Genomic DNA, 134,259 nt, shown 5'->3' with positions numbered 1-134,259 from the left:
CTCACCACTGGAGGCTGCATGCGCAGGGACTGGCCATGCAGCAGAGGGAATGGGGCAGCTGCAGCAGGAACACAGTAGCAGAATGGAGACAGGGCTCTCCACCCTGGTGGGAGAAGTCAGCATTCCTCTACCTGAACGCCCACCCACGATCCACCACAGTGCTGTGGGGCGGGCATCCTGCTGGTGGCTAGGAGCTGGCACTTTCACTACTGTGGCCTGGGTTTGACTCCCAGTGAAAGAACACAGCCTTATGTTCTTGCAGCAGAAAAGGACCTGGGGATTACAGTGGATGACGGACCAGATATGAGTCAACAGTGTGTTCTTGTAGCCAAGAAGGCTAATGGCATATTGAGGTGCATTAGGAGGAGCATTTCCAGCAGATCTAGAGAAGTTGTTATTCCCATCTGCTTGGCACTGGTGAGGCCACATCTGGAGCATTGTGTCCAGTTCTGTGCCCCCCCCGCCCCACAGTACAGAAAGGATGTGGACGCATTTGAGAGGGTCCAGCGGAGGGCAACAAAAATAATTAGGGGCTGGAGCACATGACCTGTGAGGAGAGGCTGAGGGATTTGGGCTTATTTAATCTGCAGAGGAGAAGAGTGAGGGGTGATTTAATAGCAGCCTTCAACTTCCTGAAGGGGAGCTCTAGAAAGGATGGAGAGAAACTGTTCTCAGTTGTGACAGATGGCAGAACGAGCAGCAATGGTCTGAAGTTACAGAGGGGGAGGAGTAGGTTGGATATTAGGAAAAACTATTTCCCGAGGAGGCTGGTGCAGCACTGAAATGTGTTAGTGAGAGAGGTGATGGATCCTCCATCCCTAGAGGTTTTTAAGCCCAAGCTTGACAAAGTCCTGGCTGGGATGATTTAGTTGGGGTTGAGCCTGCTTTGGTCAGGGGGCTGGACTCAATGACCTCCTGAGATCCCTACCAGCCCTAGGCATCTATGATTCTAGCTCTCCCCCACCCCATCGTTTGCATAAACCGTATCCATTTTCTTTTATTGTCCAAACAGATAAACCCCACTCCTCTGAAATACCTGAGCAACTCTGAGCCAATTTGCTCATACAAAATAGTCATTGATGTAGCAGCTTAGTCTCTCTTCCTCTGTGAAGCTCACAGCTGAGACCAGGGCCCCGTTGTGACGGGTGCTGCACAGACATGAGGACTGGAGGTGCAAATATCAACCCTCAGGTCCACCAGAGAGGGGAAGACTTTCCCGATAGAAGGCACCATATAGCACTTCAGGAGCAGCCGGCTGCTCAGAAGGAGGAGAGCTGGAAGCACGTTACCTCCAGGAAGAGAAAACCGGTTCCGGTCTCTTCAATTCCAGTGGAATTAAGTGGCCGCTTTCAGCCTCTCTGCACAGGTGATACGGTGGAGATAGCTGGGGCTGATACCTCACAGGGAATGGATCAGAAGAAGACCCCACGGTTTCCAAGGCATGGGACGCACAGGCCTGGGGATGGGGGTTCTACGACCACCACCCGTAAGAGAAGATGATGGGAGGGGGTGGTCGGGGACTCCCTCCTGAGAGGGATAGAGTCATCCATCTGCCACCTGGACCTAGAATCCCAGCAAGTTTGCTGCTTGCCTGGAGCTAGAATCTGGGATAGTACAGTGTCTCTGCCAAAAAATCGTTAAACCTGTAGACTGTTACCCCTTCCTACTTCTTCACGTAGGAACCAATGATACAGCGAAGAGTGACCTTGACGAGATCACGGCGGATTAGGTAACCCTAGGAAGGAAGATCAAGGAATACAGGGCACAAGTGGTGTTCTCATCCATCTTCCCAGTGGAAGGAAGGGGTCCACGTAGGGATCGTCGAATTGCAGAGGTAAATGCGTGGTTGTGTAGGTGGTGTAGCAGGGAAGGATTTGGTTTCGTTGACCATGGGATTCTCTTTCATCAACGGGGATTGCTGGGAAGAGATGGGATCCACCTAACGAAGAGAGGAAAGAGCATCTTTGCGGGCAGGCTTGCAAGCCTAGTGAGGAGGGCTTTAAACTAGGTTCGTTGGGGGACAGTGACACAAGCCCTGAGGTAAGTGGGGAAGGAGGAGGGAACAATCAAGGAGGCTTCCTGGGTGAAGAGTAGAAAGTGGGACAGTCGGCCACTTCTCTAAGGTGCCTGTACGCTAATGCCAGAAGCCTGGGGAACAAACGGGAAGAATCGGAGACTCCGGCACAGTCAAAGAAGAATAAAGTGGTTGGAATAACGGAGACTTGGTGGGACAATTGGCATAACTGGAGCACAGTCATGGAACGTTATAAACTGTTCAGGCAGGGCAGGCGGGGGAGGAAAGGAGGAGGGGTGCTGCTGTGTGTGAGGGAGCAGTACGGTTGCTCAGAGCTCTGGTATAAGGAGGGCAGGCGGGGGAGGAAAGGAGGAGGGGTGCTGCTGTGTGTGAGGGAGCCGTACGGTTGCTCAGAGCTCTGGTATAAACTGTTCAGGCAGGGCAGGCGGGGGAGGAAAGGAGGAGGGGTGCTGCTGTGTGTGAGGGAGCAGTACGAGTGCTCAGAGCTCTGGTATAAGGAGGGAGAAAAGCCAGTTGAGGGTCTTTGGGTTAAGCTTAGAGGCAGAAGTAACAGAGGTGATGATGTAGTTGGTGTCTGCTCTAGGCCGCCAGATCAGGGAGATGAGGTAGATGAGGGTTTCTTCAGGCAGCTAAGAGAAGCTTCCAAATCACAGGCCCTGGTTCTCATGGGAGAGTTTAATCATTCAGACATTTGTTGGGAGACCAACACATCAGCACAGAGACAATCCAGGAAGTTTTTGGAGAATGTTGGGGATAACAACTTCTTGGTACAAGTGCTGAAGGAACCATGCGCAACTTGAGCTGCTGTTCACAAACAGGGAAGAACCAGTAGGAGAAATAGAAGTGGGAGGCAACTTGGGCTGTAGTGACCATGAGATTGTAGATTTCAGGATCCGGACAAAAGGAAGAAAGGTGAGGAGTAACATACAGACCCTTGATTTCAGAAGAGCAGACTTCAACTCCCTGAGAGAACTGATGAACAGGATCCCTTGGGAAATGAAGACGAAGGGGAAAAGATTTCAAGAGAACTGGCAGTATTTTGAAGAAGTCTTACTGAAGGCACAGGAAAAAGCAATCCCGCTGCATAGTAAGAAATGCAAACATGGTAGGCAACCAGCTTGGCTTAACAGGGAAATCCTTAGTCAGCTTAAACTCAAAGAGGATGCATACGAGAAATGGAAACGTGGACAGTTGACTAAGGAGGAGTATAAACATACGGCTGGAGAATGCCAGGGAGTAATGAGGAAAGCGAAAGCACAATTGGAACTGCAGCTGGCAAGGGATGTGAAGAGTAACAAGAAGGGTTTCTACAGGCATGTTAACAATAAACGGGTTATTGGAAAAGGTGTGGGGCCATTACTGGATGAGGGAGGTAACCTAGTGACAGATGATGTACGAAAACCTGAAGTACTCAATGCTTTTTTTGCCTCAGTCTTCATGGACAAGGACAGCTCCCACACTACAGTGCTAGACAATGCAGTATGGGAAGGGAAAGGTGGAGGGCAGGCAAATGTGAGGAAGGAACAAGTTATGAGCTATCTAGAAAAACTCGATGCACACAAATCCATGGGTCTGGATTTAATGCACCGCAGGGTACTGAGGGAATTGGCAGACGTCATTGCTGAGCCTTTGGTTATTATCTTTGAAGACTCTTGGAGATTGGGAGAGGTCCCAGATGACTGGAAAAAGGCAAACGTAGTGCCCATCTTTAAAAAAGGAAAGAAGAACAATCCAGGGAACTATAGATTGGTCAGCTTTACCTCAATCCCTGGGAAAATAATGGAGGGGATCCTCAAGGAATCCATTTTGAAGCTCTTGGAAGAAGGGAAAATGATCAAAAGTAGCCAACATGGATTCACCAAGGGCAAGTTGTGCCTGACCAATCTAATTAGCTTCTATGATGAGATACCAAGATCTGTGGACGTGGGGAAGTCAGTGGATGTGATATACCTCAACTTCAGCAAAGCTTTTGATACCATCTCCCACAACGTTCATGTCCATAAGTTGAGGAAGTACGGATGGGATCCATGGATTATAAGATGGATAGAAAGCTCGCTTGACGGTCAGGCCCAACATGTAGCGGTCAATGGCTCAATATCTGGATGGCGGTCGGTTTCAAGTGGAATGCCGCAAGGATTGGTTCTGGGGTTGCTGTTGGTCAATATCTTTATTAATGACCTAGATGATGGACTGGATTACACCCTCAGCAAGTTTGTGGATGACACAAAACTAGGGTGGGAGAGGTAGATATGTTGGAGGGTAGAGAGGGAATCCAGAGTGACCTGGATAAATTGGAGGATTGGGCCAAAAGAAATCTGATGCAGTTCAACAAGAAGTGTAGAGTCCTGCACTTGGGACAGAAGAATCCCAAGCATTGTTATAGGCTGGGGACCAACTGGCTCAGCAGCAGTACAACGAAAAGTGACCTGGGGTTATGGTGGATGAAAGGCTGGATAGGAGTAAACAGTGTGCCCTTGTAGCCAAGAAAGCTAACAGCGTATTCGGGTGCATTAGGAGGAGCATTTCGAGCAGATCTAGAGAAGTAGTTATTCCTCTTTATTCGGCACTGGTGAAGCCACATCTGGAATATTGTGTCCAGTTTTGGGACCCCCAGTATAAAAAGGATGTGGATGTGCTGGAGCAGGTTCAGCGAAGGGCAACAAAAATGATTAAGGGGCTGGAGCACAAGACCTATGAGGATAGGCTGAGGGATTTGGGCTTGTTTAGTTTGCAGAAGAGAAGACTGAGGGGTGATTTAATAGCAGCCTTCAACTTCCTGAAGGGGAGCTCTAAAGAGGAGGGTGAGAAGCTGTTCTCAGTGATGACAGATGGCAGAACAAGGAGCAATGGTCTGAAGTTACAGTGGGAGTGGAGTAGGTTGGATTTTAGAAAAAATTACTTCCCCAGGCGGGTGGTGAAGCACTGGAATCCGTTGCCTAGAGAGGTGGTGGAATATCCATCCCTGGAGGTTTTTAAGTCACAGCTGGACAAGGTCCTGGCTGGGATGACTTAGTGGGGGTTGACCCTGCTTAAAGCAGGGGCTGGACTAGATGACCCCCTGAGGTCCCCTCCCGTTCTAGGAGTCTGGGACTCTGACACACAGTGACCAAGATCAGGGGAGGGCTGGGGACTGACCCCATGTTCCTGAATCCCAACCCAATGCCTTAATTAGAAGGTGGCGTTAGAGAGAGAGGTTTGATGCTCTGCAATGGTGTGTGTGTGTGTGTTTGTGTGCGTGTGTATGTACGCGCACTGCAGAAAGCTACCAGACTGGCTGTTCCTCCCTGGACAGGTGCAGTGTCTGGGAGAAACACAGTCCAGTGTAGAGCCAGGGCCCATTGAAGTAGGGTCTAATGGTTAGAGCAAGGGGAGGGGTGAGAGCCAGGACGCCAAGGTGCTGCCCAACGTTCCTTCTAATTGTTTCCATCCTTGCATGGAATAAATTTTATGTGCACTGAGCCACAGGTGAATGGTCACCACCAGGAGACACAACCCTGGCTGTGTGCACTCGTCTAGAAGCTCTCCTGAGCGGCTGCCCAAACACACAGCTTACAGGAAGCATGGGCTCTATCCCTGCTGTGGGGGCTAGTGGTCATAGAGGAGGCTGGGAGCCAGGACGCCTGGGTTCTATCTCGCTGTGCTGGGAGGGCAGTGGGGGCTGGTGAGTAGAGCAGGGGCGGCTGGGAGCCAGGATGCCTGGGTTCTATCCTCCGTGCTAGGAGGGCAGGGGAGGCTGGGAGCCAGGATGCCTGGGTTCTATCCCCCCTTCTGGGAGGGCAGTGGGGACTGGTGGGTAGAGCAGGGGCGGCTGGGAGCCAGGACGCCTGGGTTCTATCCTCCGTGCTAGGAGGGCAGTGGGGGCTGGTGGGTAGAGCAGGGGAGGCTGGGAGCCAGGATGCCTGGGTTCTGTCCTCCCTGCTGGGAGGGCAGGGGGGGCTAGTGGGTGGAGTGGGGAGAAGCTGGAAGCCAGGACCCCAGAGTCCTATCCATGGATGTAGAAGCAGGTCAGTGGTTAGCACTCTGCCTCTTTAAACCAGGAGTGGTTAGTGTGATCAGTGTCATACTTCATGACATGGCTGTGGGCTGAAGAAGTGGGTCTGTCCCACGAAAGCTCATCACCCAATAAACTATTTTGCTGGTCTTTAAAGTGCTACTTGACTGCTTTTTGTTGTGATAGTGCACAGACTGGCATGGCTCCTCTCTGTTACTGTACTTCATGACAGCGTTTACGTATGGCGGAGGCAGCTTAAACAAACATCTGCTGGGGATGCGGTGTGCGGTGCTAGGTCCTGCTCTGAGGGCAGCAGGCTGGCCTCTTGATGACCACAAGGTCCCTTCCAGTTCTGTGGTAAACACAGCCACACACAAAATCACATAGCTGAGCCCTGCATAAGTGACGCAGCCCTGAGTGCCTGTCCCTCAGCGCCACGCACAGTCACTTCCCTGCGCTACACGCTTAAGTATGAAGAGCAGCCCTGCACTGGGGAAACTGAGGCACAGGGCAGGCATGTGACTGGAAATGGGGACAGATCCCCCAGGGTCCCTGGCCTGTGCTTTGGCCACTAGTCCAGCCTGCTGCCCTTTCTGTCCATAATCTGGCCAGCCGATGCCACATCGGAGGGCCCCATGTTCATGGGGGGCATGTCTTCCTAGGGACTGGGCTGCCTTGAGGCCGCTGGCATTGTGGGGGCAGCTGGTGGCTGAGCTGCACTGCCTGAGCACTGGGCTCCTCCTGGCATGGCTCTGTGCATGACTGCCCCCGGCCCCCCCTGCCCAGCTGGCCTCTCCTGGGAGCAGCCCCCCCAGTAGGCAGGGGAGCTGCCGGAGGCGGGGGCTGGAGCCCGTCAGCGCGGCTGCCTAGTGTGATGTGACAGGTGGGAGCAGCTTTGGCTGGGGGCGCTCAGCGGCCTGCACACACAGCAAGAAGTGTGTGTGTGTGTGTGTGTGTGTGTGTGCGTGCGCGTGAGAGAGAGCAAGCGAGTGAGCGAGCGAGTGTGGAGGGAGGCACACATATTCCCCACTGCTGCTGCCAGTAGAGCCAGCCTCTGCGCGTGTGCATGGGGCTGTGGGGGCCATACTGAATTTATGGGTGTGCACAGACTGTGCTGCTGTGTTTGCAAGTGACTGAGCATGTTTATTACGTGTGCGCAGCCATGGTTCCTGGCCACAGGCCAGGTGTGTGTTTTGTGCAATGGGTGTGTGCAGGTGAGGAGCTGGTGCCGTGTGCACAGGATGCAAAGACTACAGTGTAATGAGTGTGCGCGTGTATGTGTATGGTGCAGCATGAATGTGCAGAGGGTGAGTGTGCTGCATGCATGCAGTGTGTTCTGTGTTTTGCATTGAGTGTGCAGGCAAGGAGCTGGTGCTGTGGGTGTGTCCACAGTGTGCAGAGCATACAATGTAATGGGGGTGTATCTGTGTGTTATCTCTGTCTAGTTTGTGCAATATGTGGTGTGCAGTGCATGAGCATGCAGAGGGTGATGTGTGAACAGTGTGTGTGCATTGCCAATGTGTGCAGTGTGTCCAGTGAGCATGAACAGTATCTTTGAAATGTATGTGGTGTGTGTGCATGGAGTGTGTGCACTGCATGTACGTGAAAGGTGCATGTGCAGTGCATATGTGCAGGATGGATGTGCAGTGAGTGTGCAGGGTCCATGTGCATGGAGTGTGCGGGGGTGCACTGCTTTTGTGTGGGGGTGTGCACTGCTTTTGTGTAGGTTGCACATGCAATGAGTGTGTGCAGTGTGTGTACAGGGGAGTGAATTGCATGTGTGTGCAGGGTATGCGTGGCTTGCTTGTGTGTAAGGTGCATGTGCAATGAGTGTGTGCATTATGTGTACAGTGAGTGCATGCAGGTGTATGTGCATTGCATGTGTGCAGGGAGTGTGGGGATGCACGTGCAGTGTGTACTGCAAGTGTGTGCAGGGTGCACATGCACTGTGCAGGGTGTACGTGAAGTGTGTGCGTGCAGGGTGCATGTGCATTGCATGTGTTCAGGGAGTGTGGGGGTGTGCATTGCATGTGGTGTGCAGCATGTACAGTGATTATTTGCAGGGTGCCTGTGCATTGTGTGTGCAGGAAGTGTGGGGGAGGCATGTGCAGTGTGTACTGTAAGTGCATGCAAGATGCATGTGCAGTGAGTATGTGCAGGGTGCATGTAAAATATATGCAGGGTGTATGTGCATTGCATGTATGCAGGGGTGTGCAGTGAATGTGTGGGTGCAGCGAGTGTGCAATATTTACAGTGAGTGCATGCAGGTGCATGTGCATTGTGTGTGCAGGGCATGTGCATGGGTGTGCATTGCATGTGTGTGTACAGTGAGTGAATGCATTGCATGTGACCAGGGAGTGTGGGGGATGCACATGCAGTGCAGAGTGCAGTGTGTACAATAAGTACGTGCAGGGTACATGTGCAGTGAGCGTGTGCAGGGTGTGTACGGGGTGCGTGCAGGTTCCTGAGCACTACGTGTGTGTGCAGATTGTGGGGGATGCACGTGCAGGGTTTACCGTAAGTGCATGCAGGGTGCATATGCAATGTGTGCAGTGTACAGTGAGTGTGTTCAGGTGCATGTGCACTGTGTGTGGGGTGTGTGTATTGCATGTGTGTGTTGTGTGCACAGTGAGTGCGTGCAGGGTGCATGTACACTGCATGTGAGGATTGCACATGCAGTGTGCGCAGTGAGTGTGTGCAGGGTGCATTGTGCACTGCATGTTTGTAGGGGATGCACATGCAGTGTGTATACAGTGTGCACAGTGAGTGCATGCAGGGGCATGTGCACTGTGTGTGTGCAGGGTGTGTGTGGGGCATGCACGTGCAGTGTGCACAGTGTGTGCAAGGTGCATGTGCAGTGTGTACCAGCAGTGTGTGCAGGGTGCATGTGCCCTGTGTGTGTGCAGGGTGTGGGGAGATGCATGTGCAGTGTGTGCAGGGTACATGTGCAGACTGTGCACCTGCAGTGTGTACGGGCAGTGCGTGCAGGGTGTGTGGGGGGTGCACGTGCAGGGTGTGTGCAGTGTGCGCAGAGTACATGTGCAGAGTGTGCACGTGCACTGTGTACCGGCAGTGCGTGCAGGGTGCATGTGCCTTGTGTGTGTGCAGGGTGTGAGTGGGGAATGCACGTGCAGTGTGCACAGTGTGCGCAGGGTACATGTGCAGAATGTGCACGTGCAGTGTGTACCGGCAGTGCGTGCAAGGTGCATGTGCACTGCGTGCGAGGATTGCACGGGCCGTGTGTGCAGTGTGTGCACAGTGAGTGCGTGCAGGGCGCATTGTGCCCTGCGTGTGCGCAGAACGTTGGTGCTGTCGGGGGGTGCCCCAGGCCAAGCCCCCACGCTGCGCTCGGCTGGCGCCGCGAGGCAGATCAGAGCCGCTGCCTGTTCCCGGATCAAAGCGCCCCGGGCGCCGGGAGCTGAGCAGGGCGCGGCGGGGAGCGCTGCTACAGCTGCGGCTCGTTTTAACCCTGCGCTGCCCAGCGGGCGGGGGATGGGATTTAACCCTCGCCTGGCTGAGCGGGGCGGGAGCCAGGGCGGCGCGGGCGCGGGGGGAGGTTAGTGGGAGGACCCGGGGGTCTCTCTCGGGCAGGGGGCGGGAGGGTGTCAGGATTTCTGAGTCGCCGTATGTCGTTCCCAGCCCCTCATCGCTCGCCCCTGTGGGGTACAGCCCCCCCGCGGGAAACTCAGGCACGGGGGAGCAGGCGGTGACCTGCCCAAGGTCACCCTGGGAGTCTGGGCGGCCCAGGGGATAGTCTCGGGGTTCAGGTGCGGGGGGGGGGTGTCAGGGACTGAAGGAGGGGCCTTGACTGGTGGGGGCAGGGCAGGGCTGGGCTGGGAGCCCTGGGCAGCAGAGCCCCCTGCAGAGAGGTGGGGGGAGCAGGGGTGGGATGGTTGTGGGGGTGCCCCTAGAGCTCCACTGGTGGAGGGGAGAATGGGTGGGGCCGATATGGGGCTGAGGTAGGATGGGGCCCTGTACGGGAAAAGGGGTGGGGTTTGTGGGGAGGAAGAGGGACAGGTGTGGGTCAGGCTGGGAATGGAGGGATGCAGGCGGAGGGGTCTGGCCTGCCTGTCTCTTCTTTGTACTGTGGGTGAGTCGTGCCAAGAGGGGATAATCCACTGATCGCACTAAATCCCCCCTCAGCCAGGGGCTGGAGGAGGGTCAGAAAGGCCAGACACACAGACGTGGACATCGATGGAAACAGAGACACAGCTGGGCACACAGGGGGGGACACAGACGGATGCACAGGCGCAGGTGGAGACGGACACAAGCAGACAAACACAATTAAACACACACGGATGCAGATGGACTGCTGACACAGGTGGACACAGATGGACAGGTACAGGCAAACATACACAGATGGACACACAGATGCAGGCGGACGTAGAAACAGGCAGCTGCACAGAGAGAGGCAGACACACCAGTATAGTGGACACATGCAGGTGCAGATGGACACTCAGATACAGGCAGACACACCAGTATAGTGGATACACACAGCCACAGAAGGCCAGGCACAGGTGGACACTCAGATGCAGGTGGGCACACTGACACAGTCAGGTGCACAGGTACAGTTGGACACACACAGGTGGCCACACAGACAGTCGGACAGGCACAGGCGGACACACACAGGTGGCGGCAGGGACACGAACACAAGCAGCTGCACAGGTGGACACATGGACCCAGGCAGATGCACAGATACAGGTGCACACATGGGCACAGGCACAGGCGAATGCCTGGCTGGACAGTCAGATGCGCACACACACGGACACAGGCAGATGCCCAAACCCAGAGTATTTGGTGCCCAGACCAAGAGCCACACAGGCACTGAGTCCCCCATCTGCTCCCCACACCCAGGGCGGTAGGCTGGTGTGGGTATGTTTCGGGGGGGGGGGTGGGCAAGGACAGTGTGTAAGATGGAAGATTGTGTATGGGTGGGACAAGAAGTGTGTGGGGTAGTGCGGGTGTGGCTGTGTGTGCAATGGGATACATGTGTGCCCATCTGTTGTGTGTTTCTGGGTGTGGAGGCTCTGTGTGTGTGGATTTGAGTGTGCTAGGGCATGTTTTTCTATGTGTGTACCAATGCAATGGGGTGCGTGTGGTGAACTGTGTGTGTTTCCCTGAGCATATGTAGGCTCTGTGGTTGTGAGAGATGGCGCATGATGAGTGTGTGTGTGTGTGGCACATGGAGGCTCTGTGTGTGGGGGGTATAGTGTATGATGGGGTGTATGCCTCTGTGTGTGCAGGCTCTGTGTGTGTGTGTGTGCACGTGCATGCCTGCAATGTGTGAGACAGAGAAATGGCGTATGACGGGGTGTGTGTGTGTGTGTGTGTGTGTGTGTGTGTGTGTGTGATGGTGTATGAGGTTGTGTGCGTGAGTGTGAGAGAGAGAAATGGTGTGTGACGGTCTGTGTGTGTGTGTGTGAGAGTGAGCGAGCTAGCGAGAGATCTAGAGAGAGAGATGGTGTATGACAGTGTGTGAGAGAGCGAGAGAGAGCGAGCGAGAGATGGTGTATGATGGTGGGTATGCCTGTGTGTGTGTGAGAGAGAGAGAGAGATGGTGTGTATATGCACATGTATGTCTGTGTGATGGTATGTATACGTGTGTGCATGTGCAGGCTGTGGGTGGGTGACACGAGGGCCTAGCCCCAGCCCTGGGCAGCTCCGCCCCTGGTGATTGCAGCTCCGTGGTTGTGTGGCCCTGACTGACAGCACCTGGGGGGGTGTGGAGCGGGCTGTGTGGGGAGGGAGCAGAGGCTACTCTGGGCAGGGCAGATGCCGGGAGGAGGCACCACAAACACCTGCACCCTCACAACACAGTCCTCACCGCATTAAGCCCCCTACTGTGCCATGGCACCCCCCTCCTGCTCACTGCCCTATAGCTCCCCCTTTGCCTCCCCTCCCCTATTCCCTGACCCCTCCTCGCCCCTTTACCACCCCTCCCCCACTCCCTGCCCCCCTTCTCGCCCCTTTACCACCTCTCCCCCACTCCCTGCCCCCCTTCTCGCCCCTTTGCCTCCCCTCCCCCACTCCCTGCCCCCCCTTTGCCACCCCTCCCCCACTCCCTGCCCCCTTCTCGCCCCTTTGCCTCCCCTCCCCCACTCCCTGCCCCCTCCTCACCCCTTTGCTACCCCTCCCCCACTCCCTGCCCCCCTCCTCACCCCTTTGCCACCCCTCCCCCACTCCCTGCACCCTCCTCGCCCCTTTGCCACCCCTCCCCCACTTCCTGCACCCTCCTCGCCCCTTTGCCACCCCTCCCCCACTTCCTGCACCCTCCTCGCCCCTTTGCCTCCCTCTCCCACTCCCTGCCCCGTCACCTCCTCTGACCCGGCTCTCAGCACCAAGGCCAGCGCTGGGGCGGGGCGGGGCGGGGCGCGGGGCGCTTCAGACAGGGGGTCCCCCCGGGCCGGGCCGGGCCGGGCCGAAGGCAGGCAGGGAGGAGGGAAGGAGGGAGGCTCCCCCGCCCCCCGCTCCGCTCCCCTCCCCTCCCCTCCCCTCCGCCGCCTCCCTCGCCGGAGAGAGCAGGCGCCCGGCGCGGGCTGGGGAGGGACCGAGCGAGCCACCGAGCCGGCACCGCCTCCGCTCTCCCGCCCGGCCCGGCCCAGGGCAGCCCCAGGCCGCCGCCTCCCTGCGCCCCAGCCCCTGGATCCCCCATCCCCCGGCACCCGGATCCCCCCGCGCCCGAATCCGCCATCCCCGGGTCCGTCCAACATCCCCGGTTCCCTCCATCCCCCCACCCCCGGTTCCCCCCGCGCCCGAATCCGCCATCCCCGGGTCTGTGCAACATCCCCGGTTCCCTCCATCCCCCCACCCCCGGTTCCCCCCGCGCCCGGATCTCCCACCCCCGGGTCTCCCATCCCCGGGTCTGTCCATCCCCGGTTCCCCCCGCGCCCGGATCTCCCATCCCCGGGTCTGTCCAGCCCCGGATCCCCCGGCGCCCCGGATCCCTCCCCAGGACGGCGCCGCCTCCCCCGGACACCAGCTGCGCCTCCATCGCTCCAGCGAGGTAAGGACAAGCCGGCGCCGCGCCCCGATCCTGCGGCCGGGGCGGGTGGGGGCGGCGGGTGGAGCCCCGGGCGTTCTCGGTCCCACCCCGGCGTCCCCCTCTGCAGGGTCGCGGCCGGGGCCGGGGGGCTCCTACGGGCTCGGGGCGGCAGGCGGGCGCGGGCTGCAGTGGGGAGTGGGGGGCAGGCCCTGGGGGCGGGAAGGAGGGGGAGGGAGGTGGGGACCTGGAGCTCGGAGAGGGCCGGTGGGGTGCGGGGGCAGGCCAGGGTCTGGCCCAGGCGGCTGGGGTGTACCAGGACCGCAGGGCGGTGCCCAGGAGCCAGCCCAGAGGCTGCCGGTCCCTGGGTAGCTGCTCCCCTCGGCCAGCCCCCATTGGGCAGGGGTGGGGCTGGGAGTGGTCCTGGGCCCAGGACAGCCAGAGGTGCAGGGGGGAGGGGAACAACCCCTGGATGCTGCATAATGGGTAGCCCCCCACCCCCATTTTCCCGGGCTCTCCCTGATCCCTTCCCCTAACTCCCCCTGAATTCTGGACCCCCCGCAGTGCTTGGATCCCCCCGGCCTGGGGCTCCCACCCCGAACCCTCCCCCCAGCCTGGGGCTCCCATCCTGATACCCCCAGCCTGCACTCCCACCCTGAACCCCCCCGACTTGCGCTCCCCACCCCGATCTCCCCTGGCCTGGGCTCCCACCCTGAACCCCCCAATCTGCGCTCTGCTCCTCCCCAACCCCCTCCCGGCCTGCGCTCCCACCCTGACCTCCCACCGGCCTGGGCTTCCCACTCCAACCTCCCACCGGCCTGCGCTCCCACCCCTAACTCCCCCGACCTGCGCTTCCCACCCCGACCTCCCACCGGCCTGGGCTCCCACCCCGATCCCCAAGGTCTGGGCTCTCACCCTGATCTCCCTGGCCTGGGCTCCCCACCCCAACCCCCCCCCCGCCTGGGCTTCCACCCCGATCCCTCCAGTCTGGGCTGCCACCCCCACCCCCCCCACCCCCCGGCCTGCGCTCCCAGCCCGATCCCCTGGCCTGTGCTACTACCCCGATCCCCCCCCCGACCTGGGCTCCCCACCCCACACTTGGCCCTGTGCTTCCCACCCAGGCTCCTGGCTGCCAGCAGGCCAGGGTGGGCGAGCAGGGGCCACAGATGAGACCTGAGGGGCCCGGCTGAGGGGATGGCCCTGGCTCCCGCGGTGGTGGGTGTGGGGGCCGTGCTCCGGTGAGGGAGCCATTGGATCCTGGCTCGTTATTTATTTATTTCCCAAAGTGCTGAGTCCCATGCTCTATAAATATCCCTCCGTGGCTGCAGCCGCACCTGCTCCCGCTGCCCCTCCAGGGCAGGTACGCAGGCGCGGCGCGAGCAGTGCCCTGGGTCGGCTATGTGCTGTGAACTTCCCTGCAACAGTGCTCTCAGGGATGCCACACTGCATGTTTCTCTGGGGTGGGCTGTGTTGCGAGCTTCCTTGCAACAGTGCCCTGTGGGGGGCTCCGCCTGGGCCCACCACATGTCTCAGAGGAAGCCCAGTGCTGCGAGCTTCCACACAGCAGTGCCCTGCCTGTGCCCAGCTGGCACTCCAGCACCTGAGTTTCCAGGTGTGTAGGGAGGGGCCAGTGCTGGTGGTGGGGGGAGGGGCTGGGGCTGGCTGAGCCAGTAACTAGGCAACCGCTTAGGGCTGGTTGTCAGCTCTGATTAGTGCCTGGGATAATTACCCCGCTGGGGCCAGGAGGGAGCTGTGTGTGTGGGGGGGGAAGGGCATGGCCCCAACCTCTGCCAGAGCCACTCAGCCCTCTCCACTTCTCCCTGCCGGCCTGGCCCAGCCCCCGAGTCCCACATGCCTGACCCACAGCCCCTGCCAGCCCGGCCCTGCCCCCAAGCTCCCCCCCCCCGCCGCCCGACCCACGGCGCCTGCCTGCCCAGCCCTGTCCTCCAGCTCTGCTGGTGCCCCCCCCCCGCCCAACTCCCAACGTGCAGCCCTGCAATGGCAGGAATATTCAGGCCAATAAAAGATTCATGAGCTGCAATTGGTTCTGCCCCAGTTTATCTGGGCCTGCCCCCAAATCCCCTCCCCGCAGGCACCCAGCACCCCGGCTCCTTCTGCCGTCTCCTGCTCTGACCCCTCTGGCAGGGTCCTGCACAGCCGGCCAGCCCCGGCGGGGAGGCACTGCGGGGGCTGGGGGGGATGTGTCCGTACCAGTCCTGGGCTGGAGAGAGGCCACTGCTGGGAGGGGGGTGGGGGGGTGGGCAGGGCTCGTGTGTGTGTGTGTGTGTGTGTGTGTGTGTGTGTGTTCAGTGGTGAGAGGGAGTCGCATCTTGTGTGGGTGAGACTGTGTGCGCACGTGTGTGTGTGAGATTAGTGCTGTGAGGGTATCGTGGCTTGTGTGTGTGTGTGTTCAGTGGTGTGAGGGTTTCGTGGCTCATGTGTGTGACCGTGTGTGTCTATGTGTGTTCAGCAGTGCGAGGGTGTTGGGGCTTGTGTGTTACCTTGTGTGTGTGTTCAGTGCTGTGAGGGTGTCACTGTGTGTGTTCAGCTGTGTGAGGGTGTTGTGGCTTGTGTGTGTTACCGTGCGTGTGTTCAGCAGGGTAGTAGGGTGTCACTCTGTGTGTGTGTGTGTTCAGCAGTGAGGGTGTTGTGGCTCGTGTGTGTGTTCAGTGGTGTGAGGGTGTCGCTCTGTGTGTGTGAGACACTGTGTGTGTGTTGAGCTGTGTAAGAGTGTTGCGGCTTGTGTGTGTAACTGTGTGTGTGTGTGTTGAGCAGTGTGAGGGTGTAGCTGTGTGTGTGCTTGTGTGTGGAGGAGGGATGTGCAGTGTGTGTGTGAGACAGGAGTCCGGTGTGGTGGTTGCGTGGCTGTCAGTCAGCTGTGGGGGAGTGCTGGGCAGAGCTGGGGTTGATGTGTTTTGTGGTGTGTGTGTGTGTATGTGTGTGTGAGAGAGAGAGAGAGACAGGAGCCAGGTGTGGCGGTCGCATGGCTGTCAGTTGGCTGTGGGGGAGTGACAGGCAGAGCTGGGGTTGGGGTGGGGTGTGTGTGGGTGTGTGAGAGAGAGAGAGAGAGGAGCCAGGTGTGGTGGGCGTGTGGCTGTCAGTCGGCTGTGGGGGAGCATTGGGCAGAGCTGGGCTTGGGGTGTTGTGTGTGTGAGACAAGAGCTGGGGTGGTGGTCATGTGGCTGTCAGTCAGCTGTGGGGGAGCGGCAGGAAGAGCTGGGGTTGGTGGGGTGTGAGAGAGAGAGAGAGAGAGGAGTCGGGCATGGTTGCGTCGCTGTCAGTCTGTGGGGGAGCAGCAGGCAGAGGTGGGGTTGGGGTGTGTGTGTGGGGTGTGTGTGTGTGTGTGTGTGTAAGAGAGAGAAAGACAGGAGCCGGGTGTGGCTGTCAGTCGTCTGTGGGGGAGCACTGGGCAGAGCTGGGGTTGGTGTGTTGTGCGGGGGGGGGTGTGAGAGGGAGAGAGAGGAATTGGGTGTGGGGGTTGCATGGCAGTCAGTCGGCTGTGGGGGTGTGCTGGGCAGAGCTGGGGTTGGTTTGTTGAGTGGTGTGTGTGTGTGTGTGTGTGTGTGAGAGAGAGAGACAGGAGTTGGGTGTGGCCGTCACGTGGCTGTCAGTCAGCTGTGGAGCAGTGGGGGGGCAGAGCTGGGGTTGGTGTGTTGTGCGGGGTGTGTGTGTGTGTGTGTGTCTGTGTGTGTGTGTGTCATTTGCACAGTGAGCGTGATGGAGAGTTGTGGGGTGTGCCTAGTCATCCTGCTCAGCAGAGGGCCATGTGCAGAGGAGTGCATATCACAGTCACTGCAGGCGTGTGTGTGTGTGTGTGTGTGTGTGTGCGTGTGCAGGCTGGCTGTGACTGGTGTGTTTGTGGCCCACACCATGTGAATGGCTGGGGGAGGTATGCGGTGTGTGTGGGGTGTATGACTGGGGCGGGGAGCTGCACCATGTGTGCCTGTGTTTTGTGGGGGCGCGGGGCAGATGGGCCACCACCCTGAATACAGCTAGGAATAAGGGGATTCTGAAGCTGGCCTCTAGACGAGCCGCACGGCAGCGAAACGCGGCAATTTCGAAGAGCCGTGGCTGGCAGCGGGCTAACGAGGCGCTAAATATGCATGAGCACCTCACTGCTAATCTTCAACATGGCCATTTGCCTGGCCATTTTGAAGAGTTGTGCTAGTGTAGACGTGGCCATGGGGCGTGCAAGTGAGGTGTGTAAGGATGTGTTATGGGGTTTGTTTGTATGGGGATGTGGTGCATGGGGAGTGTGTTGTGTGTGGTGTTGTGGTGTGCAAGGTGTGTTGTGTATAATGTGTGTGTGTGTGTGTGGCATTTGATGTGTTGCGCATGGCGGGTCTGTGTGGCGCACAGGGAAGGTGTGTATTCTACTTAATGTGTGTGGGTTGTGTGTGGGGTATGCGTGAATGGTGTATGTGTGGTACATGGTATGTGTGTGGGGGATGCATGGGGTGTGTGGGGCATGTGAGTGTGTACAGGGTGCGTGTTTGTTGTGCCTGGAATGTGTATGGGGAGTGTGTCATGCATGGTGTGTGTGCTTGTGGTGTGTGGGTGTATATGGGATGCATGGAGTGTGTGTATAGGGTGTGTTTGTGGTGCATATGGTGTGTATGCCATGTACATACAGATGCATGGGGTGTGTGTTTGGGGTGTGCGCGTGGCTGGGGGGTTTGTGGTGCATTGGATGCCTGTGTGGTGTGTGGAGTGTGTGCGTGTCTGGGGGGGGGTCGTGGTTCATTGCATGCCCATGTGCAGTGTGGAGTGTGTGCATGTTGGGGGGTTGTGGTGCGTTGCGTGGCTATGTGGTGAGTGGGGTGTGTGCATGCCTGGGGTGTTTGTGGTCCATTGTGTGCCAATGTGGTGTGTGTGTGGAGTGTGTGTCTGTCGGGGGGTTGTGGTGCGTTGCGTGCCTATGGGGTGTATGTGTGTTGGGGGGTTGTGGTGCATTGTGTGGCTATGTAGGGTATGGGGTGTGTGGCGTGTGTGCGTGTCAGGAGGCTGTGGTGCGTTGTGTGCCTATGTGGTGTGTGGTGTGTGTGGAGTGTGTGCGTTGCTGGTGGGTTTGTGGTGCGCTGTGTGCCTATGGGGTGTGTGGAGAGTGTGCGTGTTGGAGTGTTGTGGTGCGTTGTGGTGCGTTGTGTGCCTATGTGGAGTGTGTGCGTCGGGGGTTGTGGTGCGTTGCGTGGCTATGTGGGGTGTGGGTGTGTGTACATGTCAGGGGTTTGTGGTGCGCTGTGTGGCTATGTAGGGTGTGGTGTGTGTGGAGTTTGTGTGTGTCGGGGGGTTGTGAAGCGTTGCGTGCCTAGGGGTGTATATAGCGTGTGCATAGCTGGGGTTGTGGTGCCTTGCGTGGCTATGTGGGGTATGTGGAGTATGTGCATGTCAGGGGGTTGTGGTGCATTGCATTCCCATGGAGTGTGTGCGTGTGGGGGGGTTGTGGTGTGTTGTGTGGCTATATGGGGTGTGGGTGTGTGTACGTGTCAGGGGTTTGTGGTGCGTTGCGTGGCTATGTAGGATGTGGGGTGTGTGGAGTGTGCATGTTGGAGGGTTGTAGTCCATTATGTGCCTATGGGATGTGTGGAGTGTGTGCGTGTTGGGGGGTTGTGGTGCGTTGTGTGCCTATGGGGTGTGTGGAGTGTGTGCGTGTTGGAGGGATGTGGTGCGTTGCATGCCCATGGGGAGTGTGGAGTGTGTGCGTGTCGGGGGGTTGTGGTGTGTTGCATGCTATGGGGGTGTGTGGATTGTGTGCGTTGTGGTGCGTTGTGTGCCTATGGGGTGTGTGGAGAGTGTGTGTGTTGGAGTGTTGTGGTGCGTTGTGGTGCGTTGTGTGCCTATGTGGAGTGTGTGCGTCGGGGGTTGTGGTGCGTTGCGTGGCTATGTGGGGTGTGGGTGTGTGTACGTGTCAGGGGTTTGTGGTGCTCTGTGTGGCTATGTAGGGTGTGGTGTGTGTGGAGTTTGTGTGTGTCGGGGGGTTGTGAAGCGTTGCGTGCCTAGGGGTGTATATAGCGTGTGCATAGCTGGGGTTGTGGTGCCTTGCGTGGCTATGTGGGGTATGTGGAGTATGTGCATGTCAGGGGGTTGTGGTGCATTGCATGCCCGTGGAGTGTGTGCGTGTGGGGGGGTTGTGGTGTGTTGTGTGGCTATATGGGGTGTGGGTGTGTGTACGTGTCAGGGGTTTGTGGTGCGTTGCGTGGCTATGTAGGATGTGGGGTGTGTGGAGTGTGCATGTTGGAGGGTTGTAGTGCATTATGTGCCTATGGGATGTGTGGAGTGTGTGCGTGTTGGGGGGTTGTGGTGCGTTGTGTGCCTATGGGGTGTGTGGATTGTGTGCGTGTCGGGGGGTTGTGGTGCATTGCGTGCCCATGGGGTATGTGGAGTGTGTGCGTGTCGGGGGGTTGTGGTGCGTTGCATGCTATGGGGGTGTGTGGATTGTGTGTGTGTCAGGGGGTTGTGGTGTGTTGCATGCCCATGGGGGGGTGTGGAGTGTGTGTGTGTCAGGGGGTTGTGGTGTGTTGCATGCCCATGGGGGGGTGTGGAGTGTGTGTGTGTCAGGGGGTTGTGGTGTGTTGCATGCCCATGGGGGTGTGTGGATTGTGTGTGTGTCAGGGGGTTGTGGTGCGTTGCGTGCCCATGGGGTATGTGGAGTGTGTGCGTGTCGGGGGGTTGTGGTGCGTTGCATGCTATGGGGGTGTGTGGATTGTGTGCGTGTCAGGGGGTTGTGGTGCATTGCGTGCCCATGGGCTGTGTGAAGTGTGTGCGTGTCGGGGGGTTGTGGTGCGTTGCATGCTATGGGGTGTGTGGATTGTGTGCGTGTCGGGGGGCTGTGGTGCATTGCGTGCCCATGGGGGTGTGGAGTGTGTGCATGTCGGGGGGTTGTGGTGCATTGCATGCCCATGGGGTATGTGGAGTGTGTGCGTGTCGGGGGGTTGTGGTGCGTTGCATGCTATGGGGGTGTGTGGATTGTGTGCGTGTCGGGGGGCTGTGGTGCATTGTGTGCCCATGGGGTATGTGGAGTGTGTGCGTGTCAGGGGGTTGTGGTGCGTTGCATGCTATGGGGGTGTGTGGATTGTGTGCGTGTCGGGGGGCTGTGGTGCATTGCGTGACCATGGGTGTGTGGAGTGTGTGCATGTCGAGGGGTTGTGGTGCTTTGCGTGCCCATGGGGTGTGTGCGTGTCGGGGGGGTTGTAGAGTGTGTGCGTGTCGGGGGGTTGTGGTGTGTTGCATGCCCATGGGGGGGTGTGGAGTGTGGGTGTGCCGGGGGGTTGTGGTGCGTTGCGTGCCCATGGGGTGCGTGGGCGCTGCGAGCAGTGCGCAGGCCATGTGCGGGGTTGGGGTGGTGAGCGGCACCGCTCCTGGCGCTCACTGCAGCCCAGGGCTCTCGGTGGCCCCGGGCCCTGGACCGGTGGTGGGTCCCTGCCTCACCCAGAGCCCTGTCCACCCCGACCATCACCCCGCCTCTGGGCTGAGCAGCCTCCGGGTGCATCTGCAGCTCCCCCGGGCGCCAGGGAGGGCACTGGGTCCATGGGGCCGCAGAGACCTCAGTGTTACCTGCCAGCAGCCAGGGCGCAGCAGGGAGCCTTCCGCATGGCCGTCAGTAGGTTTCAGAGTCACCCCGTTTTTGGGGGGCACAGGCGGCTCCCCTGCCAGCCACCTCAGCAGCTGCTGGTGGCCCGCAGAGCAAAGCTTGACCCAGTCCAGGCCCTGGGGTCCCAGGATGGGTTGGTTCTCAGGCCCCACTCCCCTCCGCCCCCCAGATGGGGAGCAGCCGGTAGGCACCTCTGAGCCGCCTGTCCGCTCGCTCTGCACTGCTTGCTGCACTGCTGGGCACCGACTGAGCAGTGTGTCCTTACCTCCCCCTGGCCTCTGTGTGTGTGTGTGTGTGTGTGTAAGTGTGTGTGTGCACGCACGCGTGTGCATGTGTACATGTGTGTGTGTGTGCGCGCACACCCCAGTCCTCCACCAGGGTCTGAGCTGCTGCAATCCAGCCCTGCCCCACTGCACTTGGGATTGACTCCAGATTATCCCCTGGGAGCTGAGCTCCAACCCCGGCCCTGCCCCAGTGCACTCAGGTTTGACTCCGGATTAACCCCTGGGAGCTGAGCTCACACGCTGTCCCTGTCCCATTGCACTTGGGGGGTGACTCTGGAATAACCCCTGGGAGCTGAGCTCACACCCTGTCCTTGTCCCACTGCACTCAGGATTGACTCCAGATTAACCCCTGGGAGCTGAGCTCAGACCCTATCCCTGTCCCACTGCACTTGGCGGTGACTCTGGATTAACCCCTGGGAGCTGAGCTCCAACCCCGGCCCTGCCCCACTGCACTCAGGTTTGACTCCGGATTAACCCCTGGGAGCTGAGCTCACACCCTGTCTTTGTCCCACTGCACTTGGGGGTGACTCCGGATTAACCCCTGGGAGTTGAGCTCAGACCCTGTCCCTGTCCCACTGCACTTGGGGGTGACTCCGGATTAACCCCTGGGAGCTGAGCTCACACCCTGTCCTTGTCCCACTGCACTCAGGTTTGACTCCGGATTAACCCCTGGGAGCTGAGCTCCAACCCTGGCCCTGCCCCACTGCAGTCGGGTTTGACTCCGGATTAACCCCTGGGAGCTGAGCTCACACCCTGTCCCTGTCCCACTGCACTTGGGGGTGACTCCGGATTAACCCCTGGGAGCTGAGCTCACACCCTGTCCTTGGCCCACTGCACTTGAGGGTGATGCTGGATTAACCCCTGGGAGCTGAGCTCAGCCCTTGCCCTGCCCCACTGCACTCAGGGTGGCTCCTGACTGATTGCTGGCAGGTGAGCAGTGCTTGGCACCCTGCCAAGGCGCCCTGCATCCCTGGCCGGCCCCACTCAGCCTTGCTGTGGTGCAGGGCCAGGGCAGCCGTAGGCTGTGCCAGCTGGGACTGTGGCATTCCCTGGGCACAGCGGCCCCCAACCACGCCACATCCCAGCCCCTCCTCTCCACCAGAGCCAGGGCACCGCGTGGGCTGCTCCTCCCCTGCTGCGTTCTGTTCGGCTGGCAGCCGGCTCCACCCCAGCAGCTGCCGCAGCACAGGGGTATCTCCCCTCCCTCGGAGCAGGGCTTTTGCCTGCTCCCGTCTCCCCCAGCCATCCAGCCCAGCTCTGCAGTGCTGGCAGGAGTCCGGCCTTCCACCCCCAGCCCTGCATTAGCCCCAGCCTCCTGGGGGCTCCCCCAGTGGGGGAGGATGCGCAGCGCGGCAGCTGTCACCGGGTGTTATGGGTGAGGTGGAGGGTGTTGGTGGGTGGGGTATTATGGGTGAGGTGGGGGGTGTAGGTGGGTGGAATGTTATGGGTGAGGTGGGGGGGTGTTGGTGGGTGGGGTATTATGGGTGAGGTGGGGGGTGTTGGTGGGTGGGGGTACCCCTCCTGCCTGCCTCCCCCAGCTCCCCTGCTTGCCTCCCCCCTCCTCTACCTAACCCCCCCACCGCCTGGCTCCCCCAGCTCCCCTGCCTGCCTCCCCCAGCTCCCCTGCCTGGCTCCCCTCCCTTCTCCTGCCTGCCTCCCCCCTCCCCTGCCTGGCTCCCCTCTCTCCTGCCTGCCTCCCCCCTCCCCTGCCTGGCTCCCCACTCCCCTGCCTGCTTCCCCCCTCCCCTGCCTGCCTCCCGCCTCTCCTCCCTGGCTCTCCCAGCTCCCCTTCTCGGCTCCCGCTTCTCCTCCCTGGCTCCCCCAGCTCCCCTCTTTCCTGCCTGGCTCACTGTAGCTTCCCCCAGCTCCCCTCTTTGGCTCCCCATCTACTCTGCCCCGCAGAGGCCCCATGCCTCCCCCCCCCAGATCTTGCGGTTCTCCATCCTGCCCCCCAGTGCAGTCACAGGGGCTCCACTCCCCCAGCCCAGCGCAGCCCAGCGGGTTGCCTGCCAGGCAAGGGGTGCACACCAGTGCCGCCTGGGCTACAAAGCAGCCTGCACTGGTCCCGAGTTGTGCGGGGAGAGCTATGAGATCTTGCCCAATGCTCAGTGCCATGGTAACAATGAACCCGCACTGGGGGGGGAACCAGGACTCCTGGGTTCTGTCCCCGGCTCTGGGAGGGGGCGGTGGGGGTCTGGCAGGTTAAAGCCAGGACTCCTGGGTTCTGTCCCCGGCTCTGGGAGTGGGGCGGTGGGGTCCGGCGAGTTAGAGCCAGGACTCCTGGGTTCTGTCCCCGGCTCTGGGAGGGGGCGGTGGGGGTCTGGCGGGTTAGAGCCAGGACTCCTGGGTTCTGTCCCTGGCTCTGGGAGGGGGCGGTGGGGGTCTGGCGGGTTAGAGCCAGGACTCCTGGGTTCTGTCCCTGGCTCTGGGAGGGGGGTGATGGGGGTCTGGCGGGTTAGAGCCAGGACTCCTGGGTTCTGTCCCTGGCTCTGGGAGGGGGCGGTGGGGGTCTGGCAGGTTAAAGCCAGGACTCCTGGGTTCTGTCCCCGGCTCTGGGAGTGAGGCGGTGGGGTCTGGCGGGTTAGAGCCAGGACTCCTGGGTTCTGTCCCCAGCTCTGGGAGGGGGCGGTGGGGGTCTGGCGGGTTAGAGCCAGGACTCCTGGGTTCTGTCCCCGGCTCTGGGAGGGGGCGGTGGGGGTCTGGCGGGTTAGAGCCAGGACTCCTGGGTTCTGTCCCCAGCTCTGGGAGGGGGCGGTGGGGGTCTGGCGGGTTAGAGCCAGGACTCCTGGGTTCTGTCCCCGGCTCTGGGAGGGGAGCAGGATACAGCAATGGGAGGTTCTGTCCCTGGCTCTGGAAGAGCTTTGGGGGGGCGGGGGCACCTAGTGGCTATAGGGGCAAGGGGAGGAGGACACCTGGCTCCTGCTATGCCTCAGTTTCTCCCAAGAGGCTCTGATAAGAGCTGAATGTCGCTCCACAGCTACCCTCATGGGTCTTCATCCCCACATGCTGGTCTCCCCTAGCCAGAGATGGGGTCCAGCCCCAAAGCAGGGGGCTCACCCGCCTTCCGCAGACACTGGGCCCAGCCCTGCGACTTGGCGTGCAGGCTGTGCGGTGGATACGCAGGGGGTGGGGCGGCCGGTTGGGGGACAGGCTGTTCCTCGGGGCAGGGGTTTGTGTTCCTGGCTCTCAGGGCTGGTGGTGAGTGGGGGGCGGCCTGGCACATGGATCCGGCCCCAGGCTGGGAGGCTGCAAGGTATGGTGGGGCTGTGCCAGCCCCATGCCTGGTGCCCCCTGCTGGAGGGGATGTGTCCTGAGCTGTGTGTGTGTGTCCCTGATCTGTGTGTGCACGTGTGTTTCACCGATCTGTGTGCGCGTGTTTGTGTCCCTGCGCTGCCCCACTGGCCGAGGTAACCCCTGCAGCCGCCCCAGGACTGCAGCCGGGTTGGAGGCGGCCCAGGGAGAGTCGGAGCCGAAGCCCTGGCAGAGCCTGGGAGGGGAAGGTCCTGCGCTCCTGGGTGGCTGTCGCACAAGGTGAGCTGCCTTCATGCCAGGCTCTCCGCTGGCCCAGCGGGGCCATTGCAGGGGGCTAGCTGCCCCCAGCATTCCCTGTGAGCTGAGTGCTCGGGCGGCCGCCCAGGAGACATTCAGGTGCCGCCCAGAAGCGCCTGCGGCCACCGGCGAAAACTTCTGGGGGTGGCGCACGTCCACAGTGGGACGTCCACTTCTGGGGGTGGCGCACGTCCACACTGGGACATCCACTTCTGGGGGGGTGGCGCACGTCCACACTGGCCTCAGCGTGTGGAAAATGGCAAATGAAATGTAATGTGGGTAAGTGTAAGGTAATGCCCATTGGGAAAAATAACCCCAATTATGCATACAATGTGATGGGGGCAAATTTAGCTACAACAGATCAGAAAAGAGATCTTGGAATTATAGTGGATAGTTCTCTGAACACATCCACGCAGTGTGCAGCGGCAGTCAGTAAAGCAAATAGGATGTTACGAATTATTAAAAGAGGGATAGAAAATAAGACAAAGACTATCATACTTCCCCTATATAAAACTATGGTACGCCCACATCTCGAGTACTGCGTGCAGATGTGGTCTCCTCACCTCAAAAAAGATATATTGGCGTTAGAAAAGGTTCAGAAAAGGGCAACTAGAATGATTAAGGGTTTGGAACGGGTCCCATATGAGGAGAGCCTAGAGGGACTGGGACTTTTCAGTCTGGAAAAGAGGAGACTGAGGGGTGATACGATAGAGGTATATAAAATCATGAATGGTGTGGAGAAGGTGAATACAGAAAAGTTATTCACTTGTTCCCATAATATAAGAACTAGAGGACACCAAATGAAATTAATGGGTAGCAGGTTCAAAAGTAATAAAAGAAAGTTTTTCTTCACACAGCGCACAGTCAACCTGTGGAACTCCTCGCCAGAGGACGCTGTGAGGGCCAGGACTCTAACAGAGTTTAAAAAAGAGCTCGATAAATGTTTGGAGGTTAGGTCCATAGATGGCTGTTAGCCAGGGGTGAGGGATGGCGCCTTTTGTCGAAGGCGGGAGGTGGATGGCAGGAGACAAATCGCTTGATCATTGTCTTCAGTTCACCTCCTCTGGGGCACCTGGCATTGGCCACTGTCGGCAGATGGGATACTGGGCTAGATGGACCTTTGGTCTGACCCAGTATGGCCGTTCTTGTGTTCTTATGTCTGCCCCGCTGCCCCCGCTGCGTGTCTGTCTGTCTGTCTGCCTGCCCCGCTGCCCCCGCTGCGTGTCTGTCTGTCTGTCTGCCTGCCCCGCTGCCCCCGCTGCGTGTCTGTCTGTCTGTCTGCTTGCCCTGCTGCCCCCGCTGCGTGTCTGTCTGTCTGTCTGCCTGCCCCGCTGCCCCCGCTGCGTGTCTGTCTGTCTGTCTGCTTGCCCTGCTGCCCCCGCTGCGTGTCTGTCTGTCTGTCTGCCTGCCCTGCTGCCCCCGCTGCATGTCTGTCTGTCTGTCTGTCTGCCTGCCCCGCTGCCCCCGCTGCGTGTCTGTCTGTCTGTCTGCCCTGCTGCCCCCGCTGCGTGTCTGTCTGTCTGTCTGCCTGCCCTGCTGCCCCCGCTGCGTGTCTGTCTGTCTGTCTGTCTGCCTGCCCCGCTGCCCCCGCTGCGTGTCTGTCTGTCTGTCTGCCCTGCTGCCCCCGCTGCGTGTCTGTCTGTCTGTCTGCCTGCCCTGCTGCCCCCGCTGCGTGTCTGTCTGTCTGTCTGTCTGCCTGCCCCGCTGCCCCCGCTGCGTGTCTGTCTGTCTGCCTGCCCTGCTGCCCCCGCTGCATGTCTGTCTGTCTGTCTGCCCTGCTGCCCCCGCTGCATGTCTGTCTGTCTGTCTGCCCTGCTGCCCCCGCTGCATGTCTGTCTGTCTGTCTGCCCCGCTGCCCTCTGCTGCGTGTGTCTGTCTGTCTGTCTGCCCCCCCATGTGTCTGCCTGCGCTGCTGCCCTCTGCTGCGTGTCTGTCTGTCTGCCCCGTGTGTGTCTGTCTGTCCCACTGCCCTCTTCTGTGTTTGTCTGCCTGCCCTGCTGCCCTCTGCTGTGTGTGTCTGTCTGTCTGTCTGTCTGCCTGCCTGCCCTGCTGCCCTCTGCTGTGTGTGTGTGTCTGTCTGTCCCCTGTGTGTGTCTGTCTGCCCCGCCGCCCTCTGCTGTGTGCCTGTCTGTCTGTCCATCCCCCATGTATGTCTGTCTGCCCCACTGCCCACTGCTGTGTGTCTGTCTGTCTGCCCCCCATGTGTATCTGCCTGCCCTGCTGGCCTCTGATGTTTGTCTGTCTGTCTGCCCCCCGTGTGTGTGTCTCTCTGCCCCGCCGCCCTCTGCTGTGTGTCTGTCTGTCTGTTTGCTCCTGCTGTGTGTCTGCCTGAGCCTGCTGCCCCCCCGCCGCTGCCTGTCTGTCTGTCTGTCTGACTCTGCTGCCCCCCCGATGAAGGGGATACATTCTGCTCCTTGTGGGTTTGTGTCTGCCTGATCTTGCTGGTCCCTGCTGGACAAGACGAACCCTGCTGTGTGTGTGCCAGGAGGCAGGGGTCTCCTGTCCCCAGCTGAAAAGGCTGGAACGTGTGTGTGTGTGTGTGTGTGTGTGTGTGTGTGTGAGAGAGAGAGAGAGAGAGAGAGAGGGGTACCTGCAGCCCTACATCTGTCACAGGCTTGTCTGTGTATGTTCTGCTGCCCCCTGCTGGAGGAGAGATGCGCCGTACTCTGTGTGTGTGTGTGAGTGTGTGTGTGTGAGAGAGAGAGAGAGAGAGGGAGAGAGAGAGAGCGAGAGAGAGCACCTCCCAGCTGCCCTGCCTCCCCATGGATGCTCTGTCTCTGGGTGTGCCGGGCAGGGAGACTACCGCACATAGTCACCGCCATAGGTGTTGGGGACTGTCTGTGTTACAGCAGGACAGACCCCCCAACCCCTGGGCCCCACTGCCTTCCAAAGAGCCCACGCAAGACCCAGTGCTCTTTGTGAGCTGAGCGCTGGGGCAGCCGCCCAGGAGAGACTCAGGTGCTGCTCAGCTGGATAGCCGAGTGCCCACGGCCGGCTGCCTGTGTTTCTGTGGGTGGTGCACATCTGCGCCTGCCTCAGTGCACAGAATAATATTTATTCTGCCGCTGGAGGGAAAGAAATTAGAGGGAGCCCTGGTAGAACCCAGGAGTCCGGGCTTTAAGACATCCCTGGTCTTGCCCACAAGAGCCAATTCACGACCCAACATTAGGGGCACAGACGGGATACAACAGGCTCAGGATTGGGGCAGTAAGTCCCTGTGATGGGCACTTCGGGGTGGGGGCCAGCGGGGGAAGCTAATCCAATATACTGGCCACAGAAGGTGCTGGGGACCACCTGTATGCAGGCACTTTCCCGTCTTGCCTCTGACTCTGCTGACATGCTCCGAGTCGTCCGTTTTCCTCCCTGTGCCACTTCCTGCATCTTTCCAACCTTTCTGAAGTCCTGGGAGTGGGGTGTAGTGGTTAGAGAATGGAAGGTGGGGAGATCCAGGGCTCCTGATGTTCTTCAGCTGGGGTCTTCTAGAAAGGGTATAGAGGCGATCCTGGCAATTACAGGCAGGAACCAGGCAAAGTGGCTGAAAGGTGAAGAAGAGAATGATCAAAAACATAGGTAAACACCATCTACTCTGGGTGTTCGTCAAGGGAAATCATGACTCAAACTGCTACCATCCTTGGTGGGTGGCGGGGTACAAGCTTGTGGGTGCAGGGGTTCTGGTGGCTGTAGCATATATAACAGGGATCTGTGACATAGTGACTGGTGTGGAGAACGTGAATAAGGAAGCGTTATTTACCCTGATACACGACACAAGAAACACGGCCAGCTGATGAAATGAGCAGGGAGCAGGTTTAAAGCAAACGCTAGGCAGGATTTCTTCTCATGGCGCAGCGTTAACCTGTGGAACTCCTTGCCAGGGCATGCTGCGGAAGCTGGAGCTATAGTGGGGGCTCAGTAGAGAATAAGATGTGTCCATCAACAGCTCTTGGCCGAGACGGTCAGGGGGCAGACCTGTATTCTGGGTGTCCTGGAAACCAGGATGGGGTCAGAGGGGAAGTGATTCCCTGTTCTAGGCATTCCCTTGGGATACCCAGCACTGGCCACTGTCGGGGCAGGGTAATGGGCTGCAAGCCGTGCTTGGACTCAGTGTGCCCATTCCCCGGTTGTTACTCCCAGCTCAGGGAAAGGAGAGTGATCCGGTGGGTTAGTGCGTCGGGGGCTGGGAAGGCCGGATGTCTGGGTTCTCTGTGGACTGTGGGAGAGGACTGTGATCCGGTGGGTTAGAGCGTCGGGGGCGGGGAAGGCTGGACGCCTGGGTTCTCTGTGGGCTCTGGGAGGGGATTGTGATCCGGTGGGTTAGAGCGTCGGGGGCGGGGAAGGCCGGATGCCTGGGTTCTCTGTGGGCTCTGGGAGGGGAGTGTGATCTGGTGGGTTAGTGCGTCGGGGGCTGGGAAGGCCGGACGCCTGGGTTCTCTGTGGGCTCTGGGAGGGGAGTGGGTTAGCGCGGGAATGAAGGATTTTGTAGGCAGGACGCCTGGGTTCTTGCTTTGTTGTGACTCTCTGGTGGCTGGTCCTATCGTTGATCTCTCCGCCTCTTCTCTCTTGCTCCAGATGCTTGTCCTGCTGCTCAGCGTGGTGCTAATACCAGACCCCAGCTCTGGGGCACTGGGACTCAACAGCACGACAGGTACAGGGCTCTTGGCTCCCTCCCTGCCCACAGCCTTGTGCGCTGGGCCTGACTCATGGGGCTTCTCTGTTCAGCCCACTGTCCCTGCCAGGGGACTGCATGCCAGCCCTGAGGAGTCCCCACCAGACCCCCTGTACACCCTGTGTGTAATCCCCCTGCACACCAGCAAGCTCAGCTCTGCACACCCCAGGCGCACACCAACCCTGCACACCTTTGCACACGCACCCACATGGAGCCAAACGTGACTCGTGCACACTTAGAGAAGCCCCTCCCAAACACACATTCGGGGCTGCACATGGACACAAGCCCAGTAGCGCACACACAAGTGCCCACGTGCGAGGACCCCCCTCACACCCCCCCACACTTGGTGTCACACATGCACACAAGGCCAGTAGTGCACACACAAGTGCGCACGTGCAAGGACCCCTTCACATGCACACCAGCTTGTCCCCACCCACCCCATTCCTGTCCCCGCAGCTCAGGCAGAGGATCCCAGCTGACGGTGCTCGCTCTGTGCCCCGCAGGCTGCGAGATCATCCACCCGCCGCGGGATGGGGGGATCCGGTACCGGGGCCTCACCCCAGACCAGGTGCAGACCGTGCGCTTCCTGCCGTTCGACTACGAGATCGAATACGTGTGCCGGCCCGACCGCGAGATTGTGGGGCCCAAAGTGCGCAAGTGTCTGTCCAACGGGACCTGGACTGAGATGGGCCACCCCAGCCGCTGCCGTGAGTCCAAGGGCAGGGAATGGGGCCAGGCCGGGAGTGGGGCTAGACCTGGCTGGCTCAGGAGGGCAGGGAATGGGGCAGGGGCTGGCCAGGGGACAGGAGTGGGGCTGGGGGACAGGAGCAGGCCAGGGCCTGGCTGGGGGGCAGGAGCGGGGCCGGGGGGGCCAGGCCAGGGGGCAGGGCTGGCTGGGGGGCAGGAGTGGGGCTGGGGCTGGATCGGGGGGGCCGAGCCTGGCTGGGGGGCAGGGGCAGGGGTGGGGCCTGGCTGGGGGGCAGGGACGGGGACGGGCCTGGGGCCGGGGGGCAGAGGCGTGGATGGGGACAGGCCTGAGGCCAGGGGGTAGGGGCTGGCTGGGCCTGGCCGGGGCTGGGTGGCAGGGCTGGGGCCAGGGGGCCAGGCCTGGCCAGGGCTGGGGGGCAGGGCTGGGGCTGGTGGGCTGGGCCTGGCTGGGGCTGAGGGCAGGGCCTGGCTGGGGGCCAGGGGTGGGGCTGGGCCTGGCTGGGGGGCAGAGGCGGGGGCGGGCCTGGCTGGGGGGGCTGGGGGCAGGACTGGGGCAGGGGGGGCGCGGCTGCCCCCCGCCGGCTCTGACCCTCCCGCCCCACAGTGCGCACCTGCCCGCGGATGCACCTGAGCCTGGAGAACGGGCAGGCGGTGGTGCGGGCGCTGGAGCGGCTGCCGGTGGAGGGCACCTGGGTGGAATACCACTGCAACGCCGGCTTCCGCCTGGCCGGCAGCGCCCGCAGCACCTGCACCAAGGTGGGGCGCTGGAGCTCCCCCAAACCTGTCTGCGAACGTGAGTCGGGCGCGGGGGGCACTGGGGGGGGGGGGCTGGGTGGCGGGTGTGGGCCTGGGGCTGTGGGACATGTGGTGCAGGGCCCGTGGGGTGAGGGGCTCTGCGACAGAGACTATGTGAGCGGCTGTGGGTTGAGGGGCATGTGGGGCAGGAGCTGTGGGGTGAGGGGTGTGTGGGGCAGGGGCTGTGTGAGGGGGCGAGGGGCGTGTGGGGCAGGGCCATGTGGGGGCGGTGAGGGTAGGGTATGTGGGGCAGGGGCCATGTGAGGGGCATGTGGGGCAGGGGCCATGTGGGAGTGGTGAGGTGAGGGGCATGTGGGGCAGGGGCTGTGTGAGGGGTAGGGCTGTGTGAGGGGCAGGAGCTGTGTGAGGGGCGTGTGAGGCAGGGCCATGTGGAGTGAGGGGCGTGTGGAGCAGGGGCCATGTGAGGGGTGGTGGGGTGAGGGGTGTGTGGGGCAGGGCCGTGTGAGGAGCGGTGGGGTGAGGGGTGTGTGGGGCAGGGGCGGTGGGGTAGGAGCCCAGTGGGCCATTTCTCTGGATGTGTGGGGTCCATCACTGAGCCCCTCTCCTTCCCCCCCAGTGCGACGCCCCATCTCCACAGGTGAGTGGCTCCCCACTCCCCTCCCAGCCCCATGGTGGCCCCGGGCGCTGGGTGCTCACTGGGGTGTGGGTGGAGGGCGGATACTGCCCCGGGTGCTCCTTGGCTGGCCGGGCTGCCAACACCCCTAATCCCAGCCTGACCTACATCCTGCCCGGCTGCACTGCAGCACCAGCGCCATGGGGCAGGGCCTGGCCCCTCCTGCAGGGGTGGGGCGCTGCCCCCCCCACCTCAGAGGTACCCCGCAATCCCCAGCCAGGCACAGAACTGGGGCTGCCCCCCCACGGGGCTCCAGAGCTGACGTGGGGGGCTCTGTGCCCCATGTTCTGCCTCCCCCATATGCCCTGCCTGGCCTCCCCCTGCCCACCCAAGCGGCTGTCGGTTTCCTGAGGCTCCGGGTGGGAGGCTGGCGGGGGCGGGGCAGCATGCGGCTCTTAGAGGGTGTTGGTCTGGGGGTGTCCCCATGCGATCGTCCCCCCCCCCCGGAGACGGTCCTCCTGCCCCCACCCCACTGGGCCTGAGTGCGGCCAAATGCTGGCACCTGCTGGGAGATAACCTCTCCCCCCGCTCCCCAACTCCCCCAACCCCCTTGTCCCCCAACTCCCCCTCCCCTGCTCCTCCCCAGTAACCCCCTGCCCCCCAACTCCACCTCCCCCCAGCGACCCCTGTCCCTGTCCCCAACTTCCCCTGCCCCCCAACTCCTCCTCCCCCGCTCCTCCCCAGCGACCGCCCACCACCACTTGTACCTCCAAAACTCCCATTCCCTGCTCCTCCCCTGGGGTCTTCCCCACTCCTGTAACTATCGCCCCAGCCTCTGGCTTCTCCCTTCCCTCGTTCCTCATCTGTTCCTCCTTCTTCCCCCCAGCCTGCTCAGTCCGACCCCCCACTGCATTTACCCCACCGTCCCCACCCTGCCACCCCATGCATCCCTCCCCCTAGCCTGCAGCCTTCCCCTCTTCCCACTCCTCCTCCTGCCAAACCCACCCCCCCCCGCATCCCACCCCTCCACACTCCCTGTATCTCTCCATCCGCCCATCCGTCCCTTCCCCCTCCCCCTCCCCACTCCTCCTCCCCCTCCTCTCCATCCCTCCCCCTCCCTTCTTGCATCCTACCCCTCCACGCTCCCTGCATCCCTCCGTCTGCCCCTCCATCCCTTCCCCTCCCCCTTCCCACTCCTCCTCCCCCCGAACCCACCCCCTCCCCCTCCTCCCCATTCCTCCCCCTCCCTTCCTGCATCCCACCCCTTCACACTTCCTGCATCCCTCCATCCGCCCCTCCATCCCTTCCTCCTCCCGCTTCCCACTCCTCCTCCCCCCTGCATCCCACCCCTCCCCCCTCGTCTCCATCCCTCCCCCTCCCTTCCTGCATCCCACCCCTCCACACTCCCTGTATCTCTCCATCCGCCCATCCGTCCCTTCCCCCTCCCCCTCCCCACTCCTCCTCCCCCTCCTCTCCATCCCTTCCCCTCCCTTCTTGCATCCTACCCCTCCACACTCCCTGTATCTCTCCATCCGCTCCTCCATGCCTTCCCCCTCCCCCGTCCCACTCCTCCCTCCCCGCACACCCCTCCCCCTCCTCTCCATCCCACTCCCTCCATCCCTCCCCCCACATCCCCCCCAGCCTGCAGCCTGCCACCCTCCCCCGCTCCCTCCTCCCCTTCCCACTCCTCCCTCCCACCCCCCCGCCTGCATCCCTCCCCCTCCCCTCCCCTCCCTCTCCGCCGCTCCCACGCGCCCCTCCCCCTCGCTCCGCCCCCCGCCGCCGCCGCCGCAGAGCCGAGCGCTATGGCCGGGCCCCGGGACCCCCGCGCGCCCCAGCCCTGAGCGCCCCGGCCTGGCCCGGCCCTGCCCGGCCCGGCCATGCGCCCCGCGCCGCTGCTGGCGCTGCTGCTGCTGCTGCTGCTGGCGCTGACGGGCGCGCCGGGGCCGGCCGCAGGCAGGCGGGCGGTGCACGTCGGGGCGCTCTTCCCCATGAGCGGCGGCTGGCCGGGGGGCCAGGCCTGTCTGCCCGCCGTGCGCATGGCGCTGGAGGACGTGAACCGCCGCCGGGACATCCTGCCGGACCACGAGCTGCGCCTCATCCATCACGACAGCAAGGTGCGCCGGGGGGCACCGGCAGGGGCATGGGGGGCCAGGCAAGGGGGTGCAGGGCTGGGCGCTGGGGGCACCGGCAGGGGCGTGGGGGGCCGGGCGAGGGGGTGCAGGGCTGGGCGCTGGGGACACCGGCAGGGGCGTGGGGGGCTGGGCGAGGGGGTGCAGGGCTGGGCGCTGGGGGCACCGGCAGGGGCGTGGGGGGCAGGCGAGGGGTGCGGGGCTGGGCGCTGGGGGCACTAGTAGGGGCACGGGGGGCTGGGCGAGGGGGTGCGGGGCTGGGCGCTGGGGGCACCGGCAGGGGCGTGGGGGGCAGGCGAGGGGTGCGGGGCTGGGCGCTGGGGACGGGACAAGGGGTGCAGGGCTGGGCTCTGGGGGCACCAGCAGGTGCATGGAGGTTTGGGTGAGAGGGGCCGGGCTGGGCGGTGGGGGCACTGGCAGGGGCGTGGGGGGCCGGGCGAGGGGGTGCAGGGCTGGGCGGTGGGGGCACTGGCAGGGGCATGGGGGGCCAGGCGAGGGGGTGCAGGGCTGGGCACTGGGGGCAGTGGCAGGGGCATGGGGGGCCGGGCGAGGGGGTGCAGGGCTGGGCGCTGGGGGCTCCAGCAGGACTCTGGGGGCTGGGCGAGGGAGGTGCAGGGCTGGGTGCTGGGGGCACAGGGCTGGAATGGCGCAGCCCGAGGAGGGGCGCGGTGCTGAGCAGAGGAAGCAGGGGATATGTTAGGTGTGGGGCTGTGTTGGGGGGCACTGGCAGGGGCATGGGGGGCCGGGCGAGGGGGTGCAGGGCTGGGTGCTGGGGGCACAGGGCTGGAATGGCGCAGCCCGAGGAGGGGCGCGGTGCTGAGCAGAGGAAGCAGGGGATATGTTAGGTGTGGGGCTGTGTTGGGGGGCAGTGGCAGGGGCATGGGGGGCCGGGCGAGGGGGTGCAGGGCTGGGCGCTGGGGGCTCCAGCAGGACTATGGGGGCTGGGCGAGGGAGGTGCAGGGCTGGGTGCTGGGGGCACAGGGCTGGAATGGCGCAGCCCGAGGAGGGGCGCGGTGCTGAGCAGAGCAAGCAGGGGATATGTTAGGTGTGGGGCTGTGTTGGGGGGCACTGGCAGGGGCATGGGGGGCTGGGCAAGGGAAGTGCAGGGCTGGGTGCTGGGGGCACAGGGCTGGAATGGCGCAGCCCGAGGAGGGGCGCGGTGCTGAGCAGAGGAAGCAGGGGATATGTTAGGTGTGGGGCTGTGTTGGGGGGCACTGGCAGCACAGCAGCTGGAATGCAAGAAGGCTCCAGTGGGGCTGGGCACACGCAATCCCACAGTGAGCTCGGATGGGGAGCAGGACTGGACATGGGGTGTTGAGCTCAGGGGACACCGCCACAGCTGGGCTGCAGGGGGCAGCTGTGTCCCTGTGGCCCAGGGAACGCCAGCCGGGGTGTGGGGTGGGTAGGGGGGCACTGGCAGTGCAGGGGCCGGGGGGCCAGGGGGCATCAATAGGGCTGAACATGGGGCGCTCCTGCCGGGGGCCCCAGTGGGGGAAGGTGGCCCAGAGGAGGGTGATGGGTGGGGGTGAGGGTGAGGGCTGCATTCAGACCGCAGATGTCTGGGGGAACTCGCAGCAGATGCCTGTTCCCCTGTGCTTTCTGTCTCGCACGCTCATCCTTCTCCCTCGCACATTCCCCGGTGCTCTGTGTCGCACAATCAGGTCAGCCCCTGCTGCCTTGCTGTTTCCTATGTGTGTCGCCCTTCCCCCCCGTTCCTTGCACACGCCACTTGTTGCACGCTCGCTGGCTTTTTGTGCCCTCGGTTCTCTGCCCTCCTCTGGCACGCCCACTCCCAGATTCCCTGGGGCGCTTGGAGTCACTTGCCTCTGGCACACTTATGCGTGCCCACGGCCTGTCAGGCGGCAGTGGGGGCTGAGACCGAGGAGCCCTGGGTCCTATCCTGGCCTCTGGGAGGGCCCATAGGGCTAGTCAGTTGTTTCAGTGGGGCTGGGAGCCCACACACCTGAGCTCTATCACTAGCTCCGGGCGGGTCAAGGGGTCTGGTGAGTTATAACAATGGGTCTGGGAGCCGAGACTCCTGGGGTGGCTTCTCTCTGGGCTTTGAGAGGGGCATGGGCTGGATGGGAGGTGGGGGCCCTGGACTCCTGGGTTCTGTCCCTGGCTCTGGGAGGCGGGTGATGGGGGTCTGGCGGGTTAGAGCCAGGACTCCTGGGTTCTGTCCCTGGCTCTGGGAGGGGGCAATGGGAGTCTGGCGGGTTACAGCCAGGAGTCCTGGCTGTGGGAGGGCAGCAGGGGCTGGTGGTCAGAGCAGCAGTAAAGGGAGCCGGGCCACCCACTCCCCCAAGCCCTGCTCGCACTGTGCGTGTCCCCAGGAGCGCTGCCCAGGCCAGGCTGGGCTGGGCTGGGGGCGAGCCGCTTTCCTCTCCACTGGGGCAGATCGCCAGTGAGAGCTGGCCACAGTTTCCCAGGAAACACAACCTCCTCCGGGCCGTCGGTGCACCAGACCGAGGGTGACGCCAAACGGCCCCAGCGGACGGATTCCCTACATCTGTCCTCATGCACCCCTCTGTCCGTCCGCGTCTCCTCTGAGCTCTGGGCCTGTCCCCATCTCTGTGTGTGTCCTCCTGCGTCGGTCCATCCGTCCAGCCATGTCTCCTGTGAGCTCTGGGCCCGTCCCCATCTCTGTGTGTGTCCTCCTGCGTCGGTCCATCCATCCGTCCGTCCAGCCACGTCTCCTCTGGGGTCTCAGCCCATCCCCATCTCTCTGTCTCTCCCCACCCCTGGGGTGACGGTTACCATGGCAGCACAAGCTGCTTTGCCTGCTCCTGGGGTTGTCATGGAAACTGATCGGCTCTCCCCCAGCTGCCAGGTCCTGAATAATTCATGGCCCCTGCTGGTGACCAGCCGGGAATGGGGGGGGCTGTGACCTTGGAGGGGCGGGGGGGGCAGGGCTCCAGGGATCCATCCTGGACTCTTGAGAGGGCCATGGGGTGCCGTAGGTTAGAGCAGGACACCTCGGTTTCACCCCCAGCACTGCGGGGCAGTGGGGGCTAGGGGTTGGAGCGGGGGGCGCTGAGAGCCAGGACTCCTGAGGTGTATCCTAGGTCTGGGAGCAGTGCTGGGTCACAGCCGAGGAGAGATGCGCTGGGAGTGATGGTGGGCGCCGGGTGGGGGTCAGGGACAGTCAGTGGGGATTACAGGCAGGGACAGAGCTGGGGAGGGGTGTGAGGGGTTGGAGCCGGGGATGGGTGGGCTGGGGGGTGATGGTGGGTGCAGGGTGGTTGTCAGGGGCAGTCAGTGGGGATTACAGGAGGGGTTACAGCCGGGGAGGGGCGTGCGGGGTCAGAGCCAGGAGGGGTGAGCTGGGGGGTGATGGTGGGTGCGGGGTGGGGGTCTGGGAAGTCAGTGGGGATTACAGGTGGGGTTACAGCTGGGGAGGGGCGTGCAGGGTCAGAGGCGGGAGGGGTGCGCTGGGCGTGATGGTGGGTGCAGGGTGGGAGTTGGGGCAGTCGGTGGGGATTACAGGTGGGGTTACAGCCAGGGAGCATCGTGCGGGGTTAGAGGCGGGAGGGGTGCACTGGGGGGTGATGGTGAGGGTCGGGGCAGTCGGTGGGGATTACAGGCGGGGTCAGAGGCCGGGGAGGGGTGGGCTGGGGGGTGATGGTGGGCGCAGGGTGTGGGTCGGGGCAGTCGGTGGGGATTACAGGCGAGGTTACAGCCGAAGGGGCATGCGGGGTTAGAGGTGGGGGGGGTACGCTGGGGGGCGATAGTGGGTGTAGGGTGGGGGTTGGGGCAGTCAGTGGGGATTACAGGCAGGGTCAGAGCTGGGGGGGGCGTGCGGGGTCAGAGGCAGGAGGGGTGCGCTGGGGGGTGATGGTGGGGGTCAGGGTGCTGGTCGGGGCAGTCGGTGGGGATTACAGGCGGGGTTACAGCTGGGGAGGGGCGTGCGGGGTCAGAGGCAGGAGGGGTGCGCTGGGGGGTGATGGTGGGGGTCAGGGTGCTGGTCGGGGCAGTCGGTGGGGATTACAGGCGAGGTTACAGCCGAAGGGGCATGCGGGGTTAGAGGTGGGGGGGGTACGCTGGGGGGCGATAGTGGGTGTAGGGTGGGGGTTGGGGCAGTCAGTGGGGATTACAGGCAGGGTCAGAGCTGGGGGGGGCGTGCGGGGTCAGAGGCAGGAGGGGTGCGCTGGGGGGTGATGGTGGGGGTCAGGGTGCTGGTCGGGGCAGTCGGTGGGGATTACAGGCGGGGTTACAGCTGGGGAGGGGCGTGCGGGGTCAGAGGCAGGAGGGGTGCGCTGGGGGGTGATGGTGGGGGTCAGGGTGCTGGTCGGGGCAGTCGGTGGGGATTACAGGCGAGGTTACAGCCGAAGGGGCATGCGGGGTTAGAGGTGGGGGGGGTACGCTGGGGGGCGATAGTGGGTGTAGGGTGGGGGTTGGGGCAGTCGGTGGGGATTACAGGCGGGGTCAGAGCTGGGGGGGGCGTGCGGGGTCAGAGGCAGGAGGGGTGCGCTGGGGGGTGATGGTGGGGGTCAGGGTGCTGGTCGGGGCAGTCGGTGGGGATTACAGGCAGGGTTACAGCTGGGGAGGGGCGTGTGGGGTCAGAGGCGGGAGGGGTGTGCTGGGGGGTGATGGTGGGGGTCAGGGGCAGTCGGTGGGGATTACAGGCGAGGTCAGCTCCAGGGAGGGGCGTGCAGGGTCAGAGGCCGGGGACAGGTGCTCTGGGGGGTGATGGTGGTCGCAGGGGGTGGGTCGGAGCAGTTGGTGGGGATTACAGGCGGGGTCAGAGGCCAGGCTGGCGTGCCCCGGTGTGACAGTGGGTCTGTGCCCTGCAGTGTGACCCCGGCCAGGCCACCAAGTACCTGTACGAGCTGCTCTACAACGACCCCATCAAGATCATACTGATGCCTGGCTGCAGCAGCGTCTCCACCCTGGTGGCCGAGGCCGCTCGCATGTGGAACCTCATCGTGGTGAGTGGGGCAGGGCAGGGGGCAGGGCTGGGAGGTGGCACTGGAGCGGCACGTGCTGGTGGGGCAGGGCAGGGGGGCAGGGCTGGGAGGTGGCACTGGAGCGGCACGTGCTGGTGGGGCAGGGCAGGGCAGGGGGGCAGGGCTGGGAGGTGGCACTGGAGCGGCACGTGCTGGTGGGGCAGGGCAGGGGGCAGGGCTGGGAGGTGGCACTGGAGCGGCACGTGCTGGTGGGGCAGGGCAGGGGGGCAGGGCTGGGAGGTGGCACTGGAGCGGCACGTGCTGGTGGGGCAGGGCAGGGGGGCAGGGCTGGGAGGTGGCACTGGAGTGGCACGTGCTGGTGGGGCAGGGCAGGGGGCAGGGCTGGGAGGTGGCACTGGAGTGGCACGTGCTGGTGGGGCAGGGCAGGGGGGCAGGGCTGGGAGGTGGCACTGGAGCGGCACGTGCTGGTGGGGCAGGGCAGGGGGGCAGGGCTGGGAGGTGGCACTGGAGCGGCACGTGCTGGTGGGGCAGGGCAGGGGGCAGGGCTGGGAGGTGGCACTGGAGAGGCACGTGCTGGTGGGGCAGGGCAGGGGGCAGGGCTGGGAGGTGGCACTGGAGCGGCACGTGCTGGTGGGGCAGGGCAGGGCAGGGGGGCAGGGCTGGGAGGTGGCACTGGAGCGGCACGTGCTGGTGGGGCAGGGCAGGGGGCAGGGCTGGGAGGTGGCACTGGAGCGGCACGTGCTGGTGGGGCAGGGCAGGGCAGGGGGCAGGGCTGGGAGGTGGCACTGGAGCGGCACGTGCTGGTGGGGCAGGGCAGGGGGGCAGGGCTGGGAGGTGGCACTGGAGCGGCACGTGCTGGTGGGGCAGGGCAGGGCAGGGGGGCAGGGCTGGGAGGTGGCACTGGAGCGGCACGTGCTGGTGGGGCAGGGCAGGGGGCAGGGCTGGGAGGTGGCACTGGAGCGGCATGTGCTGGTGGGGCAGGGCAGGGGGGCAGGGCTGGGAGGTGGCACTGGAGCGGCACGTGCTGGTGGGGCAGGGCAGGGGGGCAGGGCTGGGAGGTGGCACTGGAGCGGCACGTGCTGGTGGGGCAGGGCAGGGGGCAGGGCTGGGAGGTGGCACTGGAGTGGCACGTGCTGGTGGGGCAGGGCAGGGGGGCAGGGCTGGGAGGTGGCACTGGAGCGGCACGTGCTGGTGGGGCAGGGCAGGGGGCAGGGCTGGGAGGTGGCACTGGAGCGGCACGTGCTGGTGGGGCAGGGCAGGGGGGCAGGGCTGGGAGGTGGCACTGGAGCGGCACGTGCTGGTGGGGCAGGGCAGGGGGCAGGGCTGGGAGGTGGCACTGGAGCACCCTGGCTGTGCAGGTTCCGAGCTCAGTCGCCCCCAGATCTGTGCAGAGAAAAAAAGCCCCCCCTCCGCCCCTAGTGAAGTGGGCAACACCTGGGGAAACCGAGGCACCCGGTGTCTGGCGACAGGAGATTGTGGCTTGGGGACCTGTGTGCTGGGGTGTTGGGTGCAGGGGTTGGGCTGGGGGGGAGAGTGGGGTGGTGGGGGGCACGCGCAGGGGTGGGGACGTGCGGGGCGTGGGTGTGAGGGTGCGGGATAGGTGGGGGGGTGCTTTGCATGTGGGCCGTGTGGGGCGCCCACCCTGACCCCACCCCCCCGCAGCTGTCGTACGGCTCCAGCTCCCCGGCGCTCTCCAACCGCCAGCGGTTCCCCACCTTCTTCCGCACCCACCCCTCGGCCACGCTGCACAACCCCACCCGCGTCCAGCTCTTCAAGAAGTGGGGTTGGACCAAGATCGCCACCATCCAGCAGACCACCGAAGTCTTCACCTCGGTACGGCCTCTGCCCCGTGCGGCGCCACCGCTGCCCCCCCAGCCCTTCTCTGCTCTGACCCCGTGCAGCTCCCTCACCCCCGTCTGCAGCCCCCCTGGGCCGCCAGCCCAGCACCTGCCTGTGCCCACTGCACCCCACGCCTCCTGGGGGCTCCCCGAGCCTTGGCTCCCTGAGGGGCCCGACTCCAGCAGCCCTGCGACCTCCCAGCCATTGCAGAGCCCCTGCCCTGCGCCCCTCTCTGCCAGACACCTGGGGTCCCCCTGTGTCCCCGCACAGTGCCCCTTCCCCGGAGCCCTCATCTCCCGGTGCCCCCCACCGACCCCAGAGCCCCCATGTCCCGGTGCCCCCTTCGGACCCCCCCCGGCCCCCTCTGTGCCCCACGGCCCCCCATCTCCCCACCAACCCGCATTCTTTCTCCCCCTGCCCCAGACCCTGGATGACCTGGACCAGCGGGTGAAGGAGGCTGGCATTGAAATCACCTTCCGCCAGAGCTTCTTCTCTGACCCCGCCGCCCCCGTCCGCAACCTCAAGGTGAGAGCTCCTGAGCGGGGCCTGGCTCTGGGGGAGGAGGGCAGGGCCTGGGGCTGGTGGGAGGGGCCTGGGGTGAAACTGGAGGGGTCTGGGGCTGGGGGTCCCGCAGCTGAGCCGAGCTGTCGGGGTGCTGGGGCTGGGAGGGGCTGAGGACAGAGTGGGGACAGGCCGACGGCTGGTGGGTGCCCAGGGAGGGCTACATAGATGGGGACCTTCTCCCTGGTGGGGGTCTCTGGCCCCTGGGTCCTGCCCAGCTCTGTTCGTCCCTGTGTTCTGTGCTGTCTGTCCGCGGGATGCCTGGGACTCCCCTGGGACTGTGGGCGGCACCCCTTCTCCCCTGGCCTCTCCCGGTGGGTCGCCCCAGAGCTGGCCGTGAGCCTGGGGTGTGCTTGGAGCTCTGCGAGTGTCTGCATATTCCCCCCTTGAGGTGGGAAGTGGGGGGGCTGTCTTGCGGTGTCTGGAGGCAGAGCAGAGCTGTAACCCTGTCTCCCTCGGCTGGCGTGGGCCCGGGCCCCCCCCAGCGCCAGGATGCCCGCATCATCGTGGGGCTCTTCTACGAGACCGAAGCACGCAAGGTCTTCTGTGAGGTGAGACCTGGGGGTCTGTGTGTGGGGGGGCAGCCGGCATGCAGGGGCTGGGCTCCGCCCCTTGGGGAGGGGGAGGGGGAATCACGCTGAGCGCTGGGGGGCAGCCAGGCAAGAGTGGCAAGGGCTGTGTGGGTCTGAGCTGAGTGCCTGCCCCACAGCCCGTTGTGTGCCCAGGAGCTGCAGGGGTTCACCCTGTTACCCACACAGACCCCACAGCACCCACACACGACACATGTGCACACCCCGCAACACACACGGACTGATGCCTCGCAACACACACAGCTGCCACACCCTGCACTCGCCCCGCAACGTGAACACATGTTCCACAACACACGTGCACACACACCACACCACACACTCTGTTGCCCCAGGACACGCACACACTCACCACAAGGCCTCCCCGGGCACAGCTCCAGGCTGTCTCCCAGCTGTCTGGTGCTGTGGGGCTGAGCCCCACACCTGGCCTCCTGCGATACCCCCCGTGCCAGCCCCCAGTCCAAGCCCTTCTGCTGTTGCAGCTTGTGGCCACCACTGCAGGGACCCAGGCAGCTCCACCGTGTGTTGGCATCCGTGTGTATCTTTGTCCCTGGGGCGCTGGTTTGATTCTGGGTCACCCCTCGCCTGGCCCAGCTGCACTGGTCCCTTAGTGCCCTGTCCTAGATTCCCCGCCCCATCCAGGAGTCGGGGAACACCTTCATCGTGGTGTAGCCATCTCCACCTAGGGGTTGTGTGGAGAATATGCCTAGAGAGAGACCTCTGGGCATGTGCCAGGGGGCAGGGGTGTGGGTGGCTGTGGATTGCGCTCGAAGGGGTGAGTGGCCAGACCCCTAAGAGGGGGAGATATACCTATCTCTAGAGCTGTTGGGGGACCTCGAGAGCTCATCGAGTCCAGTCCCTGCCCTCATGGCAGCACCGAGCAGCACCCGTCACAGCTGTCTCTGGTAAATCCAGCCTGCCCAGCCGGGATTTCCAAGGCCACTGCGCTAACCATGGAGCAGGGCCCTCGGCCCGCAGCGGTGCCGCGCTTACCCGGATGAGGGAGTGGGGAGGGATGGGAGGTGGAAGGAGGGAGGAAGAAGGATGGAGGGCTAAAGTTTCCAGCCGTGGGTGGAATACATCTTGTTCTGTGCACTGAGGCCTGTGTGGATGTTTACCACTGATAGAAACCCAGGCTGCCAGCCGCGGGCGCTCTGCTAACCAGCTGGGCTGCACCCAAATCTCTCCTGGGCGGCCATCCCAGCGCTCAGCTCACTGGGAACCCTGGTGTGCTGGAGGAGGCAGGGATGGAGGCAGGGCTGGCTGGGTGAATGGATGGATGGATGGGTGGCAGGTAGATAGGGATGGGTGGATGTGTGGAAGTGGGGATGGGTGGATGTGTGGATGGGGTGGAAGGAAGGCGGAGTGGATGGGGTGGAAGGAAATGGATGGATTGATGGGTGGAAGGAAGGCAGGGTGGATGGGTGGGTGGACGGCGGGTAGATGGGGATGGATGGATGGGTGGAAGGAATGATGGAAGACAGGGTGGATGGATGGATGGAGGGGGTGGAAGGAAATGAATGGATGGATGGGTGGAAGGAAGGCAGGGTGGATGGGTGGGTGGATGGGATGTAAGGAGATGGATGGGTGGATGGTGGGTAGATGGGGATGGATGGATGGGTAGAAGACAGGGTGGATGGACATGTGGATGGAGGGCTGGCTGGCTGTCAAGGTGGAAGGAAAGAGGGCTGGCTTGCTGGAGGGACAGAGGGCAGGGTGGAGGGACAGACGGGGGGCAGGGCAGATGGCCAGACGGACAGAGGGCTGGCTGACTGGCTGGCTGGAGAGATGGAGGGCAGGGTGAAAGGGCGGACGCCTTGCTGGCTGGAAGGGTGGATGGGCAGATGGGCAGCGGGCTGGAAGGACAGAGGGCAGGGTGGAGGGACAGACAGATGGATGGCTGGCTGACAGGGTGGAGGGATGGAAGACAGCAGGCTGTCTGGATGGATGGATGGATGGATGGACAGAAGGCAGGCTGGCTAGCAGAGTGGATGGACGGATGGGTGGACGACTGGCTGGCTGGCTGGCAGGGTGGATGGATGGACGGGCGGAGAACTGGCTGGCTGGCTGGCAGGGTGGATGGCCGGACGGGCGGAGAACTAGCTGGCTGGCTGGCAGGGTGGACGGATGGACATGTGGACGACTGGCTGGCTGGCTGGCAGGGTGGACGGATGGACATGTGGACGACTGGCTGGCTGGCTGGCAGGGTGGACGGATGGACATGTGGACGACTGGCTGGCTGGCTGGCAGAGTGGATGGCTGGCTGGGTGGACAACTGGCTGGCTGGCTGGCAGGGTGGATGGATGGACTGGTGGATGGCTGGCTGGCAGAGTGGACAGATGGATGTGTGGACAACTGGCTGGCTGGCTGGCAGAGTGAATGGATGGATGTGTGGGCAACTGGCTGGCCGGCTGGCAGAGTGGATGGCTGGACAAGTGGGCAGCTAGCTGGCGGGGTGGATGGCCGGACGGGCGGACGGCTGGATGGCAGGGTGGATGGCCAGACGGGTGGACAATTGGCTGGCTGGCTGGCCAAGTGGATGGCTGGACGGGCGGACGGCTGGCTGGCTGGCAGGGTGGATGGACGGACGGGCAGACGGGTGGCTGGCAGGGTGGATGGACGGACGGGTGGCTGGCTGGCAGGGTGGTTGGACGGACGGGCGGCTGGCAGGGTGGATGGACGGACGGGCGGACGTCTGGCTGGCTGGCTGGCTGGCAGCGTGGGTGGGCGAAGCTGGTTGCCGGTCTCAGCAGCTCCCCGTCCCTCGTCGTGCAGGTGTACAAGGAGAAGCTGTATGGGAAGCGGTACGTGTGGTTCCTGATTGGCTGGTACGCTGACAACTGGTTCCGCATCAAGGACCCCGCCATCAACTGCACGGAGGCGGAGATGGCGGAGGCGGTGGAGGGGCACGTCACCACGGAGATCGTCATGCTGAACCCCGAGAACACCCGCAGCATCTCCAACATGGTGCGCCTGGGCTGGGCTGGGCTGAGTGGGGCAGGGGCCACTGGGGGGCATGCAACATGGGAGCTGGGCTGGGGCGACTGGGAGCGGTGGGAACAGAGACCTTGGAGGACGATGGAATTGGGGGTCAGTGGGGGCCAACACAGCTGGGGGGGAGGACCTGCAGGGAGGGGTCAGCACTCCCCTCCCCCGCCCAGCTGACTGCCTCGACCCCGGCCCTGCAGACCTCCCAGGAGTTCATTGAGAAGCTGCAGAAGCGTCTGGGCAAGAACCCCGAGGAGACGGGGGGGTTCCAGGAGGCGCCCCTGGCCTACGACGCCATCTGGGCCCTGGCGCTGGCGCTCAACAAGACCTCGGCCGAGCTGGCGAAGAAGGGGCTGCGGCTGGAGGACTTCAACTACAACAACAAGAACATCACGGATGAGATCTACCGCGCCCTCAACTCCTCCGCCTTCGAGGGGGTGTCGGTGAGTGGCCCTGCGACCCCCATCCCCACCCCTAACAGCCCCCCATCACCGATGAGATCTACCGCGCCCTCAACTCCTCCGCCTTTGAGGGGGTGTCGGTGAGTGGCCCTGCGACCCCCATCCCCACCCCTAACAGCCCCCCATCACCGACGAGATCTACCGCGCCCTCAACTCCTCCGCCTGTGAGGGGGTGTCGGTGAGTGGCCCTGCGACCCCCATCCCCACCCCCTAACAGCCCCCCATCACCGACGAGATCTACCGCGCCCTCAACTCCTCCGCCTTCGAGGGGGTGTCGGTGAGTGGCCCTGCGACCCCCATCCCCACCCCTAACAGCCCCCCATCACCGACGAGATCTACCGCGCCCTCAACTCCTCCGCCTGCGAGGGGGTGTCGGTGAGTGGCCCTGTGCCCCTAATGCCCCCCATCACCGACGAGATCTACTGCGCCCTCAACTCCTCCGCCTGCGAGGGGGTGTCGGTGAGTGGCCCTGTGCCCCCAGCCCTGTGCCCCCTGGCCTGGATCCTGTGCCCCCAGCCTGTGCACCCGAACCCTGACCTCTCCCCTGAATGAGGCCTGTCCATCTTATCTCCCTGGCCGTGAACATCCAAACTTACTACTGTGCCTTGCACCCCAGCCCCCATGCCCGCCCCTGCACTATCTTTAGCTCCCACCCCACAGCAGCCCAGTGCGGGGGGCGGGGTGCCCCAGCGAGGCCCAAGCTCCGTCCACCAGCGGGGGGCCCTGGGCTCAGGCCAGCGTCAGGCTCCCATGGGTGCTGAGGTCCTGCTGGGAGGCTCGGGCCCTGGAGCCCCAGACAGTGGGCGCGCGGGGGGTGCTGCCCGTGGATGACAGCCCTACTGCTGCTGCCTGCGAGGAGCGCCTGGTGACCCGCTCTGTGTGTCTCCCCACCTAGGGCCATGTGGTGTTTGACGCCAGCGGCTCCCGCATGGCCTGGACCCTCATTGAACAGCTGCAGGGTGAGTGACATCCCCTCACAGCCCTGCACAACAGTCGACAACCCCCGCCCAGCAACGCTTGTCAACAATCCTGCGTGCACAGTGTGATGGAGTGGGGGGAGGGCATGTGTGAGTCAGGCTGGATGTCTGAGGCAAGCAGAGCAGCTCCCAGTGGCTAAGGATGACCCTGGGGCTACAACTGGCAGGTAACACCTCTGCCCTGAACAAAGAGGAGGGAGGAGCTGAGCTGGGTTTTTGAATCGGGGGACGGCAGTTAGAGGCTAGGGAAAAGGGAGAGCTGGAAGGCAGCCAGCCTGAGGAGGGGGAAGCTACACCCCAGAGGGGCACCCCTCGGGGTCTTCTCCCCAGGACGGGTTGGAATGACTGTCTCTGGCTGCTGTGCTGTCGCTTCTGTGAGAAACTGGGCATCTGTTGCCTAATAAACCTCCTGTTGTACCTGCTGAGTGAGTGTCACTCCTGCCAGCGGATGGGGTGCAGTGCAGGGGGACCCCTGAACCCCATCACACTGGTGTCAGCAGTGGGATGCACTGCACCCATGGATGAGCTCCCAGCAGTGGCTGACTGAGCGCAAGAGAAGGAAGGAGCCTCACAAGAGCCAGAGGGGGAACAGAGCAATTCCTGCAGCTGCTGCTGGTGAGTGGATACCCCGGGAGATAGCGGGGAGATGGATTATACCCGACTCCTGAAGGCAGAGCTAGCGGGGCTGTGCAGAGAGAGGGGCCTGACCGTGGGGAAGGCGACCAAGGCCCAGCTGATTGCCCAGCTGGAAGAGAATGACCGATCCGGGGGGGCAGAGCCTCTGTGATGGGGTTCTGGGGTCCCCCAAGCTCTGCACCCCGTCCGCAGGCAGGAGAGTCTCTCACTCAGCAGGAGAACAGCGGGTTTATTAGCCGACAGGACACAGCATCGTACAGAGGAGTCAGTGCAGCTGGCAGAGACAGCCAGTCCAATCCATGTTGGGGAGAGGAGGCCCCGAGGGGCCCCCAGAGCTGGGGCCTTGCCCCCTCCTTTGTCTTTCTTTCCCTCAGCCCAGACTAACTGCTTCCAACTCCCAGTTCCAATTCAAACCCCTCAGGCTCCACCTCCTCCTTTGTCTCCCGTACAAAGGTGTTACCTGGTCGTCAGGGTTACCCTCAGCAGGACCCCACACCCTCTGTGAGCCACTCACATACACACAGGTATCCCCCACTCCATCACATCTCTCCCCCCTTCCAGACCGAACTGAGCGGGGTCACTCAGCCGGTGACCTGGGGAAGTTCGGGGCCCTCCCCTCGTGATCGGGCTTCGGCTGTACCCTCGGTGCTTCCCTTCATGTGCACCACCTCCATGTCATAATCCTGCTGGGGGAGGCTCCAACTCAGGAGCTTGGTATTGGCCCTTTTCATGTGATGCAGCCGGACAAGTCCCTTTAGTTCCCTCAGGCTGGTTGGTCTCCCTGCTTCGGCCCCGGTCCGTCAGCCACGTTCTCAAGTCGGGCAGGCAGAGCCCATACAGATGCTGCAGCATCAACAGATCAAATAGTTCTTTTCTGGTCTGGGCCCTGCCCTGTGTGACCACCAGCCCATACAGCTGCTCCGGCAAATGTCTGGAATTCAGTTACAGTCCAGTAAAAGAAGGTACAAATGCTTCCACCCTTGGCATTTAGCCAGACCACCAAAATGGTTGTGTGCCTCAGTTTCCCCTTCCATGCCACACAATAGGTTTGGAATGTTCCTCCTCACGTGAGAGGTTGCAAGACTAGTTACAGGGAACAACGGTGACATTTCAGAGTTACAGACTCCTTCAACATACAACTCATGCTTCTACATCAATGTCATCATGTCACATGGCTCTTTCCAAACCTTCAGTACATGGTACAATTCTACAGCTTTTGGTAGCAGCACCCCTTGGTTACAACAGTCAGCGTGAGTAACAGAACAAACCCATTGCAACTGCACATTTACGTTGCTCTTTGGTAGACCACAACCTTTGTGCAACAGCCTTGAGAATCTGGTATTTTGGGGATAAATGGCTGAGGCCTTTCTTAGCACCATCAAGTTCTAATCTTCTCTCTTGCCCCCTGGGGTGGAAATTTGATCTCTCTGGCTGTGCCCTCCCTTCTAACAAGAGCTGGGCCATTGATGATCTCAGGGAGACGGCCCCCTCCCAGCCAGCCTGGAAATTTGCAAACCAAACTGCTTTCTGAGAGTTGTTTTGTGAGTCCCAGACGCAGAATCCACATGGAGGAATCCCTGTTTATCCCTTACTGGCCCACCAGGCCCACAGCTCCTTTGTCCTTTTACCTCCAACTTCTGCCTCCCAGTGGAATCAGAATTGGAGTCCAGTGTGAGAATATAAGTGTTTCTAGCATCTGGAGATGGGGAATTGCTGAACCTCTCCTGCATCCTACAGAGACTGACTGTGCAGCTGTTTTACTTGGTTCTCACAGGGCTGCTCACACTACCTGATAGTTTTCACTTTACTTGCACCAGCTTCCAATTCCTGAGAAACTTTTACCCTGCCTGCTTTGGACCCTTGCAGAGCACAGCCAGTGGTTTCACACTCAGGCAGGTCCTGGCCATCAGGAGCTGAAACAAACTTCTCCCCAGGCAAAGGGCTGCTCTGGTGCTTACAGACAAGCACCTTTCCTGTTCACTCTCCTTCACCTCACTCCCATTTTCTGCAGTACCCACAGACAGGTCAGGAAAAGTTTCAGGGAAATTCTCTTCCTTAAGAGCTTCCCCAAACACTAACTCACCCCTGTCTGCCTCCACGGGGGCACTGCTCCCTTGAGCCACAACCAGCTCCTGGGGTTCACCTACACCCAGGATCACTTCTGGCCCATCAGGCAGATTCCCACGTAATCCCCCTCCAGGCAGACAGCCAGTACCACCAGACAGAAGGTCAGGGTCCCTTTCCTCCCTTCTGCTACCAGCTCCTTTATCTTCATCACTCAGCATAACTCCATTGCCCGTCTGTTCTTGTGTCCTGGCGAGAGGATGACTCTGGTAGGACAGAGTCCTCTCACCCCCTCCCAGTAACACCTCAGCATCAGGCAAAGAACAAGTACCAGAATCGTCTGGTCTCTGGGATTCCCTGATGATACTAACTGGATCAGACCGAGTTAAAGCATCATCCCCCCGAGAGACACAGAGGTAGGCCCACTTCCCATCTGGGCTTCAGCTGCCCTCAGATCCAGCTCTGGGATCTTGGCTCCATCTTGAGCCCCCACAGGCTCAGGCAAAGGATTCACTTCCCCAGAAGCAGAAGCACTTTTCTTGCACCAAGGACCAGTGTCCTTAGCAGTGACACCACTGCCCATCCCAGAGCCATTCCCTCTGCTCCAGCCCCCATGGCTGGATTCAGAGACACACCTGGAATGCTCTTTTCTGGTGGTTCCTTCTCCAGCCACCCCAGGCTGGGGAATCTTCCTCAGACAATGGGCTAGTTTCCTCATTGGCATCTTTTCCAAACGCAGGCTCTGCTCTCTCCCCAGGCTGCTGCTGCTGTTCAACACAGACAGACAATGGGAGACACTCTCTCCTTTGTCCCAGCCCCCCCGGCTGGTCTCCACACACACACAGAAGGTGAAGCAGCTTCTCTCACAGACAACTTGCCATTCCCAGTGGATCAGCTGCTTTCCTGCACAGCCACACAGGCACCTTCCTCGGCCCAGGCCTGGAAAACTCTTCGCAGGTCTGTCTTGGCCACTAGTAGATGATGGGTTGGAATCGCTCCTTCCCTCCTTGAGCTGCGGCAGGCCACTCGGTTCAGAGCTCCAGGCAGTCCAGGGTTCCCTGCCCCGATCCGGGCTCACCTCTGCAGGATTCTCCTTAACCCTCAGCTCTGCCACTGCACATCGACGCTGCCTTGTCCAGCTTTTTTAATCTCGATTCGGTTTCCAGGTGCTGCCACTTCACAGCAGAGTTGCTGACCGTGGTTGCAGGCTCTCAGGCTGATGCCCTCTGCACCCCACGATTCCTGGAAGAATCCCTTCAGTGTGCCAGGCTCCTTGCGGGTCACAAGCTGCCCAGGGTTAGGCCATAGGCCCCTCTGCCCTCTGGGACCGACTCCAACAGACTCCCAGCGGAACCCCTTCTTCAGTGTGACACCCGCTCTCAGGGACCATGAGCACCCTGTCTTGGGAAGAACTCATTCAGCGTCAGCCTCCTCAGGGGTCACTTGTTCCTGGGGGTTGGGCTCTCGGCCCCTCCACCTTCTGGGACCGACTCCAACAGATTCCCAGGAGTAACCCCTCCTCAGGTGTGACACCCCCTCTCGAGGACCACGACCGCAGTTGCTTGGGTTTGGCCGCAGGCCCCTCCGCCTTGGGGAACTGCACCTCACTGCCCTTCAGCACACCTGGGTCTCGCAGGCCCCACTTCTTCCAGGGCCCCGGTCACTTACTGCTGGATGCTCCATCCTCGGGGTGCAGAACATCCCACTCCTGACACCAGTGTGATGGGGTTCTGGGGTCCCCCAAGCTCTGCACCCCGTCCGCAGGCAGGAGAGTCTCTCACTCAGCAGGAGAACAGCGGGTTTATTAGCCGACAGGACACAGCATCGTACAGAGGAGTCAGTGCAGCTGGCAGAGACAGCCAGTCCAATCCATGTTGGGGAGAGGAGGCCCCGAGGGGCCCCCAGAGCTGGGGCCTTGCCCCCTCCTTTGTCTTTCTTTCCCTCAGCCCAGACTAACTGCTTCCAACTCCCAGTTCCAATTCAAACCCCTCAGGCTCCACCTCCTCCTTTGTCTCCCGTACAAAGGTGTTACCTGGTCGTCAGGGTTACCCTCAGCAGGACCCCACACCCTCTGTGAGCCACTCACATACACACAGGTATCCCCAGCTGGAAGAGAATGACCGATCCGGGGGGGCAGAGCCTCTCCCGGCAGAAAGTGGCTGGTCAGCCTCGGGAAGCGTTTCGGATTCTCCGACAGGAGCTGGGGCTCGACGCCGTCAGACAGACGCGGTGCCCGCCAGGTCGCGCTCAGCTAGCGGTGGTCCATCACGGGCAGAGTCCCCCGCCGCAGAGCTGCGACGGCTGGAGCTCGAAGTGAAATTAAAGGAACTGGAAGCCCAGGAACGGCAGAGGGAGCGTGAGTGCCAGGAACGAGAAAGAGCGTGAGCATGAGCGCCAGCTACAAGAGACACAGCGGGAGGAGAGAAAGCGAGAGCGGGAGGAGAAAGAACGAGAACGGAAGGAGAGAGAGCGAGAGCGGGAGCATGAGCGGGCCATGGCAGAGGCGAGACGCCAAGAGGCCCCAGCTGCGGTAAGCGGGGAGAGGGCCAGATGGCTCGGGGTGGCCAGTCACTTGGAGACGCGTGTGCTGGCCCAGTGTCAGGACCCAGGGGACATGGACGAGTTCCTCACCGCCTTTGAGCAAGCCTGTGAGTTGCATGAGGTTCCCCCAGCTGAGTGGCTGCGGCACCTCACCCCCTTGCTGGGCCAGAAGGCCACAGCGGTGCTCAGCCAGCTGGAGGGGCTGCAGCCTGGGGACTATGAACGGTTCAAACAGGCCCTGCTGCATAAGTTCGGGCTGACTCCGGAGATGTACAAGAAGAAGTTCCAGGAGGCACAGAAGAGGCCAGAGGAAACCCATGTAGATACAACCGCCCGCCTGAGGCAATACTACCGGAAGTGGGCGTTCGGAATGGGAGCCCAGTCCGTAGAGGACCTGATCGAGCTGGCGGTCGTGGAGCGATTCTACGAGATGTGCGCACCTGACCTGAGGGTGTGGCTCGTGGACCGGAAGCCGGGGGATTCACACAATGCAGGGAAACTGGCAGATGACTTCACAAACAGCCGGGCCAGGTTTGAAAGTGAGCCCCACAGAGAGAGGGAGTCCCGGAGAGAGAGGGAGTCCCGGAGGGAGAGGGAGTCCCGGAGAAGCCGAGAATCTCAGAGAGACCGGTCCCTGACTGTACGGCAGAGGGGACCACCTCTTGGGCGAGCCCAGGAAAGAGGGGCCAGCCACCCACCCCCCAGAGAGCCAAACAGAGCCCGGACAGAGCAGCCGGCCCGAGGGACACAACAAAACCCAGGCTGTTATCGCTGTGGGCGAAAGGGGCATAGAGCAGCCCAGTGCCCCAGGCTCCCAGACAGGTTGAGCAGGCCGGGGGGTCATGGAGTCAACTGGGTGGAGTCCCAGAAGCCAGAGGGGCTGGCGGCCAAGGCGGGTGGTGCTGACAGTGGGCACTCGGATTGGGCCGAGTCCGCCCCACAGACCAGCTCCTCAGGGGGACCAAATGCTCAGAGGTCAGTTTACAGAGTGGGGGCAGCACTACCTCTGTGGAGCAAGTGTCTCAAACACCTCGAAGTAGACGGGAAAAAGGTCACGGGGTTCTGGGACACAGGCGCTGACGTGACGCTGGCCCGACCCGGGGTGGTGGCACCGGGCTGCATGATACCCGATTCCCACCTGACGATAACAGGAATTGATGGGACCCCTTTCAAGGTGCCCATGGCGAGGGTGCACCTGAAATGGGGGAAGAAGGAAGGCCCCAAGGAGGTGGGCGTGCACAGCCATTTGCCGGCGGACGTACTGATGGGGGCTGACCTGGAGAACTGGCCAGGTGAACGCCCTCGTGCCCTGGTCCTGACCCGTAGCCAAAGAAAACGAGGGGTGCGTTCCCCAGATTCAGGGGTACAGGCCCAGCCAAAGTCACAGGAGCCACAGGGGCCAACCCTGAGAGAAAGGGGGCCCCTAAAAACCAGATCTCACAGGCCAGGTGTGCTGGAGCCAGGCAGGGATGGGGAAGTAGCATCCGCCCCTGCCCCAGCCGAAGAATTCCAGGCAGAGCAGCAGAGAGACCCCTCCTTGCAGAAGCTGAGGGAACTGGCCAGTCTCAGCCCAGCTCCACAGCTGGGGGAGGGCTGCAGGGAGAGATTCCTGTGGGAAAAGGGATTCCTGTACCGGGAGTGGGTTCCCAGATGCAAAGCGGAGCCATGGAAGGTACAGAGGCAACTGGCGGTTCCCCAAAAGTACCGGCACAGGTTGCTGTACCTAGCCCATGATATCCTGCTCGCAGGACACCAGGGGATCCACTGCACTAGGAGAAGGTTGTTACAGAACTTTTTCTGGCCAGGGATCTTTGCAGCTGTCCGTCTGTATTGCCTGTCCTGCAATCCCTGCCAGAGGGTAGGGAAGACCTGGGACAAGGGGAAAGCTGCCCTGAGGCCACTGCCCATCATAGAGGAGCCTTTCCAGAAAGTGGCTATAGACATAGTGGGACCGTTCAGCAAGGCAACGTGTTCTGGGAAGAAATATATTTTGGTAGTGGTAGATTTTGCCACGCGATACCCAGAAGCAGTGGCCTTGACCTCTATCGACGCTGACACCGTGGCGGATGCACTGCTGTCCATTTTCAGCAGAGTGGGGTTCCCCAAGGAGGTCCTCACAGATCAGGGGTCCAACTTCATGTCGGCCCTACTGCAAAGCTTGTGGGACAAGTGTGGGGTCCGGCACACCTGGGCCACAGCCTACCACCCGCAGACCAATGGGCTGGTGGAGAGGTTCAATGGGGCTCTGAAGCAGATGCTGAGAACCTTCATGAATCAATACCCCCATGACTGGGACAAGTACTTACCCCACCTGCTGTTTGCATACAGGGAGGTGCCCCAGGAATCCACGGGGTTCTCCCCGTTTGAGCTGCTGTACGGAAGGAAGGTACGGGGACCCTTGGACTTGCTCAGAGAAGAGTGGGAGGGGACGGCCTCTCCTGAAGGGGAGTCAGTGGTACAGTATGTACTGACCTTCCGGGAAAAACTCACCGAGCTCATGGGCCTGGCCAGGGAGAACCTCTCCATGGCCCAAAGGAAGCAAAAGGTCTGGTATGACTGTAACGCCCGGGCCCGAGCCTATGCCACTGGGGACCAAGTGATGGTCCTTGTACCTGTGCGGCGGAAGAAGCTGCAAGCGGCCTGGGATGGGCCCTTCAAGGTCGTCAAACAGCTAAATGACGTGAATTATGTGGTGGAACTGTCAAACCGGGCCCACAGCCACTGGGTCTATCATGTGAACATGATGAAACCTTACTGGGACAGAGAGAACTTGGTGCTGGCCGTGTGCAGACACTGGGAGGGGCAGGGGGATGATCCCTTGGTGGATTTGCTCACAGGGACTGGAGCCGGCTCCTTGCTGGAGTCTATTTCCCTCTCAGACCAGCTGACCCCTGCCCAGCAGATGGAGATCAAGGAGGTGCTGCATTCGCATCAACAGCTGTTCTCGGACAGACCCGGACGCACTGACCTGGCTGTCCACTGAATAGAGACAGGCACCCACGCCCCTATCAAGTGTGTGCCATTCAGAGCCACAGGGAGGACGGCTCAGGACATAGAGCGGGAGGTTGATGACATGCTGGCTCTGGGGGTGATCCAATCCTCCTCCAGCCCCTGGGCCTCTCCCGTGGTGTTAGTCCCTAAAAAAGATGGATCTGTTCGGTTTTGTGTGGACTATCGCAAGCTTAATGCCATCACCGTATCGGACGCCTACCCCATGCCCAGGCCTGATGACCTTTTAGACAAGCTGGGGGGAGCCCATTACCTCACCACCATAGACCTCACCAAGGGGTACTGGCAAGTGCCATTAGACCAAGATGCCCGGCTGAAGTCGGCTTTCATCACCCCTGTGGGGCTCTACGAGTTCCTGGTCCTGCCCTTTGGCCTCAAGGGGGCACCCGCTACCTTCCAGCGTCTGGTGGACCAGCTACTGAAAGAGATGGAGAGCTTTGCCCTGGCTTACATGGACGACATTTGCATCTTCAGCCAGACGTGAGAGGACCATGTGTCCCAAGTCAAGCAGGTGCTGGACCGACTCCAGAAGGCCGGTCTGACTATCAAGGCAGGGAAGTGCAAGGTGGGAATGGCTGAGGTGACCTACCTGGGCCACAAGGTGGGCAGCGGCTGCTTAAAGCCAGAGCCAGCTAAAGTGGAGGCTGTCAGAAATTGGCCCACACCCCAGACTAAGAAACAGGTACAGGCCTTCATTGGGATGGCAGGGTACTACCGGAGGTTTGTGCCCCACTTTAGCTCCATCGCAGCCCCCCTCACGGAGCTGTGTAAAAAGGGAAAGCCTGACAAGGTGGTCTGGACAGAGCAGTGCCAAGAGGCCCTCTGCGCGCTGAAGGAGGCTCTGGTCAGGGCCCCAGTGCTGGCAAATCCAGACTTCAACAAACCCTTCCTGGTGTTCACCGATGCCTCAGACGTGGGGCTGGGGGCGGTGCTAATGCAGGTGAATGACAAAGGGGAGAAACACCCCATCATGTACCTGAGTAAGAAGCTGCTGCCCCGGGAGCAGAGCTACGCGGCCATAGAGAAGGAATGTCTGGCCATGGTGTGGGCGCTGGGGAAGCTGTAGCCGTACCTGTTTGGACGGCGTTTCACCGTGTACAACGATCACTCACCCCTGACCTGGCTGCATCACATGAAAGGGGCCAACGCCAAGCTCCTGCGGTGGAGTCTGCTCCTGCAGGACTACGACATGGAGGTGGTCCATGGGAAGGGGAGCAATAACACCATAGCCGATGCGCTGTCACGCAGGGAGGGCCCCGATCTTCCCCAGGTCACTGGCTAAGTGACCCCGCTCAGTGCGGTCTGGAAGGGGGGAGAGATGTGATGGAGTGGGGGGAGTGCATGTGTGAGTCAGGCTGGATGTCTGAGGCAAGCAGCAGCTCCCAGTGGCTAAGGATGACCCTGGGGCTACAACTGGCAGGTAACACCTCTGCCCTGAACAAAGAGCAGGGAGGAGCTGAGCTGGGTTTTGAATCGGGGCGGCAGTGAGAGGCTAGGAAAAGGGAGAGCTGGAAGGCAGCCAGCCTGAGGAGGGGGAAAGCTACACCCCAGAGGGGCACCCCTCGGGGTCTTCTCCCCCGGACGGGTTGGAAGGACTGTCTCTGACTGCTGTGCTGTCGCTTCTGTGAGAAACTGGGCATCTGTTGCCTAATAAACCTCCTGTTGTACCTGCTGAGTGAGTGTCACTCCTGCCAGCAGACGGGGTGCAGTGCAGGGGGACCCCTGAACCCCATCACACACAGCCACCCCCGCCCCATGCAACAGTCGACAACCCGCACCCAGCAACGGTTGTCAACAACCCTGCATGCACAGCCACCCCCGCCCTGTGCAACAGCTCAAAAACCCCTGCCCAGCAACGGTTGTCAGCAACCTTGCATGCACAGCCACCCCTGCCCCGCGCAACAGCTCGACAACCCCTGCCCGGGACCCGGCAAAGCTTGTCAACAACCCCTGCATGCACAACAACCCCTGCCTCGTGCAACAGCTCAACAACCCCCACCCAGCAATGCTTGTCAACAACCCTGCATGCACAGCCATCCCTGCCCCACGCAACAGCTCGACAACCCCCACCCAGCAACGCTTGTCAACAACCCTGCATGCACAGCCACCCCCGCCCCGCGCAACAGCTCGACAACCCCTGCCCGGGACCCGGCAAAGCTTGTCAAGAACCCCTGCATGCACAACAACCCCTGCCTCGTGCAACAGCTCAACAACTCCCACCCAGCAAAGCTTGTCAACAACCCTGCATGCACAGCCACCCCCGCCCTGCACAACAGCTCGACAACCCCCACCAGGCAAAGCTTCTTAGCAACCCCTGCATGCACAGTGTGATGGGGTTCAGGGGTCCCCAAGCACTGCCCCCATCAGCAGGCAGGAGTGACTCTCACTCAGCAGGTAGAACAGGAAGTTGATGAGGTGACAGAGGCCCAGCTCAGCACAGAATTGTCAGTACAGCCGGCAGAGACAGTCATTCCAACCCATCCTGGGGAGAGGAGCCCGAGGGGGGCCCCTCTGGGGTGTAGCTTCCCCGCTCGCCAGGCTGGCTGCCCTCCAGCTCCCTCTCCCCCGCTTCTAACTGCCGCCTCCGATTCAAAACCCCCCTTTGGCTCCTCCCTCCTCTTTGTTCAGGGCAGAGGTGTTACCTGCCAGTCTAGGTTATAGCCCCAGGGGCCATTCTTAGCCGCTGGGAGCTGCTCTGCCTGTCACACACATCCAGCCTGAGTCTCACAAAGGCACTCCCCCCACTCCATCACACACAGCCACCCCCACCCTGCGCAACAGCTCAACAACTCCTATCCTGGGAAATAGCTTGACAGCAAACCCTTTTCATCCAACAACCCCTTCCCTGCGCAACATCTCGAAAATCCCACTTGAGCAACAGCTCAATAACTGCTGCCTGGTGCAACAGCTTGTCAACAAACCCCATTCACACAACAATCCCCTGCCTCAGGCAACAGCTCAACAACCCTCACCCTGGGCAACAGTTTGAAAACTCCCATATCAAGCAACAGCACCACAGCTGCTGTCTGGATAACACTTCAATAAGTTTCACCCCACGCAATAGCTTGTTAGCAGGCCTTGCTCACCCAACATCCCCCCCTCTTGTGCCACAGCTCAACAACCCCTGCCCTGTGCAACAGCTCATCAACAATCTCTGCAACAGTCATCAACACCCCCCACCCTGCACAACACCTCGAAAACTCCTGCCCCATGCACCAGCTCCACACTCCAGTCCCCCCTGCCATGCAGCACAGCCAACCACAACAACCCTCCCCACTGCTCAACGCACCACCACACCCTGCAACAGTACGACACACACCCAGCACCACAACCACCTCTGGTCACACCTCACAGCAAAACGCTACAGTCCCGTCTGATGCTCCGCGGTGCCGCACATGAACCCTCCGCGCAACATGCAGAACTCCGCAGGCACTCAGCACAACAACAAAACAGCACTCGCCCAAACACACTGTGACACACCCAGCCCCAGAAGTACCAAGCACCTCAGCTCCCCACCCCGGAACACACCCAACGACATCCCCTAGCTCCCCATGTGCCCCCTGTCCTCGACTCACACACCTGTGTGCTCCCCTCACCCTGGTCACACCCCGACATCCCCTATATCCCCCGTGTGCCCCCCACGCTCGGCTCACACACCTGTGTGCTCTGCTCACCCCGGTACACACCCCCCAACATCCCCTAGCTCCCCCGTGTGCCCCCCGCCCTCGGCTCACACACCTGTGTGCTACGCTCACCCCGGTACACACCCCCCAACATCCCCTAGCTCCCCCGTGTGCCCCCCGCCCTCGGCTCACACACCTGTGTGCTACGCTCACCCCGGTACACACCCCCCAACATCCCCTAGCTCCCCCGTGTGCCCCCCGCCCTCGGCTCACACACCTGTGTGCTACGCTCACCCCGGTACACACCCCCCAACATCCCCTAGCTCCCCCGTGTGCCCCCCGCCCTCGGCTCACACACCTGTGTGCTACACTCACCCCGGTACACACCCCCCAACATCCCCTAGCTCCCCCGTGTGCCCCCCGCCCTCGGTTCACACACCTGTGTGCTCTGCTCACCCTGGTCACACCCCGACATCCCCTAGCTCCCCTGTGTGCCCCCTGCCCTCGGCTCACACACCTGTGTGCTACACTCACCCCGGTACACACCCCCCCAACATCCCCTAGCTCCCCCGTGTGCCCCCCGCCCTCGGCTCACACACCTGTGTGCTACACTCACCCCGGTACACACACCCCCAACATCCCCTAGCTCCCCCGTGTGCCCCCCGCCCTCGGCTCACACACCTGTGTGCTACACTCACCCCGGTACACACCCCCCCAACATCCCCTAGCTCCCCCGTGTGCCCCCCGCCCTCGGCTCACACACCTGTGTGCTACGCTCACCCCGGTACACACCCCCCAACATCCCCTAGCTCCCCCGTGTGCCCCCCCGCCCTCGGCTCACACACCTGTGTGCTACACTCACCCCGGTACACACCCCCCAACATCCCCTAGCTCCCCCGTGTGCCCCTCGGCTCACACACCTGTGTGCTCTGCTCACCCTGGTCACACCCCGACATCCCCTAGCTCCCCCGTGTGCCCCCTGCCCTCGGCTCACACACCTGTGTGCTACGCTCACCCCGGTACACACCCCCCAACATCCCCTAGCTCCCCCGTGTGCCCCCCACCCTCGGCTCACACACCTGTGTGCTACACTCACCCCGGTACACACCCCCCAACATCCCCTAGCTCCCCCGTGTGCCCCCCGCCCTCGGCTCACACACCTGTGTGCTACGCTCACCCCGGTACACACCCCCCAACATCCCCTAGCTCCCCCGTGTGCCCCCCGCCCTCGGCTCACACACCTGTGTGCTACGCTCACCCCGGTACACACCCCCCAACATCCCCTAGCTCCCCCGTGTGCTCCCCCGCCCTTGGCTCACACACCTGTGTGCTCTGCTCACCCCGGTACACACTTCCCAACATCCCCTAGCTCCCCCGTGTGCCCCCCGTCCTCGACTCACACACCTGTGTGCTCTGCTCACCCTGGTCACACCCCGACATCCCCTAGCTCCCCCGTGTGCCCGCTGCCCTCGGCTCACACACCTGTGTGCTCTGCTCACCCTGGTCACACCCCGACATCCCCTAGCTCCCCCGTGTGCCCCCTGCCCTCGGCTCACACACCTGTGTGCTCTGCTCACCCTGGTCACACCCCGACATCCCCTAGCTCCCCCGTGTGCCCCCTGCCCTCGGCTCGCACACCTGTGTGCTCTACTCACCCTGGTCACACCCCGACATCCCCTAGCTCCCCTGTGTGCCCCCTGCCCTCGGCTCGCACACCTGTGTGCTACAATCACCCCGGTACACACCCCCCAACATCCCCTAGCTCCCCCGTGTGCCCCCCGCCCTCGGCTCACACACCTGTGTGCTACGCTCACCCCAGTACACCCCCCCCAACATCCCCTAGCTCCCCCGTGTGCCCCCCGTCCTCGACTCACACACCTGTGTGCTACACTCACCCCGGTACACACCCCCCAACATCCCCTAGCTCCCCCGTGTGCCCCCTGCCCTCGGCTCACACACCTGTGTGCTACACTCACCCCGGTACACACCCCCCAACATCCCCTAGCTCCCCCGTGTGCCCCCTGCCCTCGGCTCACACACCTGTGTGCTACACTCACCCCGGTACACACCCCCCAACATCCCCTAGCTCCCCCGTGTGCCCCCCGCCCTCGGCTCACACACCTGTGTGCTCTGCTCACCCTGGTCACACCCCGACATCCCCTAGCTCCCCCGTGTGCCCCCTGCCCTCGGCTCACACACCTGTGTGCTACACTCACCCCGGTACACACACCCCCAACATCCCCTAGCTCCCCCGTGTGCCCCCTGCCCTCGGCTCACACACCTGTGTGCTCTGCTCACCCCGGTACACCCCCCCCCAACATCCCCTAGCTCCCCCGTGTGCCCCCTGCCCTCGGCTCACACACCTGTGTGCTACACTCACCCCGGTACACACACCCCAACATCCCCTAGCTCCCCCGTGTGCCCCCTGCCCTCGGCTCACACACCTGTGTGCTACACTCACCCTGGTACACACCCCCCGACATCCCCTAGCTCCCCCGTGTGCCCCCTGCCCTCGGCTCACACACCTGTGTGCTACACTCACCCCGGTACACACCCCCCAACATCCCCTAGCTCCCCCGTGTGCCCCCCGCCCTCGGCTCACACACCTGTGTGCTACGCTCACCCCGGTACACACCCCCCAACATCCCCTAGCTCCCCCGTGTGCCCCCCGCCCTCGGCTCACACACCTGTGTGCTCTGCTCACCCTGATCACACCCCGACATCCCCTAGCTCCCCCGTGTGCCCCCCGCCCTCGGCTCACACACCTGTGTGCTCTGCTCACCCTGGTCACACCCCGACATCCCCTAGCTCCCCCGTGTGCCCCCTGCCCTCGGCTCACACACCTGTGTTCTCTGCTCACCCTGGTCACACCCCGACATCCCCTAGCTCCCCCGTGTGCCCCCTGCCCTCGGCTCACACACCTGTGTGCTCTGCTCACCCCAGTACACACCACACAACATCCCCTAGCTCCCCCGTGTGCCCCCCGTCCTCGACTCACACACCTGTGTGCTACACTCACCCCGGTCACACCCCGTCATCCCCTAGCTCCCCCGTGTGCCCCCCCGCCCTCGGCTCACACACCTGTGTGCTACACTCACCCCGGTACACACCCCCCAACATCCCCTAGCTCCCCCGTGTGCCCCCCGCCCTCGGCTCACACACCTGTGTGCTACGCTCACCCCGGTACACACCCCCCAACATCCCCTAGCTCCCCCGTGTGCCCCCCGCCCTCGGCTCACACACCTGTGTGCTCTGCTCACCCTGGTCACACCCCGACATCCCCTAGCTCCCCCGTGTGCCCCCCGCCCTCGGCTCACACACCTGTGTGCTCTGCTCACCCTGGTCACACCCCGACATCCCCTAGCTCCCCCGTGTGCCCCCTGCCCTCGGCTCACACACCTGTGTTCTCTGCTCACCCTGGTCACACCCCGACATCCCCTAGCTCCCCCGTGTGCCCCCTGCCCTCGGCTCACACACCTGTGTGCTCTGCTCACCCCAGTACACACCACACAACATCCCCTAGCTCCCCCGTGTGCCCCCTGCCCTCGACTCACACACCTGTGTGCTACACTCACCCCGGTCACACCCCGACATCCCCTAGCTCCCCCGTGTGCCCCCTGCCCTCGGCTCACACACCTGTGTGCTACACTCACCCCAGTACACCCCCCCCAACATCCCCTAGCTCCCCCGTGTGCCCCCTGCCCTCGGCTCACACACCTGTGTGCTACACTCACCCCGGTACACACCCCCCAACATCCCCTAGCTCCCCCGTGTGCCCCCTGCCCTCGGCTCACACACCTGTGTGCTACACTCACCCCGGTACACACCCCCCAACATCCCCTAGCTCCCCCGTGTGCCCCCCGCCCTCGGCTCACACACCTGTGTGCTCTGCTCACCCCAGTACACACCCCCCAACATCCCCTAGCTCCCCCGTGTGCCCCCCGCCCTCGGCTCACACACCTGTGTGCTCTGCTCACCCCAGTACACACCCCCCAACATCCCCTAGCTCCCCCGTGTGCCCCCCGTCCTCGACTCACACACCTGTGTGCTCCCCTCACGCTGGTCACACCCCGACATCCCCTAGCTCCCCCGTGTGCCCCCCGCCCTCGGCTCACACACCTGTGTGCTCTGCTCACCCCGGTACACACCCCCCAACATCCCCTAGCTCCCCTGTGTGCCCCCCGCCCTCGGCTCACACACCTGTGTGCTACGCTCATCCCGGTACACACCCCCCAACATCCCCTAGCTCCCCCGTGTGCCCCCCGCCCTCGGTTCACACACCTGTGTGCTCTGCTCACCCCAGTACACACACCCCAACATCTCCTAGCTCCCCCGTGTGTCCCCCGTCCTCGACTCACACACCTGTGTGCTCCCCTCACGCTGGTCACACCCCGACATCCCCTAGCTCCCCCGTGTGCCCCCCGCCCTCGGCTCACACACCTGTGTGCTATGCTCACCCCGGTACACACCCCCCAACATCCCCTAGCTCCCCTGTGTGCCCCCCGCCCTCGGCTCACACACCTGTGTGCTACGCTCATCCCGGTACACACCCCCCAACATCCCCTAGCTCCCCCGTGTGCCCCCCCGCCCTCGGCTCACACACCTGTGTGCTCCCCCGACCAGCCCTGAACGCAGCCGGGGGTGATGGAGCTCCCCACTTGCTTTAACCCCTTTTGCTCTCGCCAGGTGGCGTGTACAAGAAGATTGGCTACTACGACAGCACCAAGGACAACCTTTCCTGGTACAACAACGACAAGTGGATCGGTGAGTCGGGGTTGTCCAAGCTGCTGGGGTTGTGGGACCTGCCCTCATGGGGTCCCCCGCTAAACATCCGTCCCCGCCCACCACCGGGTTTGTGGGATCTGCCCTCCTGGTTTCCGCCCCACTGAGCATCCGTCCCCGCCCACCGCCGGGGTTGTGGGACCTGCCCTCCTGGGGTCCCCCGCTAAACATCCATCCCCGCCCACCACCGGGTTTGTGGGATCTGCCCTCCTGGTTTCCGCCCCACTGAGCATCCGTCCCCGCCCACCGCCGGGGTTGTGGGACCTGCCCTCCTGGGGTCCCCCGCTAAGCATCCAGCCCCGCCCACCACCGGGGTTGTGGGACCTGCCCTCCTGGTTTCCCCCCCACTGAGCATCTGTCCCCGCCCACCACCGGGGTTGTGGGACCTGCCCTCCTGGGGTCCTCCCGCTGAGCATCCGGCCCCCCCCACCACCAGGATTGTGGGACCTGCCCTCCTGGGGTCCCCCCGCTGAGCACCCAGCCCCACCTGCCGTCGGGGATTGTGGGATTGCCCCCCAGGGGTCCCCTTGCTGAGCGTCCGCAGAGGATTGTGGGCATCCTTCCCAAGGTTCCAGTTGCCAGGGTAGCTGGCCCTGCCTGCTGCCGGGGATCATGGGACCCCACTCCCAGAGAGCATCACTAGGTCTGTGCCTCCACCCCGCCAGGGACTGTGGGAAATCTCCCCTGGGGTTCCCGTCGCTGCGGGCCTGGAGCTGCCACATGCTGGGGGCTGGGAACATCCCACAGCACCAAGGGGTGTTGCTCCCACTGCCAGGGATTGGGGAACCCCCCCATGGTCCCATTGCCGGGGCCTGGACCCTGCATCCAGGGGTTGTGGGGACAGTGCCTTGGGGTCCTGCCTCCCAGGGTCCCATTGCCGGAGCCTGGCCCCTGCAGCCAGGGGTCATGGGGACAGGTGCCCTGGGTTCCCCCCCCTCAGGGTCCCATTGCCGGGGCCTGGCCCCTGCATCCAGGGGTTATGGGGGTGGGTGCCCTGGGGTCCTGCCCCCCAGGGTCCCATCCAGCCGGTGGGGACTGCAGGAGATGTTGCTGAGAGGGTTTGATGGGGTTCGGGATCCCCCAAGCTCTCCACCCGGCCGCAGGCAGGAGTCACTCTCACTCAGCAGGAGAACAGCGGGTTTATTAGCCGACAGGACACAGCATCGTACAGAGGAGTCAGTACAGCCGGCAGAGACAGCCAGTCCCATCCATGTTGAGGAGAGGAGGCCCCGAGGGGCCCCCAGAGCTGGGGCCTGGCCCCCTCCTTTGTCTCTCTCTCTCCCAGCCCAGACTCACTGCTTCCAACTCCCAGTTCCACTTCAAAACCCTCAGGCTCCACCTCCTCCTTTGTCTGCAGCCCAGAGGTGTCACCTGGGCACCAGGGTTACCCTCAGCAGGAGCCCCCCGCCCTCTGTGAGCCCCTCACGTACACACAGGTACCCCCCACTCCATCACAGGGGGCAGACAGGTCCCCGTGGGCGTGGGGGGCTTGTTTGGCTGTGGGGTGCTCCGGGGGCAGTGGAATTGCTGGGGACGCCGCCCCCTTGCCTGGAGGCAGAGCCCGTCTGGCCCCTCCAGAGGGGAGAGCTCGGGGGGGGTCTGTGCTGGGGTGAGCTTCCCTCATCGTGTTCTCTGCTGCAGGGGGCACCCCGCCAGCCGACTACACGAAGGTCATCACCACCTTCCGCTTCCTGTCCCAGAAACTCTTCATCTCCGTGTCGGTTCTGGCCAGCCTGGGCATCCTGCTGGCCGCCGTCTGCCTGGCCTTCAACATCTACAACGGGCACGTCCGGTCAGTGCCCCACGGCCCTGCCCCACGAGTACCCCCATCCCCTGCCCCACGGCGAGCCCCAGCCTGGGCATCCTGCTGGCCGCCGTCTGCCTGGCCTTCAACATCTACAACGGGCACGTCCGGTCAGTGCCCCACGGCCCTGCCCCACGGGTACCCCCATTCCCTGCCCCACGGCGAGCCCCATCCCTTCCCCAACAGCGACCCCCAGCCTGGGCATCCTGCTGGCCGCCGTCTGCCTGGCCTTCAACATCTACAACGGGCACGTCCGGTCAGTGCCTCGCGGGTACCCCCCACACCCCTCTGCCTGGAGTATGAGCCAGGCCGTGGGACATCCCCAGGCAGCAGCAGTTTCTGCAGCAGGCTGGTCTCTGGGGAGGGGAGCCAGGCTTTGGAGCACCCAAAAGTGACAGCGGTGTCTGAAGGGGCTGATCTTGGGGGGAGAGCTGGGCTGTGGTGCTCCCTCGTGTGACGTCCGTGTCTGGAGAGGCTGGTCTCTTGGAGGGATTCTGGCTGTGATGCTCACTCGTGCGACAGCCATGTCCAGAGGGGCTGGTCTCTGAGGGGGAGCTGGGCTGTGGTGCTCCCACGTGCGATGGTCAAGTCTGGAGGGGCTGGTCTCTGAGGCAGATCCTGATTGTGGTGCTCCCTCGTGCGATGGCCGTGTGCGGGGGGGGCTGGTCTCTGAGGCGGATCCTGGCTGTGGTGCTCCCTTGTGTGACGGCCGTGTGCAGGGGGGCTGGTCTCTGAGGACGAGCCGGTCTGTGCCTCCCCCCCGTGCAACAGCTGTGTCTGGAGGGGCTGGTTTCTGAGGCGGATCCTGTCTGTGGTGCTCCCTTGTGCGACGGCCGTGTCCGGGGGGGGGGGGGGCTGGTCTCTGAGGGGCATCATGGCTGTGGTGCTCCCTCGTGCGACGGCCGTGTGCGGGGGGACTGGTCTCTGAGGAGGATCCTGTCTGTGGTGCTCCCTCGTGCGACGGCCGTGTGCGGGAGGGCTGGTCTCTGAGGCGGATCCTGTCTGTGGTGCTCCCTCGTGCGACGGCTGTGTCCGGGGGGGGGCTGGTCTCTGAGGGGCATCATGGCTGCGGTGCTCCCTCGTGCGACGGCCGTGTCCGGGGGGGGGCGGGGCTGGTCTCTGAGGGGCATCATGGCTGCGGTGCTCCCTCGTGCGATGGCCGTGCGGGGGGACTGGTCTCTGAGGCGGATCCTGGCTGTGGTGCTCCCTCGTGCGACGGCCGTGTGCGGGGGGACTGGTCTCTGAGGAGGATCCTGTCTGTGGTGCTCCCTCGTGCGACGGCCGTGTGCGGGAGGGCTGGTCTCTGAGGCGGATCCTGTCTGTGGTGCTCCCTCGTGCGACGGCTGTGTCCGGGGGGGGGGGCTGGTCTCTGAGGGGCATCATGGCTGCGGTGCTCCCTCGTGCGACGGCCGTGTCCGGGGGGGGGGGGGGGGCTGGTCTCTGAGGGGCATCATGGCTGCGGTGCTCCCTTGTGCGACGGCCGTGCGGGGGGACTGGTCTCTGAGGCGGATCCTGGCTGTGGTGCTCCCTCGTGCGACGGCCGTGTGCGGGAGGGCTGGTCTCTGAGGCGGATCCTGGCTGTGGTGCTCCCTCGTGCGACGGCCGTGTCTGCCCTGCAGGTACATCCAGAACTCCCAGCCCTATCTCAACAACATGACGGCCGTGGGCTGCACGCTGGCGCTGGCCGCTGTCTTCCCCCTGGGGCTGGATGGCTACCACATCGGGGCTGGTCTGTTCCCCTTCGTCTGCCAGGTGGGGCGGCGCCGGCCGGGGTGTGCGGGGGCAGCCAAGCGGGCAGGGCTCTGGGCCCAGGGGGCGGGAGGGCACAGATGGGGGGGCTGAATTCGGGGGAGGGGGGTCATGGTGGAAGTGGGGGGATGCTGAGGGAGACCCAGTGGGACTGGCTGGGGCCCAGCCAGGGGGGTAGGGCTGGCTGGGGCCAAGCGAGGTGGGGGTTAGGCCTGGCCAGGGCCCAGCGGGGGAGTGGGGCTGGCCAGGGCCCAGTGGGGGGGGTGGGTAGGGCTGGCCAGGGCCCAGTGGGGGGGGGTGGGTAGGGCTGGCCAGGGCCCAGTGGGGGCGGGGGTAGGGCTGGCCGGGGCCCAGCAGGGTGGGGGGTAGGGCTGGCTGGGGCCAAGCGGGGTTGGGGTGGGGCTGGCCAGGGCCCAGTGGGGGCGGGGGTAGGGCTGGCCGGGGCCCAGCAGGGTGGGGGGTAGGGCTGGCTGGGGCCAAGCGGGGTTGGGGTGGGGCTGGCCAGGGCCCAGTGGGGGCGGGGGTAGGGCTGGCCGGGGCCCAGCAGGGTGGGGGGTAGGGCTGGCTGGGGCCAAGCGGGGTTGGGGTGGGGCTGGCCAGGGCCCAGTGGGGCTGGCCGGGGCACAGCAGGGGGTAGGGCTGGCTGGGGCCCGGCAGGGTATCTGACCCTGCTCTCGGCCCCCCGGCAGGCCCGGCTCTGGCTGCTGGGGCTGGGGTTCAGCCTGGCCTACGGCAGCATGTTCACCAAGATCTGGTGGGTGCACACCGTCTTCACCAAGAAAGAGGAGAAAAAGGAGAGACGCAAGGTGGGGGGGGAGTCGGGGGGGTCCTGGGGGGGGCCGGGCTGAAGGGCGTAGGGGGGGTCCTGGGGGGGGCCGGGCTGTAGGGCATTGGGGGGGCCCTGGGGGGGGCCGGGATGAAGGGCATTGGGGGGGCGCTGGAAGGGCCGGGCTGTAGGGCGTGGGGGTGGTCCTGGAGGGGCCAGGCTGTAGCGTGCGGGGAGGGCCGTGGGGGGGGGGCCGGGCTGAAGGGCATTGGGGGGGTCCTGGGGAGGGCCAGGCTGAAGGGCATCAGGGGGGCCCTGGGGTCATGTGGGGAGCAGGGGGCAGAGTGCCTGGGTAGCTGGTGGTGCTGTGGGTACAGAGAAGCACTGTGGAGAGGGGGGCACCATGGGGCACAATGTGAGGTGCTAGAGAGTGCAGTGAAGCATGGGGTACTGGAGGGCACAGTGGGGCTGGGGGCGCAGTGGGGGCTGGGTGAGGGGGCGCTGGGGGCCACAGTGGGGGCTGGGGGAGGGGGCGCTGGGGGCCGCAGTGGGGGCTGGAGGGGCGCAGTGGGGGCCGGGGCAGGGGGCGCTGGGGGCCACAGTGGGGGCTGGAGGGGCGCAGTGGGGGCTGGGGGAGGGGGCGCTGGGGGCCGCAGTGGGGGCTGGAGGGGCGCAGCGGGGGCTGGGGGAGGGGGCGCTGGGGGCCGCAGCGGGGGCTGGGGCGCTGGGGGCCGCAGTGGGGGCTGGAGGGGCGCAGTGGGGGCTGGGGGAGGTGGAGCTGGGGGGCGCAGTGGGGGCTGGGGCGCTGGGGGCCACAGTGGGGGCTGGGGGAGGGGGGGCTGGGGGCCGGAGGGGCGCAGTGGGGGCTGGGGGCGCAGCGGGGGCTGGGGGAGGGGGCGCTGGGGGCCGCAGTGGGGGCTGGAGGGGCGCAGTGGGGGCTGGGGGAGGGGGCGCTGGGGGCCGCAGTGGGGGCTGGAGGGGCGCAGCGGGGGCTGGGGGAGGGGGCGCTGGGGGCGCAGTGGGGGCTGGGGCGCTGGGGGCCACAGTGGGGGCTGGGGGAGGGGGGGGCTGGGGGCCGCAGTGGGGGCTGGAGGGGCGCAGCGGGGGCTGGGGGAGGGGGCGCTGGGGGCGCAGTGGGGGCTGGGGCGCTGGGGGCCACAGTGGGGGCTGGGGGAGGGGGGGCTGGGGGCCGCAGCGGGGGCTGGAGGGGCGCAGTGGGGGCTGCGGGGGCTGGAGGGGCGCGCGCGGCGCGGGACGGCCGCTGACTGTGCTGTCGGGCAGACGCTGGAGCCCTGGAAGCTGTACGCCACGGTGGGGCTGCTGGTGGGGGTGGACGTGGTGGTTCTGGCCATCTGGCAGATCGTCGACCCGCTGCATCGCACCATCGAGGTAACGCCCCAGGACAGGACAGGACAGCGCTGCGGGGGGCGGGGGGCGGGGCCCACGCGGGGGCTCGGCTCCTCACACGCGCTCACCCGCCCTCCTTCCCCCCACCGCAGGAGTTCACCAAGGAGGAACCGAAAACCGACATCGACGTCTCCATCCTGCCCCAGCTGGAGCACTGCAGCTCCACCAAGATGAACACCTGGCTGGGTGGGCAGGGCTGGGCCAGGCCCTGGGGGGAGGGGCCAGGCTGGGGGGGAGGGGAAGCGTGGGGGGGGAGGGACTGGGGCCCATGCCCAGGCGGGGGACGGGCAGTCTGTGGGAAGGAGTGGGGCCCATGCCCAGGTGGGGGAGGGGCGGTGTCTGGGGGAGGGAGTGGGGCCCGGGTGGGGGAGGGGCAGTGTCTGGGGGGAGCCGCGCCCTAGGTCCATGGGTGGGGGCTGGAGTTTGGGGTCAGTGACCCCCATACAGCAGCCACTGCTGTGTGCCTCCTGTGGTGCCCCCCCCCACCATCTCCTGGTTTCTCACCTCCACGTCCCATCCTTTGCCCCCCAACGCCCCCATAGTCTGAGCCCTGCCCCCTCCCCCCACAGGGATATTCTATGGGTTCAAGGGGCTGCTGCTGCTTCTGGGCATCTTCCTGGCCTACGAGACAAAGAGCGTTTCCACCGAGAAGATCAACGACCACCGGGCCGTGGGCATGGCCATCTACAACGTGGCGGTGAGTGCGTGTGCCCCACAGCTCCCCACCAGGACATGGGCATGGCCGTCTACAACGCGGCGGTGAGTGCATGCACCCCATAACCCCCCCCCACCGGGCCGTGGGCATGGCCATCTACAACATGGGGGGGGGTGTGACCCACTGCGCCGCACAACTTCCCCCGACAGCTCCCCACCGGGCTGTGAGCATGGCCATCTACAACGTGGCGGTGAGTGCGTGTGCCCCACAGCTCCCCACCGGGCTGTGAGCATGGCTGTCTACACCCCAGTGGTGAGCCAGCCCCACTGTGACCTCCAAGTACCCCCCTCCCGCCCCGGGCTGTACCAGTGCCTGTGCCCTGGGTACCACCCCACTGGTGCGGCTCTACGAGGCGGGCGCAGCGGCGGTCTGGCGTGGCGTTGGGCTGTCAGAGCTCCGCCTCGCCCTGTAAGGTGACGCCGCCCCTTGGCTGTGCCTCAGGTGCTATGTCTCATCACGGCGCCTGTCACCATGATCCTGAACAGCCAGCAGGACGCCGCCTTTGCCTTCGCCTCGCTGGCCGTCGTCTTCTCCTCCTACATCACCCTGGTGGTGCTCTTCGTGCCCAAGGTAAGGGCCTGCCCTGCCCTGCCGCGCCCTGCCAGCGGAGACGGGTTGCGATCTCTGCCCCGGCAGAGTCTGGGGCTGTTTGCTCCCCGTCCGACTGTGCAGGGGTAGCACCAGGGGGCTGCCAACCTTCAGCCTGGAGTTAGCCGTGGGACGCTGTCTCTACCAGTCGGCGAGGGGAGGAGGTTGGAGCTGTGGGTGTAGTGGTGGGGTGTTCGTGTGACTCGGTCAGGTGAGGAGGTAGCTGGAGGTCTGGGGGGTCTCTGTGCCAGGGGCGCTGCTGGCTCGTTGTTCCTTGTCTGACACTCAGCAGAGGGGGAGAAGCTAGTTGGGTTTTCAGGGGGTCTTCTTGGGGTGTAGCGTGGTGCTGACTGACTCAGTAGGAGGTTGGTGTTGGGGTGTACTGCTGTCACGCCGCAGGTGCAGCGCTGAGGCGTTGTGTTGTCTCTGACAATCACCCGCAGGGTGTAGTTAGGAGTCAGCATTGTAGTTACAGCATTGTGTCTGAAGGGGTCATTGGTAGGCAGTGCTCCGGAGTAAGCCTGTCTCTGACTGTGTGTGGGGTGGTTGGGCTCGTCTCTGACTGTCGGTGTGGTGGGGTAGCTGGCAGCCAGTGCTCCAGCCGTCGGATCTCCTCTGGCAGCTGGCATGGGAGGGTGTTCGGGAGTCAGTGCTCTGGGTGTAGTCTTGTCCCTGACAGTCACTGGAGACGCCTGTCGCAGATGCGGCGGCTCATCACCCGGGGCGAGTGGCAGTCGGAGCAGCAGGACACCATGAAGACAGGCTCCTCCACCAACAACGAGGAGGAGAAATCCCGGCTGCTGGAGAAGGAGAACCGGGAGCTGGAGAAGATCATTGCCGAGGTGAGGGCTGCTGCTCCGTCCTCCGTCCTGGCAGGGAAGTCCCACGTTGCGGTCCTGGGGTGCATGGTGGGGCCTGGCTCAGCACTTGCAGGTTCCCCGTACGCCACCTCCCTGCAAAGCTGGGGACTTAGGGGGCCAGGAGGGAAGGGGGCTCATTGCCCGCCTGGGGAGACATTCCACTGGCTCACCCCGGCCCCTCTTCCCGGCAGAAGGAGGAGCGCGTCTCCGAGCTCCGCCAGCAGCTGCAGGACCGGCAGACGCTGCGCTCCCGGCGCCGACCCTCCAACCCCTCTTCCCGGGACGGCTGCGCGGCCGACAACCATTTCAGCAACGCGGCAGGGCCCGTGCCCAGCCTGCCCCTGGTGCGCTGCCTCGTCTCCGAGCAAGCCGACAAGCTGGGCCGCAGCAACTGCGACGGCAGCCGCGTCCACCTGCTGTACAAGTGACTGCCGAGGGGCGGAGCCGCCTGAGGGCTCGCCACGTCTCGGTTTCCCAAATCTCTCTGCCTCCGTCCAGCCCCCTTCCCCCGCCCACGACCCAGGTGCACCAGGGAACGTGCACCATGCCTGAGCCACCTTGAGCAGGGGCTGTGTCAGGCGGGAGGGGGCGACTGCTCGTCACCCTGGCGAAATGGGAGGGGGACGGGGAATCCAGAAGGGGACCGCCACCCCTTGAGCACGCCGGCCAAGCGTGCAGTCTCACTGTGGCAGGGCAGCATCAGACCCGGCGGCCCGCAACGTACCGTCACGCACAGCCGGATCTCATTACTGGCACCTACGGTCAAGGTGTACTACACAACTGAATTTAGTCATTCATCTGTACAGTATTATTGTAGCCTAGAACTAGGTTTGGTTATGTGTAAGTACAATCAGACTGTAACATGCAGCCGGGTCTGGTGACTTGTATGTACAATCAAAGCGTAGTGCATAGCTGGGTCTGATTGCGCTGGTGTACTGTCAGGCTGTAGTAGAAAACCAGGGCTGGTTTACTTGTCAGTACGGTCAGACTGTAGTGCACAGCTGGGTCTGGTTCCGTGTGAGTACAGGCTGACTGTCGCGCACAGCCAGATCTGGTTACTTCTCTGTATAATCAGACTGTAGCACACAACTGGGTCTGGTGTTTTGTCTGTACTAGCCAAGTGTGACTGCCCGTCGGGTCGGGTCCCTGTGATGTACTGTCAGACTGTGGTGTACAACCGGGTCTGCTTTCTCAGTTGCACTTCAGTGAACAACTGGATCCGGTTATTCTCGTGTGCAGTTGTGTGATCTATGCACAGCGTTCGTCTGCCGCCCTCTGTGTACGTGTCCTGGAGCAGCCAGCCGCACCCGCAGGCCCAGCAGTCAGGTCACGCTGCTCTAGCACCTCCCTGATAAGCAGGCATGTCAGGCACAGGGCAATCTAGCGACTGTCGTGTACAGTCAGCCTGTGTGGCACCATGGGCAATGGATTGTCTCATCTGCCCCTGTCCCAGCTGTGCTGGTTACCTGTGAAAACAGCCGCACAGACCTGGCTGTCCTGTGCGCACTCAGGTCAGGTTTCTGGCTGTACCCCACCAGCCTGCCGAGGGTCGCTTACAGGTGCCTGAGCTGGCAGGCCACGCTCTCCCCAGGTTGCTGCTCTGCAGGAGTCGCATGACGTGAGCACAGGCGCCCACGGCGCAACACACTGGACAACGCACAGCTCCCAAACCGCGTGGCAGGTGGACCCCTGCAACAGGCGGGAGAGACAGTGGGGTGTGTGCGTCACAATGCACCAGAAATGGGACTGCCCATACACGGCTGCAGAGCTGTGGCCGTGCTCCAGGGGCACTTAGGGTGAATGCAGAATGGCTGGGCTCTGCACCAGGCGCTGGGAGGGCAGTGGGGGCTAGTGGTGAGTGGGGGGGGAGCTGAGCAACAGGACTCGGGCTCTGCACCAGGTGCTGGGAGGGCAGTGGGGGCTAGTGGTGGGGGGCGGGGGGGAGCGGGCGCGGGAGCTGAGCGACAGGACTCGGGATCTGCACCAGGCGCTGGGAGGGCAGTGGGGGCTGGTGGTGAGTGGGGGGTGGGAGCTGAGCGACAGGACTCGGGCTCTGCACCAGGCGCTGGGAGGGCAGTGGGGGGCTGGTGGTGAGTGGGGGGGGGGGCGGGGAGCTGAGCGACAGGACTCGGGCTCTGCACCAGGTGCTTGGGAGGGCAGTGGGGGCTGGTGGTGAGAGCAGGAGGCTGGGAGCCAGGACTGCTGGGCTCTGCGCCAGGCTCTGGGAGGGCAGGGCAGTGGGGACTAGTTGCGGGGGGGGGGGCGCTGGGTGCAGGACTCCTGGCTGGGCTCACCCCCCCCCCCCCGGCTGAGACGAGCTGTTCAGGGCTGGGTGAGGCTGGAGGCACCAGGTCCCAGCACCCAGGAAACAGCCCCAAGGAAAACACCTCCCAGGGCCCCTCCCAGCCCAGTGCCCTGGGGCTAAGGTGATCCCAGGCCCTTAACCCTCCCCACGCCAGAGCCCAGGAAAGGAGGAACCAGCTGGAGCACTGCTGCCTCCCCACCACACCCCACGGGCCTCCCAGGCAGGAGTCCTGCCCACCTCCCCCACTCACCCCCAGGCAGGAGAACCCAGGAGTCCTGACCCACCCCCCCTCCCCCCAGGTCAGGCTTTCCCCACTTTTGCTTCCCCAGCCCGCCTGCCCCAAAGCCTGGGTAAGTGAAAAATAAAATCTTTTAATGAGCCGGGGACAGAAGGGGAGGGCGCGTGGCCAGTGGGGCTGGAGGGGCAGGGGTATGGATTGGCGGGGGGAGGGGGTGGGGCGTCACTGATTCCCTGTAGCAGCAGCAAGCAGATCCCATGATGAAGTCCCCGCCCCCCCCCCCCCCCCCCCGGGGCACAGGCTCAGGGCTGGGGCTGTCGGCCCCCCGAGCCCCAGGAAACAGGGGTGAGTCCTTTGGGGGTGGGGCTGCTGGGGCCCCGGGGTGGCATCGGCTTGTGACCCCCAGCTGGTCCCTGTCTCAGTTCCTGGGGGGGTTCAGGATACGGCCCCCGCAGCTCGTGATCCTCGTCGCCGGAGGGGCCCAGCCTTGCAGCCCTGGGGGGCTCCGTCAGCAGCCGCCTGTCCACCAGGGACGCCGAGGTGCCGTTGGGCAGGGGCCAGCTGTAGTTCCCCAGCCCAAGCCCCGGCCTGGAGGCGGAGGGCAGCAGGAGGAAGATGTAGACCCCCGAGATCACCAGCCCCACTGTGAGCGTGAGGGCCACGGCCACGGCCATGGCGAAGGGCCAGCTGGAGCAGCCCAGCCCTCGGACCCCCCTGCCCAACCCCCGCGGTGCCGGCCGCCCCACGTCCACGCTCAGGCTGACGGTGTTGAGCCCGGCCCCCAGCTTGGGCAGCGCCGGCCCCCGGCCCTTGCGGGGCCCCCAGCCTGGCACATAGAGCAGCCCCCGCCGGCGGCTGAAGCGCACGGATCCGGGGCCGTGGGGCGCCAGGGGTAGGCGGGCCAGTAGGTCCCGGCGGGTGGGCAGGCCGGGCAGCCCCTTGCGGGCGGGCAGGTGGGTGGGCTCGCGGCACACGGGGCAGCGAAGGGCCCGGCCCTGCTCCGAGGCCACGCTGAGCCGGGCCAGGCACTCCAGGCAGAAGGTGTGCCCGCAGGCCAGCGCCTTGGGCACCTTGAAGAGCCGGTCGTAGGGCGAGAAGCAGATCACGCAGTCCAGCGCCCCCTCCTCCTCCTCGGCCTCCTCCGCCGCTGGCCCCCAGGCGCCCCCCGGCACCGGCTCCACATCCGGGTCCCCCTGCGGCTCCGGCTGTGCCATGCCGTGCCGGCCCGGCTGGGCGGGACGCAGGCGCCTCAGGCCTGGCCTGGCCAGCAGCTCTGGGAGGGAAGGTAGAAAGGGCCATATTTACCCAGGGAGATAAGGCACCCATGGGCTGTGCCCCACCCCACGGCTAGCTCTGGGCCCCATGATCTGGGAGCACGCCCTGCACGCCCACAGGCAGACACCGGGGGGGGGGGTGTCTCCCCCCCCAGCATAGCATAGCATAGCTAGGCCAGGCCTGATGTTACCCCACACCTGCCCCATAGCGCCAGTCAGCCCCGCGCTGCCATGGCCCAAGCCCTTCCCTCCAGCCCAGCCCTGTGCCCCACAGCCTTGCCAGTGAGCTTACACAGCCCATTAGCCCAGCTGTGCCAGCCTCCAGCAGCCCAGCCCCCCCGCCCCCCGCCACCATCCTGTCAGTGCCTTCCCCACTCCCACCCCACAGCCTCCATCAGCCCAGCCCTATAGGTCCAACCTCCACAGCCCTGTCCCTCCCCGTAGCCCTGTCAATGCCCCCCACAGCCCATCAGCCCAGCCATGCCAGGGCCACCCTGCCCCACAGCCCTGCCAACCTTCCCACCACAGCCTACAGCAGCTCAGGCCTGTGCCCCACAGCCCTGACAGTTCTCCCCCCCACCCTGCGAGCCCAGCCCTGCTAGGCACCCCCCCCGCCCCCCGCAACCCACAGCGCACCAGTCTGTCAGCCCAGCCCTGGGCTCCCCCAGCCGTGTCAATGCCCCTCCCCACCCCCACGGTGTCTGCGCTCCAGCCCTGGGCTCCACCAGGCTCACCGACTCCGGGCCAGGTGCGGCCGGGCTCTCACAGGTGTGCCGCTGCTCGGGCTCCGGATGCTGCCGGATGGTGGCTGTGGGCTGTGGAATCTGCCCCCTGCCGTGCCGAGGAGCCTGCCCCATGCAGTGCCGCCCCGACGGGCTGGGTGCGCCCAGGGGACCGGCACCAGCCAGTGCCACCGCATTCCCGCCCCCTGGCCACTGGCCAGGAATGTGCCGGGCTGGCCAGCCGGGTTAACCCTTCAGTCCCTGGCCATGGCATGCACCCCACCGCGGCCCCCCTGCTTGAGGCCCCCCACTGGCAGTAACACCACTGCCTAGCCACCCCGACTGCCACAGCCGGAGGGCCCTCCACCAAGCCCCCTGGTGCACTCACCCTCCCACATCCCCTAAGCACCTGTGCCCTCCTGCTAAGTCCCACATTAGAACCCCACAGCACAGCAGCCCCTGCCTTGAGGCCCCCAGCTGGGGAAACCCCAGGTGCACCCATGAATCCAACCCAGCACCCCCCACACCCCCATTCCCTGGTCAGCCAGTGGCTGGGACTGGCACTCAGCCAGCTGTGCCACAGGGCACGGCCAAGCCAGGCAGCAGGGTGCCTCCTGGTCACAGCCCTAAGCTGGGAACCAGGCCAAGGCAGCTGGGAACCAGCCCTCTCCCCCGCAGCTGGGCCAGGGCTGCGGCCCGGCCCCCAACCTGCCAAGGCAGCCACCTGGCCCCACTGGCTTGCAGCAGCCCAGTACCCTGAGCCTATGACCCAGCCCTGCTGTTCTGATGGGCTGGGCCCAGGCCGGCCCTACCTGGGGAACCGGTTCCCTCCACCACCCTACCAAGTGCAGTGTCTGGCCTGGGCTCCACCACTGCCCTGCACCCTCTCCTAGCTGGGGGGGGGGGGGGGGGGCACACCCCATAGCAGGTGTGAGGGAGGGGAAGGGCCCAGGAGCCACACTGCAGCTGTGTCTAGGGTTTTACCCCCCACCCCCAGCAGGGCCTGGACCTGTCTTGTGTTCCCCCTCTCAGGCTGGTGTAACAGGGCTAGGGGAGAGCTAAGCTTTGCCTTCCCCCTGCCCCTCACCCAGGTCACACCAGAGCTAGATCCACTCTGGACAGTGGCTATGAGCCAGGCCCGTGGAGGACCTATCAGGGGCCAGAGAGCTTCAGCTCACTCCCTCTGGGGCAGCTGGTGGGAGGCAGGACGCTGGCCTAGCTGGACCATTGCTGAGGCTGTGGCCATTCTCATGGGCCAGGCTGTGGGGGTCCCCAGCGAGGGCAGCGCAGAACAGAAGGGAAAGGGAGCCGAAAAGGCCGAGCCTGTCCCTCCCCACACATCAGAGCCAAGCACCCACTCTAGGCCACCCCTCCCCCCCTGCTCTTTCCTTCCCCCTCCAGGGCCTTCACTCCCACGGCCCTGCACAGAGATTTACCCTCTTATCCACCCTCTGAGACACACCACCCACAGCTGGAACATGGGCTGACCACCTCACACGCACCCCCAGGCTCGGCCAGGACACCCCCCACTCCGTAAGCCCCCCCACTTATCACAGCCACAAAACACCCATCATAGCAACCAGGGCCCGCCCTCCCTGACCCACCTCCAGCCACCCCAGGGCAAAGGCCCCAGCCCTGACTGGGGAGATACGCCCACCCCCCAGCCAGGGCAACAAGTCAGGAGAAGGCGGGCAGCTGGGACACCCTCAGACCCACAGAGGACACGGGGTGAGTGGAATCACTTTATTGGAGCCACTGCCACAGGGCTAACGGTTCGACTTGGCCACGCGCTCCAGCTCATCCTTCTTCTTGATGGCATAGGAGTTGGAGGAGCCCTGGAGAGTAAGAGACAGTGAGATCTGCCCCTGCCATGGCAGTGCATCCCCACCCCTTGCCCCTGCCCCAAGGGTCCCTCTCGTTGTTCCCATCCAGGAGCAAAACAAGTTGTCAAAGGTGTGCACCGGCCTGGGAACATCCCGCCAGCCATGGGCGCCTGCAAGCAGCTGGCTGACGCTGGACGCTCTAACCGTAACCCTGCCCAAGCGCTCAACTCCATGGGAGCCCTGCACCCGCCCACAAGGCACATGCAGCCCTCACAGTTCCCCTCCCCTGCACAGGGGACAAACGGCCCATCTGGATTTCAACTGCCTGGGGCAGGATCCGGCCTGCAGCCCTGCACTGCAAGTCCCACGTGGAGTCCCAGAGCCAGGACTCCTCCCTTCCACCATCACTCCCAGTGGGACAGGCATAGTCTCTGCAGGAAGGCAGCGGCCCAGGCTGGCTTCACCCTGAGAGGGCAGCCAGGCAGCGTGGTGACCCCTGGACACCCATGTGTGTGCAAACAAGGGGCTGTCATGGTGGGACTGTACCTCGGGATGGCCAGCCCGACCCACAGGGGGCTGAGTGCCAGGTCCTGCAGGGCGGACAGCACCCAGGGGGGCACGGCGCTCGCTGGGAGCCCAGCGGCTCACCTTGGCAGCGTTGATCAGCTCGTCGGCCAGGCACTCAGCGATGGTCTTGATGTTGCGGAAGGCAGCTTCGCGGGCGCCAGTGCACAGCAGCCAGATGGCCTGGGGCAGAAGAGGGGGTCACTGGGCGTGGAGCCGGGGGGGGGGAGGTGCCCGCCTGGACAAGGGAGAAGACACAGGCCCACGGGGTGCACAGCTGGGGCAAGGGGGTGCTGCCACCCCCAGCCCTGCCCTAGGGCTCATCGCACAGAGGCGGGTACCTGGTTGACCCGGCGCAGCGGGGAGACGTCCACGGCCTGTCTGCGGACAGTGCCAGCGCGGCCGATGCGGGTCGAGTCCTCCCTGGGCCCACTGTTGATGATGGCGTTGACCAGGACCTGCAGGGGGTTCTGGGCAGGAATGGGGACAGGGACAGGTCAGCCAGGGTGGGGCTCCCCAACCCCTCCCCTCCATGCAGCTGCCAGACCCCACACGCCCTCTGCCCACCCCACCCCCCAGCGCCCACCTCCCCGGTGAGCAGGTGGATGATCTCGAAGGCGTGCTTGACGATGCGCACAGTCATCAGCTTCTTGCCATTGTTGCGACCATGCATCATCATGGAGTTGGTGAGGCGCTCCACGATGGGGCACTGGGCCTTGCGGAAGCGCTTGGCCGCGTAGCGCCCGGCGCTGTGGGGCAGGTACTTGGCGTACTTCTCCTTCACCGCGATGTAGTCCTGCACCAGGAGGCACCGGTTCAGTGGGGCCGGGAAGGGAGCTGCCCCACCCCGAGAGCAAGGGGGCAGCCTCCCCCTTCCCACCACAGTGCAGAGGACAGGAGGTGGCAGGGAGGGGGACCCCAGGCTCCTAACCCCACCCCGTCCACAGGGCACAGAGGTGCCATGAGGGGACCCTAGGATCCTGCCCCACCATCCAGAGGGCACAGAGGTGTCACAAAGGGACCCTGGCATCCTGCCCCACCCCCACAGGTGTCACGAGGGGACCCCAGCGTTCTGCCCCATCCCCATAGGGCACAGAGGCATCATGAGTGGACCCCGGGATCCTGCCCCACCATCCCTAGGGCACAGAGAAGAGCCAAGCATCCTCCCCAGTGCCCTGCATGGGGCACAGGCTGTCACAAAGAGACCCTGGCATCCTGCCCCACCCCCACAGGTGCCATGAGGGGAGCCCAGGATCCTACCCCATCCCAAGGGCACGCCTGGGGGGCAGGCAGGCGGCTCAGGCGTCCCACCCCACGCCCACACCTGCAGAGAGATGTCGTTGATCTGGACGTCATCCGTGCTCCATTTCCCGAAGAGCTTGATATCGGGTGTCTCCGCCACAGCGGGTGCCGTCTCCCAGTCGGCCATTCTGGGGGGGAGGCGCAAGGGGGGGGTCAGGCAATGCAGCGCCCCTGCACCCCTACTGCACGCAGCCCTCTCCTGGCCCAGTCCCGGCCCGCCGCCGACGGAGCACCCCCTCCCCCAGTTACCGTGGGGCCTGCGGGGGGCACAGCGAGGGCAGCCTCCAGGCCGGGCCCCCCGCACCGCCTGCGCCCACGGAGGAGTCCAGACGCGCCCACCCAGCAGGGCTGGGGCCACCTCGCTGCCCGGAGAAACCACCGCCCACGCGAGCCCCACCGAGCGCCCACGCGCGGACCCCCCCCCCTCTACCCTCCCCCGCCAGGATTCCATCCGCCCCCCCGCGTTCCACGCCCCCCCCGCCAGGATTCCATCCGCCCCCTCGCGTTCCATCCCCCCCCCCCCCCGCCAGGATTCCATCCGCCCCCCCGCGTTCCACGCCCGCCCCCCCGCCAGGATTCCATCCGCCCCCTCGCGTTCCATCCCCCGCCCCCCTCGCGCACTCACATGGCAGCAGCTCCGGCGGCGTCAGGCACAGGAAAAAGAAGGCAACACGGGGTCTCCCGGGCTCTTATGATGGAGGAGGGCCCGGCCGACCTTCCGGCGGCGCACTGCGCATGCGACACGCTGCCGCACAGGCGCGGCGAGGGGCTCTGAAGCCCAACTTCCGCCCCGGGCTTTACCCGCCTACCCGTTGTGCGTGTGCGCACGCGTGTCTTCTTCCCGCCGCACCCCGCTTCCGGAAATGGCGCCCTAGGGAGGCGGGACGAAGGGGAGACTTCCGCCGGCCTCCCTCTCTGACGCATGCGCAGGCGCCGATCACCCGCGCCTGTCAGAATGGCCGCTCGGGAAAGCGCATGCGCAAGAGGTGCCCTTTCCACCCTCCCCTTCCGCCGCCGCTTATTTTGCGCGTGCGGACTGCGAAGGGGGCAGCCCCTGTCCTCGCGGCCCTCCGATTTGCCGGACGGCCTGGCTGATGCGCTTGCGCATTGGTTGCTGTCGCGCGAGCGACGCCATGTCTAGTGAGGGCAGCTGCCCTCAGTTCCCGTCTCCACGTGGGTAGTGGTGTGAAGCCCCTGCCCGGCTCGTGCTTGAGCCCAGGCTTGTACCACCACGGGGTGGGGGGTCTGGGGCTCATCCCAGAGGCTGCCCCTCCCCCCAGGCTGGGGCTCACCCCACATACTGCCCCTCCAGGTCTGGGGCTCACTCCACAGACCGCCCCCCCCAGGCTGGGGCTCACCCCACAGACCACCCCCCCGGATCTGAGGCTCATCCCACAGACCACCCCCCCCCAGGCTGGGGCTCATCCCACAGATTGCCCCTCCTGGGTCTGGGGCTCACCCCACAGAGTGCGCCCCCAGGTCTGGGGCTCTCCCCACAGACTGCTTCCCCACCCCCCCGAGGTGGGCGCTCACCCCAGAGCCTGGAGCTGGGGCCCCACACAGAGATAGCACATGCAGTGGGTAGAAAACAGTGTGGGTGGGGGCTGAGCTGACTGAGGGCTGGGAGCTGGGCCAGGACTTGGACGTAACATAGCTGGGGGCCTGGGGTACAGTCCGTCTTGGCCCCTCCCTGAAACACGTGTGGGCGGGTGGGGGGAGGGCGCTGGTGTTTAAACTCACCCTGGGCTTTCCAGCTCTTTGCCTGGGAGGGGCAAGATTGTTTCCCTGCTTTTACATGTGGGGAAACTGAGGCACGAGGGAGCTGAGACGGGCCCACGTTCAGCCAGCCGGCCCAAGCCGGGCGCAGCCTAGCCACCCGTCCTACGGGCAGACGCTGCAGTGTATCTGCACAGCTTCACACGCCGGGAGGAGACGCTCTCGGGATCTGACTGAAACCTGCCCCAGCTCCTCTGGCCCTAGCGCTGTGCAGCACGGAGTCACCAGTTCACAGCCAGCAGCCCTGCACAGCGCTCAGACCGGGCAGAGCTCTGAGGCCCCAGCCAAGGCGGCCGTCCCGGGGGTGGCCACCACACCAAGCATCTTGTCTGGGTGGAAGGCGCGACCGCCCCACATCGCATTTGTGGTTTTATAGCAGGTAGTGTTTCCCTGTCCTGACTGGCCAACTCGTTGTTCTCCAGCCACACGGTCCATGATGTGGGGCTTCCGGCACCAGGGCGGTTTCTCCCCCTTCCAACAGTCCGTGCTCAGGGCTCCTGCTGGTATTTTCTCTCCTGGGTGGAATAATTTTGCTGTGCGCACGAGGAGTGCCTGGATGTGAACCACCAGAAGCAGCACACGCTGCTGGCTGTCAGGGCTCATTGCGGACTTGGCCCGTATGAGCTGGGAGAGAGGCATCCCCCTCCAGTGTGACAGCCCCTTCTCGGGGACTCCATCCTTCCTCGGGGTGGCTCCTCCCCCTCCTGGGCTCGCTCCTCTCAGCGCCTGTCACTGCCGTGGGCCCCTTGGGGAGTCCCATCGCTCTGGGCCCCCCAGACTCCCACGCAAAGAGGGACTAACCCAACCCTGTTCTCCAGCCCGGAGCGACTCTCAGCCGGCGTAAAAGGGGAGGTGGGCTGAACGCTGATCCCAGCAGAGGCCTGGCCTCCCTCAGCACAGCAGCTCTGAGGTCCCCTGCCCAGTCCCGCAGCCCCGGCCTCCAGCTGAGCTTCCCATACCCCTGCAGCGGCTACTCCCCCATCCTTCATCCCCCACCCAGGAGAACTGGGCCGCGTGGGCCCCTCTCTCCCCACCCCTCCCCTCTGTCCTTCATCCCCCACCCAGGAGAACAGGGCCGCCTGGGCCCCTCTCTCCCCACCCCTCTGCTCTGTCCTTCATCCCCCACCCAGGAGAACAGGGCCGCCTGGGCCCCTCTCTCCCCACCCCTCTGCTCTGTCCTTCGTCCCCCACCCAGGAGAACAGGGCCGCCTGGGCCCCTCTCTCCCCACCCCTCTCCTGTGTCCTTCATCCCCCACCCAGGAGAACAGGGCTACCTGAGCCCCTCTCTCCCCACCCCTCTCCTCTGTCCTTCATCCCCCACCCAGGAGAACAGGGCTACCTGAGCCCCTCTCTCCCCACCCCTCTCCTCTGTTCTTCATCCCCCACCCAGGAGAACAGGGCCGCCTGGGCCCCTCTCTCCCCACCCCTCTCCTGTGTCCTTCATCCCCCACCCAGGAGAACAGGGCTACCTGAGCCCCTCTCTCCCCACCCCTCTCCTCTGTCCTTCATCCCCCACCCAGGAGAACAGGGCCGCCTGGGCCCCTCTCTCCCCACCCCTCTCCTGTGTCCTTCATCCCCCACCCAGGAGAACAGGGCTACCTGAGCCCCTCTCTCCCCACCCCTCTGCTCTGTCCTTCATCCCCCACCCAGGAGAACAGGGCCGCCTGGGCCCCTCTCTCCCCACCCCTCTCCTCTGTCCTTCATCCCCCACCCAGGAGAACAGGGCCGCCTGGGCCCCTCTCTCCCCACCCCTCTCCTCTGTCCTTCGTCCCCCACCCAGGAGAACAGGGCCGCCTGGGCCCCTCTCTCCCCACCCCTCTCCTCTGTCCTTCGTCCCCCACCCAGGAGAACAGGGCTACCTGAGCCCCTCTCTCCCCACCCCTCTCCTCTGTTCTTCATCCCCCACCCAGGAGAACAGGGCTACCTGAGCCCCTCTCTCCCCACCCCTCTCCTCTGTCCTTCGTCCCCCACCCAGGAGAACAGGGCCGCCTGGGCCCCTCTCTCCCCACCCCTCTGCTCTGTCCTTCATCCCCCACCCAGGAGAACAGGGCCGCCTGGGTCCCTCTCTCCCCACCCCTCTCCTCTGTCCTTCATCCCCCACCCAGGAGAACAGGGCTACCTGAGCCCCTCTCTCCCCACCCCTCTCCTCTGTTCTTCATCCCCCACCCAGGAGAACAGGGCCGCCTGGGTCCCTCTCTCCCCACCCCTCTCCTCTGTCCTTCATCCCCCACCCAGGAGAACAGGGCTACCTGAGCCCCTCTCTCCCCACCCCTCTGCTCTGTCCTTCATCCCCCACCCAGGAGAACAGGGCCGCCTGGGCCCCTCTCTCCCCACCCCTCTCCTCTGTCCTTCGTCCCCCACCCAGGAGAACAGGGCCACCTGGGCCCCTCTCTCCCCACCCCTCTGCTCTGTCCTTCGTCTCCCACCCAGGAGAACAGGGCCGCCTGGGCCCCTCTCTCCCCACCCCTCTCCTCTGTCCTTCGTCCCCCACCCAGGAGAACAGGGCCGCCTGGGCCCCTCTCTCCCCACCCCTCTGCTCTGTCCTTCGTCTCCCACCCAGGAGAACAGGGCCGCCTGGGCCCCTCTCTCCCCACCCCTCTCCTCTGTCCTTCATCCCCCACCCAGGAGAACAGGGCCGCCTGGGCCCCTCTCTCCCCAACTCTCTCCTCTGTCCTTCATCCCCCACCCAGGAGAACAGGGCCGCCTGGGCCCCTCTCTCCCCACCCCTCTCCTCTGTCCTTCATCCCCCACCCAGGAGAACAGGGCCGCCTGGGCCCCTCTCTCCCCAACTCTCTCCTCTGTCCTTCATCCCCCACCCAGGAGAACAGGGCCGCCTGGGCCCCTCTCTCCCCACCCCTCTCCTCTGTCCTTCGTCCCCCACCCAGGAGAACAGGGCCGCCTGGGCCCCTCTCTCCCCACCCCTCTGCTCTGTCCTTCGTCTCCCACCCAGGAGAACAGGGCCGCCTGGGCCCCTCTCTCCCCACCCCTCTGCTCTGTCCTTCATCCCCCGCCCAGGAGAACAGGGCCGCCTGGGCCCCTCTCTCCCCACCCCTCTGCTCTGTCCTTCATCCCCCACCCAGGAGAACTGGGCCGCGTGGGCCCCTCTCTCCCCACCCCTCTCCTCTGTCCTTCGCCCCCCGCCCAGGAGAACAGGGCCGCCTGGGCCCCTCTCTCCCCACCCCTCTCCTCTGTCCTTCGTCTCCCACCCAGGAGAACAGGGCCGTCTGGGCCCCTCTCTCCCCACCCCTCTGCTCTGTCCTTCGCCCCCCACCCAGGAGAACAGGGCCGCCTGGGCCCCTCTCTCCCCACCCCTCTGCTCTGTCCTTCATCCCCCACCCAGGAAAACAGGGCCGCCTGGGCCCCTCTCTCCCCACCCCTCTCTTCTGTCCTTCGCCCCCTAACCAGGAGAACAGGGCCACCTGGGTCCCTCTCTCCCCACCCCTCTCCTCTGTCCTTTGTCCCCCTGGCTGGGACCCCCTGGTCAGGGCACCGGGCTCCTCCCACAGGCTGGAACCAGAGCCGGAGCTGAGCTGGGTGTCAGACACCAGTCACTGGGTTCTCCAGCCAGTAACGCTCGGGGCACTGAGTGACCCCCCCCCTTTGAGCCCCCCACAACTCCACTTCATCACCATGTAACCCACACAACTGGGGGGTCACCTTCCTGCGTAGGGCACCTGGAACCCGTGGAGAGCCGGACGGAGCCCCCGGCAGTGTTTGCTGGCACCCCGGGGCTGTTGGCTCACAGACGCTCATGCACGGAGCCGGCGAGGTGCCCAGTTCGTGTGCCGGCTGCTGGTTACCATCACACCGGGGCGTTTTCAACATTGTCGTGCACCCCTCGGGGCGCGGGAGGGACTCTGCTTGCCTGGGACCGAGGCCCTCGGGAACAGCCACTGCGGTGCTTTTCGATGCCTCGGCAAAGGGCCTCGTGGTCCGGGCGGTGAATCACACCTGCCACGCAGCTCAGGAGCTGCCCCCCCCGTCCTGAAGCCCGGCCACAGCCATATCCCCCACGGAGGGGAATGCTCTCGGGTCTGGGTCCGAGTCACTGGGGCGCCTGTACAGCTCTGCCCCAAACTCCTCTGGGCTTAGATGGTGGCGGAGGGCTCCTGCCAGGCCAGCGCCGTTTACACCTGTTGCCCAGGCTTTGGCCCGGATGGTCCTTGGGGCCCTGCCCAGTGCAGCAGGGCCATGTCCCCTTGTACATCAGCCCCACCACCCGGCCTCCCCACCCCCCCATCTCCCCCTGCCCCACCACCCAGCCTCCCCACCCCCCCGTCTCCCCCTGCCCCACCACCTGGCCTCCCCATCTCCTGGTCTCCCCCAGCCCCACTACCTGGCTTCCCCATCCCCTGGTCTCCCCCAGCCGCACCACCCGGCCTCCCCACCCCCCCGTCTCCCCCTGCCCCACCACCTGGCCTCCCCACCCCCCGTCTCCCCCAGCCCCACTACCTGGCCTCCCCATCCCCTGGTCTCCCCCAGCCGCACCACCTGGCCTCCCCACCCCCCATCTCCCCCTGCCCCACCACCCGGCCTCCCCATCTCCTGGTCTCCCCCAGCCCCACCACCTGGCCTCCCCATGCCCTCTGGTGCCCACCCGGCCTGCTCAGGACCCGCGTCCCTCTGACTGTTGGGGCAGCGCTGCCAGGCAGGGCCAAGCTCTCTGAAGAATTTATTCTCATGCTCTGGGCGGGGACGGGGGCCCCAGTGAGGCCCCCTAGGAGCAGACTAGTTGCTGGGCCTCCCCCAGGCTGCTGCGGGGGTCCATGCGGCGGCGGCGCAGGCGCTGCACGTTGCCGTCCACCTCATAGCCCATCTGCTTGTCGCGGAGGGCGGTGCACAGGTGCCGCTGGGTGGCCTGCAGCTGCCGCATGTTGGCAGCGGTCTTCTGCATGGAGCGCTCCAACAGCTCACTGCCCTGGGGCACAGGTGGACAGAGAACACCGTCACTGCCTGCAGTCGGGTGAGGTACCACCGCCTAGCTACACCTAACCCCTAGCAGCTGGGAGGAGTCACTCTCCTCCAGCAACACCGTCACTGCCTGCGGGCGGGTGAGGTACCACCACCTAGCTACACCTAACCCCTAGCAGCTGGGAGGAGTCACCCTCCTCCAGCAACACCGTCACTGCCTGCGGGCGGGTGAGGTACCACCGCCTAGCTACACCTAACCCCTAGCAGCTGGGAGGAGTCACCCTCCTCCAGCAACACCGTCACTGCCTGCGGGCGGGTGAGGTACCACCGCCTAGCTACACCTAACCCCTAGCAGCGCTGGGAGGAGTCACTCTCCTCCAGCAACACTGCCCACTCCCTGTGGCCAGAATAGGTACCCCTGCCTAGATACTGCACACTAGTAGCTGGGTGAACTCATCCTCCTCCAGCAACACCATCGCTCCCTCTGGCCAGGTGCGCTACCACCACCTAGCTACCCCTCACCCCTACCAGCTGGGCTAGCTCACCATCTCCAGCAGCAGCATCACCCCTGTGGTTGGGGAAGGAACCCTGCCAAGAGCTGTTGTCACCAATATTCCCTCTAAACGTTTCCATCCATGGGCAGAATAAGTTTTCTAAGTGCACTGAGGCAGGTGCACTCGTGCACCACAAATAGAAACACAAACCTGGCTGCGGGGGCTCTGCTGACGAGCCGGGCAGCACGGGAATCTCTCCTGCGCCGACGCCCAAGCCCTCAGCTTACAGGGAACAATTGTTCTCACACATAGCCATCACAGCTGGGCAAGGGATCCTCACCTGGCAGCGATCAGCCCCCGCAGCCAGGCAACCTGCCACCATCCAGCCACACCATCACCCCCTACAGCCAGGTAACCTACCCCTATCCAGCCACCCCATCACCCCCTACAGCCAGGTAACCTACCCCCATCCACCCACACCATCACCCCCTAAAGCCAGGTAACCTACCCCCATCCAGCCACACCATCACCCCCTACAGCAAGGCAACCTACGCCCATCCAGCCACACCATCACCCCCTAAAGCCAGGTAACCTACCCCCCATCCAGCCACACCATCACCCCCTACAGCCAGGTAACCTACCCCCATCCAGCCACCCCATCACCCCCTACAGCCAGGCAACCTGCCACCATCCAGCCATACCATCACCCCCTACAGCCAGGTAACCTACCCCCATCCAGCCACCCCATCACCCCCTACAGCCAGGCAACCTACGCCCATCCAGCCACACCATCACCCCCTACAGCCAGGCAACCTGCCACCATCCAGCCATACCATCACCCCCTACAGCCAGGTAATCTACCCCCATCCAGCCACACCATCATTCCTACAGCCAGGTAACCTACCCCCATCCACCCACACCATCACCCCCTACAGCCAGGTAACCTACCCCCCATCCAGCCACACCATCACCCCCTAAAGCCAGGTAACCTACCCCCCATCCAGCCACACCATCACCCCCTACAGCCACGTAACCTACCCCCATCCAGCCACACCATCACCCCCTACAGCCAGGTAACCTACCCCCATCCACCCACACCATCACCCCCTACAGCCAGGTAACCTACCCCTATCCAGCCACCCCATCACCCCCTACAGCCAGGTAACCTACCCCCATCCACCCACACCATCACCCCCTAAAGCCAGGTAACCTACCCCCATCCAGCCACACCATCACCCCCTACAGCCAGGTAACCTACCCCCATCCAGCCACACCATCACCCCCTACAGCCAGGTAACCTACCCCTATCCAGCCACCCCATCACCCCCTACAGCCAGGTAACCTACCCCCATCCACCCACACCATCACCCCCTACAGCCAGGTAACCTACCCCCATCCAGCCACACCATCACCCCCTACAGCCAGGTAACCTACCCCTATCCAGCCACCCCATCACCCCCTACAGCCAGGTAACCTACCCCCATCCACCCACACCATCACCCCCTACAGCCAGGCAACCTACGCCCATCCAGCCACACCATCACCCCCTACAGCCAGGCAACCTGCCACCATCCAGCCATACCATCACCCCCTACAGCCAGGTAATCTACCCCCATCCAGCCACACCATCATTCCTACAGCCAGGTAACCTACCCCCATCCACCCACACCATCACCCCCTAAAGCCAGGTAACCTACCCCCCATCCAGCCACACCATCACCCCCTACAGCCAGGAAACCTGCCCCCATCCAGCCACACCATCACCCCCTACAGCCACGTAACCTACCCATATCCAGCCACACCATCACCCCCTACAGCTAGGAAACCTACCCCCATCCAGCCACACCATCACCCCCTACAGCCAGGTAATCTACCCCCATCCAGCCACCCCATCACCCCCTACAGCCAGGCAACCTACCCCCATCCAGCCACACCATCACCCCCTACAGCCAGGCAACCTACCCCTATCCAGCCACCCCATCACCCCCTACAGCCAGGTAACCTACCCCCATCCACCCACACCATCACCCCCTAAAGCCAGGTAACCTACCCCCCATCCAGCCACACCATCACCCCCTACAGCCAGGTAACCTACCCCCATCCAGCCACCCCATCACCCCCTACAGCAAGGCAACCTACGCCCATCCAGCCACACCATCACCCCCTACAGCCAGGTAACCTACCCCCATCCAGCCACCCCATCACCCCCTACAGCCAGGTAACCTACCCCCCATCCAGCCACACCATCACCCCCTACAGCCAGGTAACCTACCCCCATCCACCCACACCATCACCCCCTACAGCAAGGCAACCTACGCCCATCCAGCCACACCATCACCCCCTACAGCCAGGCAACCTGCCACCATCCAGCCATACCATCACCCCCTACAGCCAGGTAATCTACCCCCATCCAGCCACACCATCATTCCTACAGCCAGGTAACCTACCCCCATCCACCCACACCATCACCCCCTAAAGCCAGGTAACCTACCCCCCATCCAGCCACACCATCACCCCCTACAGCCAGGAAACCTGCCCCCATCCAGCCACCCCATCACCCCCTACAGCAAGGCAACCTACGCCCATCCAGCCACACCATCACCCCCTACAGCCAGGCAACCTGCCACCATCCAGCCATACCATCACCCCCTACAGCCAGGTAATCTACCCCCATCCAGCCACACCATCATTCCTACAGCCAGGTAACCTACCCCCATCCACCCACACCATCACCCCCTAAAGCCAGGTAACCTACCCCCCATCCAGCCACACCATCACCCCCTACAGCCAGGAAACCTGCCCCCATCCAGCCACACCATCACCCCCTACAGCCACGTAACCTACCCATATCCAGCCACACCATCACCCCCTACAGCCAGGAAACCTACCCCCATCCAGCCACACCATCACCCCCTACAGCCAGGTAATCTACCCCCATCCAGCCACACCATCACCCCCTACAGCCAGGCAACCTACCCCCATCCAGCCACACCATCACCCCCTACAGCCAGGCAACCTACCCCTATCCAGCCACACCATCACCCCCTACAGCCAGGAAACCTGCCCCCATCCAGCCACACCATCACCCCCTACAGCCACGTAACCTACCCATATCCAGCCACACCATCACCCCCTACAGCCAGGAAACCTATCCCCATCCAGCCACACCATCACCCCCTACAGCCAGGTAACCTACCCCTATCCACCCATACCATCACCCCCTAAAGCCAGGTAACCTACCCCCATCCAGCCACACCATCACCCCCTACAGCCAGGTAACCTACCCCTATCCAGCCACCCCATCACCCCCTACAGCCAGGTAACCTACCCCCACCCAGCCACACCATCACCCCTACAGCCAGGTAACCTACCCCCATCCAGCCACACCATCACCCCTACAGCCAGGAAACCTACCCCTATCCAGCCACACCATCACCCCCTACAGCCAGGAAACCTACCCCCATCCAGCCACACCATCACCCCCTACAGCTGGGTAACCTACCCCCATCCAGCAACACCCTCACCCCTTACAGCCAGGCAACCTACCCCCACCCAGCAATGCCATCACCCCCTACAGCCAGTTAACTTACCCCCATTCAGCAACACCATCACCCCCTACAACCAGGCATTGTACCCCCATCCAACAACACCATCACCTCCTACAGCCAGGCATTGTACCCCCATCCAGCAACACCATCACCGCCTACAGCCAGGTAATGTACCCCCATCAAGCAGCACCATCACCCCCTACAGCCAGGCAACCTACCCCCATCCGACAACACCTTCACCTCCTACAACCAGGCATTGTACCCCCATCCAGCAACACCATCACCCCCTACAGCCAGGTAATGTACCCCCATCGAGCAGCACCATCACCCCCTACAGCCAGGCAACCTACCCCCATCCAGCAACACCATCACCCCTACAGCCAGGCACTGTACCCCCCACCTCCAGCAATAAAGCCACCTCAGCCACGTAAGGTGCTGCTCTCTAGCGATGCTCAGACCAGTTTGGGCCAGGCAGCAGCTGTCCAGCAGCACCATCACCACCCTGCAGCCATCCCAGCCAGGCAAGGTACCCCCAGAAGGCAAGACCGCTTCTCCCTGCTGCCGTGCTGGGGGGTGCGGCCTGGCACTTACCTGGGTGAGGATCTGGGCCTCAGGCAGCTGGGTGCCCACATGGCGTTGGTACACCCGCACCATGGGCCGGGTCAGCTTCTCTCGTGCCTCCAGGTACTTGCTGGACTCGGGGCCCTGGAGCAATGTAGCAGGGGTCAGAGCAGGGCAGCACCCCGCTCTGCCCACCCACCCCCCTGCCTGCCCCCAGCCAGGCTCCCTTCTCCTCCCCCTGCCCATCTCCCCCAAGCCGGGCTCCCCTCCCCCCAGCCATCGCCCCTCCCCCAGCTGGGCTCCCGTTCCCCTGCCCATCCCTGGGGGTCCCAGTCAGTCCTTCTTGCTCCTGCTTCTCCACAAACTCTTACCGCCAACCCCCCGTCACCCTCCCTTGTCACCCCTCCCCCCAGCAGTGTCAGCCCCACGAGCCCCCCACTCACCATGGTCATGCCCTGGGTCACATCCAGCTCCTCGTGGAAGCGCAGGCACCGATTCAGGGTGCTGCGCAGGCCCCCCAGAGTCATGTAGAGACGCTCCTGGCCGGGGCGGGAGTGCAGGGTTAGGTGGGACACAGGAGGGGCCCCCGCAGGCCCTGGTCACCCCAGCCCCAGAGGTGTGGTCTGGCCTCTGGCACACTGTGCCCTGCCCCTGCCATGCAGGCCTGGGGCTGTGGGTGAGGAGCTGTGGGGCCGGTAAAGAGCTGGGGCCGCAAGGCAGGTGCTGTGGGGCAGGGCCTGTAGGGCAGGTACAGAACTGGGGCTGTGGAGCAGGGGCTGTGGGGCCGGTAAAGAGCTGGGGCCGCGAGGCAGGTGCTGTGGGGCCGGTAAAGAGCTGGGGCCGCGAGGCAGGGACTGTAGGGCAGGGCCTGTAGGGCAGGTACAGAACTGGGGCTGTGGGGCTGGTACGGAGCTGGGGCCATGAGGCAAGGGCTGGTAAAGAGCTGGGGCTGTGGGGCAGGGGCTGTGGGGCTGGTTCAGAGTCCGGGAGGTCTCCTGGCCGGCCGAGAAGGGTAAATGGGACCCCTGGTCTGGAGGGCTGGACCATACCACCACTCCCCAGCAAGCACGACCCCCAAGAGGCTGCTCCAGAGCTGGGTGTTGGAGGGTGCCCACAGGCAGGGGCCCTGGGGTGCCGTGAGGGCTGCCCGGGGGGTGCATGGCAGAGGGTGGGGAGTGGGCCCATGGGGGGCACAGAGTGGAAGCTGGGGCACAAGACAACAGCTTGCCAGGGTGGGGGTTGTTCATGGCGGGGGGATGCCCTGGAGCGGCGGCAGGAAAGGGTCTGAGAGAAGGGGCCGTTGGGGGAGAGACAGGGGACATGAGATGGGGCTATAGGGCTGTCCATCTCTGGGGGGGCAACATCTGGGGCAGATGGGTCCCAGGAAGCAGCACACAGGGGGCCTAGGAACAGGGTCCCTTGGGGGCAGTGGGGGAACTAGAAGCAGGGCCCCAGGGGGGCAGTGGGGGGAAGGTCTAGGAGCAGGGTCCTTGGGGGTCAGTAAGGGTCTAGGAGCAGGGCCCCTGGGGGGCAGTGGGGGGAGGGGCTAGGACCAGTGCCCCTGGCAGGCGGTGGGGGGCTAGAAGCAGGGACACTGGGGGCCGTGGGGGTAGGGGCTAGGAGCAGGGTGCATGGGGGGCAGTGGGGGCAGGTGCTAGGAGCAGGGCCCCTGGGGGTAGTGGGGGGCTAGGAGTAGGGCCCTGGGGGAAGTGGAGGGGAGGAGCTAGGAGCAGGGTCCGTGGGGGGGCTAGGAGCACTGTCTGTGAGGGGCTAGGGGCAGGCCCCCTGGGGGGCAGTGGGGGGGAGGGGCTAGGAGCAGGGTGCATGGGGGGCAGTGGGGGGCAGGGGCTAGGAGCAGGGCCCCTGGGGGCAGTGGAAGGGAGGGGCTAGGAGCAGGGTCCCTGGGGGGTAGTGGGTGGCAGGGGCTAGGAGCAGGGTCCCTGGGGGGTAGTGGGTGGCAGGGGCTAGGAGCAGGGTCCCTGGGGGGCAGTGGGGGGGAGGGGCTAGGAGCAGGGTGCATGGGGGGCAGTGGGGGGCAGGGGCTAGGAGCAGGGTCCCTGGGGGGTAGTGGGTGGCAGGGGCTAGGAGCAGGGTGCATGGGGGGCAGTGGAGGGGAGGGGCTAGGAGCAGGGCCCCTGGGGGGCAGTGGGGGGGCTAGGAGCACTGTCTGTGAGGGGCTAGGGGCAGGCCCCCTGGGGGGTAGTGGGTGGCAGGGGCTAGGAGCAGGGTGCATGGGGGGCAGTGGGGGGCAGGGGCTAGGAGCAGGGTCCCTGGGGGGCAGTGGGGGGCAGGGGCTAGGAGCAGGGCCCCTGGGGGCAGTGGAAGGCAGGGGCTAGGAGCAGGGTCCCTGGGGGGCAGTGGGGGGAGGGGCTAGGGGCAGGCCCCCTGGGGGGCAGTGGGGGGAGGGGCTAGGAGCAGGGTGCATGGGGGGCAGTGGGGGGAGGGGCTAGGAGCAGGGAACCCCCTCACCTTGAGCCGCAGGGTCTCGTCCATCTTGCGCTGCAGGCTGCCCCCCACAGCCACCTGGGCCCCTTGGCGCAAGTCCGTGGCCTGGGCCGTGGCCGCCCTCAGCCTGGCCAGCACCTCCTCGGAGCGCAGGGTCAGGCGCCGGGCCTCCTCAATGGCCGCCGCGCACTCTGGGGGCACAGGGGTCACAGCCCCCCTTCCCCGCCAGCGACCCACCGCCACGCGTGGGCTGGGTCTGGGTCGAGGGGGGTCTCTGGGGCTTAGGGGTCAGAGCCCCCCCCCTTCCCCACCAGTGACCCACCGCCACGCGTGGGCTGGGGCTGGGTCGAGGGGGGGGTCTCTGGGGCACAGGGGTCAGAGCCCCCCCCTCCCCCAGCAGCGACCCACCGCCACGCGTGGGCTGGGGCTGGGTCGAGGGGGGTCTCTGGGGCACAGGGGTCAGAGCCCCCCCCTTCCCCGCCAGCGACCCACCACCACGCATGGGCTGAGGGCTGAGACGAGGTGGGGGTCTCTGGGGCACAGGGGTCAGAGCCCCCTCCCCCGGCAGCAACCCACTGCCACGCGTAGGCTGGGGCTGAGTCGAGGGGGGTCTCTGGGGCACAGGGGTCACAGTCCGCCCTCCCCCAGCAGTGACCTGCTGCCACGCATGGGCTGAGGGCTGAGACGAGGTGGGGGTCTCTTTCTCTGGGGCACAGAGGGGCTGATGGAAGGCTGGATAATTGGTAGGGGTCCCTGGGCTGCACATCCACTCATGAGAACTGTGGGACTACAGGGGGTCCCTGGGGCAGGCTGGTCCATACCTATCATGTAGGGCTCTGCACGCCTGGGCTAGTGGGTGAGGCGGTGGGGGTCCCCTGGGTGGAGCTGGCTGGTCCATATCTGGTGTGTAGGGCCCAACAGGGCTGGGCCAGTGGATGGGGACCCCGGGAGGGGAGTTGGTCCGCACCTCGTGTGTAGGGCCCAACAGGGCTGGGCCAGTGGATGGGGACCCCGGGAGGGGAGTTGGTCCGCACCTCGTGTGTAGGGCCCAACAGGGCTGGGCCAGTGGGTGGGGGCCCTGGGAGGGAGGGGCTGGTCCATACCTGGTGTTTAGGGCCTGACGGGGCTGGGCCAGTGGGTGGGGCCCTGGGAGTGGGGGGCTGGTCCGTACCTGGTGTATAGGGCCTGACGGGGCTGGGCCAGTGGGTGGGGCCCCAGGAGGGGGGCTGGTCCGTACCTGGCATGTAGGGCCTGATGGGGCTGGGTCGGTGCCCCGGGAGGGGGGCTAGTCCGTACCTGGTGTGTAGGGCCCGAAGGGGCTGGGCTCCGGTGTGGGGTTCCTCACCACGAAGGGGGTCGAGGGCCGGCTCAGGCTGAGCCAGGAGTCGCGCTCGGCCTCCAGCAGCACCATGTGCAGCGGCTGCCCCAGCAGCTCCAGGGCCCGACCCCGCTCCTGGCACAGCAGCTCCAGCGTGTGTTGGCACTTGTCCAGAGCCTGGCACGAGGACACCAACAGTGTGTGCCACAAGCTCAGAGCCTGGCACGGGGACACCAACAGTGTGCGCCACAAGCTCAGGGCCTGACAGGGACACCGATAGTGTGTGTGCCACAAGCCCAGGGCCTGGCACGAGTCAGGGCACCCCTCGCGCACCCAGCACCTGGCATGGGTCAGTGCACCCGCCCCACCCCACACAACCAGCTCCTGGAATGGGTCAGTGCACCCCCTTGCACAACCAGCTCCTGGCACAGGTCAGCGCACTCCTCGCACGATGTGATGGAGTGGGGGGAGTGCACGTGTGAGACTCAGGCTGGATGTGTGTGACAGGCAGAGCAGCTCCCAACAGCTAAGGGTGACCCTGGGGCTATAACCTAGGCTGGCAGGTAACACCTCTGCCCTGAGCACAGAGCAGGGAGGAGCCAAAGGGGGGTTTTAAATCGGAGGCGGCAGTTAGAAGGGGGGGGGAGAAGGAGCTGGAAGACAGCCAGCCTGGCGAGGGGGGAAGCTACAGCCCAGAGGGGCCCCCCTCGGGCTCCCCTCCCCAGGACGGGTGGGAATGACTGTCTCTGCCGGCTGTACTGACCCCTCTGTGCTGAGCTGGGCTCTGTCGCCTCATAAACCTCCTGTGCTACCTGCTCAGTGAGAGTCCCTCCTGCCTGCGAGGGGGTGCAGAGCTTGGGGACCCCGAACCCCGTCACTCTGGTGTCAGGAGAGGGATGCTCGGCACCCGCGGGGTGAGCGCCCAGCGGTGGCTGATTGAGCGCAGAAGGAAGGAGCCTCACAAGTGCCGGAGGTGGTGGCACTGGGCCGGATGATGCCCAGTTCCCACCTGCCTGTAAGGGGAATCGACGGGACCCCTGGCGAGGGTGCACCTGAAATGGGGGGATAAGGAGGGCCCCAAGGAGGTGGGTGTGCACAGCCGTTTGCCTGCGGATGTACTGACGGGGGGATGATCTGGACCACTGGCCAGGTGAATGCTCTCATGCCCTGGTCTCGACCAGCAGCCAAAGAAAACGAGGGGTGCTCTCCCCAGGTTTGGGGGTAGCTGCCCAGCCAAAGCTACAGAAGCCTCAGGGGCCAACCTTGGGAGAAAGGGGGCCCCCAAAAAAGCAGGTCTCACAGGTCGGTGGTCCAGGATCCAGGCAGGGAAGGGGAAGTGGCTTCCACCCCTGCCCTGGCCGAACAGCTCCAGGCAGAGCAGCAGAGAGACCCCTCCTTGCAGCTCGGGGACCCCGAGCCTCATCACACACAGCTCGTGCCTGGCACGGGTCAGTGCACCCCTCGCAAGACCAGCACCTGGCACAGGTGCCCAGGAACACACCAGCCCAGATGCCCAGCTCAGTGGCAGCGGGGTGTCCCAGCCCACACCCAGGGAGGGCCACTGAAGGAGGACCAGGCACGCCCCCCCCAGCGCAGGCAAGGGGCACTTGGCAGCCTGCAGCGCCTGCCCCACATTCGCCCAGTGTCCTGCGGGGGAGTGAGCAGCCCAGGCCCAGCATGGGGCCATGCACCCCGCTGAGGACGCTGGGCTGTGGCTGCTGGGCTCCCCGGCGCGTCCCCATTGGCAGGGGTCTGGTGCCAGGCTGGGTCCTGCCCACAGGGCTGGGAGTGGACTCGGCGACCTCCCGAGGTCCCGTCCGACTCCATGAGATGTGACCTCCAGAGACTGATCAGAAAGGGGGCCCGCTGGCAGGCACGGCCCCTCGACCCATCCACTGCCGCCAGTGCCCCACTGCCGCAGCCCCACGCCCACCCTGCCGGACTGACCGGCAGGGCTCAGCTCTCTGGGGCTGTGCCCCTGCCCCGCCTCCAGCCCCTCTCTAGGGCTGTGCCCCCCACCCTGCCCCACCGCCAGCCCCTCTCTAGGGCTGTGACCCCCACCCTGCCCCACCGCCAGCCCCTCTCTAGCACTGTGCCCCCCACCGCACCTCCAGCCCCTCTCTAGCACTGTGCCCCCCGCCGCACCTCCAGCCCCTCTCTAGCACTGTGCCCCCCACCGCACCTCCAGCCCCTCTCTAGGGCTGTGACCCCCACCCTGCCCCACCGCCAGCCCCTCTCTAGCACTGTGCCCCCCACCGCACCTCCAGCCCCTCTCTAGGGCTGTGACCCCCACCCTGCCCCACCTCCAGCCCCTCTCTAGCACTGTGCCCCCCACCGCACCTCCAGCCCCTCTCTAGCGCTGTGCCCCCCACCGCACCTCCAGCCCCTCTCTAGGGCTGTGACCCCCACCCTGCCCCACCGCCAGCCCCTCTCTAGGGCTGTGCCCCCCACCGCACCTCCAGCCCCTCTCTAGCACTGTGCCCCCCACCGCACCTCCAGCCCCTCTCTAGGGCTGTGACCCCCACCCTGCCCCACCGCCAGCCCCTCTCTAGGGCTGTGCCCCCCACCGCACCTCCAGCCCCTCTCTAGCACTGTGCCCTCGCCCCACCTCCAGCCCCTCTCTAGCACTGTGCCCTCGCCCCACCTCCAGCCCCTCTCTAGGGCTGTGCCCCCCACCGCACCTCCAGCCCCTCTCTAGCACTGTGCCCCCCGCCGCACCTCCAGCCCCTCTCTAGGGCTGTGCCCCCCGCCGCACCTCCAGCCCCTCTCTAGGGCTGTGCCCCCCACCCTGCCCCACCGCCAGCCCCTCTCTAGGGCTGTGCCCCCCACTGCACCTCCAGCCCCTCTCTAGGGCTGTGACCCCCACCGCACCTCCAGCCCCTCTCTAGGGCTGTGACCCCCACCCTGCCCCACCGCCAGCCCCTCTCTAGCGCTGTGCCCCCCACCGCACCTCCAGCCCCTCTCTAGGGCTGTGCCCCCCACCGCACCTCCAGCCCCTCTCTAGCACTGTGCCCCCCACCGCACCTCCAGCCCCTCTCTAGGGCTGTGCCCCCCACCCTGCCCCACCGCCAGCCCCTCTCTAGGGCTGTGCCCCCCACTGCACCTCCAGCCCCTCTCTAGGGCTGTGACCCCCACCGCACCTCCAGCCCCTCTCTAGGGCTGTGACCCCCACCCTGCCCCACCGCCAGCCCCTCTCTAGCGCTGTGCCCCCCACCGCACCTCCAGCCCCTCTCTAGGGCTGTGCCCCCCACCGCACCTCCAGCCCCTCTCTAGCACTGTGCCCCCCACCGCACCTCCAGCCCCTCTCTAGCACTGTGCCCCCCACCGCACCTCCAGCCCCTCTCTAGGGCTGTACCTCCACCCGACCTCCAGCCCCTCTCTAGCACTGTGCCCTCGCCCCACCTCCAGCCCCTCTCTAGCACTGTGCCCTCGCCCCACCTCCAGCCCCTCTCTAGGGCTGTGCCCCCCACCCAGCCCCACCTCCAACCCCTCTCTAGGGCTGTACCTCCACCCGACCTCCAGCCCCTCTCTAGGGCTGTGCCCCCCACCCTGCCCCACCTTGAGATGTGCCTCCGACATGGCCAAGTCCCCTTCCAGCTCCTCCTTCAGCCTCTGCAGCTCCTGGCGCTCCCAGCGCAGCAGCGCGTCCGGCTGGTCGGGGACCTGTTCTGGGGCGGGAGGAGGTGAGCGCAGAGCCCCCGGCAGCCCGGCCCCAGCACCCAGCAGGATGCGCTGCTCTGTGGGGGGACGGCCCCCCCGCTTGGGGGGGGGATACAGGTGTGGGGGTGAAGGGCTGCAGGACGGGGTGCATCGGGGGGACAGGGAGCAGGAACGCGGTGTGGGGCTCTCACCTGCTCAGCCGGGGCCACAGCTGGCCGGGCTGGGGGGACCATGGGGCACCGGGACATAGGGAATTGCAAGCACAGGGGACTGAGGCAGGGGTGGGCAGAGGGCTGAGGGACACGGTCCAGGGGATACAGGGGACAGAGGTCTCGGGGACATAGGAGGCCCTCACAGGCTTGGTGGGCTGGCTGAGGACACGGGGGGCAGAGGGGACCTGGCGTACAAGGGAGACAGCAGGGCAGAGGGGGCACAGAAAGGCAGAGTGCTGAGGGGATGCAGGGTACAGGGGTACAGAGGTACAGGGGGTGGAGGGCAGTGGGAACACGGGGTACAGGGGTACGGGGGGACGGAGAGCAGAGGGAACGGGGGCATAAGGGTTACGGGGGGGACGGAGGGCAGTGGGAACACGGGGTACAGGGGGGATGGAGGGCAGTGGGAACAGGGGGTATGGGGGGACAGAGGGCAGTGGGAACAGGGGGTACAGGGGGGATGGAGGGCAGTGGGAACAGGGGGTGCAAGGGTATGGGGGGATGGAGGGCAGTGAGAACACAGGGTACGGGGGGACAGGGGGACAGAGGGCAGTGGGAACACAGGGTACAGGGGTACGGGGGGATGGAGAGCAGAAGGAACGGGGGCATAAGGGTTACGGGGGGGATGGAGGGCAGTGGGAACACGGGGTACAGGGGGGATGGAGGGCAGTGGGAACAGGGGGTACAAGGGTACGGAGGGCAGTGGGAACACAGGGTACAGGGGTACGGGGGGACGGAGAGCAGAGGGAACGGGGCATAAGGGTTACGGGGGGGACGGAGGGCAGTGGGAACACGGGGTACAGGGGGGATGGAGGGCAGTGGGAACGGGGTGCAAGGGTACACGTACGGAGCGCAGTGGGAACACGGGGTACAGGGGGATGGGGGGGACAGAGGGCAGTGGGAACATGGGGTACGGGGGGACGGAGGGCAGTGGGAACAGGGGGTACAGGGGGGATGGAGGGCAGTGGGAACAGGGGATGCAAGGGTATGGGGGGATGGAGGGCAGTGAGAACACAGGGTACGGGGGGACAGGGGGACAGAGGGCAGTGGGAACACGGGGTACAGGGACACAGGGGGACGGAGGGCAGTGGGAACACAGGGTACAGGAGGCCGGAGGGCAGTGGGTACATGGGGTACAAGGGTACGGGTACTGAGGGCAGTGGGAACACGGGGTACAGGGGGTAGGGAAGGCAGTGGGTACAGGGGGTACAGGGGTACAGGGAACAGAGGGCAGTGGGAACAGGGGGTACAAGGGTATGGGGGGATGGAGGGCAGTGGGAACACAGGGTACAGGGGGACGGGGATATGGAGGGCAGTGGGTACGGGGGGTACAGGGGTACAGAGGGCAGTAGGTACAGGGGCACAGGCACACAGGGAGCATAGCCCCGCATGGGGCCCTCACCCGCTCGGCGGGGGGCCGATGCTGGCGCACCAGGGCGCAGTGCCGGTTGGTGAGCAGCCCGCTGCGCACAGTGGCCAGGGCGGCGGCGAGGCGGCTGTGGGCCCGGCCCAGGCGCTTGGCCTGCTCGTGGAGCTGGGCCAGGGCCTGGCGCATCCGGCTAACCACCAGGCGCACGGCGGCGGCGTGGCGGGCAGCCAGCCCGTTGCTCTGCCCGGCGCAGGCGTCCCGGAAGCTGGGCAGGGGCAGGCGGCTGCGCCAGGGCGGGGGCTTCAGCTTGCTGCGCCACAGGGTGACGCCCGGCCCCTCGGGCGGCTTCTCCAGCGTCTCGCCCGCCGCCGTCACGTCCACCTGGAAGCGCCAGCCCTGCAGCCGCGCCCGCCGCTCGTGGGGCGTCTCGGGGGGCTGGCCCGGCGGCCGCCACTGCTGCACCGCCTCCCGCCTGCAGCGCTGCCGCAGCGCCTGGGCCGCCCGCGCCGTGGCCTGGGCCGCCTGGTGCCAGCTCTCCGCGCCTGCCCGGCCCTGCAGCAGCTCCGCCGGCGGCCCCATGGCTCTGCGGGGGTTGGAGGGGGGACAAGTCAGCACTGCCTGGCTTGGGGGGGCCTGCGGCCACGGACAGCCAGGGCTGGAGCCCCCCCAAGCCCGTCCAGGAGCCCCAGCCTGGGATGGAGGGTTACCCCGCCCCACTTCACGTCCCGGGCATGGGGAGAGATAGGGGGATGGGAGACTGGCTCCCCTGTGGGTCAGATCTGAGGGCAGGAGGGCAGGGGCAGGGGCAGGGGCAGGGGCAGGGGGCTGGCTGCCCCGTGGGCTGGACAGGGAGAGGTGGTAGCTAGGGAATTGCCTAACCTGTGGGTCTGACCTAGAGATGGGGAGGGATGGGGGCAGGTAAGGGCCTGACTGTCCTGTGGGTCAGACCTGGGCAGAGTGGGGCAGTGTGCTGGAGACCAGGGGATAAGGAGGTGCTGGTGGCTGGCTGGGCTGTGGGTCAGACTGGGGGCAGAGGGGCAGGGTCTAGGGGGTGGCTGAGTTGTGGGTCAGGCTAGGGGGCCAGCGGGTACGGTCCAGGGAGTGGCTGGGCCATGGGTCAGATGGGTGTAGGGAGGGGTTGGTGGCTGGTTGGGCTGTGGGTCAGACCGGGGGGTAGGGGGGGCAGGGTTCGGGGGTGGCTGGGCTGTGGGTCAGGCCGGGGTGGGGGCAGGGGCTGGGGTCTAGGGGATGGCAGGGCCATGGGTCAGACAGGGAGGTAGGGAGGGGTTGGTGGCTGGCTGGGCTGTGGGTCAGACTGGGGGGTAGGCAGGGCAGGGTCCAGGGGGGTGGCTGGGCTGTGGGTCAGGCCGGGGGGGGGCAGGTGGGGCAGGATCTAGGGGGGTAGCTGGGCTGTGGGTCAGACCAGGGGTAGGGAGGGGCTAGCAGCTGGCTGGGCTGTGGGTCAGACTGAGGGGCCCAGTGGGGCTGGTGGCTGGCTGGGCCGTGGGTCAGGCCAGGGGGTGGGGGTGCGGCTGCCCCATGCTGGGTCCCCGGCTCCCCCTACCTGGGCTCTCCCTGCTGGTGTGGGTCAGACGGGTTCCCTGTGCCGCGCTGTGGTATCCCGGGGAGCCCTCTGGCATCCGCCCCCCGTATCGCCTCCCCGGAGACAGTTGCCACGGCAGCGGGCGCTTGCCTCACAATGCCCTGTCCCATTCCATTGTGTGTGTGTGGGGGGTTCGAATGTCCTAAGCCGGGGGAGGGACAGACCGGGGGGGGGGGCGGTGCGTCTCGCCGGCACTGGGCCCGATCCTGGCGGGGGAGCTGTGGGAGTAGGTGAAAGGCATTGGGGTGACCCCAGGGTGTGGGTAACGGGGTCTCTACTGCTGCAGCAGGGCAGTGCTCTGGATGGGGCATGCAACGCACAGGCCAGGACGGCCTGACCCCCACCCCGAGCCTTCCCTGGGGAGAGCAGGGCCCGGGAGGGCGCTGGGACTGTGTGTGCAGGGGTCGGAGAGGGAGCTGTGTGAGCCTGTACCCTCGAGAGCAATGAGAAGTCCTGTGGCACCTTGGAGACTAACCGACTTTGGAGCACGAGCGTTCGTGGGCAAAGACCTGACCCTGACCCTACCCCACTCATGCGTCTTTGCCCACGAACGCTTATGCTCGAAAATACCGGTTAATCTACAAGGAGCCCCAGGACTTCTTGGCTACGTCTACACGTGAAGCCAACATCGAAATAGCTTATTTCGATGTAGCAACATCAAAATAGGCTATTTTGATGAATAACGTCTACACGTCCTCCAGGGCTGGCAACGTCGATGTTCAACTTCGACGTTGCGCAGCACCACATCGAAATAGGCGCTGCGAGGGAACGTCTACACGCCAAAGTAGCACACATCGAAATAAGGGTGCCAGGCACAGCTGCAGACAGGGTCACAGGGCGGACTCAACAGCAAGCCGCTCCCTTAAAGGGCCCCTCCCAGACACAGTTGCACTAAACAACACAAGATCCACAGAGCCGACAACTGGTTGCAGACCCTGTGCATGCAGCATGGATCCCCAGCTGCCGCAGCAGCAGCCAGAAGCCCTGGGCTAAGGGCTGCTGCCCATGGTGACCATAGAGCCCCGCAGGGGCTGGAGAGAGAGCGTCTCTCAACCCCTCAGCTGATGGCCGCCATGGAGGACCCGGCAATTTCGACGTTGCGGGACGCGGATCGTCTACACGGTCCCTACTTCGACGTTGAACGTCGAAGTAGGGCGCTATTCCGATCCCCTCATGAGGTTAGCGACTTCGACGTCTCGCCGCCTAACGTCGAAGTTAACTTCGAAATAGCGCCCAACACGTGTAGCTGCGACGGGCGCTATTTCGAAGTTAGTGCCGCTACTTCGAAGTAGCGTGCACGTGTAGACACAGCTCTTGTGCGCAGGGGGTGGTGCTGCTGAGGAAGTGTCCACTCCGGAGGCGCAGACGGGCACCTGGGGCGGGGTCTGGCTGGAGCCTGTCTCTGTGCGAGGCGGGAGGGGCTCGGGAGCTCTCCTGCCTTGGGGCTGGGGGTCGCGGCTAGCTGCCCATCGCTACGGCGGCATTGGGAGAGGCGGCTCACGGGCACAGCACACCCACAGCCCCCGGCTGCGCCCCGGGGATCCCCTCGCCGTGGCGTCAGGGCCAGGATGAAACACACGGCTTGTTGTACTGTCCAGAGGATGCTCTGGGCTCCCTGCGCGGGTGCCAGGATGCAAAGTGAGGCCGGGAGGGTGATGGGGGAGGCCCCAGGCGCCCGGGTTCTGTTGGCCTATTCCAAGCGAGGGGCGGCAGGACAGAACGGAGGGAAAAGAGTGACAGGCTCTCGCGGGCACGGAGCTGCAGCTGGCAGAAAACCAACGCACGCGCCAGAGGCTGTGGTAGGCAAAGAACTGGAGCTAAGGGAAGAGGAGGAACCCGAGCATGAGCCGGGACAGAGAGAAAAGAGCAGGAAGGAAACAAGCCGTCCGGCAGCAAACGAATCACTTCATTTGCTGGGTGAGGAGCGCTCCTGGGTGAGAGCCACTTCTTCAGACTTTTACGCCCTGGGTCTTACCCACAAGGGCTCATTAACTAATCAAGAACATTATTACTCTTGAAGGTGCTGTAGGACCGTGTGTGTGTGTGTGTGTGTGTGTGTGTGTGTGTGTGTGTGTTTGGGGGGGGTTTCTGGGTGACACGACACACTAACACGGCTCCCGTGCGGTGCTGGGGGAGAAAGCGTGAAAACGCCCAGGCTACGTCGACACGACAGCAATCTGGCGACAGAAGTCGCTGTCGGAAGAGATCTTCCAGCAAACTCCTGGTGCCAGGGAGCCGCCCCACACAGCAGATTGAAAAGGTGACCTGCTGTGTGGACAGAGAACGGCTGGACTGCTGGGCCCTCTCGCCCCCGACCGGCCGACCAGAGGCACAGCAGGCAGGGCTGCCCGGCGACCGGAGTCCGGTCTGTCGACAGAGGGCCCCCAGAGCGTCCAGGCGGCTTTTCTGTGGGCAGATTCTGTTGGGAAGGGCGCTGGGCCTCGCGGGGGACGCCGAAGGCCGTCGCCGAAAGCGCCGAGGTCAGTTGACAGAACGCACTTGCAGTGTGCCTGGCCTGCGGGTTTGGTCGATGTAACCCTCTGGTGTAGACACAGCCCAAGGGGAGCTGCTCGCGAAGCAGAACTCACCCTGCCCAGCGACTCCCATTCAAAACTCCACAGCTGGGCCCACGGCCGGCCGGCCGGCACACCCTGAAGCAACGCTGGCGCCCTTTGCAAGGCTGCACGCCCAGAGCGCCGCAGCTGACCCCTCTCGCTCAGCTGTGAGTGCAGATCGGGTACCGGCCCAGCCTGGCCCGCAGCCTCCCTGTCACAGTGTGCCTGACCCCACTGGCCCTGCAGCACCCCCAGCCAGGCTGGCACACTGCAAAGGCGCCCAGGCCGTGGGTGCGCCGGGGCTCAAGCACTCACGGAAGACAACCGGCTGGCCTATCGATCAGCAGTTTGGGGGCTGGGGAAAGGGCAGAGAACAGCAGCTGGGGGCAGAGGAGCTGGAAGTAGGGGCGTGGGGGTGGGGTGGGGTGGGGTGGGGGGGGCGAAGGTTTCCACCATACACAGGGTGGTTTGGGTCAGTGGCCCTCAGCAACCCCAGTGGGGCAGGGCCTGGACTAGGTGGCAGGAGCTCCTGGGTTCTAGCCCTGGCCTGGGGGAGCAGGGGGCTGGGAGCCAGGACTCCTGGATTCCCTCGCTGGGTTGGGGAGGTGGGAGAAATGTGACCGAGGTGGCGGCGTCAGACAAGGAACTCTCCGTTTCTCTATCCCTGATTTGTGGTAGGACTCACCTAGGCCCATATTTCCCCAGGAGGGAGGTGAAGCACTGGGATGCGTTACCGGGAGAGCTGGTGGAATCTCTGTCCCGAGAAGTTTTCAAGTCCCAGCCTGACCAAGCCCTGGCTGGGAGGATTTAGTGGGGGTTGATCCTGCTCCGAGCAGGGGGCTGGACTCGACGATCTCCTGAGGTCCCATCCAGCCCTAGGAGTCTATGGTGTTTGTTCTCATTGCTACCATCACGTCCGTGCCAATTCCCGTAGGCTCACGCTACCCGGCCAGAGCTGGGGCTGGCTCAGTCTCTCCTGCAGCTCTCCGGAGAGCAGGGGTGCCGAGAAAGCAGCCGCCACCCGGTTGGGCCCAGACAGGTAAAAAGGCGAAGTTTATTTATTTACAGGCAGTAACGCCACTGCCCAGGCTACGTACAGAGGGTACCAAAGCATAACAAAATGGAAACGGGCTCCGAAAACGGACACGCCCCACTCAGAAAAACACTCCCAGGGGCCGCCAGGCACATCCACAAGGGAACGGTCCGAACAAAACCGCTTCTAGGAGCCCTGTCCTGGAGCAATGATGGCGCATCAGCCCTTCTGGCCCCCCGAGAGGAACACACAGGGGGTCCTGCCTCCCTGGCCAGGAGGGACACAAGGCCCCTAGGCGGGGTACAAAGGCCTTGTGGACATGGCTGGCACGTCCTGGCCTCTCTGCGCCACTCTGGCCGAGTTCCACTGCTCCACCCTAACTCCCAGGTGGATGCTGGCGCGTGAATGAAAAGGGGTTTTGTTTTGGAACAGCGACACCCACTGTCAAACTCCCCGCGGGGCCAGTCCTTTGGCCTCCAGCAGAGATGCTGCCCCGATGAACCTCCAGGTGCAAATCTGCTCTCCGGGGTGGTCCGGGAATGAGATGGCTGGCTTTGGAGGCTCCAAGCTTTGGCTCAGGTCCCTTCTCCGCCACCGCCCTGCTGCGTGACCCCGGGGAAGTCACTTAGGCCAGGTCTCCGCTACCAAGTTTTTCCAGCATGGCTTTGCTCGTTGGGAAGGAGGCAAAATCCCACTGCCCCCCTGCAGAGCTGTGCCGGCCAACCCCCCATGTAGGCACAGCTGTCCTGGCCAGCGCGCCCTTTCACTGGCACAGCTTGTGTCGTTCAGGGGTGTGGTTTGACTGGGCTGAGCTGGCATAGCCAGTGTGATGCAATGCACTGCAGTCTGCCCAGCAGCGGCTCTATGCCTCAGTTTCCCTTCTGAAACAGGGGCATGTTAGATTTTGCTGACCTCGCGGGGCCATGTGAGATGGGTCAGACAGAGTTTAAACAGGCCCCTTCTTATTACGTCAGCCTATTCCCCAGGTGTGTCTCCTGTCCTGGGCCTCTCCTGGAATCCTGTTTTCCCCACTTTCCACTTCTGCTAATAACATGATTCAGCAGGAATATATCAATTGACAGGCTCAAAGCGCAGGGGGGCTCCTTACAGCACCAAGACAAGGCAGGTGGGAAGCACTCTTGTTACCTGTTCTGTGAAGGGGAAACTGAGGCATGAGACGGCAGCAAAGATTAACGCCAGCCCTGACTCCAATATCTAGTTGAGTGAGAACGGGAACCCAGGGCAGCCCCAGCCCTGTGCTCAGTCCCCTGCACACTGGCCTGCCCCATCCTGCAGCACAGGGGAACTAGTTTCTAGTTGGACTCGGTGTCAATGTGGAAGATACAGAAAAAGCCCAGCTCTGCAGTCAGCTCCCAGGCTGAGTTTGCGGGGCTGGCATCTGGAAGCAGGATCTTCCCACTTCTCCATGGAGGAGTCCCCGGGAGATGACAAGCCATGTACAATCTCGCAGTCTCTTACCCAAACTGGAACGGCGCTTCTGCGGCCTCTCTGTTCCCCTCCAGAGAACAGGCGTAGGGCATGTCCTGGGGCAGAAATCTTCCTCGCTGTCCGTCCATTGTCACCCCTCCCTCTGCTTTTCCAGGGCCCTCTCAGATTTCCCCAGGACCCATTCACAGTGCCGCCAATCTCAAAATGTTAAACAATCAAGAGTCGAGCTCCCAAAATCAATCAAAGTGACTGAAAAACCCAGAAATTCTTTAAAAAAAAATAGATGAGGGATTTTTAATTCGCTTTCCAGTTTCTGAGCCTTTAGGGTCACACTCGGGTTCCATTTTCAGGATTTTCCCTGAAAGCACAAAGGTCAGAAACCATTTTTGAACACAAGCTCAGATTCTGCCCCAATCACATGCCTCCGGGCGCTAGGACTTCCGGGAAAACCTCACGCATCACGTGACGCCTGCTGAAAATCGCTGAGGTGGCACCGCCAGGTTTGGTTGCACTCAGCCCCATTGGTGCGGCAGCTCATGGGCGCGTGAGCTCATTGTATGACCTTGAAACCGCAATGCTACACGGACCCGGCCTGCCGGAAAGGCTGAACTTGGTAATAGGGATGGTTTAGGTCCGGACACAGAACTCTAGTGATGCTGCTTACGGAGGTGTCACATGCTCTGACAGCGGCCAGAGGCAGCTGCTCTGAAGGCAGGTGCATTTACAGAGTTCCCTGCCCACGGGGGAAGTTTGTTCCGCCATCCATCGAGGGGCTGGTTCGGGTCCAGCGGGACTGGAGCACGTGTAACACGGCCGCTTTCTTCACCAACTTCCTGGAACGGCAGAGCTCACTACCTGCAGCCTGACTTTATGCAAGTGACAAGGGATTTTGCACGTCTGCATGACTTCGGACGCCCGACGGGGGGCTGCTGGGTGGAGATCGGTGGGGCTCAGCACTGTTCTGGAAACCAGGCCACTTTCAAAAGGGTCTTCAGCCCCTTTGGGGAAGGCAGCCCATTCCCGACGCAACCTTTCCTCCTCACCCTGCTGCCCCGTGACACCTAGTGGGAATGAGTTCCGCAGGGTGACGATGTAGGGGTGCCACTGCCTTTTCTTTTACCATCGCAAAGCAGGCGGCTTTTTCAATCCCACCGTGAGCCCCTGCCCCTGTGGTGGTGGTGTTCTAGGACCGGCAAAAAAGGAGCACCCCACTGCACCCCCATCTCCCCTCCATACGACCTAAGTCCCCACCTTTGAGAGCAGGCTCTGGCCAGCATGTCTGGAAACAGGCCCACTGGCACTCTTGGTGCTGCCTCTTCGACTGGAGGCTGTTCAGTGTCGGGCGCTGCCAATCGCATCGCAGCGGTAACCCCACTGCCCCCCAAAAAGCCTTCTGGGTGGTGGGCTCATCTTTGGTCTCCCCGCCAGGAGATCCCCGATTTAGCACCCCTGCAACGGGGCTGCTGCTGTCAGTAGTGGCCGAGTGGACAGAGCCAGTCCACGGTGAGGGCACACGTTCTGCTCCTTGCTGCATACACAGGTCTTCCACTCAGGATTTTTCTTGGCTCTCCTCTGAAATGCCTCTGGACCGTCTGCCGTTCTAAAGGGAGGCACCAGCTCTTCAGGTGAACTAGCCAGCCCTCCCCAGCGCTGACCGGCACAGCGCCCCAGCCAGACGGTACCGATTTCCCAGGCCAGCGGCCTTCCTGACCAGGTTCGGCTTTCAGAGTCTCAGGTCCCTGGGACCTGCCCTCGTAAACTGTGCAGGGAGAGGTGCGTCTCACAGGTTTTCTAGGGAGATGCCGCCAATGGTTTCTCAAAGTTATTGCCGTGGACGCCCTGTCTACCCTTTGTACCGGCCCCTTTACTGGGTGGGTGGAGCGTGCTCCCACCGCCTGTCGATTAGCTCTCACTGAAGAGCAGGAGTGCTTGCGAGCATCAGCCTGACGCACTTCCCCAGTGAGAGCGGTGCCGCGGGAAAACACGCGTCTCACCTCCCAGCTTGCACCGTTCACAAGTCTTCTCGAAGGCGCACAACCAGCCCAGCCCGGACCAGGCATCCCTGGGCAGGGGGTTGACAGAACAACTGTTTACAACAGGCAGGTTATTCTTCATCTGTCACCATCACGATCAACTGCTGGACTGGTTTCTCTGCTCGCGGACACAACAGTCCCATGGGTCCTGCTGGCGGAGCCATCCCTCCAGATTCCCCTCCTTGTCAAGGCAACATTCTTCCTGGGTGGCTGTTCCTCTGGCTTTCGATGGCTCCGCCCCACGAGGGACCTTTCCAGGTCCAGCTGCAACACAGCACACGCTGGCCTCCTGCCAAAAAGCACCTCGTCCTTATTGCTGAGCAACACGGGTCACGAGTCTGAATCGTTGGGTCTTGTAGGTCGCAGTGGCGGGAGGTGGAGTCTCAGGCTGCACATCAATCTCTTGTTACGTAAGCTGAACCTCTACTGACGCGGTTCCGCCTTGATACTGCGCATCGTTCCAGAGATGCGGCTGCTCCACCCACCTCTCCGCTTAACGGGTCCAAGTGCCGGGCTTCAAAGCATCCCGCCCTCATGACACCTCAGGTGCAAGGCGGCATATAACAGCAGCTATGTTCAGCTTTGATCACTTCACAGGACTGATGGATTTTATGCTTCCTGGTCCTGTGCCCCACGTCAAACTTCACACCGGAAACAACAAAAGTTTTCTTCTGCCACCTCAAGCGTCCGTTTCTTTAAGAACGAGGGACTTCCTGGGCCAAGGAGCTCTAAATATTCTAACAGAACTCTGGATCAGCTGCTGCTTGCATTCCGGTTCCCAGTTTCCCGTCCTGATGATGCCAACCCATTCACACGCCCCGTGGAAGATTGTGTTTTCCACTGGGCAGTGAGTTGTTTGTACAATGAAGCTCCTAACCCCACTCGATCAGAAACAGCTGCTTCAAGCACAAACCTAGAGGTGCTCGAGCTTGGAGATTCCAAAACTCTTTCTCGTTCTCTTTTGTTAACAACCAAAAAAGGATGAGGAGCATCCCGAGACAACACAAGAGGCCGTCCCCAGCCTGGCTCTTCCCGTAGCTGCTCCGGGGCAGATTTCTGGACCTTTTTAAGGGAACGTTAAAAACCTCTATTTAGGAGCGGATTGTTAGACCTTGGCACCTAAACTGTTATATATGAGATGTTTAATGCTCTACTGGAAGGCACTCAGATACTACTATGGTGAAGACAGTGGTATAAAAACCTCTAGACCAGAATCCTCTGTTTCTTTCACTCGCTTCAGGCCAATGGTACAACACCAACGCACACACGCCGAGGAGCTGGCCCCTACATCCGCACAAAGGCATCTAAAGGAAAGCTGCTTGGTTCTCAGGCGCACTGGGCAGTGACAAAGACCATCAGTGCCAAAGGGAAGCTGCAGTGTTTTATTTACTACCACGAGGATAATGCTGGGGCGGCCAGAAGCACAGCCCCTCCAACAAATTAGGCCACTCTTTTGGGCTAGAGTTTACGGGATATGCGGCGGCGGTTGTTGCCACGTCAGTCCCAGGATGCTAGAAAGACAAGGTGGGTGAGGTAGCGTCTTTGGACTGGTCTAAACTACCAGGACCCATCAAGATAAGATACGTAACTTCAGCTACGTGAATAACGGTGCTGAGCTTGACGTACTTAGACCACAGCCTCTCCACTGGGGTGAGTCGACGGCTGATACTTTCCCATCGCTTCTCGTTCTGGCGGAGTGTCAGCGCTGACGGGAGAGCGCTCAGCAGTTGATTTATCGGGTCTATACTAGCCCCGATAAATCAACTGCTGCTGGATTGATGGCTGCCCGTCGATCCAGCGGGTAGCGCCGACATGGACACGTCTCTAAAGCCCACGTGGTGTAGACAAAGCCTCCATTTCCAGTGCGAGTTCATTTGAAAGTGCAGCAATTGGGCAGTATAACCACATCACTCGGGGTGTGGGCTACTCCTTCCCCCGAGTAACGTCGTTACACCAAAGCAATTCTGTAGTGTTGGCCACGGCTCAGTTTCACAGGACTCCAGGGAGCTGACAACTTTGTCTCACCGGGAGAAGCTGGTCCCCCAAAAGCTCTGACCTCACATCCCTTGGCTCTCCAATGAGGTGAATGGCGTGCTCACAAACACTCGGTGTGGCTGCTCTTGGCCAACACTGCCATGCCCCACGCAAGGATGGGGCAGGCTGTGGGGCTGGACAAGCTGCCTGGGGACCAGCGGACTGCTAAGGGCTGGAGAGAGCATCTTGCATCTGTCCGCAGGTTGCTGGATGCCGGCGTGTCAGAGCTGCTGTTTGGGAAGCAGCCGGGGGATGGTGTGGTTTGTATATCTCATCCCCTGCGGGTGCTTTCTGCTCTTCCCATGCACTCCTTCCCTGCTGGGATCCAGCCCCAGCGATCAGCCAAAGCGATGCCAGGGAGACGCCTGGCCTGCCCACCCTGGGACCGAAAGAGGGAGCTGGAGGCAAACGCTCGAGGGAGGTGGGACGTGAAATTCCATGTGGGAGTGGGGACCACAGGCCAGCGGTGGCAAGACACGAAGGTGCCTGGGGAGGTGTTAGGCACGTCACATTTGGACACACCAGCCGAAGCGAGGCTCTCAGTAGCCTCAGCTACCTGCTGCTGCGGCCAAACTGACTCTTCAGTATCCGAAACGGTCCAGGGCTGACGGGGAATTTCTCTTTGGGTATCAAGTAGTGTGCCAGGAGGACGGCCAAGTCAGCATCCGACTTCCCAGATTGCCTCCGGCTTGACTCTTGCCTAAAACACAGCATTTTCCTCTGTGGGTAACAGGAAAATAGATTTAAAAAATATTTACAGAGTCTAAAACTATTCCCGGCCTATTTACAAGAGTACAAAAAATGAAAAAATCTCCGTCGAGCCAGACTTGGCAAGAGCAGTCAGAGAGCAGAAGGAAGCCAACACTGATGCCGAAAGACAGGAAAGTCGTTTGAGTGATAACTGTGGCCTAACTTCTCGCTGACGAGCCTAACGAGAGCCAGTCGAAAAAACGGGTGGAGACGGAAGGAAAACAAAACTTCTTTTTTTCCCCCAGGTCCGGTTTTCAGAATTTCAAAATTCTAAAATGTGCACAGACGTCGTGATGTGCCGGACAACGTTGGCTGGACACCGGAGTTGTTCAAAAAGGGGGGGAAGGAAAAGGAGGAAAACACCAAGTTGGAAAATTCATTTCTTCTTTCCTTTGTCATCCGAAGTCATTTCTCCTCCCCACATGACAAACGCTGACCAGCTCTAAGCTCAGCCCCTCTGCCCCCCACAAAACCTGTCCCTAGTCTACGGGTCCAAAGAGGTCAGCTTGCAACGGCCCACGCGAAGGCTCTGTTTGCTGAGCCGCGGCATCTCCGGATGTCGGAACCTCGGCTGGGCGGGGACTGCTGCTCTCGAGGCAGGATGCCGCCGGTCTCGGCATATCTGGCCTGTGCCGCTGAAAATTCCTTTTACGCCAGCTCCCTGGGGCTCCGTGAGGAGGTTGTGCGGTCGAATCAGAGGGGCCATTGGTACAGAGACGGGGGACACAGAAGGGGAGGAGCCAGGAGAGTCCAGGGCACAGGCTAGCGGGATGGTGAGGAGAGAGGAGGTTGACGGTGCTTAGGATGAAAGAAGACCAGGGTGGGAGAAAGGAAAAAAGAAGACAAGACCAGCTTCGGAGCCACAACTCCACCATAGGAGCACCAGCCCAGAGCCTTCCAAAGGCAGTAGCCAGGCCCCAAAGCACTCAGGAGGTGGGCTTAAAACTACTCCATTCTGTGCTGGGTTATTTGCCTTCTGGTGTTCAAGCCACCAGGCACCACGTTTCCCGCTTTTCTCTGCAGCCACAAGGATGAGCGATTTTCAACGCGAGCTAGATGGCAGATCCCCTGCCTCCGGGAGCTGGGGCTTTTGGGGAAATGCTAAATCCCTCCAGTCTTGTGCGGAAACTGAAAAAGAGAGGTGGCGATGCAGGTGATGCTGCAAGGGGGAACTGGGACGAGCGGGAACTGGAGGGAAGGAGAGATTCATGGGATTCCAGAAGGGGGAGAGGGGGCATTACGGGGTGCCAGAAGAGCGATTAGAGGAGGAAAGGCCAGCGAGGAGAGAGGCAGGCGGGACCAAGAGGGAGCGAGGGGGAACATAGAGACAGCGGCCAGCGGGTGGTTAGTTTATCAGCGAGGAGGCCGGGGCCCCAGATGGCGCCGGGGAGGGGAAGGACGGGTGGGGGAATGCGCGGGACGGGAAGGACAGGGCCCAGGGCAGGTCCAGCGGGTTGCTGGAGAGGGTGGGGATGGAGAGGGGCGAGGGGGAGGAGGGGAAGGAGGGCAGGGCGGGGAGTGGGGCAGGGGAGGGGAAGGCGGCGGAGGAGAAGGCGGAGGCGGCCGGGAGGGGGTTGCCGGCGGAGGCGGCAGTGGGGGCGGCTGGGCCCTTGGCGGTGGCGGCAGCAAGCAGCGAGGGCTTGTCGCTGGCGTGGGTGCGCTGGTGCCGGTTGAGGTGGGAGCTGCGGCTGAAGCACTTCCCGCACTCAGGGCACTTGTAGGGCTTCTCGCCGGTGTGGACGCGCTGGTGGATGGTGAGCTCTGAGCGCTGGATGAAGCTCTTGCCGCACTCGGAGCACTGGTAGGGCTTCTCGCCCAGGTGGGTGCGCTGGTGAGTGATGAGGTTGGAGCTGACGCTGAAGCACTTCCCGCACTCGGGGCAGCGGTAGGGCTTCTCGCCGGTGTGCATGCGCCGGTGGATGGTCAGGTCCGACTTCTGGATGAAGCCCTTGCCGCAGTCAGAGCAGGCGTAGGGCTTCTCGCCCGTGTGGATGCGCTGGTGCTTCACCAGGGCCGAGCGCTGCCCAAAGCCCTTCCCACAGTCCGGGCACTTGAACGGCTTCTCGGCCGGTGGCGGCGGAGGCTTCCCAGCCGCCAGGCTCTTCCCGCAGTCCATGCACTGCTGGGCGCGCAGCCGGGGGTGCGGCGCCGCAGGTGAGAGGTCCTCCAGGCTCTTCCCGCAGTCGGTGCATTTGTGGGGCTTCCCCCCTGCCGCCCCCTGGGCCTTGGGGCCGGCGCCACAGGCCGCGTAGCTCTTCCCGCAGGCGGTGCACTGGTGGGGCCGGTCACCGGAGTGCGTCCGCTGGTGCTTGAGGAGCGCAGAGCTCTGGCCGAAGCAGCGCCCGCAGTCAGAGCACTTGAAGAGCTGGCCGTGCCGGTGGGCGGCCAGGAAGCCCTGGAGGTGCTCGGGGCAGCGGTAGGCGGCCTGCTCGGCCGCGTGGATCTTCTGGTGCCGGTCCAGGTGGGAGCTGACGCTGAAGCTCTTGCCACAGTCGGGGCAGGTGTAGGGCCGCTCGCCGGTGTGGACGCGCTGGTGGCGCTCCAGGTCCGACTTCTGGAGGAAGCGCTTGCCGCAGGCAGTGCAGGGGAAGGGGCGCTCGCCGGTGTGGATGCGCTGGTGCTGCGTCAGGTTGGAGCTGCGGCTGAAGCGCTTGCCGCAGTCGCCGCACTGGTAGGGCCGCTCGCCGCTGTGGGTCTTGCGGTGCTTGGAGAGCGAGGCCCGCTGGGCAAAGCACTTCCCGCACTCGGGACACTGGTGGGCAGCCACCGGCTCCTCCTCCTCCGCCGCCGCCGCTGCCGCCTGGCAGGACCGGTGCCGGCCCGCCCCACCGCCAGCCTTGCCTCCCTGGTGGCGCCGCTGCTCCCCAGCGTGGGTGCGCCGGTGCCGGTCCAGGTGGGAGCTGACGCTGAAGCTTTTGCCGCAGTCGGGGCAAGTGTAGGGCCGCTCACCGGTGTGGACGCGCTGGTGGCGCTCCAGGTCTGACTTCTGGAGGAAGCGCTTGCCGCAGTCGGCGCAGGGGAAGGGGCGCTCGCCGGTGTGGATGCGCTGGTGCTGCGTCAGGTTGGAGCCGCGACTGAAGCGCTTGCCGCAGTCCCCGCAGCGGTGGGGCTTCTCGCCCGTGTGGGTCTTCTGGTGCTTCGCCAGGAGGGAGCGCTGGCGGAAGCAGCGCCCGCACTCCTCGCACTGGTGCGGCTTCTCCGGCGTAGGCCCCGCCTGCCTGCAGCCGTAGTCCTTCCCGCACTCCGTGCAGACGCCCGCTGCCCGCTGCGAGGGAGGGGGCTCCTTCCCCTTCTTCAGCCCGGCTCGGCGGGCGGCTTTGCCCTCCGGCTTCCCCCCGGCGGGGCTCTTCTGCTCCGGGGGCTGCCCCTCCGACCGGCACTGGCTCCCGCTGGCTTTGCCCTGGTCGGGGCCCTCCGTTTCACCCGGGACCTCCTCGGGCGACTCCGCCTTCTCAGGGCCTGCCTGCGGGGGGCTCTCCTCATTCTCACTCGCCGCCCCGTCCCCTGCCGGAGAAGCCAGACACAAGTCACTCCCTGCACCCGGGAAGGGCATCAGCTAAGGGGCCAGGCTGAAACCGCGAGCACGGAGGTTGCTCTTGCAGCCTGTTCTACATTGACAACAACTCGGGCACCAAGTGCGCCACATGTCTACGGCAGGCAGTGGTTCCCACCATTTCCAGTAACCCGCCACATCTGAGAGAGACAAACAGGCCCCCGTCACACCCACTTCCCTCAGCTCACGGACGCCACACATGCTAGGGTGACAGTCTTACTGGCGAGGCTTGCAACGTGGCCGGGCGTGCAGCAAGCTAAACAAGGGTCAGTGGTTTCGGTCCGCCCCCGAACACACCGTCTCAGACAGTGAGCGCAGGCACACTTGCAGAATCTGCTCAACGCCCTGCTAGGGATGCAGAGTAAACGAGTCACCCCGAAAGCCGCCCCCTCCCCGCTGGAGCCAGGACGCGGCACGTAAACCGTGTCCCAGCTCCAACAAGCTCCTGCCCTCTCTCCCCTGTGCCACAGCAGGGACTGGGGGCGGGCTCCCCGCCAGCTCTTGGGGGCTGGGAAGCTGCATTTCAGCTGCTTGCTGGGGTCGGCATTTCCCCTAACGGTGGCTCCCCAAAGAGCCACCACAGGGGGGAAACTGGCAAAGCCTGCACTGGCTGGGACTCGGGCAGCCTTGCTGCTTCAGCCCCAGTCGGCACAGGCTCATCGGTGTGTCCCCCTCCCCCTTCCGGGTGGCTCTGCACAGCAAGGGGAAATTGATGACATTTCCTGGCACCCCTGGATGGTTCTCAAGGCAGGGCACACCAGCTGAGAACCACTGGCCTGTTGACTTACACGTCTCCTCCGCTTCACTCTGTCTTGGGACAAAATGGAAAGAAGGAAGGAAAGGAAAGGCAAACACAAAGGAGGAAGACCTCGGACCAGGCGGAGAAGACCTACGGAGACTGAAGGAGAACAACCGGGGTACTCCGGGGGTCAGCTGGAAGCTTTGTCCCAAGACTGGTCTGTGGGATGCTTACAATTTGCTGGCTAGGACCATGGTCTTTGCACGCCTGTAGCTGAAGTTCCGAGTATCGGCTCTTCACTTTTATTGCAAACGTTTGCTTCTGAGAGACGTCGGCAAGAGGTTTGGCCAATGTACGGTGATGGGAGTAGGCTGCAGCCCCCGCCACCTGCCCAGGTAATCCTGCCCCTCCTGTCGATAGGACAAGGCAGGGCAGCTGCCCTGGGGCCACCTCCTAGGGACAGGACAACTCTGCAGCCGGCACCCAGGGCTCCTGGCTCCCAACTCGGAAGCGCTGCCTGGCGCACCCCGCTAAGCTGGGAGGCGTCATGCAGATGGTGTAATGAACTGATTAGCATAGCTGATTAACGTAACTGAATCCCATCAAAGCCACCAGCTCCTTCCTTCCCACGTCTTCTCCAACATCCATCCGGGCACTCTGTTAATCAACAATCCCCCCCTCTGTTCCGGCCCCTCGCAGCTCCCCTGCACTCTCTTATCAACTCTCTTCAAACCCCCCTTGTTCCCCTGCCCTCCCCTCAAATCCCCCCTCACTCGCTCCCAGCCCTTCTGATCCTCGGCCTCCTCCCTCCTGCCCTTCCTCACCATGGCTGGTTTGTGGCACTCGGACCCGGTGGCCTCGGCGCCCTACACGACCCGCCTCGGCCCCCGCACACTGTAACGGGTCCGACTTCAATGCACATGGACCAGGTGAGGCGAGAGTTCCACAGATCTAGCTTACAGTGCAAATTTAAACCTATTTCGTTAAACCGGTGCGACGCCCCCAGAGGGCAGGGGGCAAAACTTCCACTGATCCAGAATCCGTTTATATGAAACCAAAACAGGCCCCGGAACGGTGTGTCCACACAGCCGCCTCGTTGTGAAACAAGCTGTGCTGCAAGAGCTGATTTCGGAGGGACACTGCTGCCCACAAAAGGCGTTTCGAAATGGCGCGTCTCCACTTACGGAGCCTGCACTGAAACAGCACCACTGGATGCACTGCGGCTTATTTCCAAACAGGCGCTGTTCCCTGCCTACACGGCCCCCATTTCAAAGGGCTATTGACATAGGCGCCCTTCCTTGTCTGCGCCGGAGACACACCTGTCTCACAGAGCTGCAAGGGACCTTCAGAGGTCACCGAGTCCTCTCCCCTGCCCTTGCAGCACGGCCTTTCACCACCCTGACAGGTACGGTTTTTTGGTCCATTCGCTCCCGACGGCCCCCGAAGGGCTGAACTCGCAACCCTGGGCTGAGCTGAGCTCACAACCCTGGGCTGGGCTGAGCTGAACTCACAACCCTGGGCTGAGCTGAACTCGCAACCCTGGGCTGAGCTGAACTCACAACGCTGGGCTGGGCTGAGCTCACAACCCTGGGCTGGGCTGAGCTGAACTCACAACGCTGGGCTGGGCTGAGCTCACAACCCTGGGCTGAGCTGAGCTGAACTCACAACGCTGGGCTGGGCTGAGCTCACAACCCTGGGCTGGGCTGAGCTGAACTCGCAACCCTGGGCTGAGCTGAGCTCACAACCCTGGGCTGAGCTGAACTCACAACCCTGGGCTGAGCTGAGCCGAACTCACAACGCTGGGCTGAGCTGAACTCACAACGCTGGGCTGAGCTGAACTCACAACCCTGGGCTGAGCTGAGCCGAACTCACAACGCTGGGCTGAGCTGAACTCACAACCCTGGGCTGAGCTGAGCTGAACTTACAACCCTGGGCTGAGCTGAACTCACAACGCTGGGCTGGGCTGAGCTGAACTTACAACCCTGGGCTGAGCTGAACTCACAACGCTGGGCTGAGCTGAGCTGAACTCACAACCCTGGGCTGGGCTGAGCTGAACTTACAACCCTGGGCTGAGCTGAACTCACAACGCTGGGCTGAGCTGAGCTGAACTCACAACCCTGGGCTGAGCTGAACTCGCAACCCTGGGCTGAGCTGAACTCACAACGCTGGGCTGGGCTGAGCTCACAACCCTGGGCTGGGCTGAGCTGAACTCACAACGCTGGGCTGGGCTGAGCTCACAACCCTGGGCTGAGCTGAGCTGAACTCACAACGCTGGGCTGGGCTGAGCTCACAACCCTGGGCTGGGCTGAGCTGAACTCGCAACCCTGGGCTGAGCTGAGCTCACAACCCTGGGCTGAGCTGAACTCACAACCCTGGGCTGAGCTGAACTCACAACCCTGGGCTGAGCTGAGCCGAACTCACAACGCTGGGCTGAGCTGAACTCACAACGCTGGGCTGAGCTGAACTCACAACCCTGGGCTGAGCTGAACTCACAACCCTGGGCTGAGCTGAGCCGAACTCACAACGCTGGGCTGAGCTGAACTCACAACCCTGGGCTGAGCTGAGCTGAACTTACAACCCTGGGCTGAGCTGAACTCACAACGCTGGGCTGGGCTGAGCTGAACTCACAACCCTAGGCCGAGCTGAGCTGAACTCACAACCCTGGGCTGGGCTGAGCTGAACTCACAACCCTGGGCTGGGCTGAGCTGAACTCACAACCCTGGGCTGAGCTGAACTCACAACGCTGGGCTGAGCTGAGCTGAACTCACAACGCTGGGCTGAGCTGAACTCACAACGCTGGGCTGAGCTGAGCTGAACTCACAACCCTGGGCTGGGCTGAGCTGAACTCACAACGCTGGGCTGAGCTGAGCTGAACTCACAAGGCTGGGCTGAGCTGAACTCACAACGCTGGGCTGAGCTGAGCTGAACTCACAACCCTGGGCTGAGCTGAACTCACAACCCTGGGCTGGGCTGAGCTGAACTCACAACCCTGGGCTGAGCTGAACTCACAACCCTGGGCTGAGCTGAACTCACAACCCTGGGCTGAGCTGAGCTGAACTCACAACCCTGGGCCGATGCTCAAGCCACTGAGCTCTCCCTGCCCCCTTTCGATTAGCCACTGCAACTTGCCTCTTCAGCCATGACTTCATTTTAGCCACGTGGGTTCATCCTAGGGCCTGCGGAGTTCAGCAACCTGGCTTTCCCCATTTGCCTACCAGTTTCCAAGTTCCTCTGACTTTAGCTGTACAGCGATCGTACGGAGGGGGACAAAGCTCTGGCCAGACCCCCCCGCCGGCGTGAATTAGCCCAGCCCCACTGAAGCCAAAGGAGGGACTTCACTACCAATCACAGATTTAATGCTGGAGGAACAGGGCCTGGACCCAGGTCCTTGCTCTCCCCCTTGCGGTAGCCCTCTCTCATCTTCTCCAACGGCCCATATGCGCAATGCCCACACCCAGCCTGGCGGCTCCCCCGCCCGAGCACCTCCCTCCCATCCGCTAATTCTCCCCACACCTCCCCCGGGCCACTGACCCCCCTCCTTGGCGCTCATCGTGGCCTTCCTGCGGCCCTTGCGCTTGGTCTCCTGGCTCTGCTCCCGCACCAGCTCCCGCAGCATCTTCTCCACCTGGCTCCGGCCGGCGGTCTGCAGGATGAGGCCCAGCTGCCGGCGCAGGTCCGGGGTCATCCCGCCCTCGCTGGGGCCGGCCGCAGCCGAGTTCTGGACCTGCGCTGGCTCCAGCTGGCCCGGCTCCGACTCCATCTCGAAGCCTGCAAGGGAGCGGGCGGTCAGCCTGCGGCTCTGATGTGGGGGCCGGGGCCGGCCGCCTGGAGGGGTCTGTGCGGCACATGGGAGTGGCACACAGCCCCTCACCTCTCCCCAGCCAGGCCCCGGGGGCAGGACAGCTGCTGGGACCCTAGGTGTGGGGCCAGCTACAGAGCCCCCTCACCTCTCCCCATCCAGGCCCCCAGGTCAGGGCAGCTGCTGGGACCCTAGGTGTGGGGCCAGCTACAGAGCTACAGAGCCCCCCTGCACACCCTGCAGTACCTCTGCACAGTGGGGTCGCCGGGGCTGATGCCTGGTGCGAAATCGGGGGGGAGGCTCCAGCCAGAGCCCCTTGATTTACCCCGAGGAGCTGCTTTGGGGTGTTGCTTCCCCACCCCCAGCCACTTACCGGAGACCAGTCCTCTCCTCCGGTGCGACTCGGCGAAGGCGGTGATCCGGGGCCAGCTGATTGCGATCTCCTCCGCTAGGGGAAATGGGGATCGGACGGGCATTAGCGGCTTCGAGATGAGGGAGAAAACCCAAACCCAGGTCCAGAGGGGGCACAGACGAAGGTGGTGGGATTAGACTAGGGTGTAATGATTCCAAGGCCAGGCAAGGCCTTTATGACCATTGAGCAGAGGTAGGAAAAGTACCCCAGAAGTTACCTGAGTACAACTGAGATGTGGTGTGTGTGTTCACGCATACTTTTACTCAAGTAGTTTTCCAGAAGGAAACTGGTGACTTGTTCTTAAGTACCCCCCACCCCCCAAGCTGTATTTTACTCAAGTAACTTTCTGGGCACTTTTCCCTCCTCTGCCATCAAGTCTGACTTCCTGCTCCACACAGGCCGGAGACCTTCTCCCTGGGGTTGCCGCTGGCAGTGCTTTGAGTGCTCCCATGGAAAAGAGCCAGGCACTGAGACACACCAATACCCCCTGCTCGGATGGGTCGCTCGGTGGCTCTCACGCTACACCCTCTGCCTGCCGAACTGCCATCAATCAGATCGGTGGCACCGCCAGGGCCACTCTGGGCTGGGCCACGCCCTTCCCCAATCGGTTAACCCAAATGTCCGTTCCGCCAGCATAGCCAGCGACACCCCTGAGGTGTCCGGCTTCAGGGGGCTGTCCCAGAGCCGGGAGACCGCGGCTTTTAGCACCCAGCTCAGCAAGGCCCTGGAGCAGGGGCTGGACCGTAAGTGCACAAGCAGGACTTCGGCAGGCCCTTATGTGTTCAGAGAACCAGACACGTACTTAACCCCTGGCCTCACCTAGGGGCTGAAACAAGGATGTAGGGGCTGAGCATTAAGCTGGTGATTTTACAGAGGTGCAGGGTGATACCACCTACCTCTAAACGCTGAAAGACAGCGTCAGGTTAACCACATTCCCAGAACAGACTGCCTCAGCTCTGGGTCAGCACAGACGGTGGTTTGCTGGGAAATACAACCACCTCTGAAGGGGCCTTTACTCATCCCTCCTCCGGCAGGGCACCGGTCGCAGGTGGCACCACTTTAAAGAGTGTGCGAGTGCTCACAAACACGAAACTGGATTAATCGCACAGGTGCTGAAGGGCAGAGTTAAGGTTGTTTGGGATAAGCCAGCTGTGCATTCCTGTACCTCCCGGTGAGTGCTGGGTTTCTGGCCAACCGTTCACGAACCTCCTGGCTTTGTACTGCTTGTTTTTGGGGATAACAGCCTCAAAAGGTTTCTTACTCTCAGTTACTGGTGTACACGCCAATCGCCCATTACTTGGTGCGGATGTAGCGTTCAATCCCCCTTGGGGCTGAACTGTGCTGCAGAGCCCCAGGATACCTATCTCATGGCCTAGAACTGGAAGGGACTCGAGAGGTCGCTGAGTCCAGCCCCTGTGCTCAGGGCAGGGCCAAGCACCATCCATAACAGATCTGTGTTACATCTAACTTGCCCCAGGCCCTTGAAAAGCCCCTCAAGGGTGAGCTCACAGCCCTGGGGTCACAAAGCCAATGGGCTAGGAGCAATTCCCTCCTGCATGAAAGCTAACCTGCCCCAGCCCCGGCAAGGGCCCCCTCAAGGGTGAGCTCTGTGATGGGGTTCAGGGGTCCCCATGCACTGCACCCCATCCGCTGGCAGGAGTGACTCTCACTCAGCAGGTAGAACAGGAAGTTTATGAGGCGACAGCGGCCCAGTTTCTCACAGAGGTGTCAGTGCAGCAGCCAGAGACAGTCATTCCAACACGTCCTGGGGAGAGGAGCCCGAGGGGTGCCCCTCTGGGGTGTAGCTTTCCCCCTCCTCAAGCTGGCTGCCTTCCAGCTCCCTCTCCCCCTAGCCTCTCACTGCCGCCCCCGATTCAAAAACCAGCTCGGCTCCTCCCTCCTCTTTGTTCAGGGCTGAGGTGTTACCTGCCAGCCTGGGTTATAGCCCCAGGGTCATCCTTAGCTGCTGGGAGCTGCTCTGCTTGTCTCCCACATCCAGCCTGAGTCTCACACACGCACTCACCCCAGTCCATCACAAGCTCACAGCCCGGGGTTCGCAAAGCCACTGAGCTATTCCCACGGCCCCCGTTCACTCACACGCATTCCGATAAACAAGGCTTCGGTTCCTTAGGGCCGCAGGGAGCCCGAAACACGCAGGCTGCCTGCTACGCCCTCGCCAGGACCAGAGCTAGGCGCGCGCCGCCATCCAGCGGCTGTGATTACGTTCGCTAAGGCGGCGTGCAGCTCAGCATCTGACTGCAGCCAGGCCCGGCTCTCGGCCTCCCAGTCAGCAGCTGCTCGCTCTCGAGCTTCCTCTGCGCGGGGCTGTGGCTGGGCTAGAGCACGGGGGGGCAGGACACCAGAGCGGGAGTCCCTCTGGCCGCCAGAGAGGAGGAGGAGGAGGGAGGGAGCTGGAGATGCTGCAGCAGGGAGCCGGGAAGAGAAGCCTTCAAACTGTGCACCCCCTGCGACCCTGGCACACAGGGGGTCTCTGAACTGCCTCGTGCAGGTAACATCATGGGAGCTGAGCTGGGCTGAGCTGGGGCGCGCAGAACAGGCAAGGAATCCGTCTCCGGAAGCGCCCGCCAAAACCGAGCCCTTTGCCGATGGGAGGAAGGGCTCTCGGGAGACGGGGCCTGCTTTCGAAGGAGCCGCGTCGGCACCGCTTTGCCTCTTTCGAAAGCGGGTGCAAACGAGGCGCCGGGTATGTAAAGCTGCACCTCGTTTGCGTTTTTGATGGCCCTCATCTGCTTGCCTCTTTCGAAAGAGAAATGCAGGTGTAGACACAGCCCCAGAGGGTGAACGATTCGACAGGGCAGATGCAGAGACAGGCCTGCCTTGTGTTTAAAGGTGTTTGTCTGTGATTCGGGGGAGCAGGGGTTCGTTCCCAGCTCTGCCCGTGACCCCTGTAAACTGCCTTACAGCCTGGTGCCTCAGTTTCCCCTTGTGATAACCACAGAACACGAGGACTGGAAGGGACCTTGAGAGCTCATCGAGTTCAGCCCCCTGCCCTCATGGCAGGACCAGGCACCGTCTGGACCGTCCCTGACACACGCTTATTCAACCTGCTCTTAAAAATCTCCAGGGATGGAGGTTCCACCAGCTCCCCCGGCAATTTATTTATTCCAGTGTTCAACCACCCTGACAGGTAGGAATTTTTTCCTATTGTCCAAACCAAACCTCCCGAGCTGCAGTTTCAGCCCCTTGCTCCTTGTCCCGTCCTCAGAGGCCAGAGAACAACTTTCTCCCTCCTCCTTCTAACCCCCTTTGAGGTATTTGAAAACCGCTGTCATGTCCCCTCTCAGGCTTCTCTTTTCTAAACTACGCGCGCCTAGTTCTGTCAGCCTCCCCCAGAGCTTGTGTTCTCTGGACCTTCCAGCATCCGCGTTGCTCTTGTCTGGACCTTCTCCAATTTCTCCACGACTTTCTTGAAATGTGGAGTCCAGAACTGGACACAAGATTCCAGGTGAGGCCGAATGAGTGCAGAGCACAGCGGAAGAATGACTCCTCCCGTCTTGCTCCCCACACCCCTGTCAAGCAGAAGGAACCTTCTCCTCACACTGGTCCTGGCGCCGATGCGGCTGAGCCAGGGACCGGGAAGGGCTCAGAGCAGAAGCCGACTCAGGCACTCCCGCAAAGCGGCGCATAAAGGTCCTTACCCAGCGAGATCACGTTCTCGTAGTTCTCCTGCATGGTGCCGCTGCAGAGGGCCCTGCACGAGCCAGGCACTGGGATGAAAGACGCACTCGCCTCCTCCAAGGCCTCCAGCTCCTGGAACAGCCAGACACCAACGGAGTTAGAAACTTTTCCCCCAGCCGTGCCCCTCTGCTGCGCAGCCCCCCCACAGGGACATGGTTGTGATCACACCCACTCATTCCTGCCAAGCGGCTGACCCTGCCCCTGGATCTGCATTGCCCCACACTGGGGAACTGGCCGTTAGGGAAGGGATGGAGGGTGGGTGATGGGGACGTGCATTGCCCCACACTGGGGAACTGGCCGTTAGGGAAGGGATGGAGGGCGGGTGATGGGGACGTGCATTGCCCCACACAGGGTAACAAGCCGTTAGGGAAGGGATGGATGGCGGGTGATGGGGACTTGCATTGCCCCACACTGGGGAACCGGCCGTTAGGGAAAGGATGGATGGCGGGTGATGGGGACGTGCATTGCCCCACACTGGGGGAACCGGCCGTTAGGGAAAGGATGGACGGTGGGTGATGGGGACATGCATTGCCCCACACTGGGGGAACTGGCCGCTAGGGAAGAGATGGACGGCGGGTGATGGGGACTTGCATTGCCCCACACTGGGGAACCAGCCGTTAGGGAAGAGATGGACGGCGGGTGAGGGGGACGTGCATTGCCCCACACTGGGGGAACCGGCCGTTAAAGAAGGGATGGACGGTGGGTGATGGGGACATGCATTGTCCCACACTGGGAAACCGGCCGTTAGGGAAAGGATGGACGGTGGGTGATGGGGACGTGCATTGCCCCACACTGGGAAACCGGCCGCTAGGGAAGGGATGGAGGGCGGGTGATGGGGACGTGCATTGCCCCACACTGGGGAAACGGCCGTTAGGGAAGGGATGGATGTTGGGTGATGGGGACGTGCACTGCCCCACACTGGGGGAACCGGCCGTTAAAGAAGGGATGGACGGTGGGTGATGGGGACATGCATTGCCCCACACTGGGGGAACCGGCCGTTAAAGAAGGGATGGACGGTGGGTGATGGAGACGTGCATTGCCCCACACTGGGAAACCGGCCGCTAGGGAAGGGATGGAGGGCGGGTGATGGGGACGTACATTGCCCCACACTGGGGGAACTGGCCGTTAGGGAAAGGATGGACGGCGGGTGATGGGGACGTGCATTGCCCCACACTGGGGAACCGGCCGCTAGGGAAGGGATGGATGGTGGGTGAGGGGGACGTGCATTGCCCCACACTGGGGAACCGGCCGCTAGGGAAGGGATGGATGGTGGGTGAGGGGGACGTGCATTGCCCCACACTGGGGAACCGGCCGCTAGGGAAGGGATGGATGGTGGGTGATGGGGACGTGCATTGCCCCACACTGGGGAACCGGCCGCTAGGGAAGGGATGGACGGTGGGTGATGGGGACGTGCATTGCCCCACACTGGGGAACCGGCCGCTAGGGAAGGGATGGACGGCGGGTGATGGGGACGTGCATTGCCCCACACTGGGGCACCGGCCGTTAGGGAAGGGATGGACGGCGGGTGATGGGGACGTGCATTGCCCCATACTGGGGAACCGGCCGTTAGGGAAGGGATGGACGGCGGGTGAGGGGGACATGCATTGCCCCACACTGGGGAACCGGCCGCTAGGGAAGGGATGGATGGCGGGTGAGGGGGACGTGCATTGCCCCACACTGGGGAACCGGCCGTTAGGGAAGGGATGGATGGCGGGTGAGGGGGACGTGCATTGCCCCACACTGGGGAACCGGCCGCTAGGGAAGGGATGGACGGTGGGTGATGGGGACATGAATTGCCCCACACTGGGGAACCGGCCGCTAGGGAAGGGATGGACGGCGGGTGAGGGGGACGTGCATTGCCCCACACTGGGGAACCGGCCATTAGGGAAGGGACGGACGGTGGGTGAGGGGGGCGTGCACTGCCCCGCACTGGGGAACCGGCCGTTAGGGAAGGGACGAACGGCGGGTGATGGGGACGTGCATTGCCCCACACTGGGGAACCGGCCGTTAGGGAAGGGATGGACGGTGGGTGATGGGGACGTGCATTGCCCCACACTGGGGAACCGGCCGCTAGGGAAGGGATGGATGGTGGGTGAGGGGGACGTGCATTGCCCCACACTGGGGCACCGGCCGTTAGGGAAGGGATGGACGGCGGGTGATGGGGACGTGCATTGCCCCACACTGGGGAACCGGCCGTTAGGGAAGGGATGGACGGCGGGTGAGGGGGACGTGCATTGCCCCACACTGGGGAACCGGCCGTTAAGGAAGGGATGGACGGCGGGTGAGGGGGACGTGCATTGCCCCACACTGGGGAACCGGCCGTTAGGGAAGGGATGGATGGCGGGTGAGGGGGACGTGCATTGCCCCACACTGGGGAACCGGCCGTTAGGGAAGGGATGGATGGCGGGTGAGGGGGACGTGCATTGCCCCACACTGGGGAACCGGCCGCTAGGGAAGGGATGGACGGTGGGTGATGGGGACGTGAATTGCCCCACACTGGGGAACCGGCCGCTAGGGAAGGGATGGACGGCGGGTGAGGGGGACGTGCATTGCCCCACACTGGGGAACCGGCCATTAGGGAAGGGACGGACGGTGGGTGAGGGGGGCGTGCATTGCCCCGCACTGGGGAACCGGCCGTTAGGGAAGGGACGAACGGCGGGTGATGGGGACGTGCATTGCCCCACACTGGGGAACCGGCCGCTAGGGAAGGGATGGACGGCGGGTGAGGGGGACGTGCATTGCCCCACACTGGGGAACCGGCCGTTAGGGAAGGGATGGACGGCGGGTGAGGGGGACGTGCATTGCCCCACACTGGGTAACCGGCCGCTCGGGAAGGGATGGACGGCGGGTGAGGGGGACGTGCATTGCCCCACACTGGGGAACTGGCCATTAGGGAAGGGATGGACGGCGGGTGAGGGGGGCGTGTGGCGAGATTGCGGTGAGTCCGTTTCCCGCTGGCCGTGCATCGCTCCTGGGGCGGGAGGGGACGAAGTTTGCTCTCAGGGAAGGGGTGAGCGAGTCGGGGTCGCCGTGGCCTGCGCCGTCATGTCAATGCCGACCCGCGGCCTGGGCACTGTGAGCAGACAGCGGCAAACCCCGCTGGGCTGCACACGGGGACCTGCTGCCCCCCACCCCCAGGCCCAGTCTGGAGGACACAGGGCTGGGAGCGTGGCCTGCTCCGCTCTCCCCACTGGCCTGGGGGGTCCCAGGGTGGCCTTGGGTGACCAGCCAGACTGTCTCCCGGCTCTGGGGTGGCTGCAAGCAGGACAGCCCCCTCCGGGCGCCCGCCCGCCCGCCCATCCGGCCTCAAGAGCGGAGCTGGTGGGGTGCAGCGGGTTGGGGGGCTGGACCCCCGGGGGGGCGAATCCGCGTGGATTCCCCGCACAGAGGAGTGGGGGGACTGACCCACTGAGGGGTCCCCCACGGGAGAAGCTGAGCACGCCCCTAAGGCGCTGGGGCTCGGGGCAGGGGGCGCGGGCTGCCCCAGGCGGGGCGCTGGCTCCGAACCCCGCCCCGGATCGCCACCGCCTGCAGCGCAGCGCAGCGAGCGGGGCGGCCCCTCCACCGGGCCTGGCAGAGACCGGAGGGTCCGGGGGGCTCCGGCGCCCCCCGCCCCGCGCTCGGCTCCCCCCCGAATGTCGCCCCGCCCCCGCGCCCCCCACCCGGCTGGCGGGGCCCCAGGGCGCCGGGAAAAGCGGGTCACCGACCCGGCCCCCCCGTGGGACCCACCCCCCCATTGTCACCCCCCCCGCTCGGGGCCCCCAGCAGTGCGGGCCGGGGGGGTGGGGCTGCTCCTCTCCCGCCCCCCATTGACACCGCCGGGGGGCGCAGGGCCCCTGCCCCCCGGGACCCCCTCACCTGCGGCGCGGAGGGTCGGATCCGGCCCGGGGCGCAGCCCGGCTCGCCGTGCGGGGAAGCGGCCGCCGGCCCCCCAGCGACCTGGGAAGTGCAACCCCGGATATGCGCAGGGCGCGGCCGAGCCGAGCCGAGCCGAGCCGAGCCGCCTGCAGGGCCCTCTGCTGGCGCCCGCCGCCGCCGGGATCCGGCCCCCCCCGAGCCGTGGGGCGCCCGCCGGGCAGCCGCAGAGCCCTGGCCCGGCCCGGAGCCGCGGCTCCCCGCGCTTCCCTCCTGCGGGCCCCACGGCGCCCCCCTGCGCGCCAGGGCTGGCCCCCGCCTCGGCTGGCCGGCCGGGGAAGGAAACCCCCGGAGGCGCGGCCGGCCGGCCCGTCAGTCAGCGGCGCTCCCCATTCACCCACTTCTGACTCCCCAGGGTCATTTGATCTCCCCCCGCAGACCCCTGCAAAACCCCGGCGGTAGCAGCCTCCAGGTGCCTGCAGCGGGGCTCCGGAGAGGTTGCGGGGCTGTTCTCGGGGGTGTCAGACGGCACAACAAGGAGCTGAAATTACTGGGGGAGGTGTAGCTGGTATCAGGAAAAACTCTTCCCCAGGCGGGTGGTGAAGCTCTGGGTTGTGTTACCCAGCGAGGTGGTGGAGTCTCCAGCCCTGGAGGTTTTTAAGTCCTGGCTTGGCAGGGTCCTGGCTGGGGTGACGATGGGGGTTGGTCCTGCTTTGGGCAGGGGGCTGGACTCAGTCACCTCCTGAGGTCCCTTCCTGCCCTGGGGGGTCTGTGATTCTCTGGCCCCGGAGTGGGGACCACCGGTCTACAAGCAAGTGAGAAAAATGGAGACACTTTGCCCTCGGGGAGGGAGCGGGTGAAGTAGAGGCATATGTAAGAGAAAGCCCCAGCTATGGAACTGGTCCAGACCATTACAGCCCCACACACCTAACCCTGAGGGGCTGAGTCCTCCCAGCCGCTCAGCCTCACTCCTCAAGCCAATGAGGCGGCGGGGGGCTGAGCCCAACGCCTTCGGGCTGTAGCCATGAGCCTCTCCCACAAGAGCTAAAAACCAGCGACCTCCGGCTCACGTAAGGTGGCCACATTGCCCTATGACAAATCTGGGACACCCGCTTCTGGGATGGGAGTCAGGGCACCTGGCCGAAGGGGCCTCCGCCCACGGTGAGGCCCCACGGCACAGCGAGCCAGCAGCGGGGGCTGCTGCCTTGGCTGGCCCACAGAGGAGCTCCCTGGCAGGGGGGTTTCCTGCCCTGAGAGGCCAGTGCCGGGGAGCAGGAGTTCCACACAGTCTGGGACAATTGGGGTCGGGACGCCTGTGAGGCAGTGTAGACAAGGGGCAGTCCCAGGAAAACAGCCACCCTCGGCTTAAGGCTCCAGGGGAGACATCTGTTTTCTCTCCGTAAGTGTCACCGTGTGGGACTGGGAACCACTCGCCACGGTGGGTGTGTTGGTAACAGACAGGCAATTTGTATCCACAGCCACTCTGCAAACCGGGCCTGTGGATGCAGAGCAGACAGCCGCAGATTTGCAGGGCCCTGCTGATAACATCTGGTCAGCTGCTCAGCCCACCCAGAGCTTGGTCGCCCAAAGGCAGGCTTGAACCTGGGACCTCTGCGCAGGAGCCTCTGGCGGGAGCTAAACCCAGCTGTTTCTCGGTTAAGTCTGGAGAGGAGGCTCAGTCTCTCTCTGTGTAAGTGACAGAGAGGGAGCCGTGCTCGGCTATGTACTATCAAAACAAAAAAGCATTAAAGTAGCGCTTCAAAGACTAACAAAATAATTTCTCTGGGTAAGTGGTCCAGGTGCCCCAGCTGTGTGGGTTACACAAGCACAAGCAGGAAACCTCGTGGGGTGCCGGTTTTGGTGTGACATATTCCCAGAGGCAGGGGGGCAGAGATCCCCTCCAGGCCCCTGGGCGTGGTGTGGGGGGTGGGCCGGCTGTGGGCTCCTGGGAGGGGCAGGGTCTCAGGCAGAAGGGAAGAAGCAAGGGCAACCCTCAGCACCTCCTGGACCACAGGGTGCCCCCACACCTGCCCTCAGAGCCACGCCGAGCTGGTGCTCCAGCAGTGAATTAAAGGGCCCAGTGCTCCAGGCTGCAGACACTGGGAGCCCCGGCTCCTTTTGAATTGCTGGGTCCGGGACCGTTGCTCCTTTTGGCCCTCCGCTGTCAGTCCCGTGGCACACGCTTTAACTCCAGTCTCAGCTGGGTAGCCATGTTAGTCTGCATCCGCAAACCCTGCGAGAAATCCCACGGTGCCTTACGGGCGGAGAGATCGATGGGCTCGTGACAGAGAGGTGGCCGTGTTAGTCTGTATTCTAACCAAACAAACAAGCAGTCGCGTAGCACCTTAAAGACTCATAAAATAATTTACTGAGTGATGAACTTTTGTGGGGCAGACCCACTTCTTCAGATGCATGCATGGGTTGGCAGCCAGGAGGTCCTGGGTTCAAGCTCCCCCCACCCCCTTGGGATTAACCCCCTGCCTAGGGAGAGGGTGTTAGAATGTGACCCAGTGGTTAGAGCAGGCCAAGAGGTCCTGGGTTTGAGGAACCCCCTTTGGGACTAGTCCTTCCACCAGGGAGGGGGTTGGAGCACAGCTTAGTGGCCACATGCATCTGACAAAGTAGGTTGTTGCCCAAAAAGCTTAGGCTCCAAAAAACCTGCTTGTCTCTCAGGTGCCACAGGACTGCTCATTGTTTTCCAATTCAAGATGGGCCTTTAATTCCTGGAGGTGCCCGGAAAGTCCTGGAGCCAGGGTTTGGAGGACACCAAAAGCCTCTGAGATGCTGGTGTCCGTGAGAGCATTGCTGGAGGTGAGCCCAGTGCTGGTGTCCTCGCTCCAAAGCGGATGTTGGAACTTGGTCAGGGTTCAGCAAGGAGCCGCCAGCAGCCTGGAAGACCTGCCCTCCTTGAGCAACTGCAGCTATTTACCCCAGTGCGTTTCAACCAGTTTTCTCGGTGGGCTCCTAAAAATTTCAGGGCAATGCAGGCACCTTTGGAACGCTGGTACCCTGACCAGGAGATCGACCCCATCAGTGTAGATCTTCTGGGGTCCGACTTAGCGCACCTGGTGGGGATGCACATACAATGCCTGGGGTGCATCCCCCCTTCAGTGCAACAGCCCCTCCTCAGGGAGTCCATCCTTCCTCGGGGTGGCTCTTCCGCCTCCTGTGGTTGCACCTCTTGGAGCCTTCAGCACACCTGTCTCTGCCGTGTCCCCCGTGGGGAGTCCCCTTGCTCTGGGCCCCCCGGGGCCTCCACTCCCAGAGGGAATAATTCGACTCTGTTCTCCAGCCCGGAACGACTCTCAGCTGGTGTAAACCAGGAGGTGTACTGGGCACGGAAAGCCACATGGGAACTCTCAGGGCTGTAGGCCTGGCCTCCCAAGCTCAGCACAGCATAGATGAGGCCTGGGCTCCCCTAAGAGGTCAGCTCAAACTTAGCTGACATAGGCTGATTTTCCAATCAATCAGTCCACACTACAGGCTTTGTTCCACCTACTTTAAGGGCTCCTAAGATCAACTCTGTTACTCCTGCTTCTCAGGAGGAGTCACTCCAAAATCGACCTTGCGTGGTTGACTTTAGCGTAGTGCAGATGGAGTGTTGCGAAATTCGATGTTCTTGGCCTCCTGGCGATGTCCCCCAGTGTGACCACTCTGGCCACTGCTTTCAGCTCCGCTGCTCTCCCGAGCTGTGTCTACACGTGCACGCTACTTCGAAGTAGCGGCACTAACTTCGAAATAGCGCCCGTCGCGGCTACATAGGTCGGGCACTATTTCGAAGTTAACTTCGACGTTAGGCGGTGAGACGTCGAAGTCGCTAACCTCATGAGGGGATCGGAATAGCGCCCTATTTCAACGTTCATCGTCGAAGTAGGGACCGTGTAGATGATCCGCGTCCCGCAACGTCGAAATTGCCGGGTCCTCCATGGCGGCCATCAGCTGGGGGGTTGAGAGATGCTCTCTCTCCAGCCCCTGTGGGGCTCTATGGTCACCGTGGGCAGCAGCCCTTAGCCCAGGGCTTCTGGCTGCTGCTGCCGCAGCTGGGGATCCATGCTGCATGCACAGGGTCTGCAACCAGTTGTCGGCTCTGTGGATCTTGTGTTGTTTAGTGCAACTGTGTCTGGGAGGGGCCCTTTAAGGGAGCGGCTTGCTGTTGAGTCCGCCCTGTGACCCTGTCTGCAGCTGTGCCTGGCACCCTTATTTCGATGTGTGCTACTTTGGCGTGCAGACGTACCCTCGCAGCGCCTATTTCGATGTGGTGCCGCGCAATGTCGAAGTTGAACATCGACGTTGCCAGCCCTGGAGGACGTGTAGACGTTATTCATCGAAATAGTCTATTTCGATGTCGCAACATCGAAATAAACTATTTCGATGTTGGCTTCACGTGTAGACGTAGCCCCGATGTGCAGGAAACAGCCGGGGAAAGTCTGAATTTAATTTCCTGGTTGGGCATGCATGCTGAGCAGAGCAGGCAGTGCTCCTCAGCAGCGCACCTGGCCGTGAATTCCCAGCGTCACGGACGAGCTCTAATGTGGAGCATGCAGGAGACCCAGGACTTCATTGCTGTGTGAGGGGATGAAGTTATGCTTGCAAACCACAAAACAGCAAAAGAAACCCAGGCATCTATGCCAAGGTCTCCCAGGGCCAGGTGGCAAAGAGTACACCAGGGACGCCCAGCAGTGTCGTATGGCAGTAAAGGTGCTCAGGCAGTTGTACCGGAAGACCGAGGAAGCAAACAGATGTTCTGGGTCATTGCTGCAAGCATGCTGCTTTCTGGCTGCATGGGATTCTGGAGGGGACCCCAACCACTGTGCCCAAAGAGTCTGTGGATGCCTCCCAAGAGACTCCTCAGGCAGCCTGTGGAAACAGCGGAGCGACGTTACCCCGGGGAGTTTTGTCACCACAATCTCTGGAGCGTCCACACTAAAAATGCCGTCCCTTGACATGCTGTAGGCAGAACTCGGCACTTTTCTTGAGAGCCTCCGGCCTCTCCCCACCAAGGCAGGACACCTTTCCTGACAGAATCTTCAGTGTCGCACACTCGTGTGCATCCACGTCCTCCTCAGAGTCGGCATTGTGCTGAAGGCAGCTTAGACGCTGCATGTACTGCCCCTCAGTGTGGGAGGGGGTTCATAGCGCCCCTGCCCTTTGAAGCTGGACAGGCTCCCTGGCAGCCGTGCAGTGGCGCCTGGGTGGATATGAAGAAAGGGGGTGAAAACACTTTTCCCTGTTGCTTTCCAAGGGGGAGGGAGGGGACAAGTGCACTGTGGGAGGCTGATGGCACCAGAACTTCCCACAGCACTTTTTTGGCCCGTCAGACGCTGGGAGCTTAACCCACAATGCTGGGGGGCGGGGCAGGACCTGAGGGATATGTACCCACAGTGCATTGCCGACAAAGTTAAAGCTGCCCGCGCTGGTGGGGATACACTCCAGCAGCTCCATGCCCACGAGGCAGCAAACAGCTCATTTGTGAGCGTGCTGCCCAGCACTGGCCCCAGTACAGCCCTGGTGGGGACACCGCTCTAAGCTCCATTCTCGCCATGCTTCCTAACTTTGAACTGAAGTTTGTGGCGACACGTTCAGGATCGGCTAACGGGCCTTGATTTAATGGAAGGCTGTGCCTTCTGTTCCCGTAAGCACCCTCCACCTCCGTTTGCGCACAAACTCCCTGCCTCCAAGGCAGAAGCTGGGAGCTGCACCGCATCGATCACAGCTCAAGCGGAAGCTCTGCCAGAGACCAGGGCGTGTCCCATGAGCCGGCCTCAGCTCTGGCACCAGCGGGTGTGAATCAGCGCCGTTCCTGGGAAGCCGGGGGAGTTACGCTACATCAGGGCAGGGCTGCACCTGGCCACCTCTCCGCAGCTGGGTTCAAGCTGCCTTGTCCCGGTGCTGCAGCAAGTCCCAGTGCCCGTTGTAGCCCAAGGGCAGCTTTGCGATTTTGTGCCACGTCGCAGCTGCCAGACTCCAGGTCAGGCTGCTGGGAACTGGCTTGCCTTGTCCTGCCTGGAGCGGTGGGACTGCGTGCTGGCTTCCAGGCCCATGCGCGGGAATTTCGGGGAGGGTGGGTTGTAAATACGGACCACCACCCCCCCACACACACAGCAGGCCCTGCCCTTCTCCCCCACCCTCAGCTCTCCAGCTGGCTTTGGCCCCTGACCCCTTCCAGCCACCCCCAGTTTGGCCCCCCTCCCCGCTTCTGCTAATCCCAAAGAGCCCCCCGCTTGGCCCAAATACCCCACCCCTACTTGGACCAAGGACCCCCCACCCCACCCCTGCTAAGACCGAACCCCCACAAGGCCTCAACATCCCCTCATCCCCCTGAGCACTCTCTCCCCCCCTCAGCCTAAACCCCCTCCTCGGCCCAAGCAACCCCCGACCCCACACAAGCTTATGCCCCAGGCAGCCACAGCCACAGCCACAGCCATAGCCACAGGGTATCATCTCCCCATGGCACTCACCGCGTAGCTCCCGGCCTGCTGAGCCCCACTCCGCCATGGGTGGCTGGGAGGCCTCCAGCCACCCTGTGGGGCTTGGCAAGTGCCGGGTGGGGTGTGAGGGAGGCTGTGGGGAGGCGATGCCCTGCCAGCTGGGTGGGGCGGGGCCGGGGTGGGGAGGCAGGGGAAGGGGCAGGGCTGGTGGTGTGGGGCGGGCTGTCTGGGGCACCGGGGGGGGGTTGCCTCAGTCACCCCCTGGGGACAGCTCTGGGTGCTCCCATGAGAGACACAACTGAGAAATAAAGCAGCCGACACCACTGCTTTGTGCGCATGGCTGGGGGGTGTGGAAGAGCAGAGGGCACCGTGGAAGGTACGTGTGGGGGACTCTCAACCCCCCCGCCAGCCTCCCAGACCCTCTGCCATTGGTGGACAAAGGCTGAAACTAAGGGCCGGCCTGCGCTGACCACGTCCCTCGCCAGAGCTCTGCGCTCCAAGGCGTGAGAACCCCAGACACGCCAGGCGGTGCCGGGCCGGCCTAGCCCTGGTGTAGACAGTGCCAGGTCACCCAGCAAGTGCGTCCTGCTCTGCGGGAAGGATCCACTGCCAGGACAGGAGATCCCCGTGGGTCAGTGCCCAGGCTGCTTCCATGGCAGGTGAGCAGAGGGAAAGGCAGTGCCCGGCTCTGCAGGGCAGGGTTTGGTCACTAGATGGCTCTGCAGGCTGGGACGCTCTCCAGCCAAGGCCCACAAAGGCCCTCACCCAAACCTGTGCAAAACTGGGGTGTGTGTGGGGGCGGGGGGGGCAGCTGCAGGATAAAGTTAAAGCAAAGGTAGCTAGGAGCCACCCACCCGCTTGCTCCCCCACCCCGACTGTTCCTGGAACACCTCATCCCCTCCAACCCACCCAGCTCCCCACCCCTCCGACTGTTCCTGGAACACCTCATCCCCTCCAACCCACCCAGCTCCCCACCCCTCCGACTGTTCCTGAAACACCTCATCCCCTCCAACCCACCCAGCTCCTCACCCCTCCGACTGGTCCTGAAACACCTCATCCCCTCCAACCCACCAGCTCCTCACCCCTCCGACTGCTCCTGAAACACCTCATCCCCTCCAACCCACCAGCTCCCCACCCCTCCAACTGTTCCTGAAACACCTCATCCCCTCCAACCCACCAGCTCCCCACCCCTCCGACTGCTCCTGAAACACCTCATCCCCTCCAACCCACCAGCTCCCCACCCCTCCGACTGCTCCTGAAACACCTCATCCCCTCCAACCCACCAGCTCCCCACCCCTCCGACTGTTCCTGAAACACCTCATCCCCTCCAACCCACCCAGCTCCTCACCCCTCCGACTGTTCCTGGAACACCTCATCCCCTCCAACCCACCAGCTCCTCACCCCTCCGACTGCTCCTGAAACACCTCATCCCCTCCAACCCACCCAGCTCCCCACCCCTCGACTGTTCCTGAAACACCTCATCCCCTCCAACCCACCAGCTCCTCACCCCTCCGACTGCTCCTGAAACACCTCATCCCCTCCAACCCACCCAGCTCCTCACCCCTCCGACTGTTCCTGGAACACCTCATCCCCTCCAACCCACCAGCTCCTCACCCCTCCGACTGCTCCT

At 63.6% G+C, this 134,259-nt stretch overlaps 5 protein-coding genes across 6 annotated transcripts; 1 reads left to right on the top strand and 4 right to left on the bottom strand.

Annotated features, from left to right (window-relative positions):
- The first annotated feature begins 28,995 nt into the window (after positions 1-28,995).
- On the top strand, positions 28,996-71,391 carry GABBR1 (gamma-aminobutyric acid type B receptor subunit 1). 2 transcript variants are annotated; one of them, XR_012648515.1, is made up of 23 exons: positions 28,996-29,071; positions 29,596-29,799; positions 30,405-30,593; positions 31,173-31,193; positions 33,126-33,286; positions 38,095-38,229; positions 39,871-40,041; positions 40,471-40,572; positions 41,094-41,159; positions 43,971-44,162; positions 44,384-44,626; positions 45,540-45,603; positions 62,181-62,258; positions 63,918-64,068; positions 65,700-65,832; positions 66,519-66,635; positions 67,877-67,984; positions 68,095-68,188; positions 68,572-68,699; positions 69,159-69,287; positions 70,007-70,147; positions 70,357-71,170; positions 71,215-71,391. XR_012648515.1 is itself a non-coding variant. In XM_075016921.1 (22 exons), exons 1-22 carry the CDS (start codon positions 28,996-28,998, stop codon positions 70,591-70,593), a joined length of 2,940 nt encoding a protein of 979 aa, XP_074873022.1. In that variant the 3' UTR covers positions 70,594-71,391. The 2 variants fall into 2 exon arrangements, 1 of the variants encoding a protein (XP_074873022.1); XM_075016921.1 differs by having other exon boundaries at positions 70,357-71,391.
- A 1,441-nt stretch (positions 71,392-72,832) lies between these two features.
- LOC142024925 (RING finger protein 225-like) lies at positions 72,833-74,849 on the bottom strand. The gene is made up of 2 exons (XM_075017273.1): positions 74,717-74,849; positions 72,833-73,981 (listed from the first exon to the last, which is right to left on the bottom strand). Exon 2 carries the CDS (start codon positions 73,920-73,922, stop codon positions 73,011-73,013), a length of 912 nt encoding a protein of 303 aa, XP_074873374.1. The 5' UTR covers positions 73,923-73,981; positions 74,717-74,849; the 3' UTR covers positions 72,833-73,010.
- Positions 74,850-76,433: 1,584 nt separating this feature from the next.
- RPS5 (ribosomal protein S5) lies at positions 76,434-79,148 on the bottom strand. The gene is made up of 6 exons (XM_075017333.1): positions 79,019-79,148; positions 78,416-78,521; positions 77,678-77,887; positions 77,433-77,561; positions 77,176-77,274; positions 76,434-76,539 (listed from the first exon to the last, which is right to left on the bottom strand). The coding sequence occupies exons 2-6, from the start codon at positions 78,518-78,520 to the stop codon at positions 76,471-76,473; spliced, it is 612 nt and encodes a 203-aa protein (XP_074873434.1). The 5' UTR covers position 78,521; positions 79,019-79,148; the 3' UTR covers positions 76,434-76,470.
- Positions 79,149-84,824: 5,676 nt separating this feature from the next.
- TEKTL1 (tektin like 1) lies at positions 84,825-99,399 on the bottom strand. Its single transcript, XM_075016762.1, has 7 exons — positions 98,721-99,399; positions 97,005-97,109; positions 93,425-93,623; positions 92,153-92,319; positions 90,127-90,222; positions 89,714-89,827; positions 84,825-85,087 (listed from the first exon to the last, which is right to left on the bottom strand). Exons 1-7 carry the CDS (start codon positions 99,264-99,266, stop codon positions 84,887-84,889), a joined length of 1,428 nt encoding a protein of 475 aa, XP_074872863.1. The 5' UTR covers positions 99,267-99,399; the 3' UTR covers positions 84,825-84,886.
- A 4,488-nt stretch (positions 99,400-103,887) lies between these two features.
- Positions 103,888-126,315, bottom strand: LOC142024753 (uncharacterized). Its single transcript, XM_075016945.1, has 5 exons — positions 126,205-126,315; positions 122,307-122,418; positions 118,609-118,683; positions 117,968-118,204; positions 103,888-113,648 (listed from the first exon to the last, which is right to left on the bottom strand). Exons 2-5 carry the CDS (start codon positions 122,338-122,340, stop codon positions 111,490-111,492), a joined length of 2,505 nt encoding a protein of 834 aa, XP_074873046.1. The 5' UTR covers positions 122,341-122,418; positions 126,205-126,315; the 3' UTR covers positions 103,888-111,489.
- Positions 126,316-134,259: the final 7,944 nt, after the last annotated feature.

This window comes from Carettochelys insculpta, chromosome 22 (assembly GCF_033958435.1).
Source record: "Carettochelys insculpta isolate YL-2023 chromosome 22, ASM3395843v1, whole genome shotgun sequence".
Lineage (NCBI taxonomy): Eukaryota > Metazoa > Chordata > Testudines > Carettochelyidae > Carettochelys > Carettochelys insculpta.
This window is presented reverse-complemented; position numbering and strand designations above follow the sequence as displayed.

Coding starts and splice junctions, on each gene's coding strand:
- GABBR1 (XM_075016921.1), top strand. CDS start 28,996: ATGCTTGTCCTGCTGCTCAGCGTGGTGCTAATACCAGACCCCAGCTCT. Junction 62,259..63,917: donor CAACAACGACAAGTGGATCG/GTGAGTCGGGGT, acceptor TCTCTGCTGCAG/GGGGCACCCCGCCAGCCGAC. Junction 67,985..68,094: donor CGCTGCATCGCACCATCGAG/GTAACGCCCCAG, acceptor CCCCCACCGCAG/GAGTTCACCAAGGAGGAACC.
- LOC142024925 (XM_075017273.1), bottom strand. CDS start 73,922: ATGGCACAGCCGGAGCCGCAGGGGGACCCGGATGTGGAGCCGGTGCCG.
- RPS5 (XM_075017333.1), bottom strand. CDS start 78,520: ATGGCCGACTGGGAGACGGCACCCGCTGTGGCGGAGACACCCGATATC. Junction 77,888..78,415: donor TCAACGACATCTCTCTGCAG/GTGTGGGCGTGG, acceptor CTCCTGGTGCAG/GACTACATCGCGGTGAAGGA. Junction 77,275..77,432: donor CGCTGCGCCGGGTCAACCAG/GTACCCGCCTCT, acceptor CTTCTGCCCCAG/GCCATCTGGCTGCTGTGCAC.
- TEKTL1 (XM_075016762.1), bottom strand. CDS start 99,266: ATGGGGCCGCCGGCGGAGCTGCTGCAGGGCCGGGCAGGCGCGGAGAGC. Junction 92,320..93,424: donor CTTCGGGCCCTACACACCAG/GTACGGACTAGC, acceptor CTGTGCCCCCAG/AGTGCGCGGCGGCCATTGAG. Junction 85,088..89,713: donor AGGCCCAGATCCTCACCCAG/GTAAGTGCCAGG, acceptor CCTGTGCCCCAG/GGCAGTGAGCTGTTGGAGCG.
- LOC142024753 (XM_075016945.1), bottom strand. CDS start 122,340: ATGCAGGAGAACTACGAGAACGTGATCTCGCTGG. Junction 118,684..122,306: donor CGAGAACGTGATCTCGCTGG/GTAAGGACCTTT, acceptor CATTTCCCCTAG/CGGAGGAGATCGCAATCAGC. Junction 113,649..117,967: donor GATGAGCGCCAAGGAGGGGG/GTCAGTGGCCCG, acceptor CTTCTCCGGCAG/GGGACGGGGCGGCGAGTGAG.